The 144,179-nt window shown below is 39.7% G+C and overlaps 5 protein-coding genes across 6 annotated transcripts; 2 read left to right on the forward strand and 3 right to left on the reverse strand.

Annotated features, from left to right (window-relative positions):
• Positions 1 to 837: 837 nt before the first annotated feature.
• Positions 838 to 25,323, reverse strand: aarsd1 (alanyl-tRNA synthetase domain containing 1). Its single transcript, XM_073071534.1, has 12 exons — positions 25,181 to 25,323; positions 20,868 to 20,996; positions 19,194 to 19,353; positions 17,319 to 17,376; positions 14,240 to 14,396; positions 10,435 to 10,548; positions 8,801 to 8,931; positions 7,900 to 7,966; positions 6,435 to 6,526; positions 4,199 to 4,253; positions 2,190 to 2,284; positions 838 to 1,310 (listed from the first exon to the last, which is right to left on the reverse strand). The coding sequence occupies exons 1-12, from the start codon at positions 25,217 to 25,219 to the stop codon at positions 1,172 to 1,174; spliced, it is 1,236 nt and encodes a 411-aa protein (XP_072927635.1). The 5' UTR covers positions 25,220 to 25,323; the 3' UTR covers positions 838 to 1,171.
• A 10,071-nt stretch (positions 25,324 to 35,394) lies between these two features.
• On the reverse strand, positions 35,395 to 53,102 carry ptges3l (prostaglandin E synthase 3 like). The gene is made up of 8 exons (XM_073071537.1): positions 52,752 to 53,102; positions 51,367 to 51,480; positions 46,449 to 46,515; positions 44,656 to 44,754; positions 43,729 to 43,815; positions 41,879 to 41,932; positions 38,753 to 38,777; positions 35,395 to 36,243 (listed from the first exon to the last, which is right to left on the reverse strand). The coding sequence occupies exons 1-7, from the start codon at positions 52,772 to 52,774 to the stop codon at positions 38,772 to 38,774; spliced, it is 450 nt and encodes a 149-aa protein (XP_072927638.1). The 5' UTR covers positions 52,775 to 53,102; the 3' UTR covers positions 35,395 to 36,243; positions 38,753 to 38,771.
• A 5,716-nt stretch (positions 53,103 to 58,818) lies between these two features.
• LOC140741376 (ceramide synthase 6-like) lies at positions 58,819 to 91,531 on the reverse strand. Its single transcript, XM_073071535.1, has 10 exons — positions 91,286 to 91,531; positions 84,210 to 84,315; positions 82,358 to 82,488; positions 78,034 to 78,091; positions 77,021 to 77,071; positions 70,782 to 70,874; positions 68,406 to 68,534; positions 64,571 to 64,677; positions 61,847 to 62,003; positions 58,819 to 59,238 (listed from the first exon to the last, which is right to left on the reverse strand). The coding sequence occupies exons 1-10, from the start codon at positions 91,474 to 91,476 to the stop codon at positions 59,152 to 59,154; spliced, it is 1,110 nt and encodes a 369-aa protein (XP_072927636.1). The 5' UTR covers positions 91,477 to 91,531; the 3' UTR covers positions 58,819 to 59,151.
• Positions 91,532 to 91,594: 63 nt separating this feature from the next.
• On the forward strand, positions 91,595 to 119,288 carry rundc1 (RUN domain containing 1). Of its 2 annotated transcripts, XM_073071532.1 has the most exons (6): positions 91,595 to 91,711; positions 102,160 to 102,599; positions 109,360 to 109,518; positions 111,104 to 111,302; positions 111,745 to 111,855; positions 112,490 to 119,288. In XM_073071532.1, exons 2-6 carry the CDS (start codon positions 102,231 to 102,233, stop codon positions 113,344 to 113,346), a joined length of 1,695 nt encoding a protein of 564 aa, XP_072927633.1. In that variant the 5' UTR covers positions 91,595 to 91,711; positions 102,160 to 102,230; the 3' UTR covers positions 113,347 to 119,288. The 2 variants fall into 2 exon arrangements, with proteins under 2 accessions (XP_072927633.1, XP_072927634.1); XM_073071533.1 differs by lacking the exon at positions 91,595 to 91,711 and having other exon boundaries at positions 102,081 to 102,599.
• Positions 119,289 to 136,457: 17,169 nt separating this feature from the next.
• rpl27 (ribosomal protein L27) lies at positions 136,458 to 141,013 on the forward strand. Its single transcript, XM_073071538.1, has 5 exons — positions 136,458 to 136,532; positions 137,511 to 137,593; positions 138,679 to 138,848; positions 140,125 to 140,235; positions 140,922 to 141,013. Exons 2-5 carry the CDS (start codon positions 137,513 to 137,515, stop codon positions 140,968 to 140,970), a joined length of 411 nt encoding a protein of 136 aa, XP_072927639.1. The 5' UTR covers positions 136,458 to 136,532; positions 137,511 to 137,512; the 3' UTR covers positions 140,971 to 141,013.
• The last annotated feature ends 3,166 nt before the right edge of the window (positions 141,014 to 144,179 follow it).

The following is a 144,179-nucleotide window of genomic DNA, read 5'->3' on the forward strand; positions in this document are numbered from 1 at the left end:
AGACTAAATTCCCTTGCACTGGAAAATAAAGTTGATTTTCAATTGCTGTAAAGGAATGTTTAGCAGTATTTTCTCAAGAGCAGTTAGGATGGACATTTAAAGCTGCACTGACAGCCATATCTCACAAATAGGTAAAAGTGTAGAGTATATCACACACAGCAAGGACAATTAAATAGAATACTCAAGTGTGCTTAGATACTAAATTAAGAGAAAAATATGAAAATCAATACAAGGGACAGATGTTAACACTGAGTACCAGCAATGCTACACTGTCCTCAAGCTTCTCCTCTCCCCAATGAATTCTGACACTTTTTTCCCTGTTCTGTGTTAATCTTTCCTAACTTCTCATTAAGTCTAAAGTTGATGAATGATGTCACTGGCATCCATACTTTAAAATGGATCCTAGTTGTAAACAAGAACATAGATGTTTAGAAATAGTATTATTGGCAGCAGTGATGTTGATTCCAAAGAAAAATAATTGCTGGATTCAAAATGACATTCCAGCAATATCACAGGCAAATGGATGGGGAAAAAAAACTGAAGCATGGATATTTAAAACTGTTAAAGCCTCCCATTGGCATAAAGATGGTCAATGTAATTGGGAATGCTGGGATTTATTATCCATCCATACATTCCCTATGAACTGAATTACTTCTTTGAAATAAACTAAGAGTCAGCTCTAAAAGTGGGTCTTGAATCAGATGAGTGAATCAGATGGATTAAACAAGCAATTACCCTCTAACTAATAGAGCAATTTTTCTTTCATAGGGCATATTTTGGAAATATATGGAATGGTGAACAAAATTTGGTCACATTTACAAGAGAAAAACTCCCACCTTCATTTATGACAGAATCATTTTAATCATTAAACTGGATATCACAATCAAAACTTTGGTAAGGAATGGAGTGATTACAGTTTCATCATTCATTCTGACTCACCGTTACAGAATAAATACAGCCTGAGTCTAGTGCCAAGGAGAAACAGTGCTTCCTGAGGTAACCTCACTTCCTTTTAGAACCAACTTGGTGCTAACACTGAACTTACAAGGTTGGATGTGAGAGTAAATATACAGTAATAACAAATTAATAAGTATAACTTTAAAGAGGAAGTATTTTTCAAATAAAACTAAAACGCCAAACATTTAAATTTTCATCAACCTCCTCCGTAAATTCATTCCTCTTTTTTGCCTTTCATGAGCACATATTGCTGCAGGAGGGCTTCCACTTCTGGACGTTTGCTCATCTTGTTTGCTTTCCCCTGGTAACGGCCCTGTTTTCCAGCTCCTTTTCCATCAAGGATTCCAGCAACTCTGCATTTGAAAAAAAATCAAAACATCCACTAAGTAATCAGCCAGGAAATTATACTCTCCTTAAAAATTTACTGAAACCATGCCATTGCTCTTTTCTAATAAGTACTTTCCCCAAGCAGTGTGATAAAACCCTGTTTTCACTATGTGAAGAATAGAAGATTTGGTTTATGATAACAATTCTTCCCCACCTTCTCTCCATTTAATTCCCTCCCTCTTAATTCCTAACTTAATTGAGAGAAACTTCAGCCTTCCCACCATCATCAAGCCTTAGATATTTACACGAATGATATATTAGTTTCAATCTTCCATTTCTTAAAAGAAGAACCAAGTCTCTGCTGGGCAACAAAACAAGACACTGAAATTGTCATCCACAATTCTTATCACTATTTGCTAATTTTATGTGGCGTTGAAACATCAGCTTCAAACAGCATTTTTTTTTAATGGGGGAAGTCAGAAATAACATTTTCATTATCTTGTTTTTATTTTTAAAAATTAGATGTTGACAACTTCTATCAGTTAAGAGGTCAAAAACTGGAAAAATCCTCCAGATGTGTGATGTTTACGTCATTGCACAGTTCCCCTGAAGAATTTTGGGGCACATAATGAGTAAGCAAAAATTTGTTTTGTATAGAAGGGAATACTAACATGACATGACTGACTTTAGTACTTACAGAGCGAATTATTTGAGTATTCAGGAACTCTGGCACAAACATCAAAATATCCATGCTACAAAACATTCTCTCTTTTATAAAACCAAGTGATGAATGATTAGCGATAATATAAATGATCAAAGTGGTGCATAAGCCCTCCAAATATATAAGACAGCCATTTTGCAAGTTACCTCAACACAGATAAAGAAATCAAGCAATAATGTCTTACTTTGCTCCTAATGCTTCAACAGCATCCACTTGACCTGCCAAAAGGAATAATCCTGCTCCTTTTTCATCTCCAACTGTTAAGAACAGCAGTATGACCTAAAGATAAAAAACAATAAACATCAGTAATATTTCAAATGCTTAACATTTCTGAACTACCTGAAGGTGCTTTCCTTCAAACAGTGGAAAATAAAACGATGTTCTGCTTTTGGATTCAGCATCAATTCCATTTTGAGCTTTGGTATAGGTGAAATGTTCCATTAGACTAATGCAACAATTCTTTTTTATTTCCACTAATGGTTGCATTAGTGTGACATGTTTTTATTGTCCACTCCAGTGGCCTTTTTCATTGCCAATTTTGTGTTAATTTATACCTACAAGTTTTGATTAATTTTGTTATTGGAATTGTGAAATAATACACTAATTGAAACTTTCAAACTCAATCCATTCTTAAACATTGTCGCCAATAGAAGTATGCCATGTCAGAATGAACTGAATCAGCAGCAGCTTGTATTGGAATAGCTGATTCACTGAGGCTCACATTTAGGAGTGTATAAGAAAGAGCAAAGGATTTGAGAAGGCACTAGACAACAGGGTGACCAATTGGGGCACCCTTTGACAGAAGGGTAGGGCAGTCTGATGTGAACAGAAGGAACATTAAATTTTCCTGAATGCTATTGGCATCATTTTGCTTTAGAAATTGAAGAAAACCTCAGTTTATTAAAGAAGAACGATGCATAGCAAGGCAAATATAGCTCCTCCTCATTTAACGAAGGACACTTCTGATGGCATCATTTCTGGTTGATCTGCCGCTCTTGTGGTCAATCTGGAGACATGCAGTCCTTTCAACCGCCGACTCTTCATCTCTTCTGCTCATCCTTCGTCTCTGATCATGGAGAGTTGCATTTCTCAGCTCCTTTGTCCCTTCCTCTCTCCTCCTCCTGTGCCTGTTTTTGTCATTCTGGAGGCATGCAGCTCTTTCATCCCCCATCTTTTCATCTCTTCTGCTGTTTGTTGTTTGTCTCTGATCCTGGAGACGTGCATTTCTCAGCTCCTTTGTCTCTTCCTCTCTCCTCCTTCTATGCCTGGTGTTGTTATTCTGGAGATGTGCATGCTTCTCCTCCTCTGTCTCTTCTTCTCATCTTTTTTGTTCTTTCTCTCTGATCCTGGAGTTGTGCGGCCCTGGCCTCATCCGATTCTTGTTCTCTCCCTCTCCTTGCCGCTTCCCAACGACGTTTGGCATCATCTCTTGACCATAATGTCCCCCTTCTCTTTCCACGCTGCATAATTAGGCTGACCATTTTTTTTTAACCTTAATGCTGGATAGAAGATACGAAGCAGTAACACCAAAGCCTCCAGGATGCTGATTATTCTTGATGATGTGGTTGGTGCTCTCCTAAATGGACGTGATATAGTCACCGCTGTCCTTTGACTGCAGCAAAGGGTTTGATGGGTGTCTCGAAGTACGTCATTACAATAAGATTTAATTATCTCTTATTGATGGGCGGCAGTTAGATCTGTCCCAATCCTGCACATGCTGATGGTGATCAGCAGAATGTGACAGCTTGAAATAGAGCTGCCCCGGCCCTTTGCTCCGGTTGGTGTCGCTGCTGTGAGCATCGTGAGGCTGGCTGTGCACATGCGTTGTGGTGTCGCGTCGCGGTTTCCATCATGGCTGACATCAGCTCTCAGGTGAAAGTGGGGCTGTTGATTTTGGCAAGTGAGCAATTTTATACGAATATATAATCCTGAACTTTGCCTGCATTCTGTAAGTTAGCGCATTTTAAGTTGACTTAGCCAAAAATAGTGCCGCTGTAATGCACCGTTTGCGCTAATTGGAGGTCACAAACAGAACATGAGAGTTTTAGCAGTATATAAATAAAGAAAGAATGGGCAAAAGTAAGTCAAAAAAAAACTAAGAACCAGCATACAGTAAAACAATACAAATCTGAAGGATAAATAACGTTTCGTAATCTCTATTTTACACTGCCTTTTAAAGGTTCCCTGTCTTACCTCAGTGACAATTTCATTTGCTATAATGTTCATAAATTCACTGTCCCCTTCTTTCCTGAAATAAAATACACAAGTTCCAGAAGTCCAATTCATAATAGATAATGTAATGAACAAGCAGTAGAAATACATGATTATAGATTTCTCCACAGAGTACATGTTAGCCAAGTATGATTTACTAAACTTCCCTGTTGTCTAAATTTGAGTGCTCCCAGTAGCCAGTCCAGTCTGCACTAACAGCAGCTTTACAGTGTCTTCTGGCAGTTCGTTCCATACAGTCACCAACTTCCACATGAAACCTTTCTTCTCAAGTCCCTTTTTCGAACCAACCAAGCTCTGAACGTACTGCAATTTCTACACACCCTTCAACTATATTTAAGATTCTATTCATATCAAACCAATCAGGCAAGCTCAGATTTCCTCAAACAACAGCACGAAAGATTGCTTTGATCACCTAGTAGCTGTATAACTGTTTCCAACATCTCTAATAAACTATCTGCTGCAGTCTGTATGAAGATGTATCCACAGTGCTGTGAAATATGGTGTACAGGTATTCCCCGAGTTACAAACATCCGACTTACTCGTAATTACAAGCCTCAGAACGCCGTCCGCCATTTTAAGTCGGATCGCAATGCCTTCCGCCATTTTAAGTCATTGCCGTTGACACTGTGTTGAGTGTGTAACTTTGTATTTGGCTTAAATTTTTCTTAGCAAGATTCACCCTGACCCCCACCCCCCACCTTTTCCGGTCGGCTGGTGGCGCAGTGAGATCAGTGCCGGGCTCAAGAACAGAGGTTCCAGAGTTCGATCCAGTGACAGACCGCTCCCGAGCGCGACGGGTTGATGTCAAGCTCGCAACTCAACCTCGTAAAAAAAACACTGCCACCTCCAGTTTAAATTCCCACGCGGAATATTGAGGAGGACCAAATACCCAAACCCAGCACAGCCCCCACTTGTCCCATTTAACCTGTCTCAGTGCAGTGGACTTTAGGACCCAGGGAATTCAGTGCAGTGGTCCTTAGGACCCAGCGGACCTCGGGAGCCAGCGGAGGTCGGGACCTGCCGCCCGCAGTGTTTCTGTTCTGTTGATGGGAAGTGATCACGAATGAAAATAAAAATAAAGTGGAAATAATAAAGCTTTTGGAAAGAGGTGAAACGTCATCAGTCATTGGAAAAGCGTCAGGCTACAGTCAGTCGACGAGCAGATCAATTATAAAGGATAAAGTGAGAATAACGGAGCATGTGAAAGGCCCTGCCTCGATGAAAGCTACAATTATTACGAAGCAAAGCAGTGGTTTAATTATTGGAATAGATACATTTCTTAAGTGTTTTATATGCATAGAAAGGTAAAATATACTATATACTAAGACAAACGTTTGACTGACGCTAAATAACACCGAATGTACTTGTTCCGACTTACGTACAAATGTGACTTAAAGACAGACTCTGGAACGGAACTTATTCGTAACCCAGGGACTGCGTGTACTAATATAAATACCACCAATAATGCAAAGGTAATATAACTACCAATCAGACTAATGTAGCAACTTGAAGAGGAATCTGTACCTGGGGATGTTGCCATTTCCTGCTGTCTTTCCCCCTCTCTATAATGTTTAGGAGAAGTTGCTCAAGGAGTCATATAGAACAAAGAATACTACAGCACCGTACAGAGGCCCTTTGACCTATGATGTTGTGTTGACCTTATAACCTACTCTTAAGATTAATCTAACCCTTCCCTCCATTTTTCTATCATCTATGTGCATCTACGTTATCGAATTCATCATGTAGAATCTCTGCAGCGGGTCCAGCAGGTGGTGCACACTACAGCCACACTCTACTGGAGATACTGAATGTTTAAGGTGTATGGTGGAATGGTAATTTGTCCCAAGTGGTGTTGAACCTATTGAGTATTGTAGGAGTTGCACACATGCAGACAAATGCAGGGTATTCCCCCACATTCCTGACTCGTGCCATATAGATGATGAAAGGGCTCTGGGGAGACTGGAAGTGAATAACTTGCCACAGAACATTTAGTCTCTGCTCTATTCTTGTGGGCGTGTTTAGCTGGTCCCATTAAGTTTCAGGTGATATAAAAGAGATCAGTGATGCAGAGGTGCTCAGCAACAATAATATTTAATTATCTGCTGCTGCTTTCAATGAAATAATGCACGAGCTGTGCCCAAAACTCAATCATCTTTATCATATGTTAAGAATATTGGCGGAATATCCAGTTACTCACCTATGCAAAACAAATATCTTGCCTTTGTTTGGATCACTTTTAAAGTTCTTTGCAGTCAACAGAGCCAAATCCCTGAGCAGACTCAAGTTATTCTTCAGATTTAAAAAAAAGGCATTGTGAATATTCTATCTGAGAGCTAAATTCTTCCCAAGATTGCTCAAACTAATATAATATAGTTACGTACATGCCAGAGTCTAGTATCTGGTGGCAGTTACAGAATACCTGGTTTATCTATAAGTATGAATTAGGGTATTATATTAAAAGGTTTTCTACTAGTAAAAACACTTGTGCAGATCTTCAAACCCAGATTTCTGAAGCATGTAGCATTAGGCCTCAGAATAAGCCTGTTTATTAAATGTAAATTTGTGTAAAATTTTAAGATTTCTGAATCTAAATACTAGAAGTCCCTATTCATAACACTATGGGAGGTAGAGTGCTTTCCCCAGAAGGAATAAAATAACAAGAACACAGCTCATCACTACCTTCGCAACAGCAATTGAGGATGTCTAAAATTGTTGATCTTGACAACACTCATGTTGAATAAATGAACTAAAATCAAATTGACATTTGTATACAAATCCCTCTATTGGCATGCTAATATGACACCAAGAAGAAAAATTATATCAAATACAAGGAATTCATGAGTTAACATTGTTTGCGATAGGACATGAAAATGGAAATGATTGCATAAATTTAGTAACCATTCAGGAAGTACATTGGAACTAATTGTTTGACATTAAAACTAAAGGTTCAATGTAATCATGTGGCACTCAGAGCTGGACGCAGATGGGATATAATTTTCAGCTGAACTACCTTGGAGCTTGGAGGTAAAATGTACAAGGATTTGACAAAAGAATGTTTCTACTTCTTCCTAAGCAACAGAATTTGTATTTTATTTTCCTTCTTCAATAAATCCTACCATTTCATATAACACAATACTGTCAGAACGAATTAAAAACACTCAATTGAGGTAAAAATCTATAAAGTTGCAGATGATATATAAAGAATGTCCACTTGAAGTCCTTTTCTGTCAAATCCACCAACATCATGTTGTAATATGCAAGGATTAGGCCAGAAATGACTTCGATATTAATCAAGTGTTTTGCTATTAACTTTTTTTTCTATTTATAAGATGGTATTAGTCCCATTTATTTTATACGGTTTAAACACTGTGAAATAATAGCATTGCTACTCTTCAATTTATTTTGGAAGTGGATTATATATGATCACATTCTAAACAAACTATTCCTACAATTCAAAAATGATAAAACTAAATAAAAAATAATATAATTTTCTGAGACGGCACTACAGCTAAAAAAACTTCCGACACAAAACTCTACCCCCCGCACCCCCCAAAGATCTTCGAAAATTTTCTCATTATTTCATTTTGCTTTTTGGATACATAACGGCAAACTAAAGTCCTGAATTGGAAACATACGCAATCAGACTGAAGTTTCTGCAATACCTTTTGAAGCAATTTAACTGATTTTTGCAGTCTGTCCACAGCTTCAACGTGTTGCCCTGGTCCATTTCTGCAAAGTTATGTGAAAATAATTCACATCAAACAGCCAGTACTCTGTAGTAATTTTACACACAATAAATATCACACATTTTGAACAGCCTAACTTGTACTTTTTATACTTTCATATGATACTGAAATGGTACACAATGACTGAAATAGGTTTCTCCCTTTCAACACAATTCCTAAACAATTATAATTTAAGAAGCTTTTGATTTATGGGCTAGAAGCCTGTTCCTGAATCTAGAGATTTGTTGTTCTCATTCCAGCAGTTCTTGACGTATGGCTTTAACAGTCACCTTTGAAAGGAGCTACAGCCCAGAAAACACTCAAAGAAATTAGAGTGCTGCTGCTGCAGCTTTAAGGTTTTGTTTCTGTTGTAAATTTAAAGTTCTCTAATATCATAACAACATAAAGTGAGAAAGGTACTTCTAACACAACTTCAGGAAAAGTTGTGCTGCAGTAAAGAGTCATATGCCATCAGAAAGTAATCACAAAAGATTATAGCTCGAGATCATTCTCCTGAAAACCTGCCTAGTACAGCAAAAGCTATTTACTCAGATTTCTCATTCTCAACAAAATCAAAGATGTTCTGCCTTTTAATCAGTTTTTACTGATTAACTATAAGCTGAAATCATATATTCAAATCCCATTATAATATTGCCAGTCCATAAGCTGACAACCAAATACAAAATGGCTTAAAATTACTACATATGATTGGTATTTTTACAATGATACAGTTTTAAAAAATGAGTATATACAGAAATAGACCTGTAAAGTGCAAAAGTCAATGTAAATTTATTTTACATTGTGACCTACTGGGAAGAATAAAGAATATTCCACTTACTTGAGAAGCGATGTCAATGCCTTTTCCACTGTCAAACTTTTCTCTGCATACTTTAGCACTCTGTTCCCGACCAGGAAAAGCAAATTTATTTTTTTCTTCTTACCTTTTTCTATCCCCAAAATTTTAATAGCCTGAATAATGAACCAACACAAAATTAAAGTTTGATTATAATAGGATCAACAACAATAGCATTAATTCTGTCTGGCTAGCTAAGCATTTTCTGCAGTATTTTGTTTTTGAAAAACAAATACTGTGCAGGAAGGCACAGAGTCGACTGTACTTCCTAAGAAGGTTGGCGTCATTCAATGTCTGTAGTGAGATGCTGAAGATGTTCTATAGGTCAGTTGTGGAGAGCGCCCTCTTCTTTGTGGTGGCGTGTTGGGGAGGAAGTATTAAGAAGAGGGACGCCTCACGTCTTAATAAGCTGGTAAGGAAGGCGGGCTCTGTCGTGGGCAAAGTACTGGAGGGTTTAACATCGGTAGCTGAGCGAAGGGCGCTGAGTAGGCTACGGTCAATTATGGATAACTCTGAACATCCTCTACATAGCACCATCCAGAGACAGAGAAGCAGTTTCAGCGACAGGTTATTATCGATGCAATGCTCCTCAGACAGGATGAAGAGGTCAATACTCCCCAATGCCATTAGGCTTTACAATTCTACCGCCAGGACTTAAGAACTTTTTAAAAGCTATTATTAATGCTTTTTGAGATAGTGATTTAGATGCATATCATATTTTTTTACTGAGTTAAGTATTGTATGTAATTAGTTTTGCTACAACAAGTGTATGGGACATTGGAAAAAAGTTGAATTTCCCCATGGGGATGAATAAAGTATCTATCTATCTATCTATCTACTCATGTGATCTGTAGATGTTATCAGTTGAGCGGAGTCACTAACTCTGGAGGAACAGTGATTGAGGAGTAAGGCACTGCATTATAGCATTAGATTAGATTCAGTCACAAATGATAAGAGAGGAAGCCTGACAAAAAGCTCAATCCGGCAAAAGTAAGTCTACAAAATATCAAAGACTACATATAAATTGTTCAATTCACTTGGTTATGCTAAAATGGCATGAATAACATACCATATAGCTGTCAATACGAGTGAAAAATAAATGTACTGTACACAATCTGGCTACAGTCAGACCAACCAGACCAGGCCCATGTGTAAATTAAGTCAGGTTTTAACCTTACACCCAAGAATATATCTAATTGAGGTTTCCACTTAGCTTGAGCATTGACATTTTAATGTGTCCGTGTACACAGAAAATCAATCACAATTTCAGAAAAGCACCAATGAACAATTGCTCATTTATGCTGTGGGATCAGTATTGATCTGATCTTAATTCCCAGTACTTTCAAACAGTTGAGGGGCAAAATTTTTATGACTGAAGACTAAAGACTCTTGAAAACTTGCGGCTGAAATTAACTTTCTCTTGGTAAGCTAGCACAACAGAAGCTGTTTACGGGTTGAAATCATGCACCTTAATGTGATGAAAATTGCACTTCATTACCCAGTGTAAAACTACTTCAAAGCACCTGAACCATGTTCATGAGTTCTCTGCTTTCAAGCAATAAATTAACTCCATCATAACTCCAACATTTACTATAAACAAATTAAAATCTTTTACTCACCTGTAGGTGACTGAGATTTGATACATGTGTTCCACAACACATATTTTCATCAATTCCTACAATATCAATAATTCGCACCGGACCCACATGATCATCTGGTAGACCCTGACTAGCCTGGAAAGCAAACATTATTAACAGAAATTTTTTTAAAAACTGAAGTGCTCTGTAAACATTTTGACCATGACAGATCGTTAATACATTGCACATTGACACTACAGGACTTAAACTCTAGTTTCAGAAGTAAAACGCTCACTCTCGAGATGAGCATGACAACTGCTCAGCTGCTTTCCATTGAAAAAGTGTTTCTGTACATTTTACAAAACAGAACATTATTCAACTTACTGGAAGTGAAAGTCATACTTAAACAGAAAATAATAGGAGTAGGACATCTGGTCCAACAAGCCTGACCGCCATTCAGCATTATCTTAGTTGATCTGCACCAATACAATATAAATGCTATTGGCTAACATTTGCAAGGAATATGGCATTCCAGTCTTGATGTAACAAATTGCTACTAAATACCCTTCCAGGCACAACCAATTAACGAAGCACTTCATTAGAATTTGTTCACAAGCCATTAATTCAGCAACCAGACCTTGCAGCCAGACAACCACAAGTGGCAAGAGGCTCGGCAGCACAACACCTCATCTTACAGGAGAAATATAAACTAACATTAGAAATGCAACCAATCTACAATGACTCAACCACTGGGATACAATCCTGAAGGAGTTGATGCTGTGCCATGGTTTTATGGAATTGGACCCCCAAAGCTTAAAATGTTACCTGAGGAATTTAAATTTGTCTGCTTTTAAAGGATTTTTTTAAAAGATTATAAATACAGACACCAACATGCACTTCCTCAATGTGTTTGACTATATGATTGGAGTGAGGGTAGTGGAAAGAAACACCCACATCAATCTGTGGCCTGCCTTACAGGCCTGTCATACATATACTGCAATCATTATATCTGTATATTTTTGACAAGTTTTCTTTGCGCATTCTGTTTTACATTAATGAATTTCCCTTTTAGTAACTACTTGAACTCAAAAAGTTGTGAATTTCCACTGCTATCAAGTGGCATGGTGCATTGAGTTAGTGTCCACCATTGTACTCCAATGGCAGACTTTGGTAACATGGGTGTGCCCTCAATAATAAACTAACTTGGTGTCCTCCTTGTTCACACAACACTTCTAAATCAGTACCTTATATAGCCTCAGTGTGCTACTGACAGAGGGCCCTTAGTTATTACCCACCTGATATTCTTCTAGTGTAACATCAAGCCATATACCATGAAAGACCACAGGTGCAATTTCCAAGACGTGGATAGATTATAATTCTGACTGAATGCAGTAATTGAGAACAATACTTGGGTGTAGCACAAAAACTGATAGACTTGGCAAGGAAAGAGAAAATAAGGGTTTTCATTCCAGGTCATCAACAATTTCTCCTTTTTGCAAAGTTCAAACAGAGTTCAGGATCACATTTTTGTACGATTCCTCACGTCAGGTGCACTCAAACATAAGAGTGAGAGTAACCCTTGGCTTGGCCTACTGAAGGAATAGGCTCCTGAGAATAACTATAAACTTACATTTAAAATAAAGTTTGCTTGTCAATACATTTTAAGATATAAATTGTAGTATTCCAGCTATAATTCCTAGCAGTCATTTAAAATGGTCACAAGTTGTGAGTCTTCCCTCATACACTGAAATTCCAGAGAAAACAAACAAAGTTTGTCCAAGCTCATACCCTCTTCTAATCCAGGCAGCACTCTTTTGTACCCCTTCCAAAGCCTCCACATCCTTCCTACAATGGGACAACCAGATTTGCACAGAATACTCTAGATGCAGCCTAACCAAAGTTTTATACAGCTGCAACATGACTTCCCGACTCTAGTACTCTATGCCTCAACTAATGAAGGTAAGCACAACACATGCCTTCTTATTACACTATCTACTTGTGTGACAACTTAAACCCAAAGTACTTTCCCCTTACATTAGACCTTCCAAAGTGTACTACCTCACTTGCTCAAATTGAACTCCCATCTGCCATCCCTCCACTCATATCTGTAATTGATATATATTGTTACGAATGTGCCACAACTCTGAGGGGCCGAAGGGTACAAAGTAGCCCCCTCCTTCTTGAGAATCGCAAGATCGCTATTAATTCGGGTCTGGGACCCAGGAAATGAGAGAGAATCCTCAAGGTTTTGGAATGTGTCCTGGCCTCAGCAAGACAAAGCCACGGATAACGGCTATTGTCTCTTGGAGACGGAATTGTGTATTGAGTACTGTACTATTCATTGAAGTCCTCAGGGGATGACCAGAGTGGGCTGGTTGAGGGATTGCATCATCCCAAACTGATTGACATCTGAGACCCCGTGAGTAAGGATAAAAGAGGGTCTGGGGAACAACCCCTGTAGACACACCAGGAGAAACGTATGAGACCGGTGGGGACTTGTGTGTGTGTGCCCATCCTTGCCCGGATGTCAAGTCCTCCATGGAACGGCCTCGCCAAAGGACGAATACGGATCAAGATTGGATAAAGGAAAGCCGGCAAGTTTCTAAAAATCTCTCTCTCTCCAACAAAAGGCTGCAGCCTGCATGAACTGAGTGACTTTTATTTTTCCATCGGACAATACATTATCCCCTAGACAACGATAGAGCTATTTCTTATTATTATTATACCCGCACTTTTAGATTTAGTATTGATGACGTATATTATCTGTATGTTTGCATTGATATTATTTTTGTGCATTTTTACTAATAAATACTGTTAAAAATAGTACCATCAGACTTCAACGGACCTCTCTATCTTTGCTGGTAAGTGACCCAGTTACGGGGTTCATAACAATATACTGCTAAATCCTTTGACAGCCCTCTACCCCATTCACAACTCCATCAATCTTTGCATTGTCTGCAAACCTACTCACCCACTTATCTACATTCTTTATCCAAGTCATTTATATACATCAAAACAGAGGTAACAGCGCCAATCCCTGTGGAACACCACTGGTCACGGACTTCCAGCCAGAATAATGGCCTTCCACTACTACCTTCTGTCCTCTATAAGGAAGCCAATACTGTGGAACCCATACATCTTCACCTTCCTGACCAGCCTACCTTGAGGGAAGTTGTCAAATGACTCGCTAAAATCCATATATGTAAATATCTACTTCTTACACTCCTCAATCACCTTTATTACCTCTTCACAAACTCAATCAAGTTTATAAGACATGATGTGCCCTACACAGTCATGCTATCCCAAATCATGTTTTTTCTGACTGTACGTAAATCCTATTCAAAATCAAAATTCATCTGCAACTACAGGACACAATTTGGCCCATCAAGTCTATACCAGCACTTGGACCAGTCTTACCAATCCCATTCTCCCACTTTCCTTCCTGTAACTTTTTCCTCTCACACATGCCCAATTCTCTTACCATACAAACACGCTCAGTAAGCAATTCACCTAAATGATACGTTGTTTATTTTAATATATTGCTATGCTTCTGCAAACTTTAGTGCAGTAGAAGAAATTTAAAAAATTATGTATCTGTCGCACAGAAATTTAACATGGTGTATATTACCTTAAGGTCTGTCCTGAAATTGACTCAGCAAGCACAAAATTATAGACATCCCTACTCTTCCAAAAGGTACTGTAGGTGAAGAATATCACTTACCCAAGATCTAAGCAGACATGGAATTAAAACTGCAATTAGGAGCCTGCGTAACAGCAAGGATTGAACTGGACATGGCATAGGGAAAGCAAGCAAGAAACAATGAAAACAGAACTCTCAATCATTTACCTGTTTTATTTCAGGATCATCCACAGGTATGACTCGTACATTGACAGGAATGTGCTCTCTTATTTTCTCATTTACTGTCTTCTCCAAAGCTTGAACCTGCTCATCCGTCATAGAAGGCGTGTCCAGTTCAATGAAACAGCGCTGTTGACCCAGCTCCCTGCAAAACAAAGATTACAGAATTGTTTCCTCACATTTTCCTGCAATGGAGAATGCTGTTTGCACAGGAGAATTCTGTCAACCAATTATATATAAATTGAAGGAACCTGGACCAATTCTCAACTGAGGGAGAAGCAGCATCACAGAAAAGGCAAGCAGATTCATAAAGCAAATACATTGTCCAAACATCCGCCTGAAAGCATCAGACAGAGATTTTTCCAGAGTTTTATTCACCCCAGTCTTTGGGTTTCTCATTATTATTTTCCTCCTTTTAGAATCAGAATCCAAATCAGGTTTATAATCACTGAAATATGTTGTGAAATGTATTTTTTTTGGCAGCAGCATAATGCAAGACAAAAAAAACTGTAAGTTACAATTTTAAAAAACTGCAAAAAGAGAGTTAAATAGCGAGGTAGTGCTCATGGACCATTCAGAAATCCGATAGCAGAGGGGCTATTTCTAAAACATTGCATGTGTATCTTCAGGTAATGTGAAGAGAGCTTGTCCAGGATAGAGGGTGCTTCATGACGGATGCTGCTTTTTTGAGTCATTTGAAGGTGTCCTCAATGGTGGGGAGGGTTGTGCCCATGATGGAGCTGGCTGAGTCTACAACTCTCAGAAGCGTTTTCCAATCCTATGCATTGGAGCCTCAATATCACACAGTGATGCAACCAGTCAGAATGCTCGCCATGGTACATTTGTAGAAATTTGCTAGAGTCTTTGGTAACTTACCAAGTCTCCTCAGCCTCCTAATGAAGTAAAACCGCTGGCGTGCCCTCTTCGAAACTGCATCAATATATTTGGACCAGGATAGTGAGTTAGTTAACGAGATGAGTGTGGGAACCAAAGGCCCTTCCAGCGAAGAGTGGTGTCAAAGTTTCAAAGCATTGATAAAGCACGCAAGAGGATGGGCCTTACACTCAACACTTCCTTTGCAAGGCAAAAGTCCCCTACCAACCTGTCCCTGTTGTACTACATTGCCCTCCTCATTAACTATTAACCAGATGGTTCTGTAAACACCAGGATTACTTAAGTAATCCTTACCTCACAGTTTCAGAGACATTCTCTTCTTTTAAAATAAAATCACTCCCTCCCCCACTCTTTTATGCATCTTAAAACTAACATGTTGCATCATTTTTCCAGTTCTGAAGAAGGGTCTTCAATGTGAATCAGTAACCATTTCTCCATCCATAAAGATGCTTGGCCTTTGCAGTATTTCCAACATTTTAGTTTTAATTCAAAATATAGGTTTGTTTCCTAAACCCTTATACCAGCCGCCTTATAAAGATAGCTGGTATGGGATGACGACTGGAAAATACAATAGATTTGTCTGGATATCCCACAAACCACAACATTACCCATCATTTAGGCAAGAAAAGTAAACTTTAAAAATACAGGTTCGTTACGCATTTAGAATGCTTCAGTCCTTAGGACTCTAGGTAACAAACAGAAGCCCCAATGATTAATAGTATTTACCTCAGGAGAAAAGACCTCAAAATCTATAAATGAAGAATGGTATTAATCAGGTTTAGGAAAGTCTGTCACTGAACAAAAATAGAGATAGATTTAAACAGAATGCAAAGGCGGCACGGGCCATACAGACCATCAGTCCCTGCCAGACGTGTATGGCCCACCCTCAATACTGCTTTATCTAAGCCACCTACATATCCCTCCTCATTTGTTTATCCATCTTCCCCTTAAATCCATTTATTCTTCTTATTTCAACAAAACTTGTAGTAATGCGTTGAATATTTTAACCACACTAGCAAGTTTCTTCTAAATTACCTAGTGAAATTATTAATGAGTATCTCATTTATTATTAATAGTAAAACTACAGGGACTGTGTGCCCTTAAGGCATTTATTTAGCTTTATTACATTTTCACTTTAAATAATTCATTTGTAACTATTTTCTAGTTAAAGTTAAAGGTTGATAACTACGTTGCAGTTGTTGAAGGTAAATTCATTATCTGTGATGTTTCACGGCATGTGATGACGTCACACCCAGTTTCGCCGCGTCTTGTGGGCAGTTCCAGTTTTGGAGGATCGGGAAGGTGGGGGCTTGCGTGTGCAGGAAGAAACTAAGAAACATCATAGAAGCAACGCCATAAGTTCATACGACAATCGATATGTTGAAGTAACAATGTTAACGCTGATTCTGTTAAATGATTGATGAGTGACAGTTGATGAGGTTTATTTTCTTGTGCTTTGAAAGCATTGCTGGAAAGTTTGTATTGGAGTCTATCTAAAGCTGTTGATGGCGTAGGCAGATTCTGACTGTATGTTGTACTTTAATGAGACTTTAATGTAATATAGTTTGTTGTAGTTTTACTTTTACAAGTATTTATGATGCAAATGTGATGCCAAGAAGGAAACTGTATATATTTTGTATTATTTTATCAACAGCTTTCACCATACGTTAATGTGGAAGAGCGAACAGTGAACGGTTAATCTTACTGCGATCCTGTCTTCATTGACTCCGGTTTAACTTGGTGCTTAGTCAGAGTTTCAACACACTACACGAGAACACTACAGGGACAATTCATAGCCAAGATTGAAGAACAGAAAAATTACCACCATGCCAATGGAACTCAGGGTGCTTTCTCAGAATTTAAATTGTATCTTTAAAAAGGGATCTGTATCAACTTCTTCTGAGGAATTAAAGCCGGAATTATTAGTCACATGGCTTGATTTTACTCAAATGAAGCTGAAGGAACAAAGCAATTCCTCAAAATAGGGGAGCAACAAATGACACGAGAAGGGTGGCTAGCATAGATTCAGACACTGGCAGTATTTTGATAAAAACTGAGTGGGTTTTCTTCATGCCAGTCTCAAATAAAGATATATTAAATGATAAGCCATATAAATGAGAGGAAGAAATTAGAAGAGATCAGGAACAATTAGCGTTTATCAGTTTGTGCTTACCATGAGGTTGTATTGAAACCAAACATTGACTCTGCTATGGCTGAAATTAAATGTTGCCCTGAAACGAAATCCAATAAAAGATGCATAATTATAGATATTTGTTAATCATAATTTAGTAAAGTGACAAAGTTAAGATAAAACATTAAATGTCACATTTGCTCAGTAATCAAAAGTTAAGTACTGTTACTTGAGAAATAAGTTCTAAAAACTTTAGTGAGAAGCCTTCAAGATGCAGGTGCGATCAACCTGCATAAGACCTCCATTACAAATCTGCTAAAGTTCCCAGAACCTCCTCCTGAACCTGTGATTTCAAATATTTCAGAAAACTCTAATCTATTAAAAAAAGACTGAGTGATTAAATTGGGGCCAAAGCCACGATTCCCAGATAGATCCCTAACAGCCCTCACAATCATACTTGAGGGAACGGAAGAAAAACAATTTGCTTGAGGAATTCAGCAGGTCAAGCAGCACTTGTGGAAAGAAATTCGACATTTGGGTTCAGACCCTGCTTCAGGACCAGGTTCTTGACACAAGGTGGCAATAGTTCCTTTCCCTTTACAGATGCTGCTCAACTTGCTGAATTCCTCCAGCAGTTTATCTTTTGACCAAGCTCTGCAGCCTCCTGTGCCTTGATCAGAGACAAGCAAACAGAATGAGGAAATAAGGGTCAGGGTAGGCCTGGAAAATTGGGTCTCAAAAGAAGGCTGGCACATTCCCTTTTGGAGTTCCCTTAAACTAGCAATGCTATACTGGAACAACACAAAGTGCTGGAGGAACTCAACAGGGCAGGCAGCTTCTATGAATAAACAGTTGATGTTTTGGGCCAAGATTCTTCATCAGGACTGGAAAAGAAGGGGGAGAAGCCAGAATAAGGTGGGAGGAGGAGAGGAAGAAGTACAAGGTGTAGATGATAGGTGAAACTGGGAGTGGTGGAAGGCGGGTGGGCGGGGATGAGATGATGTGAGAAGTTGGGAGGTGATAGGTGGAAGAGGCTGAAGAAGGAGGAATCTGATAGGAGAAGACAGTGGACCATGGGAGAAAGGGAAGTAAGGTGGTCACCAGAGGGAGGTGATTGGCAGGTGAGGAGAAGTGGGGAATGGGGAATAGAAAAAGGGAGGAGAGGGAGGGAGGAGAAATTAACAGAAGTTGAAGAAATCTACATTCATGCCATCAGGTTGGAGGCTACCCAAATGGAGTACGAAGTGTTGCTTCTCCAACCTGAGAGTGGCTTCATTAGGACTGTAAAGGTGGCCATGGACCAACATGGCAGAATGGGAATGGGGACTAGAAATAAAATGGTTAATATACTGAACTCCTGAGAAGCCATTTTTGAAATACGAGTGCTCACAGGACTCAGCATGACTAGAGTTGTTCAACTGGAATCTAGCCAGAATCATGAAGCAATTAGTTTCTCAGGTTGTTCAGCTTTTTTTTAAAGACAACCACCATAATACACACTACCTTTTCCAAATATATGATCTGAGCAGAACTTTTTCTGCACTTGTGTCTCTCAGGCAGCAGGGCTGTGTTTCCAATATAACATATCAGGCTATAAATCTCTTCCTTGAAATATAAGGCTCCTTCACCAGAAAATATGGAATTGTTAAACACCTACAAATGAACTGAATTGAAGACTAAACAGAAATCCTACTGAAATATTATTAATTAGTAAGCAATCAAAATATGGAAAATGGCATCAGCTATATTGAAAATTCATTCCTTGTCAGATTATGACAAGTTAGTGAAAAATGGCTTTTTTTAAATTTAAATGCCATCTCTATTGTTGGGGATATACACAGAAACAACAAATGTAATGGTTTATTTCAGAAAAATGCTAAAAGTTTTGAAAATGAATGGGAAGGATAAACTACGTACCTGAATGTTGCTGCATATGGTCGAATCGTCTTTCCCAGTTAACTTTCAGCTGAACCTTAGACAATGGCTCCAAGGGTGACTGCACAAAGTGAATAGCCTTAGCTCCTTGTCGTGTCACTCTTAACACAGGGATATCATTAATGAACCCACGATCATCTGGCTATAAGGAATAGATGATAGGAGCTTAGAAAAGGACTTTCACAGATCCAAATCCACCCATATTTGAAGTATTTTCAATATTTGAAGAACAAATAAAATTTATCAGGCTAATTTATAAATGGACTTAATACAATGATGAAATTCTATCTTGCTAACTGCTGCACATGGTATTAATGTGAAGGAAAGTTTGGTTCATGTTATCCATAGATCATTTGGATCACGAAAGCTTTTCCATTGTTAGTTCTGCCTTTAGTTTATTCCATGAATTAAAATTCATCCACATTCAGCTTACAAATCACTCCTAATTCAACTGGTATATTTGTTGCAGAGCAGGTTAAATTTCTAACCACTTAACTTTAATCACACTATGTTAAGACTTCAATTACTACTGGATATACTAATCTGAGTGGATTACATTCAAAGTGGTGCTGACTCTTTGAACCTTGCAGCATCTCCAAAGCAAAGGTTGGTCTGACAATATATCTAAGTATTTTACTAATGACTAAAATTAAAAACAAAACTTTAAAAACAAAATCTGTATTGAATGAAATTCAATAAGTATAGATTTATAATGTGTTAAAGCAAAGTATCAGCATTCATCGAAAATTCTGTTATCACCTAATCTTGAGATTATTGTACTGCACACTTCGAAATGAGTTTGTACCTCTCTCTAAGCAAAGACTACCGTACTTTTATTCACTCATTTGACTCAACAGTAATTTTCACATCATGAACAAACATATTGTTCAAAACAAGTTTCAAACCATGATAAAGGTTAGAGAGGAATTTCCCCCAAATGGGCAAGTTCAAAACCCACTTGGTTAGACCAGGTCATGAGATACTGTAGTCTTGTTTCATAAATATACAGGAGCTCAGCCCTAACATTTATTGCTCATCTGTAATTGCCATTGTCCAGGTGGTGATAAACTAACTTTGTGAATGATTGCAGTCCTTCTGATAAAGTTACTCCCACAATGTTGCTGTGCAGGGAGCTAAAAGATTTAGACTCAATTTTTGTTTATTTATCTAGAGATACAGCATGGAACAGGCCCTTCCAGCCCAACAGCACACCTATTTAATCCTAGCCTAATCACAGGATAATCTACAGTGACCAATTAACCTACTAACCGGTACATCTTTTGACTGTGAGAATAAACAGGAACACCCAGAGGAAACCCAAACGCTTATAGGAAGGTCGTACAAACTTCTTTCAGAGGACACCAGAATTGAACTCTGCCGCCCTGAGGTGTAACAGTGTCGTGCTAACCTCTATGCTACTCTAGCGACCCATGACAGTGAAGGATTGGCGATATATTTCCAAGTCAGAATGGTACGTAGCTTGAAGACGAACATGGGGCTATGTTAAATACAATTAGCTTGCATGTATTTAGTATAGTAACCAAAGACAAATCACTAAGCATCAAAATTACATGATCATTTTCCTTTAATTGTTCACATGAATCAATGCAAAATCAAATACACAGTTTAACTCTATGAGTAACAAACCATTCTGACCTGCCCACCTCCCTCTGGAAATAGCAATGTGTCCTCGAGGATCACGTTGAAACCTTTCAGTGTTTCCTTTTTCCCATTAAGTATCGTGTTCAACTCTGCTGGCGTACATGATTCCACAGTAGTCTCAAACTGGAATGAAAGGCAATGTGTAAACAAGAGAAGAAAGAAAGGAAACTGGGGCATTACAGCAGTATGCAAATATATTAACACTATTGATAAGAATAAAAATGAAAATAATGATCTGCTACAAAAACTTGAAATATGAAAAATGTTAAAATTACTTCTCTATTTGTAAAAAAAACATCCAGTCAAATTAATTAGACATATGATAAGGACATGAGATTGCACAGATGCTGGAAATCCAGAGTAACACACACAAGATGCTGGAGGAACTCAAGTCAGGCAGCAACAATGAAAGTGAATAAACATTCGACATTTTGGACCTGATGAAAGTTCTTAGCCCAAAAAGTCGACTGTTTATTCGCCTCCATAGGTGCTGCCTGGCCTGCTGAGTTCCTCCAGCATTTTGCAGGCAAATAGTAAGATTGGAGAGCATTTTGGCAAACTAGTAAAGGATCTGTGAGAAAATAGATATATAATACATAAACTGGTCCCACTGTGATGAAACCCTCAAGTATACTCCAACAGCTTGCCTTGTGGCTGCACATACATGCAAATCACTCTAACCGTCACAGCAGTAATAGTATAAGAAGCAATAAAGGCTCTAGATCTCGTATTACCACTGATAGTGAAAGTTCCACAAATTAAGGGAAAATAAGACTCAGTTGCTTGTATGATGCAAGTTTTATGAGCAATGGCAGCCAGTTTCACCCACCCTGTCTCCAATTCACTTTTAGGTCCTGATTTAAAAATGTAATTCCAAAAAATAGCTCCACGGAGGAGCTTTAGGAAAAGGTCCTAGAATGACATTGTACTGTCAGTGCGTGTGAAGTCTGCATGAACCATTTGGAGCAGGAAGGGAGGTATGAGCAGTGTTAATTCTGGAGCAGTTCTGAGCTGAAGGAAAGGATGAGTGTGATGGCTGTTATTGAAAGATTTTTAAGGACTTGAACAAAAATCTTTCCCTTTTGTTTAAATCAGAAAAATAAACGTTACCTCTCCTGAGAAACCCCAGGAATGGCAGAAAAGTTGGGATTAGCCCACAGCCTATGGGCTCTGCCCATTTGTGATGTGATCAACATTACACAAAGTGGGGAAAACAACAGTTTGTGGATTTAAGCACATCTCACATGTGGGAGGTTGCACTTGGCACAAATTGAATCCTGCAGGAAAAAGGACTCTTCAAACACCATTGGCATATTTACACATTTTGTATCTGAATTTTTTTCCTTTACCTTTAAGAAAAACTATGATTAAACTACAGAACTTTTTAAATAAATGCAGAACAGAGAGATGTCTACTAAAAAAAAACACCCTTAACATGCAGTGGATAAACATGTTACCAGCATTTGTTTCTCTGCAGCAGATTAATTATTCTCTATTTCACAACTGCTTGAATGGGGCCAATTGAATGGTAGCTTTTCCACTCCAGTATAACCCAACCCTGGTATTGGCTTCTCAAGTAGACCGACTTGACCCAAATAACATGTTGAGGAATTTTCAAACAACGGTAATCTCATTTGCCTTCTAAACTGATGCTGTGGCACACAGTGTTTGTTCTGTCGTTGTGCAATAACCCACGTATGATTTTTGTCACGTATTAATTTTCCAGTATTTGAGCATGATTGGATTTGGTGAAACTTCTCGACTGACTGTATTTAGTTAGACCTAACAATGATGAAGGACTGATGATATATTTCCTAATCAGAATGACGTGCAACTTGGAGGGAATTATGCAGGTGGGTCTGTTCCCATGTTTGCTGTTCTTGTCCTTGGTTTTTGGAAGGTGTTGTCAGCGTCATGAGCAAATAACAGCAATGCACTTTGTAGATGGTACACATTGCAGTTGTTTAGGCTTGTTGATGGGGTGCCAGTCAAGTGAACTGCTTCATCCTGGATGCTTTAACTGTTAATGGAACTACACTCAGTTGGGTAAGTGTAGAGTACGTAAACAGGCTCTTGCCAGTAATGTCATTGAACAGGTGGTTAAACCCTATCTTGTCAGATAAGGTCACTGCCAGAGCATGTCTCTAGCATAAGTGCCACTTTATCATTCCTCATCTGAGCATCCTGTTGCCTGTAGATATGGATGGTTTAATTTGCTAGAGTTGCAAATTAAATTGAACATTATGCAAACACCCTCCCCTCTGACTTTATAACTGAATGCTATTCATTGGTGAAGCAGTTAAAGACTATTCTAAAGACACTGCCTCAAGATATTCAGACACTGGAATGACTGACCTCCAACAACTAATCATTTTCCTTTGTACAAAGTATGACTCCAATTACTGCAATGTTTTCCCTTTGATATTACTCATTAACTTTTTGCTCAATGGGATGTCTTTCTGACAGACACTTCTACTTATATAGGCCTTTACTGGAAGCACAATAACTTTCCCTCTATAGATAGTAATAGATTTGCTAAAACAGTGGATTCTAGTTAATTAGGGCACATCGGGACCAGTATACTTTGGCCCAGTTAAGCGGCTGTCTCAATTAGTTTCATGGAAATAGTTAAAAAGGTCTTAAAAAAAAACAACAAACTACCATTTAACCAAGTAACAAACTATGTACTACAATGAAATGCAGAACAAATTAGAACACTATCAACACTACTACAATAAAACTGTGTATTCAATCCTAATAGTTACGGTATCGGCAAAGGAATTCATCCAGTGTACACTGCTGCATTCTTTTGACTGTCTGCAAATAAACAAAATCGGCACAGACACCTAGAAAAGATCGTGTACTGCCTTCATACAATGCTATCAATGATTGCATTATCCAAATCTTTATTTTAATTGTAACATTCAAGGTGACTGTCGATACCTTCAAATTCTTCGTAGTTTCTAACTTGAAGAGGTAAAATCATTTCATTTTCACTCCCAGCTGTTTCAGGCATCTCCAAGCCTGAATGCTTGAAACTGCAGTGAGCAAAACAGTTCTGATTTGTCTTACTGCTCATTTCTAGCCAACTATCAGCAACAAAAATCACTGCTTTTTCAACACAAGCTCACACAATTTGCACTATTTAAAAATGGTTTACTCTTAAGTACAGTGTAGTGTCTAAGTGCCATTCAAGTGCAACCATCTGACACTACCCGGTAGTTAGAAACTGTTTGGCAAGTCTCCTGTCCCAATTAAATAGCATGCCAAATAAACGATGGAAACAGACTTCATGACTTATGCTGGTGATATTAAACCTGATTCTAATTTAAGAGTTGTCCCAAATAAGCAGCTGCTCCAATTAACCTATTAGCCTTTTAACCAGAATCCACTGCATTTGCTTTTATTCAGATCTTTTGAAATTGGTACTCTTAAACAAGAAAGGAATCAAGAAATTAGCAGGAGTTTCAACATAAGACTAATAATCAGTGATTTCCTGACAGAAATATGTAGGGCCAGTCCAATTGATTTAGAATAGGTACATGGTGAAAGTGATGCTGTGACTGAATCATTGAAAACAAGTTTAATTTTGAGCATGGATAAATAAGATCACATGGCATCCATTGCTTTACATGTCCCTGGATTAAATTTCATTTGTCACATTTCTGCCCAATTAAAATTCTGCCTTCCTGCAGTCTAATGCTTTACTCCTCACTCTCCACGACAGGGACAATTTTACATCATATGCAAATCTTTTTATAATCCCCCTACATCTGTCCAATTTATTCATAAAAGATTAAAGAGCCCCAATTAACCTCACCGGTAACTGATTTCCAGTCACAAAAACAACCACTTACTTCCTACCACCAAACTATGAATCTCTTCTACCCATATATCTTAAAATATAACCACACATTCGTACTTCCACATCTACTCTTAAGCCCTCATTTTTCCCCCTTTGCTCTTACCCTTGCCCCTTCCCGACCCTGAATCCTCTTCCACCCCATCCTTCCCCTCCTCCCTGTGGAACTCCCTCCAGACTCGTATTTCCTCTCTGACAGTTTCTAGTCATTAACTTACAATAAACAAAAAAAATCACTGCTGGGGGAACTCAGAAGGCCCAGAAGCAACTGTGGAGGTTCAAGTTTCGAGTCGAGAACCCTCATCAGGATTAAACTGTCGGCCACCTTTGCCCCCATAGATGCTGTTCGACCCACTGAATCCTTCTAGATTGTTCGCTGCTCCGGATTCCAGCATCTGCAATCTCATATGTCTCTGTTTACTTAACCTCCCTGGTTTATCCGTACCTCCTTCAAGTAGGATTGTTTCTGACACTGAAACACCATTGCGCCAAGCCGTACAACTACCTCTGAAAGCTTAAAAAAAATTTAATACGGACACTCCACTTCAACATCCATTCTGAACATGCGCAAATCCAGATACGGGTCGATGCGAGGGACAGACTTTATCGCGCGTTCCAGCTTCGGATTGCATCATTCGTTTTGATATTCCAAAGCGGCAGCAATTGCTTCATGTTTGCGAACATGAAAGTATAAACTGAAAAACCCGTAAATTATTATAACAAATGTAATATCATAAACGATTTTTGGGAATACGTTATCCAAGAATTGCTTAATGTTTGCAATTAATTACTGAATATTTATATATTTTTCTTATTGGTAAAATATATTTTAAATTTTGCTCTTCTGTTTATTATCGCTACCTATTTAGCTCAGTTAGTTTCCAGCAAAAAAATCTACACAGCCACGTTTGAAGAAAAAGTATTTTCAAAAATGCAGCTATCATGACAATCCCGATGTAATGCCAATCTCTAAAAATATTGTTTTGCCTTCTTGGAGATATAAATAATTTTAAAATATTTAGCCACTAAAAATCTGAGGGATAGTGTCTCAGCAGTTATTAGTTCTGTCTCATAGCTAGAAGGACCTGGAAATGATCTTGACCTTTATTGCTTTGTTTGTGTTATTTACAGAAGACACAGCCTCAGAATAGAGGGATGTCAATTTAGACTGGAGATAAGGAGGAATTCCTTTAGCTAGAGTGTGATGAAACTGTGGAATTCGTTGCCACAGGCAGCTGTGGAAGCCAAGTCATTGGGTATATATAAGGCAGAGGTTAATAGATTCTTAATTAGTCAGGGTATGAAGGAATATGGGGAGAAGGCAGGAGATTGGGGCTGAGAGGGAAAATTGGATCAGCCATGATGAAATGGTGGAGCAGACTTAATGGGCCAAATGGCCTAATTCTGCTCCTACTCTATATCTTTTTAAAAAAAAATTATTAGTTTTTCAAAACATTTTACAAAATTAAAAACCCCAGATCCCAATGAGGAGCATTAATACAGAGCAAGGTTAAGCATACAATAACAATATGCTACAAAGGAAGAGAATTTAACAAAAAAGCACCTAAATTAAAGACAAGTGAGCTTAGTGTCCTCCCCAAACCCCACGACACAAGAAAAAAAACCCTACTCTATATCTTATGCTCTCCCTCTGAAAGGGCTTTCAAAGGATGCTTGTATTTCTTCTCACAGCCAAAAGAGGAACTAGTAGGCAAATTGGTGCCTGCAAATGACCCCTTAGTGTAGGTAAATGGTAAAGGAATCAATGTGTAGTTGGTGAGCATGTAAAGAAAAGTAAGTTGGAGGGGTACAAAGGGAAGAGAGGAAATGGTACTGATGGCATTGTCTGTCTGGGACTTGGAAGGACATGACAGGCTGAATGGCCTCTCTGTATTGTATGTAATATTTTGATGTCAGTATTCAATTATATAAAACTGTTAAAACAATATGCTGCTTCTCACACACAATGCACATGGATCCAATGGAAGGGGTTTGGATTTTAAATAAAATGTTTCTCAAAGAAAGGGAGGTATATGCTGTATAAAATTAAATAAAGTAGTGCAAAAATAGCAATTTTTGAATGTTCAAAAATTGGATGACTGAGGGGAAGAAGCTGTTCCTAAAACATTACGTGTGTGTCTTCAGGCTCCTGTGCCTCCTTCCTGATGGTAGCAATAAGAAGACAGCAGGTCCTGGGTGATCAGGGTCTTTAATGATAGATGCCGTCCTTTTGAAGATGTTCTTCATCACCTTAGTAACCTTCGTCACCTTAGTCAATGTTCTAGTCGCTTGTCACTTTAATTCTCCATCCCATTACCAACTTTGACCTCCCTCTCTTTGGCCTCCTGCATTGTTCCAACAAAGTTCTCAATACCTCATCTTTGATTTATATACACTGCAGCTCCCAGGACTTATTACTGAATTCAATAATTCCAGATAGTCAGCATTCCCTGTTTGTGTCAGAACTGATACAGAATCATCCACCTGTAACAGTGATTTCTATCTCTACAGCTGCTAATAAATCTATTTAGTATTTTCAGATTTTAAACAACTGCTGTGATCTTCATTTCACAGTTCCAGCATGCTTTTTTCTAATTTATCTATTTCTTTTTACATTTCTGTAGAAATCAGTTCACTCTCTTATATAGCTATGAAAGCAATTGACCACGACAACCTTGGTTTCCATTCTATCATACACATTCCATCTGTTTCCTTCATCTCTCCCCAAACTCAGATCACACTTGTTTCCTCACTCCAAGTTTTTCTATAAGGTTTTTGATTTTAAAAGTAACTGTTACTTTATCCACAGATACTGCCCGACCTGTGAAGTGGGCCCAACTTTTTCTGCTTTATTTCAGATTTTCAGCAGCTGCAGTTTTTCTTTTTTGCTTTTCAAGATGATCTGCAACTCCCCACCCATAAAGATGATAGTGTTGAGGGAATTACTCTAAGACCAGAGAGTTAGACCAGTCATCCGGAGATATGAATTCAGCATGAATCCCACCAGAGTTTAAATACAATAAATTAAGTAAACCTGACATTTAAAGATAAAAGCTGGTATCAGGAATAGTGCCTGCTGAAGTGTTGGATTCTCATAAAAACCCACCCTTCTCAAGGTAGAAAACCTGCCTTTCTTGACTGGTCAATTCTATTTGTGACTCTTAAATGCCAATCCACTAGGATTGGAAAATAAGTAACACCTTTTCATGAGTTCATGAGTGAATGAATAACACCCTACTGAGAACAAAAGTTGTATTTAGTTTCATAGCCCCTATTATTCTTTAATTAGAGCAATTAAGCAACATTCCAAGTGCTCAACATTATTTGAGAATGGGCACAGATGGGGAAATTTTATATATATAATGTGTATATATATTATGTGTGCAATGGGTTCAACTAAAGGTTTTGTTTGTCCTTGGAAACCTGAAGCCTTTCCTTTGCTTTCTCCTAACTATAGCACCGTATTTTTGCAGTCTTCTCTATATTCACTTTGTGGAAAACTCATTGTAATTAAACTTTGCTTTGTGTGCCATTCCATTAAAAACAGAACACTGAGAATCTGTTGGTGTTACTAAAAGCGGTAAACAGCTTACACAATGAAAATCACCACGAGAGGATCATGAAAAAGTCAGTGATCTCCTTAGGCCCTATTTTGACTGCAATATGATTGTACAACCAGTAGCTGCACAAACATAAAACTGTATTGTTTAAATGTCAACTGTGGCTTTGCAAGATTGCCCTTGTCTCCAAGAACATGAAATTCCAAGTCTGGAGGTGATGCCTTTCACATTATGAAAGCAGGCCCTATCTTCTGCTATCTGGATTGCCAAAATCCCAAAAAGTGTTCAGAAGTAAAGTGAGAAAGTTTATGCTTCTGCCCTGGCCAATATTAGGCTGTCCACTAACATGATTAGAACTGATGATCTGATCACTGAAAAATGTGGGAGTATGCTGAATGCAAATTTCCTGTCACATTTTCTAACAGTAATAGTAACAGGCCCTTCCAGCCCAACAAGCCCACGGCACCCAATAACACCCATGTGAGCAATGAATCTACGAGGGGTGATTGATCAGTTCGTGGCCTAAAGGGAGTCAATTTTAGAAAACCAAGTACACTTATTTTTCAACGTAGTCCCCTCCTACATTTACACACTTAGTTCAGCAGTCGTGGAGCATACGGATCCCTTCTTCGTAGAAGTGGTCCACATCAGGGGTGATTGATAAGTTCATGGCCTAAGGTAGAAGGAGATGAGTTATACAGCTCTCGTCACATGCACATCCCTCACATCTTTGGAAAGTGAGGAAACCAGAGCACCCGAAGTAAATCCACACAGTCACAGGGTGAACATACAAACTCCTCACAGACAGTGATCGTAATTGAACCTGGGTTGCTGGCGCTGTAATAGCATTATGCTAATTGATACACCACCGCGTTGCGTTTAAGCAATGACTGAGTACTTCACTACTTGTTAAGCACTTTAAGATAATGTATGCCATGAAAAAATGTTATTGTTGTGAAACCTCTTAATATATGTATTTGTTTATAAGTTTGGAGAAATTTTCTTTAGCTAAGCAACAAACACACAGGTGTGCTTTGTGTGGAACTACAACATTTTTTTGCCCTTTGAGGAACTTACCATCACTTGGAAAATAAATAATCATCCTCAGGAGAATGCGAGAGAAGAGGCTGAAAGACTCATCAAGGCCTAAGACAGTGAGGTCTGGCCAAATTTAATGGCCAACGGTGGCAAAATTGACGCTGGTTCAGCCACTGGGCAAGAAAACCAGCAATGGGAGACTATGGCTGGACTTGGGCAACTGATGGTAAGAGATTCATTGGAGTTTGTTGAGGAGTTGGGGGAAGCCATCAAGGGTTGGGAGGAGGTGGGTTGTGATTGGCAGGAGGAGGCTAAGGACTGAGGAGGAAACACTTCCACTCCTTTTATCCACAGAGTCTCTTGGAAAGGCATTACCATGTGGCGCCAGAAGTATCTGCTTCCCTTTTACTGCTAAATTTCTCAACTTGCTCGGTAATCCTAAAATTTAAATCAGACTTCAATTGGTGCTGTATTTAAATACCTTACTCAAGCGTCAAGCTTTTCCATAAACGGAGACTGAAGATTACAAAACCCACGGCTATGAAAATGGCAGCTGGTTCAAACAGATTAGTACATTGCCTCCGTATTTTTTTAATTCTTGTCCTTCCTTGTGGAGTGGAGAGGGTGAATGACAAGGCCTATAGCCTCCAAGAGAGAGTGGCTTTCAAACCAGATTATTTGTAACTAGTTTACCTCATTTTGTTCCCTTATAGTTCCAACAGTGAGTCAGCTCAACTAATGAATTTCTTGGCCAGACTTAATACGCTCAGACCCAAGAGAATCTTCATTCTTAGGGGAATGATTGATGACACAAATAGTGCGCAATTCATTCCAGCTGCAGCCTCAATTACATTCTGATTTAAGTTGCATGCACTGATAGCGATCAGCACCAATCCGGAAGAATATTAAAAACTACTTGTTGTGGAAAAAGGTGGCAGTGACGTGTACCTTACTGTTTATTCCTTTCATTACTGTGTCAACAGCACTAATAAAAAGCAAGGTGTTAACAGAGTTCAAATCTAAGCCACTAGATCTCTACACACAACAACAAGGGGTACATGTACATTATATTACCACAATTACTGAGAGAGTACATCTGCAGGCTATAAATCAATTTTTTTCCCAGTGAGTATCATACATTTAGCCTTGACCACGGAAAATTTCCACTTTGCAATCACACACTCACCACATAGTGTGGAAACATTGCTCTCCTGAGTGGTCACTGCATTAGCAAAGTATATCTTTTTATGGACCTCTCTCACAGCTTTGACAATTAGGGAGTTACAGCATTTTGACCTGTTGACAATAATGGAATGGCGATTATATTTCCAAGCTCGGTAATTTGAGGTGAATCGGCAAGCGTTCTTTTGCTCCTCTTCCTTTCTTTCTAGGTGGTAGAGATCTTGGGTTTGGGAAGGGGCATCAGAGAAGCTTTGGTGAGCTGTTGCAGTGCAATTTATAGATGGTGCACATTTACAGCTGCCATTGACAGGGAGTGAAGGTCTAGGGGCTACTGCTAACCAGTGGGCAAACTGGTTGATTGCCAAGTATAAAAGATCAGAATCAGATATGTTAATACTAATTTAGATCATGTGAATTTGAATTTTCACATGAATTTATTGGTCAATGTACAACTAATGAATTAAACAGTGGTAATGCTGGCATCTAAATTATATCCAAGATTTTTGGAGATAAATTTCTCCTGCTATAGCTTAGCAATATTATTTTTTATTTGTATGATCTAACCCAAGTACAAATATTAATCCCTTGCTTCCTCCAGTGTGTGACTGCAGTAATCAAATTGTTGTTGAGAAATGGTGCCAGCCAACACAGATTATTAGAAAGGTACTCAAACAACTAATCAGGGTAGACTACGAACAGAAAAGATGGCCACTGTCCTCATGACACAAAAAACAGAAAATGCTTGAAACACTTGGCAGATGAGGTAGCATCTGTACTGTCACCTCTTGCTGAATGTTTCCAGCACTTTTTATTTCATATTTCTAGGCTTTCCAACTTCATTTTTTACATCTCACTAACAGCCAATTTAATGCCCATAAGCTCAGACATGTATGTAGTTTTGTTTATCAAAGAATCATAAGAGCAAGTGGCTAGTCAACCCACTGACTATGCTGGCTCCTAGTACAGCGATCCTGTCAGTTCTATTCCCCGTTCTTTCTCCATTGCACAGTAAATTATTCTCCTTCAAGTACTTATTCAATTCCCTTTTGAAGGGACCAATTGAATGTATATCCTCAACTCTAGCTTCTAATTACTTTCAATAATGATGATTTTGCCTCACATCTCCTTCACAATTTCCTAAAGTTTTAAATCAGTGTCTCATTCGGTGGCTTAACCTATCTACTAATGGGTACAGTTTACATCTAATTACTATAGAAACATAGAAACCCTACAGCACAATACAGGCCCTTTGGCCCACAAAGTTGTGCCGAACATGTCCCTACCCTAGAAATTACCAGGCTTACCTATAGCCCTCTATTTTACTAAGCTCCATGTACCTATCTAAAGCCTCTTAAAAGACCCTATCCTATCTGCCTCCACCACCGTTGCCAGCAGCCCATTCCATGCACTCACCACGCTCTGAGTAAAAAATTTACCCCTGACATCTCCTCTGTACCTACTCCCCAGCACCTTAAACCTGTGTCCTCTTGTGGCAACCATTTCAGCCCTAGGAAAAAGCCTCTGACTATCCACATGATTAATTCCTCTCATCATCTTGTACACCTCTATCAGGTCACCTCTCATCCTCCTTTGCTCCAAGGAGAAAAGGCCAAGTTCACTCAACCTATTCTCATAAGGCATGCTCCCCAATCCAGGCAACATCCTTGTAAATCTCCTCTGCACCCTTTCTATGGCTTCCACATCCTTCTTGTAGTGAGGCGACCAGAACTGAGACCAGTACTCCAAGTGGGGTCTGACCAGGGTCCTATATAGCTGCAACATTACCTCTTGGCTCCTAAATTCAATTCCATGATTGATGAAGGCCAATACACCATACGCCTTCTTAACCACGGAGTCAACCTGCGCAGCTGCTTTGAGGGTACTATGGACTCGGACCCCAAGATCCCTCTGATCCTCCACACTGCCAAGAGTCTTAGCATTAATACTATATTCTGCCATCATATTTGACCCATCTGTCTCTTCTCAGCCCAGTTTGCATCCTATCAATGTCCCGCTGTAACCTCTGATAGACCCCCACACTGTCCACAACACCTCCAACCTTTGTGTCATCAGCAAACTTACTAACCCATCCCTCCACTTCCTCATCCAGGTCATTTATAAAAATCACGAAGAGTAGGGGTCCCCGAACAGATCCCTGAGGCACACCACTGGTCACCGGCCTCCATGCAGAATATGACCCGTCTACAACCATTCTTTCCCTTCTGCGGGCAAGCCAATTCTCGATCCACAAAGCAATGTCCCCTTGGATCCCATGCCTCCTTACTTTCTCAATAAGCCTTGCATGGGGTACCTTATCAAATGCCTTGCTGAAATCCATATACACTACTTCTACTGCTCTTCCTTCATCAATGTGTTGAGTCACATCCTCAAAAAATTCAATCAGGATCGTAAGGCATGACCTGCCTTTGACAAAGCCATGCTGACTATTCCTATCATATTATACCTCTCCAAATGTTCATAAATCCTGCCTCTCAGGATCTTCTCCATCAACTTACCAACCACTGAGGTAAGACTCACTGGTCTATATTTTCCTGGGCTATCTCTACTCCCTTTCTTGAATAAAGGAACAACATCCACAACCCTCCAATCCTCTGGAACCTCTCCCATCCCCATTGATAATGCAAAGATCATTGCCAGAGGTTCAGCAATCTCCTCCCTCACCTCCCACAGTAGCCCACTGTCACACTTGATAGGTCCTATTCTTTCATGTCTTATCCTCTTGTTCTTCACATCCTTGTAGAATTCCTTGGGGTTTTTCTTAATCCTGTCTGCCAAGGCCTTCTCATGGCCCCTTCTGGCTCTCCTAATTTCCTTCTTAAGCTCCTTCCTAGCAGCCTTATTATCTTCTAGATCTTTGACATTACCTAGCTCTCTGAACCTTCTGTAAGCTTTTCTTTTCTTCTTGACTAGATTTATTACAGCCTTTGTACACCACAGTTCCTGTACCGTCTCATTGGAACGTACCTATACAGAACTCTACACAAATATCCCCTGAATATTTGCCACATTTCTTCCATACTTTTCCCTGAGAACATCTGTTTCCAATTTAAGCCTCCAATTTCCTGCCTGATAGCCTCACGATTCCCCTTACTCCAATTAAACGCTTTCTAACTTGTCTGTTCCTATCTCTCTCCAATGCTATTGTAAAGGAGATAGAATTATGATCACCATCTCCAAAATGCTCTCCCACTGAGAGATCTGACACCTGACCAGGTTCATTTCCCAATACCAAATCAAGTATAGCCTCTCCTCTTGAAGGGTTATCTACATATTGTGTCAAGAAACCTTCCTGAACACACCTAACAAACTCCACCCCATCTAAACCCCTTGCTCTAGGGAGATGCCAATCGATATTTGGGAAATTAAAATCTCCCACCACCACAACTCTGTTATTATTACACCTTTCCAGGATCTGTTTCCCTATCTGCTCCTCGATATCCCTGTTACTATAGGGCGGCCTATAAAAACCACCCAGTAAAGTTATTGGCCCCTTCCTGTTCCTAACCTCCACCCACAGAGACTCAATACACAATCCCTCCATGGCGTCCACCTTTTCTGCAGCCATGACACTATCTCTGATCAACAGTGTCACACCCCCACCTCTTTTGTCTCCCTCCCTGTCCTTTCTGAAACATCTAAAGCCTGGCACTCGAAGTAACCATTCCTGTCCCTGACCCATCCAAGTCTCTGTAATGGCTACCACATCATAGCTCCAAGTACTGATCCACGCTCTAAGCTCATCCACTTTGTTCACAACACTCCTTGTGATAAAATAGACACATCTCAAGCCTTCAGTCTAAGCGTGTCCCTTCTCTATCACTATGTTTCAATCACTCTCAAAGTTGTCCACCTCTATTAAGTCTTCTCTCGGGCTTCTTTGTTCCCAGGAAAACAATTCCAGGCTCTCCAGTGTAAAAAGCCCTCTTCCATGAAACTATTCTAGTAAATATACTTCCCACCCTTCCTAGGACCTTCATTCCCTTATTAAAATGTGGCAATCAAAATTTTCATAGAAATAGCAAAACTCAATCTATATTTACACACTTATTACATTGGCGTCAAGAATACTGATCCACAGGTTTTTTTTAAAGTGTAGTGGGAAACTTTACAGAGTCCAACTGAATTCTGGAGCAATAATTTGTTTTGGAGTCAGGTCAGGCCTTAAACAACTTGTAGACTGTAACCTTTGCACAAAATTATTGTGCTAGTGAGAAATTCTGTTTCAGAAAATGTCAGTATTTTTGAGTATGTGGAATTCATTTGTTTTACTTTCTGATTTTTAGCTAGAATAAATTTAAAAGATAAAATGTGCTAGGAGCAGTGGTGTCTCTGTAGTGTATCAAGGCTATTCAAAGACCATTATTGGAATTTTGCATTCCAGATTTTATTCTTCCTCTTTACTTCAACATTTCTGCCGTCCAATGCAAGAGCTTTAATCAATACCCTGGGTATTATCATCTCTTTTCCATTAGTAAAGTCTTAAAGTCACAAACAATCCCTTAAATTGGAGACAAGCAATATACCAGCACATCTGGGATCCATGCCAGTGCTGCGATGTGGATGTACAGGTCTTTTCAAATTTGAGGGCTTAAAATTCCTGTTCACTTCAAATGGTGCCAATATTCTGCTAGGCTACAAGGTCAATAAACAGATTGTAGCTGAATATGCACAAAACAGAAGTTTTTAAACTCCTCCCATAAACTTCAATCATGCATCAATAACAAGCAATGTTTCAAAAATCCTCAATAAAAGTCATCTCTGTAGCCAACATTACATTAGGTTGTTACCTTTCAGTTTCAATACGAGAAGGAATAGCTAAATTAAAACAAACACATTGAACAGCAAGCCAAGCCATAAAAAAGGGACACAGCTGTTTCATTTTTATTGCCAAAATTTAAAACAAGATAGATGTTCTGGAAAAGAAATAAAATAATTATAGGAGATATCACCTATTAAAAGAGGCCATTTAAAAACAGCAAATTGCCTGAGCATCAGTAATCAGTTTGCAATGGGTCAAAAATGTGAGAAATACAAAGCAAACATCAAGTATAAACAAGGATGTGTAAACAGTAGAGTAATTACTGGAATAGGAATCATGATCATAAATGCACCGGTTGGAAGAATACATCTGAAGCACTAATTCAACTCAACAGACGTGGCAATGTGTCCATTAGAGAGACCTTGTCTTAACACTGAAATGTTTGACAGTTAATGTTCTAAAGTGACAGGATTAACAGGCTGAAACAAGAGGGGGAAACAAGAGGAAAGAAAAACTTTGATGGGAGACAAAATGGCAGTTGGGGTAAGACACATCAGCAAGGGTTAGCAGGGATTACTATTCCAAAAACTATTAGCAAGTGTTTCTTAGTCAGTTTGTTTTGTATTGGAAGATGCTTTGAAGAATGTTTTTTTTGACCAAGTGGGTTTTGTCTTTCATCCGTTTCTTTATTAGACAGTATAGTATAATCCTGGTCACAATCTACGAGCATGTACTGAATAGTCTGGAGATCACAGTTTTCTTTCATACCTCAAATACGGTCAATGATTCAATTAAAATAAACATTAGACAATTTGCCAATCTTCAATAGTTACCATTATAAGAATACATTTTCTAAATGATTAAAAAATTCAATACAAAATCGGTTGTTCCGACAGCTCTTGTGGCATCTTCCAGTTTTGCGCTGTTGGTGTCCTTCTGACTTTAAACCTAGAGGAGGTAGTTTGGAAATAAATCAATAGGTTCAATTTAATGTCAGAGAAATGTATACAATATACATCCTGAAATTCTTTTTTTTTGTAAATGAAAATAGTGTTCAGAATTATTTTGTCAACAAACTGTTAAATCTCTAATAATTGATCACTTCATGTTCCTTGATGTAATTTTTCAGAATTATCAGGTGTAAGTTTACTTTAAATTGGGATAAGTGGGACAAGAACTAAGATTTTTACTATTTATATAGCCAAGCATAACAAGTCAATATTTTGATTTTTCTGTATTGAAACACTAATGCTCAAGAACTACAGAAAGTAGTGGATACGGCCCAGTCCACCACAGGTAAAGCCCTCCCCACCATTGAGCACATCCACAAGGAGTACTGCCACAAAAAAAAGCAGCAACCATCCTCAAATGATCCCCACCATCCAGACCATGCTCTCCTCTCATTCTGCTGCCATCGGGAGGAGCTACAGGAGCCTTACATCCCACACAAGGTTCAGGAACGGTTATTGCCCTTCAACCATCAGGCTTCTGAACCAGCATGGATAACTTCACTTGCCTCAACTCTGAACTGATTCCACAACTTTCAAGGACTCTACAACTTATGTTATCAGTGTTATTTATTTATTATTATTATTGTGTTCGCACAGATTGTCTTCTTTTGCACATTGGTTGTTTGACTTTGAGTGTAGTTTTTCTACTGATGCTATTATATTTCTTTGTTGTATTGTGAATACCTACAAGAAAATGAATCTCAGGGTTGTATATGGTGACATATATGTACTTTGATAATAAACTTACTTTGAACTTTGATTTTATTTCATTTGGTGTACCAGGAAGCATGATAGAAATAGCATTCTGCCTCCTCCCTTAGCAGTCATGATGGTTACAGTGCATTTAATAGACTTCTTGATTTTGATTACTTAATATACATTTGTAGTATGACTACTGATGCACCATCAATAACTCTCTGAGACGTGAGGTGAGATATAGGCTTTTATTGACTGGAAGAAAGAACAAGCAGCAATTGACCACCTTGCTACATCCTGGAGACTGAGGGCAGGGCTCAGGCCCCAATCACCTTTATACTGGGGTCTGTGGGAGGAGCCACAGTCATTGGGAGGAGCCACAGGAGCAGTCAGTGGGGGGGGTGTCCAGACAGGTATATGTAGTTCACCACAACTACTACACTGGTTTTAGGTGCCTTGTCAACTTCTCAAATTTCAGCATGCAAATAATCATTTCATTCAAAGGGCATCTAAACTTATTGTTTGTACCAATACAAAACAAAAATTAGTTCTTAAATTTCAGATACACAAATTGGTGTGCCTTCTGAAAGGAACAGATATGCACATACTTCATAAGATCACTGTTAGGTTATTGCACAAGCTTCTATCAAAGACAGCAATAACCAGCTCCCATTTACAATACTTTACAACTCAAATTGTCAGCCTTTCATCTTCCTGTCAAATAGGAGATCACCCAAGCAGAAAGAGATCCATTGACTGAATAAGGCAGGAGTGGTATGAACAGCACCTGTTATGATTTAACACATGCTGTCATTATATTTGGTAAAATCTACATGAAAATAAATTTCAGATTATCATTCTACACTTTGAGGGGACACAAACTGACAATGCATTTTCTGTCTGCAAATCTTCATTCAAGCTAAAAAAAAAGGTTTTTAAAAATTAGTTCACAATTGTTAGCTGCAGTATAATTAAGGTTGCATGTTATACTATATTAAACTTCAGAAGGACTAAATGCACAAACACTGGTAATTGCACGTTTGAGATGGAGGACGAATTCCTGGTCTTTTTACTATGTTTATACATTGTTACTATGAATATTACACAACTTCCCTATATGTGCATCCTTTCAAGTTTTCCCTTTCTCCCAGTGTATACATTTCCACCAAATCCTCATTATTCATTAGTGCATGTCATGCAGGTAATAACACAGAAACAGCAGACTCCATTCAGGCCGCAGTGACATCAATCTCTCCATGGAGTTTTTTTTTAATGCAAGGTTCAGCTTATCAAAATAAGCTGATATATATCAAGCACTCTAGACCTCAAATTTTAGCCACAAAGCTGCTTTTATTCCTGACCCTCCAAACCTGTGCACAAGATCTGTCCTCACTGCTGAACTTGGGTCCGTACACACCTAGCCCATATTCTGGACCTCAGTGTTCCCAATCCCAACTCCAGCCATACACCAACTGCTGGTATTTCACTGCTTGCCATTACAAAATATAAGATAGAGTCCTTCTCATAGCAAACAGGATACACCAGATGCCATAGAACAGGGCTCTGGAGATTGTCTGACATTTATCAATGCTCCTAGTGAATTTGGTCAACCTTGTGAGTACACACAAAATAATGGCTTGGTGCATGCTGCTCACATAGACATGTGGCACTGTAACTATGTACATTTTATCTCGAAGTACTGTTGCAAACCCTGGGTCATTCACACTAGCAACTGTTTTTTTTTAACATACCTTCAACACAATCCTGAAGCTAATCCTAGAAAGAGAAAAATTAGGTAAAATTAGTGTGTAACAAACAGACAACATTGTGCATGTAAATAAAAGTCAAAAATGTACCATCATTTCTCAATTTACAAAAAGGATATGTTCTTAAAAATACTTCACAAAGCAAAACTTTGTAATTTAAAAGGGCTAAATGAAATGCATCATGAGTACTTTGGTACAGCCTATTGCTTTGTGCAGAGAGTCCAAGTAATCAAAAGTTTCAAAGAATCAATTACATTATTGCAAAACTTATACTCTGAGGAATTAGCACAACTTCCTGAAAGGGTTCCATGTTTGTTTGTCGGTCCTTGTGTATAGTTCTTTTTTTGATTCTAATGTATTTCTTTGTTCTAGTGTTAATGGCTGCAAGAAAATGAATCTCCATGTAGTATATGCTGACGTATATGTACTTCAATAATAAATTTACTCGGAACTTTGACATTTTGACTCCTCATCTGAAACCCAGTGGGAACTGGCAGTCGACAAGTAAACAGTTGAAATTGAGCCGCTGAAGTGCACATCTATCTGGCACTAGATATGATTTGAAAGCACCCAACTTTTCATCCAATGAGATCTCTCTCTATGTCAGGCAGCGGCCTTATGCATTTATGCAAATTAGAGTTCTATCTTGTCCACAAGACCCAAGCAGTCAGCTGATGCTATGACAGCTGGAACTTAAACAAACAGCTAGATATACCTTTAAGTTCAGAGACTTCATTTTATTTTGTAGGGGCACAGAAGCCGGGCATCAATTGGGGTATGAAAGCTTTAAGACCACATGGATCTCTACCCATTACACCTACACTGTACAGGCCAGCTGCTTTATAATGTCTTAATATTTTATTGAGATAGATGACCATTCAAATAGTCTTTCTGTTCCTTTCCAAGTAGTTGGATCAGACATGGGTATGACATCAATTAATTCCACAAAGCGTTAATCAGTATTTATCTTTTTTTTTGGCTGGTAGCTGTGCAGAACAACAAGCTGCAGTGATAATTGCTGGACAATTGTTGAAGCGCTTCCAAATGTGAGAGGTTTCCAGCAGAGTGGCAAAGTAAATGCAGGATAATTAACAGAATACTTTATAAAATGACTAAAATAAACATATTTAGTTCCATTGTCAATTATAATGCACCCTTACAATGATTGCTTGTCAGATTCTGCCTCAATTTGAATCGATCAAGAGCACTTTTGGGATATGTACATTGCCAGTACATTTATAATCCATCCACTCCCACTGTTATTCTTGCTCTGGAACGTCAGAACAAACTAAAATGCCAACTATATACAAGACACACAAAGTCCATTAATAAATCACTTTTGTACATTATAGGATGCCAGCCTACAAATTATGAAATTTATTGATTTCAGCTTCACAACTTGTTATGGGAATGTGATTAATAGTTCCAGTTTTACCACAAGGGAATTTTGTTTCTATTTAATGTAATCAAGCACAGATAACACTGCAACTAGAACTTCAAAATGACCAGTCATTTGTCTGCAACACACAAATAAAGGTGTAGGTGGCAAACCAATTCATCTCCCTACGGTGGGCTACGGTGGGAAACTTCGTCACATGGTGTGAGCAGAATCATCTGCAGCTCAATGTGAAAAAGACTAAGGAGCTGGTGGTGGACCTGAGGAGGGCTAAGGCACCAGTGACCCCTGTTTCCATCCAAGGGGTCAGTGTGGACATGGTGGAGGATTACAAATTCCTGGGGATACAAATTGACAATAAACTGGACTGGTCAAAGAACACTGAGACTGTCTACAAGAAGGGTCAGAGCCGTCTCTATTTCCTGAGGAGACTAAGGTCCTTTAACATCTGCCGGACGATGCTGAGGATGTTCTACGAGGCCGTGGTGGCCAGTGCTATCATGTTTGCTGTTGTGTGCTGGGGCAGTAGGCTGAGGGTAGCAGACACCAACAGAATCAACAAACTCATTCGTAAGGCCAGTGATGTTGTGGGGGTGGAACTGGACTCTCTGACGGTGGTGTCTGAAAAGAGGATGCTGCCAAGTTGCATGCCATCTTGGACAATGTCTCCCATCCACTCCATAATGTACTGGTTAGGTACAGGAGTACGTTCAGCCAGAGACTCATTCCACCGAGATGCAACACTGAGCGTCATAGGAAATCATTCGTGCCTGTGGCCATCAAACTTTACAACTGCTCCCTCGAAGTGTCAGACACCCTGAGCCTATAGGCTGGTCCTGGACTTATTTCCACTTGGAATAATTTACTCATTATTATTTAATTATTTATGGTTTTATATTGCTATATTTCTACACTATTCTTGGTTGGTGCGACTGTAATGAAACCCAATTTCCCTCGGGATCAATAAAGTATGTCTGTCTGGTTACACTCTTCCAGTCACAAGGCATAAGACATTCTTGGGGTTTTTGATGAGCATTTATCGACGAAGAGCGACCCAACCCAAAAAATATAAACACAGGAGATTCTAAAGATGCTGGAAATCCAGAGCAACATGCCTCTTCTCTTCTCACCTGCCTATCTCCTCCCCTTGGGGCCCCTCCTCCTTCACTTTCTCCCATGATACACTCTCTTGTCCAATCAAATTCCTTCTTCTTCAGCCTTTTACCATTTTCACCTAACACCTCCCAGTTTCTCGCTCCATCCCACCCTCCGCCACTCACCTGGCTTCACTTATCACTTTCTATCTTGTCCTCCTTCTCCATCCCCCTTTGTTCACTTCCATAGATGCTGCCGGACATGCTGAGTTCCCTCAGCATTTGTGCATGTTGCTACCTAAAAATAGTTGTCTTATTTATTCTCTCTCCATAAAAGTTGTTTAAGATGTCTAATAGCTGAGAATGCCAGACTACATTTTCCAGTTCCTGCACTAGAGGCTGATGCATTTACATTTATTCCTGTCCAGTTCTCCTGCATACACTGTCTACGTGACCCAAAAGCACTTGGGAAAGGAAGTCTGTCCTTGGCTTCTACTGTTGGCAATGTATATAGAGAAACTTTCTTCTCCTTGCTGGACTTTGGCCAGCAAAGTAAACTTCAAATTAAAGTTAATTGATCTGTGTCAATTAATAACATTTTCACTATGGTAGAATATTTACATCTAGATCATCCATTGTAGGAGGCGCCCCAGTGTCCTTTAGATCTTTCAACATCTGAAAAATAATAAATTAAGCAGAGTGAAAAAATGGCAAGATCCTGAGGTCCTCACTAAAATAGCAAATAATGATGATTTAAAAATACATTTTATAGATAATATGGTAAAAGGTTTACGTCCTGGTACTGTGGATAAAAATCGTACATGTCTGTGTAATGTTCAAAATCTGACAATGCAAGATGAAAAATTGGACTGAAGTCTGGGATTTCCCCTTCAAGTATTCTGAGTTTGGTGCATGAAGGATGGAGCTTACACAGTAGTATCCAGCTGTGTGCACCTGGACACCACTTCTCTGATTTTTATTCATACCCTATAAGATCCTGTGTGGCCTGCTTTTGTACAACTTGAAGGAAAGGTATTCTTCCTGAACCACCATCAGGGATGCTCCTTGAGAAAATTTAACTCCCTCAGATACAACACACCCACCACTCTCCAACTGCATTTCCTCCCATAAGATATAGGAGTAGAAGTAGGACATTCAGCGCATCAGGACTATTCTGCCATTCAACCATGCCCATTTCTTTCTCCTGCTTTCTCGCAGTAACCCTTAACCCTTTACTAATTAAGAACTTACTAATTTCTGCCTTAAATACTTGACCTCCATCACCCTGTAGTAACAAATTCCATAAATTCACCCTCTGCCTGAAGATATTCCTTCTCATTTCAATTCTAAAAAAACTTATTCATTCTGAGGCTGTGCCCTTGTATCCTCAACTCTCCTACTAATGGAAATGTCCTCTTCATGTCCACTAAATCCAGGCCTTTCAGTATACATCAAGTTTCAATGAGATCCCCCCTCATCTTTCTTAACATTGAGTACAGGCCAAGAGCTGTTAAATGCTCCTCCTACGCTAAACCTTTCATTCCTGGGATCATTCTTGTAAACCTCCTCTGGATCCTCTCCAGGGACAGCACATCTTTCCTTTGTTATTGGGCCAAAGTTGCTCACAATATTCCAAGTGCAAATCCGGCCAATGCCTTATAAAGCAGTATATCCTTGCATCTCCTTCTCTCACCCACTGTGCAAATTATAACCTCATGCACCTCGCTCTATCACAGCCTGACCAAAAAAAGAGAAAATGTGTTAGTGAGAAAGGGGTGTCAAATGACAGTCTGTCAGCGTTTAGCAGTAACACAGATCAAATTCACAAGGGAATGGATTAGTAACAGCCTACTTTGTATTATTTTATTCATCTGTTACCTTATTTTCCGAAGTACTTAATGGGGTGGATTATGATGAAGAAATACACATACTAATTTTTTAAAAATCAGAAGGGAATTCAATGATATAACTATAGGGAATGTAGAAAAATGAGTTTTATTTTAACGTCAAGGGGAAAAAATGTTGTCCTAACAGTAAACTGAGCACAAACTTCATCAGGGACAGGGTTGAGGGAAGGATGCAGGACATGCAGGGTTTAAAACTTATTACAGAAATGGTATTCCAGTATACCTGGTGTTTGTTTTACAAACAACATGCCAGTAATGGGGAAATGTAAGTGTTGTTTTCTGAGAATCATGCTTCATGATTGGGCAAGTCTGCTAGTGACCGGTAGTGATATAATGATGAGTACTTAAGAAGCAGTAAATGAAATTAAAATAACAAATTTGATTAAAGGAATTAATGGTAAGTTCAACAGTTACAGTGACATGTAAGAAAATCATCCTACCCAAGCAGTCTATCTTAAATTATGGAGATTCTACAGTATATAAAGTAATTTGTTATTATTTTGCACAACAAGTGAGTTAAAGGTCTCTAACACAAGCTAATAGTATTGCAGAGGTTCAACTTGCATTTGCATAGTGCTCCAAGTCGATCATCTGCTGATCATCATCGTGCCAATCTCTCCAGTTATCAAAGTCCACAACTAACCAAGCGTGCTATAAGAGAGAAACAGACGAAGATTTGTATGCTCTTACAGCCTGTTCTGTAAACATTAGAAAAACAAGACATTCAGTTCATGGGTTACCATTTTACCTTTGGGAAATGGGTATTTATTGAAATAAAGGTTGATTATGAAAACAAATCATCTACTTGATCCTTAACCATGAAAATGGTTCATGTTTCCAATTGGTGATCCTGGGCTAGGCACTCTAACACGCACCATAATTGCAAAATTTGCTTCCCATTATGATAAATGGGCCCTTTATATTAACACTGAGCTAACATGCACCAAATCACTTTAGTATTACTACAATGACCAATGAAAGTATGCACAAAAAGGGAGCAGCAAGAAATCCTAATAGGCAAGAATCATAAGACCATACGACATAGGAGCAGAATTAGGCCATTTGGCCCATTGAGTCTGCTCCACCATTTCATCATGGCTGATCCATTTTCTGCCCAGCTCCAATCTCCTGCCTTCTCCCTATATCCCTTCATGCCCTGACTAATCAAGAATCTATCAAAAATGCAACAAATTTTGGAATTTTCACCCACAATAATTGCATTATTCCAAAGCCAAACTTAAAAGCACAATCTCCAAGCTCTCAAAATCATGGTTCTCAATGAGAACTGTTGCTCGAACATTCTGAGCAGCTCTTGCTTAACCTGGTTAGTTGGATTGGGGAACAAGCATTAGGCATCTTATAATTATGATGGAAGACTGCGCAGGAATAACTAAAGACACTGCAATGCCTTCAATCTTCCATAGATTTTATAACATCAGTAAAGATGCTCTCAGTCAGCAATTCACTCACTTAATTAATCTGTAACCATACCTTGGTTTTGTCTTTTGTTAACCTCGGCCAAGCTTTTTTACCTTCGATTTTCCTCATGAATAGAGTAATGGACCTATCGGAGCGTTTGTGCCTTGAATCCTATTGGTTGAAAGAAGAACAAAAAAATGACAAAGGGTAAAAGTTGTCTTAGCTTCTAATGCAGTAAAGCAGCAAGTTATGCACTATTTAATGATGGCATAAAATGCTGTCTTTTTCTCTAATTAACCCATATTCAAAAGCAAAATTTAGCTTTGCACTTCGATATTTATTGACATTTTTAGGATCAGACTCAAGAGCTGTCTGATTAACAGATTTCTAAACTAAGGACCTACACATCGATGAGATACTTTAAAATACTCAGCAAGAGCTACCAATCCTGGTTGCATCTCCAGTCAGTTCATCAGAGCACAGATGCCAAGGAACCTGCCAGCCTCATCAGCAATGACCTTTATGTCTGTCCTAGGAAGGGGACTGAGGGCTTAAGGCAAAGAGGGGACAGGAGGTAGTGGCCAAGCATGGCTCCTGCAAAACTGGATCACCACAATTTTCCATCAGGACATTTAGAAAAATATCTGAAGCTCATGATGGTGGGAGCTGGCAAAGATATCAACACCTGCTCCACACTTTGCTGATTAATTTTTCAATGGAGTATTTCAACTGGCATCAGGCTCTTAACTTGTATTACTGCCCAAACTGCATGCTTAAAGGCACCATGGATTTAGTAAAGAGGTCAACATCTTGTAATCCTATTGATGAGCTGTAAATATCCTTTCAATATTTCAACTATTCCTCAAGATAAACTTGAATTTAGTGATAATTTAATCTAATGATAATTAATGATAGATGATATCCAGTTAATACCAGATTGTTTAAGGTTTAGCTTATCTACAGATTGATACAACTTTAGGAAATGGGGATGAAACTCGTTTCAGGGACAGGGTGGAACTGAGAGAGAGCAAGGTTTTCACAGGGCCTGAAGGCTTTCGAATTGTTAAACAAGGGATATCCAGGTGAATCAGCAGATACAGAATGGCAGGCCAAATGCAAAGCAGTTAGGAATTAGAGATCATGGTTGTGAGAATCAGAGAAGCAAGGAGAGAAGAGAAGAGAAGGAAGTCTTTAAGCAGCAGACAGAAGTGGAATTGAAGATGTTCATAGTGAGAGGTAAAATTGTATAAATGAAGGAGGCAAGTTTAATGATGAAATCACTAAAGAGGCCGTTAGAAATAGTCAGGGATTACAAGGAGCCAGTGATGGGCTCCCATAGAAGTGGGAACATTTAAGCAATATAAATTTAGAGCAATAGGGAAATTAAATTTGAAGCAATGAGAGCAAGAGGAGGCAAGGAGTTATTTGCTGAAGAGGCTTAGAAAACAAATAAACTTGGCTCAGGATTCCAGCGGGACACAGGTATCGATTTTTAACCAACGTTTCGATGACAAATTCTGCCATCTTCATCAGGGATGAATATCAGGCTTAGAAAAGCTGGTCATTTTTCACATTAGTTCAGAGGAAATAAAATCAATTGCATCAGCTCACCAGCTGCCCAATATAAAAGTCAGCCGACTCAGCAGTGACAAAGATTTAAAGTTGAACCCTCTGGATTGTGTTGCTTCACACTACAACAGACAAGGTCCTCAGACGCTAGGCCAATATTATTTTGGTTTATCTTTCTGATTCCCACTTTAAATATTGTGTAAAGTCAATACCTTTCTCATGGTGCTGGACATAATGAGAGTTTGCCACTGAACATGTGCCTAGACACTGTCAGTTCATTCAAAGCACATACTTACATTTGGCTCCACTTGGCTATACAATTCAATGTTATTGTAGAGTTTGGTATTATCTGCTGTTCTGCAACTGTTGAATTTAAAATGAAAAGAAATTATAATTACATCAGTTCATTATGCCTCAACTATCAAGATAATGACTTCTTGATTCATCTACTGCCATGGTGAGGCCTAACTCAGGTTGGAGGAGCAACACCTCATATGCCGTCTGGATAGTCTCCAGCCCCTTGGTATGAACATCAGATTCTCCAACTTCCGGTAGTTCCCTCCCTCTCCCTTCCCCCATCCCAGTTTCACTCTGCCTCCTCCTCCAGCTGCCTATCACCTCTCTCATGATTCTGTCTTCTTCTACTACCCATAGTGCTTTCCCCCTTACATTCCTTCTTCACTTTTCCTGCCTATCCCCTCCCCCACCCCTTGATCTTTCCTCAATCCTGATGAAAGGTCTCGGCCCGAAACGTTGACTGCTCGTTTCCACGGATGCTGCCCGACCTGCTGAGTTCCTCCAGTGTGTTTGTACGTGTTAAGATAATGACTTGTATTTACAGGATTTATATTAGAAATTTGCCTTGGATCAATCATGCTTAGAAGATGCTGGATGCTGGTAGATAATCAGAAGGGGTACACGATCCATCACCCATTCAGCACGGCAAACTAAGTGTCAATGTCTACTGCCACAAGCAAAAAATGCTTGCAGATTTCCGAAGTCCTTTGGGGCAAGAAATCTATTGTCTTTCTCTAGTCTGGCCTACATCACTCCAGATCCACCAGTGTGGTCGAGTTAAATGCTCTCCAAAGGGCAACAATTACAAGCCTTGCCCAGATCCTGAAACAATAAATAAAAACACTCTCCAATATATCTATTCATTCATGTTACAATTATGGAGTCTTGAATGGGATGCCTGACAGAAACAAAATGTTTCACCTCATAGATCAAAATAAGCACAATTGTTTTTAATCCCTATTCTGCCACATAGTCCTTGGAAATTTAGGATTGTCCAGCCAATGTTCCAATGCCAGACTATTCCCATCTCAGCTGTACATGTGGCCAATGAACTATGTTTAAGAAGTACTAAGCAATTGGCTTAAATGTCCTCTGTCTGTATTACATTCCAGCTGTTCCATATAATAACATAGATCACTACAGCACAGAAACAGGCTCTTCAGCCCATCTAGTCCATGTCAAACCATTATTTTGCCTTGTCTCATCAACCCACAGCTGGACCACAGCCCTTCATACCCCTCCCATCCATGTATGTTAAAATGAACCCCACATCCACCACTTCCACTAGCAGCTTGTTCCACACTCTGAGTGAAGAAGTTCCCCCTCATATTCCCCTTAAATATTTCACCTTTCACCCTTAACCTATGACCTCTTGTTCTGGTCTCATCCAAGATCAGTGGAAAAAGTCTGCTTTTATTTACCCTATCTATGCCCTGCATAATTTTGTACACTTCTAACAAACCTCCCCTCATTCTCCTACACTCCAGGGAATAAAGACAAGTCTGAAACAGAATTGATGAACTCGTATAAGTAGGAAAATTCCATTTGGCTGCAGTTAAGATAAAATATTTTAACTAATATATTTTCCACTGAGAAAGGATTGTGTATTGTGGATACTACTGGATACATCAGACTTTCTGGGTACTGCTGAAATTAGTGAACTCCTCATCTTTCAGGCAATTCCAATAGGTGCTTTATTTGCATTATTTCATTCTGAAGAGCAAGTCAAGAGATTAGCAGCAGTTTAGATGTTTCTTTTGAATGGTGGAAATGCAAAATACTGTACATTGTATTGATTTAAAAATGTTGCTCATTCAAAATCTCAAGAATAGTGTTAAATACATTCTGTAATTCACCCATTATGTTCTCTCCTTGATGTTTCCCATCAACCAGGAAAAGTTGAATGGAGTATTGTGTAAAAGACTTGGGCACATATACGAGGGGTGATTGATAAGTTCATGGCCTAAGGTAGAAGGAGTTAATTTTAGAAAACCTAGCACATTTATTTTTCATCATAGTCCTCTCCTACATTTGCACACTTAGTCCAGCAATCGTGGAGCATACAGATCCCTTCTTTGTAGAAATCAGCATCTTGGACCTCCAGAAAGTGGTCCACAGCAGGGGTGATTGATAAGTTTGTGGTGTAAGGTAGAAGGAGATGAGTTATACAGCTCTCATTACATGCACGTGCAGTTCAACTCTTTGACTGATTATGCAGAAAGTTTGAAGTTAATAACTTTTGTGGTATTTCTGTTTCAGGTAATTGAAAATTGCAAGTAAGCACTGTCCGAGAAAATGGACAACATCGGCCTTTGTGCAGTCATCCGCCACCTCGGTCTCAAGGGCTTATCACCCAAGGAGGTCCACGAGGACGTGGTGGCAACACCAGGGGAGAGTGAAAAACAAATGTGCTAGGTTTTCTAAAATTGACTCCTTCTACCTTAAACCATGAACTTATTAATCACCCCTCGTATATATCTAGGGTGCCTGAGACTTTTGTACAGTACCGTATTTGTAAATTTGGACTGAATAGTGAGTTTGTAAATCTGGCAGGAGCAAAGAGTGTTGGGAATAGTGAGAGTGGAGGACAGCGGGATGGGTGTGGGACAGATAGCATAGAAGGTGTGTCAGGGGTGAGGGATGGCATGGGTGCAAACACATCCAGCCCTGATACACCAGGCAAGGACATTTAATTCCAAGCAATTGGCTTATCGATCATTACAGAATGTCTCTCTGGTAGTCCCCGCACCCTTCCTTCTCCCTTCCCCTTTTCCCAACCATGATTCCCCTCTCCCTGCCCCCTTTCCACTCTCAGTCCACAATAGAAACATACGAGTATATCAGAATCAGGTTTATCATCACTGACATATGTCATGAAATTTGTTTTTTTTTGTGTGACAGCAGTACAGTGCAATACATAAAATTACTACAGTACTGTGCAAAACTCTTATGCACCCTAGCTATACATATGTGCCTAAGACTTCTGCACAGTACTGTATTTTGAGGGAAAAAGACAATAATTGTGCATCTCCATATATTACTGGACCTCAGTTTGATTAATATTGGAGAAAGTCTCTGATCAGTATGAAGAAAACTATTCACATGGGTCTGGTATTTGCAACAATTTCGCATCATAGCAAGGTATAGGTTCTTGATTAGTCAGGGCGTCAAAGCAGGAGAATGGGATTGAGCGGGAAAATAAATCAGCCATAATGGAATGGTGGAGCATACTGGATGGGTTGAATGGCCTAATTCTGCTCCTATTGGTGATAAGTTACATAAATACATCCATGGAAATCTTGAACTGTATTTAGTACATGTAAAAGAAAATGGCTCACATCAGTTCACAGTATCACAACATTGTATGCAGTCCATGTATAGAGAAATAGGCAACTGCACAAAACTTAAGAACTCAGCAAAATTGAACTGGGTTCTGTTTGCATTAGAGTACAGAATTTTTCACTTATTTCAGGCTGGAAGCCTAAAAACTATGGATGAGCAATAAACATTGATCTTGCTAGCAAAGCCCTTATCCTAATGATGAATAATTCTAAACAATTTCCAAGTGCCAGGCAAATAACCTCTTCTTTAATGTCAACAAGACAAAGAACTTGGTTATTAACTCAAGGAGAACTTGCCCCACTCACACCCCTCTTTATAACCGTGGTGCCACCTGGTGCAGCAGTGGAAACAGTAAGCAATTTCAAATTCCTGGGAGTACACATTTCATACAACCCAGAACACATCCTAAGCAATCAGGAAAGCTCACCAATGCCTCTACTTTCTGAGGAGGCTGAAGAGAGCTGGAGTATGCACATCTATACTCACATCATTCTACAGATGCACAGCATCCTGACAAGCTGTATCACTGCTTGGTATGGAAACTGCTCTGTGGTAGATAGGAAGGCTCTACAACGGGTAGTCAGAACTGCACCAGCCTACCCACTATCAAGGACATATATATTGAAACATGCCGGAAATGGCCAGTAACATCATGAATGATCCCACCCATTTTGCTCATGGACTGTTTGTCCCACTCCCGTAAAGGAGGAGACTATGTAGCATCCATGCCTGGACCACCAGACTCAAAAACAGTTACTTTCCCCAAGCAGCAAGGCTGATTAACCCCTCCACCCACTAACCAACCCCCCTACACCCCCAACCATCCTAATTTATTATTTCCTGTCAGTCTCCTTACAGTATGTACAGACACTCCTGTCCCTTGCATCACTTTATGGGCATACAATCAATCTATGTATATAAGCCATCTTATGTATTTATATTTATTGTTTTTTATCATTATTGTGTTCTTTATCTTTTGTGGGTTTTTATTGTGCTGCATCAGATCTGGAGTAACACTTATTTCATATCACCCACCAGTGAGCATTTCACTCCTTCTAGTAGCAGAAAGCACATTGGGCCCTGCTGCAAGACATTATAGAATTTATATACAGCTATATACAATGTCGGGAAGTGTATGGTCATGCACTTTCTGACACTGCATATACAATTCAAAGAATAGGTGGTGGGGGGGGGGGGGATCCCATTGAAACCTATCAAATGTTGAAAGGCCTTGATACAGAGGATGTTTCCTAGGGTGGAGGAGTCTATGACCAGAGGACACAGCCTAAGAATAGACAGATGTCCATTTAGAACAGAAATGAGGAGGAATTTCTTTTGCCAGAGAGTGGTGAATCTGTGGAATTCGTTGCCACAAGCAGCTGTGAAGGGATACAGAGAGATGGATCAGCCATGATGAAATGGCAGAGCAGTCTCTATGGGCCAAATGGCCTAATTCTACTCTTATATCTTATGGTCTTTTGATGGCAACTTTATAATCACATATCTACTCACCAGTGCACATTTAAATGAATAACAATGAAATGAATAAGTCATGGTAAATGCAGGGTTTCTTACCTAAAGATCAGCCTTAATTTTTCAATTTTAACATAAACATCCTTACTATCTTCTACGCAGAACTCAACAAACACATAGTTCTTACGATCGTACCACTGAGTTTTTGCTGGTTGGCTGAAGAAATAAAAGAATAAGCGAATCAAACAGCAGTCAGTCATTTGCTAATTTAAATTTCGAGATAGAAACAGAACAATAAAAAGGCAAGTGTTTGTTTTCAATTTTACAGCTTTGCATGGAAAATTAACAATTAAGTTGGGGGTCCTTTAAAGATATCACCTCTTTGTGTCTCAACTTTAAAACCTAGAAAATTTATCCTAGAAACTTATTGTTGCCTTTGAGTAGAGCATACGTGTCTCTGAGTACAGCAGTTTGTTTTGTTTTGAACAACAATGTTTTAAATACCACAAGCTTATTTATTTTCATCCTATCCTGTTTTTCTGATACCCCCATCATTACTGTGGTAGTAATTGCATTCTCTTAGTGAAGCCAAATGCTCAGCATTTATTAAATAACACACCCTAGTCTTCTGCCTCCACAAGATCAATTTATTTTTGGTTTCTAAATGACCTCACCCTTCTTTTGGTTACACTTTCAATTTATGTTACTTGTTAAGCTAGTCTCATACTTCCCTTTTGACTCTTTTAATGTGCAATACAATTCCCTTCTACGTGGTAATGAATGGGTTTCTCTCTTTAAAATAGAAGTCCATAAATTGATTGGGGGGGGGGGGAGTGAAATCTACAAGCTCAAACTGGTGTTCGGAACCGTCAGCAACAGCAGAAATGTACATCATTAATACCATGGTTTGACATATCCCACACTCAGCCATGCAATCAAGCCAGGGGATCAAAGTAGAATCTATTGTGCTTAATGATCTTACATTATTGCTTTACTCAAATCAGGATGGTGAAGGCTCTCCTAGAGTGCCACTAATACTCCCTACTTCATGTACTTTAATGGTACCTTCACTAGAGGACTCATCTCTTCACCAACTTCTCAATACACTGAACAGCAAACAATGGCCTTGTCAACAATATGTAGATCCCAAAAATATGAGTTAAAAAGAAAATGTATAGCAACGCAGAAACTAACCGGGGAACTTTTGGTGCCACATGGAAATCCCCAGCACCATAAAGAGACTATTAAGCATTTAGAAGACCACATAGTGAGCAAACAAACAGATCACTTCCCATGATCTCCATTCGCTAGTACATTCAGTGACCAGCCTGAAAGCATCGAACTACATCATTAACTATGTTAAACTGTTAGATGGAGGGCAAGTCATTCTTACTGAATAAAGACCCACTTGGTTTTAGTCGTTGGTGAAAACTAATCTGCAACACTCATGATAAGTGTGGGTGCACACAGTTTATACCGTGACCTACCTGTACTCAGTTTCTTCACACATAGTCACTTCCCCTAAATTCCCGTCAAAAACTTCCAAAGGAAAATAAGTGGGGCAGATTGCTCAGAAAAGTTTGCTGAGATTGTTTGTTCCTAGCATGCAGGACAGAAGCAGCTGCTGCTATTTTTAGGTGGTTGTTTCCCTGCAGTACGTTACTGTTTTAGACCCTGCACTTTGTCAAGACTTCCCTGCTCCGCCTCCACTGCCCAGTTTTTACCAACAGCTGTTCCCTTGGCTTCCTCTTTCCCTTGCCTGTCCAGGCTGTCAATCACTCCTCTCTATCTATGGCACAAATTGAAGCTTAATTACTTAATTAGTAAGTCAAAGGCAAAGCAGGAAAAACACCAAAAAAGATTTTTTTTCCAAGTTATGTGATTTATTCATACCACTATTGATTTGTCACACAGACGCACACACACAAACACTAAGTCCACAGAAATTGTCTCTGACTACCCTCACACTATGAACATGGAAGCATTGTTTGAACTCTATTTTTGCTTTAGTTCTCCTCCCATGCCCCATCTCTCTCCCTACCTCTGACTCCTTTACCATAACTGCCCCTTCATTTTCCCAATTCCTTTGGTCCCTATCTTCTCATCTCCCTCCTCCTTCTCCTACCTCTTTCCTATTTAGCCCATTCCTTTCTCCTTTCTTTATTCCTGCTCTACCCTGCCGGCTGATTGTGGTCTCTAAGCTTGAAACAGCCTATTCATTCCTCAATTGCCAAGCTGTTTTCCTCACTCTGCCCATGCACATTCCCAACAGTTGTGTCATCTAAAACTTGCAGCCTCATCCTGATCCCTCCCTCTCTCAGAAAAACATAAGGAGAACTTTCATCCACCCTTCTGGTGATAGCAGACCTTGGCACACTGCAACCTCCTGCGACCAGTTATCAGTTGGAAAGCATTTTCAAAAACACCTTTGTACTTATTTTGATCTTATTTCTATTCTCCTTTCTGATTTACTGCAGCCTATTGCTGATTGCTCTTACAAATGAGCTTGGTGGATAAGCCCACCAAGGTTCATCTTCTTTCTATCTTTGACTGGTTCCTGCTTTTCATTGATAACTTTTTTTCTTTAATTTTCCATGATTGTAAATTATATTTTGCTTCATGGAGGCAGATCTGAACCAACCAATTGCCATTGTGAGATAAAAGTTCACATGCAAAAAATCTGAGAAGCAATTGATCTGGATAATTGTTAAATAATTTTGGCCAGTCTAAAATTATAAAAGTGTAAGTGGTGTGAAAGTGTAAATAAAAACATAGAATTCTAGAAACACTCAGCAGGTCCGGTAGCATCTGTGGAAGAAGCAGAGATAACCTCACATGTTCTAGAGTCACAGACCTGAAACATTAACAATTTCTATCAGTTAACTGCTAATGGTTTCCATTTACTATTACCTTTCTGTGATCGTAAGAACATTAAACCAATAATACAATCCAGTATTCAAAATGTGGGAGTCACCTATCACCAAGGTAGCTCAGTGTGGATTTGCCAACTTTATATTTTGAATGATGAGAATCATTAATTCCTCAGTCTTAGCATCTTCTCTTAAAAAAATACACATTTGAGTTGCATGAGTTAGTAAGTGGTATAATCACACTAATTCCTTATAGTGTTTAGTGCCTGATAGTTTGCAGATCAATAGAAGACTGCCAGTGCACAGAAAAGAAGGCACATTTACTCAGCAGCTTTGGCGGACTCAGTGATGAACCAAAGTAGAATTAGGAATCTCAACTCTTTATACATTTATTAAGAGAAAACAGAATGGAACAGGACTGAGCATAACTTATTTGACTGGAGAAATAACAGGTAACACAATTTTAGAACATGTCTCTTAAGAATTAGAAGTTAAAGAATAACTGGTCAATAGAAAACCATAAGATTTTCAGAATGTTTTATCACCACTCCTTAAGCATGTTACAATTATCATTTGAGGTAATTAGAGGAGAAAGTGGATTTGGTTAAAGGTATTAAAATCACCAAAGGCCTATATATAAAAGGCAATTAGTAAGGCTGATTTATTTTGGCTTTTATATTAGTAGGATGCAGGGAAGAGCTGGTTGGGAGTTGGAATGCAAAATTGAGGAAACATTCCTCCAATTACACAGAACTTGGCCACTACCCCATTTTGAAAGCACTAAATCTCAACAGAGACATTTCTACCAGACTTGCCGAACTCTGGACATTGACCTTCAGCTTTGGCCTCAAGACTTCACTGACTTCTGGGTATAGTCTTCAGGACTCACCGATCACGGGTTTGTCCTTCAGGCCTTGACCCAGGACTTACCAATCATAGATTTGACCTTCAGACCTCGATCCCGGACTTGCCAATCATTTTAATCTTGTTGTTAAAAAGATAAAAAATACTATGGGTATAGAAATCTTTTTACCTTTTAAGAAATAATAGGTCATAGAGAACCATACAGCGTGGAAACAAGCCCTTCAACCCAACTCCTCCATGGTAACCAAGATGTCTTCCAGATCTAGTCCCATTAACCTGTGTTTGGCACAAATCTTTCTGAACCTTTCCTATTCACAAACCTGGCAAAATTCCTTTTAACTAGTGTAATTATACCTACCTTTACCACTTAATCTGGCAGTTCATGTCATATATTGACCATCCTCTGTTAAGTAGCCGGCCCTCAGACCCCCTTTAAGTCTCTCCTTCTCACCTTTAATCAATGCAATCTAGTTCCAGGCTCCTAGGCTCCAAGGAAAGAATATAAAAAGATATGGGAGTCAGGAATGAAATCAGAAATCTTACTTTCACATAACAGTGGTGGAAATATTTCACCTAAAAGCTGCTAGGTCAAATACAGGTGACGCCATTTACATTATGGCAGATCGGGTTACAAAAATTTGCCCTTATGGAATTTACAAATCACAATCAAAAAATCTAGGTTTTGCATTACGGAAAACAATGATAGCTTCCTCCACCCCTCTCCCCCAACAAAGAGACTGACTCCAATAATTTTAAGGCATTAATCAAGATTTTTCATGGCATCATCCAGCAGGAATACAAGCCCTTTGGTCCACCAAGTCTATGCTGACCATCGAGTACCCATTTTATACCCCTACCACACTAATCCCACTTTGCTCTCCCGACATTCCTTTTGGCTTTCCATAGTTTCTACCACTCACATACACACCAAGGAATACCTGTAGTTAAAACAGCTACTTAAAACTTATTTCTCTCTTGCTTTTCGGATGTGGGAAGAAACTGGAACATTCAGGGAAAAAAAATCAAAAAAAATCAAGAATACATTTCACTGAGAGTTTAATTTTTACTTTTTAAGGAAGTAAAAATGGAATTTGTCACTATTCCTGCTCTAGGGTTAATAAGACCATAAGACATAGGAGCAGAATCAGGCATTTGGTCCATCGAGTTGGTTCCGCTATTTCATCATGGCTGATTTATTATCCCTCTCAACCCCATTCTCCTGCCTTCTCCCCATGACGTTTGATGCCCTTACTAATCAAGAACCTATTAACTTCCACTTTAAATACGCCCAATGACTTGCCTAATAAAGCATTTGTGGCAAAGAATTCCACAGATTCACCACCCTCTGGCTAGATAAATTCCTCATCTGTTTTAAAGTGACGTTCTTCTATTCTGATGCTGTGCCTTCTGGTCCCAGATTTCCCCAACATAGAAAACATCCTCTCCATACCCACTCTATATAGGTCTTTCAATATTCAATAGGTTTCAATGAGATCTCCCTCATTCTTCTAAATTCCAGTGAGTACAGGCTCAGAGTCATTAAATGCTCCTCATACATTAACCCTTTCATTCCCAGGATCATTCTCATGAACTTTCTCTTGACCCTCTCCAATCAGTCACTACGGCACTCCTCCTCTTCCCTCTTCCTTTCTGAACCACAGAGTCAGTCTCAGTCCTGAAGACCTGGTCCCTGCAGCTTTCCCCTGGTAGCTTGTTCCCCCTCAACAGTATCCAAAGCCAGTGTTATTAAGGCGGACTGCCACAGGGGTACCCTGCACTGTTGGCCTATTCCCTTTCCCTCTTCTGACAGTTACCCAGCTATCTGCCTCCTGCAGCCTAGAGATGACTACCTCCCTGAAGCTCCTATCTGTCACCTCCTCATTCTCCTGTAAGAGCCGAAGGTCATCCAGCCACAGTTCCAGTTCCCTAACAGTTAGTGCCGCCTCTGCAGGCAGCTTTCTGTTTTAACTATCAGCAAACTTGAGCAGGTTCCTGCTCTTCTGCTGGTCAACCCAAGGATTTCTGTATTCATGCTTTAGGCCCAAAGCCCTTGACATTGATTGGGTAGCTGGGGGTATGGTGGGAGAGTTTGGTGAGAAAATGCCAGCCGTTTCCAAAATGTTTTTATCCATGGTCATAATATCTTAGGCTGCGAGCAGCCTTTCTTTATATTATACATCCAAAACGTTGGAGGAATTCAGGATGTTTCTGGCTGAGATGTCCTGATGAAGGCCCTCAGCCCAAAACATCAACTGTTTATTCCTGTCCATGGATGCTGCCTGACCTGCTGAGTTCTTCCAGCATTTTGTGAGCATCCACAGAATCTCTCATATTGACTCTTCCTTTATATTAACACGGAAGTGAATACCTTCATTGTCCACATTAACCTGACAGGCAGTATCGATTTGTCAAAGGATTGCACCAGCTACTTAGAGGGCAGTTATTGACTTGAAGAGCAAATGTTCATTTCCACAACATCATGTTTTACATAGAAAGCAAAGAATTTTGGTGAACTTTTGTGGCCAACTGCAACATTTGTAGATTCATTTTAAGTTGGGAACAGTTTCTTCAAGTATATAAATTGTATACAAATTGTTTGACTAGAAATTCAGTTCTATAACACTGTGTTTTCTCCAGTGTTATGAGACTGAAAAAAAATTTCCATGAATAGAAAATTATTTTGATTTGAGAAATTCAACAAGGTTCTTGCTGTCATGAGTCACCTTTACAATATTGATGTGAGTTCCATATCAGAGAGGGACAGAATTATGTAACTTACCCTGAAGAATTTGGATCACATTAACCTAAGGATCCCTATCATTGGGCAGTGTCAGCCCAGCATTACCTTTTGGGTACAGCTTCAGAACAAGGTATCTGCAAGTGAATGCGAACCGAACACCTGGCAACCCACCCTTCGAACAATCGTGTCTGCATGTTCCACTCTTCAATTCCACCTGACCCCCACAACCAATCTCCTGGCTGCAAATTCCCCCCACACCCCACTGTAGTGCAAGAAGTCTTGATCTTTCCCAGCTCCTGCATACCCACACCCACAGACACACTCATAAGCTGCAACATTAACAAAGTCCTCAATGTCCTTGAACAATGCCCTGAGGAGAGGAGGGCCAGGCAACACATTTACAAATGCTAAAATGCACAATTTTGCATTTGCTGACTCATTACATCAAAGTCAATTAGCAGAACGACCACTGTAATTCCCTCATCCTTCCCCATTTTATGCCTTTAAGATGTGCTAGAATTTGGCAAGGTTGGAATCCTTCCTCAGGAACCCTTGATCAACTTGATGACAGAAATTTCAGCAAATCAGGTGTTTCTGGGTGTATGCTTGTAAAGAAATCATTTCACCTTAATAAAACGTGTAACACCCTGATGATCCAGCATACCTGGACTAACACGAGGAAATTTTCATTTTATCCTGTAGAAAATCTCTTCTTTTTTGTAAACCACTGCCTTGCAAACATAGAATATTGCTTTCTTTGTTATTCTCCTGAGACATGTGGGGATTATTGTTCCACAGGAACAGGCAAGCATATGCTCCTTTATCCATGTGAGTGAATGAGTCTCGATGGTTGATTGGCAAAAGGTCCATACAGTCATTGGTGAATAACAACTTACATCTTCAACATAAATCCATTTTCCAGCTGAAGTCAGATATAGGAATCTCAGCTATATTATATTCCTGCTGTCACTCCCATCCAACCCCCACCCCCTTTTATAACTTCAAAACAATTTTTTTCTGATGTAATGATCCAACTTCAAAAAGTCAGTTTTACCTTGCTTATAAAGCAAATGACAAAGCTTATTCTTATTTAGAAATATATGCCTAAAGAGTTTATTTAAAAGTCAAAAGATTTTAACTCATGCTAAAATATCCACATTATTATTATTACTACTACTATAGTAATTTGGACCTTAATAATGTCGTATAATACTCTGATCTAGGAAATACATATATTTTTCATATCTTTGTAAACAGCCACAATGAAGATTTTTCAGTCATTTATGTTGCAAACACATATGTAGCGAATAACAGTTTTTTCTTTTTAAATAAAATTCCTCCCGTTTCCTTCATAACTTGGACTTGCATCCTGAGAAAGTGTGGAATATCTTGGTCAGCCATTTCAGAAGGCCATTATGATGCTTTCTCATGGGCATTTTGTTCAGATTGCTCCTCTTCTTCAGAGCTACTTTCTACATCACTTCTCTCATCTTTAGATACCTAACCATAAAGAAAACCACATTTTAGATTTCAACCAAAAGGCTTTCATGAATGTTTTTCTGGTGATTTAGACATGAGTGCTTTAAAATAAGTGATTTATCACTTATCACTTATCGATATTCTGAAGTACCTTCATAGATCTTTATATACTGTTGTTATACTTTTGCGGTAGACCTTGAATGCATCAAGGAAAAGTGGCAGTGGCACATTGCCACCATGAGCAGGTAAGTAGCAAACAAATCAAATAGGAATGCTCTGTTGCAGGGTTAAAAATCAGTAAGGAGAATGGAAATAGGACTGATGGAATTACTTTGTAGGGAGCTGGCAGGGATCTGTGGGCTTAACAGCCTCCTGTGTTATAATAAGCAACCATAGAGATACCATAGGACCAATGAGCAAGGAGCTAAAAGACATTGACACATTCAAGGGCTTTGTACAGGAAGGATGAGGTTAGAGCTGGAGAGAATCTGCCCAGGCTTTGAAAATTAAAAATATATATGGATGCTGGAAATCAGAAAAACAGAAAATGATTAAAACACTGCACTGGTTCTTGGAGATAAGAAATATGAGGGAGGAGATTATTTAAACATATTAAGATCTTAAGGGCGCTTGATAAGGTAAATGTTGAGATGCTTTCAAAGTTCAAAGTAAATTTATTATCAAAGTACATATGTCACCATTTTCTTGTGGGCATTCATCATAAATAAAAAGAAACACAATAGAATCAGTGTAAAACCGCACACCACAGAGTCGGTCAAACAATCAATGTGCAAGTACAAAGAGAAAAGAAAATAATAATAAAAAATAAATAAGCAATAAATAACAAGAAAATGAGTTGTAGAGTCCTTAAAAGTGAATCCACACTGTAGGTTGTGGAATCAGTTAAGTGTTGGGTGAGTGAAGTTATCCCCTCTGGTTCAAGAGCCTGATGGGTGAGGGGTAATAACTGTTCCTGAGCCTGGTGGTGTGAGACTTGAAGCTCCTGCATCTCCTTCCCAATGGCAGCAATGAGAAGAAAGCATGGCCAGGATGGTGGGGGCCCTTGATAATGGATACTGCTTTCCTGTAACAGCACTCTGCAGGTGTGCTCAATGATGGGAAGGGCTTCATCGGTGATGGACTGGGCCGTATCCACTCGTTATTGTAGTTTTCTTTTCCATTCAAGAGCATTAATACTCCCATACCAGGTCGTAATGCAATCAGTTAGTTGTATTCATGAGTCACAAACAAGGGAACATAGCTACAAAATAAGGGCTAGTCATTTAATAGTGAAGAATTAGAAATTTATTCTCTTGGAGGTGATGAACCATAGAGCATACAGTACAGAAACAGGCACTTCGGCCCCTCTAGTCTATGCCAAACTGCTTTTCTGCCTAGTCCCATCAACCTGCACCTAGACCATAGCCCTCCATAACATCTGCTCTCAATATACATATCTAAATTTCTCTTATATGTTGAAATTGAACCTGCATCTGCCAGTTCCTCTAGCAGCTCGTTCCACACTCACACCGTCCTCTGAGAGAAGAGGTTCTCCTTAAATATTTCACCTTTCATCCTTAACCTATGACCTCTAGCTCTAGTTTCTCCCAACCTTCGTGGAAAAAGGCTGCTTGCATTAACCCTGTCTATACCCTTCATAGTTTTGTATACCTCTATTAAGTTTCTCCATATTCTCCTATGCTTGAATCTCTGGAATTCTCTAACCCAGAGGTAGGTGGAAGCCAGGTCATTAGATATACTTAAGATGGAGATAGATAAGTATTTGAAAGATTGGTGAAGTCAGAGATATAATGAAATGGCACAGAGATTTAGGCCAGCATGGATCAGCTATGATCACATTGAATAGCAGGGCAGACGAGGGCCCTGATGGCCTTTTCTGCCTTTATTTTCCTGTGTTCTTGTCTTCTTATGGCAACATCTATGGAAAGGGACATTCCATTCCAAGGTCACCACATCAAAACCATTCTGATGCAAGCTTCCGGACGTCTCAGAGCAGACTCGATAGGTCAAATGGTTTAACACTGCTCCTATGTCTTATGGTAATGTTAACTGCTTTACATTGCATAGATGGTGCCTGACCTGCTGAGTGCCTCCAGAAATTTGGTTTTATCTAAAGATTCTGAATTAAGATAGATTGTCTGTTAATTAGGAAGCTGAGGACTCGTTACCTTCAACTTCCTGTGGACAGTTATGATGGAGAAAGATGAATCACAATGTCAAATGACATTGGATCTGAAACTGGAATGAAGGACTTCACTGATAATGTGTTAAAAATCTCAACTATATTGTCTTCTGAAATGATTGAGAACTACTGGCAGAACAGTGGGTTTGCAATGACCCTCCAACAGCTCCAAAGATGAGGTTGAAGCACTGGCCAGGAAGAGCAAAGGGTATCATTTTTAAATCCAGAGAGAAGAATAAATACAAAGTCTTCCCCAATACAGATACACCTTTCCATTATCAGTGGATGTGTTTACTCTGCTTTACAAATGTATAATGACAACTCAGTGTAATGAAGTTCATGTTTGATTTTTCATTTTCACACCTGTCCATAAAGGTAATCCACTAAAAATTATAAACTCATCAGTATCCAGGCAAGATAAGTTACCTTTCCTTTATGAAATGCTTTAAGCACCATACGGATGATTAGGTATGACCAGTAGATGTGCATAATCAGCAGTGTGATAAGAAGAAGATTTATAAAGCCCCAGATTTTAAATGGTCCAATGATCTCCCAGCTTTCAAAAAATACAGATCTGATGCTCCTGTAAAATAAAACACACCTTTAATTTTGAAACAGTTCAGATATGCAGGAAAAATTAAGTCAAAATTAGACAATGGGTGGATTTTGATTCTTACTAATCTCCCTGAAAAGATCTTTTGTTCATTTCATAAATTTATTGAAATGTGTGAAATGACAATCAGACACATTCTGTAAAGCTAGGGAAATCTACCCTTCCAGGTTACTGCACATACAGTGACAACAATTTATGCCAATTATTTGCTTCTCCCTATTAGTTAATTGAAATGAGCATGGGTAAAATGCCATTTCCTATCAAAATGAGAGTCCCATCCCTGAATGAGGCACAGTGACAATTTAAAAATAGAACAGGGGGCACAGCCTTAGAATACAAGGACATCCCTTTAGAACAATAGCCAGAGAGTGGTGAATATGTGGAATTCATTGCCAAAGACAGCTGTGGACACCAAGTCATTGGGTATATTTAAAGCGGTTTGAGAAATGGCAGAGCAGACTCGATGGGCAGAATGATCTAATTCTGCTCCTGTGTCTTAAAGTATTACATAAAGTTATTTAAAATAACTTTAATGCATGCTATATTTTTGCTACAATTAAGGCTGTAGCAGAAATCATTGGGCTTTTGAGATAAAGGGGTATTTTCAATTCCTAAAGAATGCTTATGCTCTTAAAGTGGAAGGACAGATTCTCATCATTCCCTTTTCACCTCAGTTGCTGACAACATGGAAAAAAGGGTCACAGGCATTCTTGCAACAGTTGTTCAGAGGCATGTAACCTAAGGAATGACATACAGAGCTAATGTGATACATGAGCTGTTTTTCAGGGATGAGATCTTGTGAATTTCATTATGAACAAGATATGTATGTTACAAGCTATCCCTAAATTTGTGGAAAATTTTGAATTTCACTTACTTTTCTCATTGAGATTATGTCATTCCATTTGCGAGCAATTTGAGCTATTTAGATCAATGTGGGAACTACAGACTCTTCCACTGACAGATAGGTAATAGCCAAGAGGACAAGTGAATGGGGAGCTTGCAAGGTGGTCCACTCTGCCATTCGTACAGACTTCTGGGTGCTCTTAATGTAAGGCATCTAAATTGTCATATCATATCATATCATCTTGAATGCTCTTTCTTCACTTTGAGCAGTTGTAGCTCAGAAGCATCCAGGAATCAGTGGAGACACTACACTTTTTCAGGGTAACCATGTTCTCTTTCCTCCTGGTTATCTCTTCTCATGACAGAGCTTAGAATGGAATGACTGTTCATTTCGACTCAGTGGATGGTAGAACTCCTAAACCTCTTTCTCTTTATCATTTTGGGGAAAAAGGCACCATTGAGCACTCTTCCTCCTACTTCTGACTGATATGTAAGCCTCTGTGGCTGGCTTTGTTAATAAAGGAGATAATTATCTCTTATAATCATCTTTAATGAAACTTTAATCATAATCTAAAACAGCTATGTGAAGAAACATGTTCCAGTACGAGTCACACATTTTTATTATGCTATTCCCAACCTAATTTACTTGGATTAACCTGACAAATAATATCTGAATTGTAATATGATTAAAAAGTGGACATGCCCAAATTATTTATGAACTTCAACTTCACTGAAACAAATTTTGCAAACTATTCAAAATATTTTTTCAATTTCAGGTAGCATTCAAATATTTTATTTCAAAAAATTTATTCATAAGGTTTGCAGAAACGTGCTTCAGTAATTGTCATGTTCACAAAGTGCAAAAGAGACCATCTTAGTCAACCACTATAATAACTTTGGTTCTAATATTAGTCTGCGGACGCTACTGAATTTATCTTAACCTGTGTCTTTGACATTGCTCTCTCAAGCACTATTTATACAAAGTGCAATGAGAGAAACATCTTTTGGATTAATCCATCTTACTTTCAAGTTCAAAAACTGAATGTTTAAAGTAAATATTTTGCATTATGAACATCTCAAATTTAATCCAATTACATGCAATGAAGATCTGTTACAATAGAAATATGTCCTGTTCAAATACAATAAATTGCCCTTGTTCGCGTGTACCAGGTTCAATTGTACAAAATTTCAGAAGCTGCATGACTGTTAGAATGACACTTTTCACATATGATAAATTTCTATCTCATTGCCTTATGTGGTATTTTATGCCAGTTCTGCATCTGTTTGGTCTGTAGAACTGGCATAGAACTTGGGCTATAGAAAATGACTGTCCCAACTTTTCATTGAGTATGTGCTGAAGTAGCTAATTTCAGCCTTAGCTAGTGTGGGAAAAAGCAAGCACTTTGCTTTGAGCTTTGATCACTGAAAACTCAAAGTGTGCCTATACTGAGTGAGGTAATGATTAGGCCCAGTTTGACATCATGGTCAAATAACCTAACAATATTCCAACTCACACATGAAGGCTGAACAGTAGCAAGGGTCTATGAAACCATATGGAAAGTATGTTTGACAGAGGAAGCTGAGAATGAAAATTACATTGTCAGGAAAAAATGACATCCTGTATAAATTAATGATCTTACTTCCCTATAATTAATATAAATACAGCTGTGAAAAGGTAAGAAGATATTACTCACGTGATTGGATATATTACCAGACGGGTCACAATGAAGACCACAGCAAACATCAAGAAGAAGATGTTGCAGAGTTTTTGCCATTTAGCATAGTTTGCCATTTTAGCAAGCTAGATTTAAAGAAAAAATATAATTGGTATCATGAACCTATCAACAAATTTGAAAGAAACACATCCATATCCAAGTGCAAAAGCATACAATTAGTAAGAATTAGTTATCCTTGGAATAAATCATTCAAATCATAATCTGAGATGAATGGTTCTGATTGCCATATTACAGGAAGTATATAATTGCATTGGAGACAAGTTTCACAAGCATGTTGGTTTAGAAGGAGAGATTGGATAGGTTTGATTTGATTTCCAAAGGGGTAGATGAGGAACTGCTGGAGATAAACAAAATTATGAAGAGAATAGATATAATAAGAAACTTCTCTCCACAGCAAAGATATCTACAATTAGAGGGCATTAATTTAGGGTGAGCAATAACAGGCTTAGGAAAGAACCAAGCTAGAACTTTTTGGTTGGAATCTGAATGTACTGCCTGAGTTGATGGCGGACGCACATATTCTCACAATATTTAAAACATAACCAGACAAGGCCTTAACTACAAAAGCATGCAAGAGTATGGACTAAGTGCAGGTAAATGGTTGAAGAATAGATGACTGCTTAGTCGGTATGCACTTGGTGGACTGAAGGGCCCATATACATGCTCTATGCATGGTCTTTCAGTAACCAGGTGCCCCTGGAGATTTTGGACAGATGACATTCCTCGTGTACTTAAACCCAGGGTGCAACTAAGATTCTGCTGGAGCGGCTTTCAGTTTTGTCCATTTATGGTGACAGAACTCAACACTACAGCCTGCTTTTACTTTAGGTGTTTGTGAGGCAGCTAATTTATTTCATTATGTAAATAATTGTCTTATGGAGGAACAAGAGAGAGAAAGATGATAGAGCTTAGGAAGTAAGTTCTAAAGCTCAGGTATTTGGCTGTTTACAGTGTTATAATTAAATTCAAGAACAATCAACAAGCCAGCTTTTGAAACTGCTATAAAAATGACTGCCATTTGGTAAAGTTTGTTATGAAAATTAATTAGCATTACTACTTTATCTCAAGTAGGATACTGTTTTCCCCATTGACAATATGTTCAGATTCAGCATTCAATCAAAGCCAAAGATCGAAGTGTCCTGAAGATAAATTGGCCAAAACTATCTAACAATTAATTTCATCCTTTTTTTAAAGATCCTTTCAAAGTGTTGGATAAGGAAGTATCCATTGGTCAAGAAACTAGCTGGTTTGCCTGGAATAAAGCGACTCTCACACAAGGCTAATTAATTAGAAAAAATATCAGATAAAACAATAGATCAAAATAAAAGAAATTTATCAGGCATTGAAGAATAAAATACTTAAATACATCCTATAATGAAAAATCTACCAAAGACACAAGTTAAGATCAAGACTGAAATTCACCAAGAAAAATACAATTGGTACATAGAAGGATAATAGAAAAAATAAGTTTAAAACTAAGAGGAAAATTAGAAAATCTAACAGAATATGAAAAGATGGACAATCCACAAAAATACCAAGTGCTTTTATGAACTGATAAATAAACAATGTGAAAGAAGAACAGACCCTACTTAGAGATGAAAGGGTCCTAATCAATTTGTGTCATGGAATGTCATAAATATTTAACAAGCATTTTATCCTGCTCCTTAGCTTTTGCAACTCCTTTTGAAAAAGGAAAACCAATTGGAAGTTCAAATATCTGAGAAAAGGTAGAAACTATAAATGGACATAAATATTTAAGCAATCCAAGCTTAAGCAAAATGCTTTTAAAATATTGAGGAAGACTGAGGAATATGGCAGCAGAATCAGCTAAACATTTTTCACGAGTCTTTAGAAAATGGAAATCAAAATTTTTGGACAGCAGCAAATAATACATCTACGTACACAAAAAATGATAGAGACCAGACAGAAAATTATAAACGTTATGCTATCTACAGGTGTGTGTGGTAACCTTCAAGGGCGGATCTTGACTTCCTACAGAAGTGCAAAACGATTTATAGCACGTTCATGGCCTATTTATATCCTTCACAGTTCTCATGACTTCAATAGAGAACCAATTAGGTAATCTGGTTTGCAATCACCCTATCTATGTTATAGCATCTGCTGGAGGAACTCAGTGGGTTCAGCAACATATGATGTAGAATCACAGCCCTTTGCCCCACAACAGATGCTGCTCAACCAGTTGAATTCTTCCAGCAAAGTCATTTTTGGCTTCAAATTTCAGCATCTGCTGACTCTTGTTTCTCCACCCTATTGTAGCTTTGCTTGAAGACTGGATTAATACTACTGTTCATAATATAAGATGAAATTGATGAAGATTTATATGACCATCTGGGGAAAGTCAAGAATGGGGACACAGCAAGTGTCCAATGTATTAATTTTGCCCCAACAAGAATCTAAAGCATCAGCTCTGTGATCTCTGCTGCTCCATGACCCCACACTCACCAAGCTTCACTACCACAGCCACGTGTCTTTTCTGGATATTTGTCTCTACTGCCATGTTGTCCCACTCGGCTTCCAGCTCCATTTCCAGCAAGGATCCAAGGAATTTTCCTATCAATTTCCAAAAACTTCAGCCCTTTATTTTTGTCTATTAAATCCCAGCTTCTGATTCCCACTCATCCCCCTCGCCCCATCAGTCTATCACCCCTCCCCACTTCCCTCACCTGAATCCAACTGCCAGTTCATGCTCCATGCCTCCCTTCCACCTTTTCATACTGGCTATCTCCCCTCTATCTTCTATCTTTCAGTTCAGATGAAGGGTCTCGACCTAAAATGTCAATTGTCCATTCCCCTCCATAGATGCTGCCTGATCCACTGAGTTCCTCCAGCACTATGTGTGCAGCTACAGTCACCAATGGTCTGTAAAAACAAAATTTTTATAAGATACCTCAGCTGAATCATAAACACAAGAGATTTTGCATATCCTAGAAACCCAGGGCAACACACACAAAATGCTGGTGCGAACAGCAAAATATTGAAAAAAAAATCCTGTAGGATTTAGTATGATGCCTATAAAATAGCCAGACATTAGGAATGGATATTATACAAACGTATTTTATTTTCCTTCTTTCAATTATTTAATATGATTCTATACAAAGTCCACTGTTACAGGAGAGCTTGGCCCACTGGGCCTGTTCTGCCCTGTGCTTTTCTATCATTTAACTTGACCTGCAACATGTCCCATTCACAAGGTGTCCCTTATTAGCTGGCAACCATAGAGGGTAAATAGAAAAGCCTATAATAGGTTAAATGAAAGGACTGAACATAAATACTTTTTTCTCCACAACTTCTTTTAGAATATATTTTGCTTCACTACAGCTGGCTTTCTGACAGGATTGTTACTGTTTAACAAAGTTGGTTAGATAAGAATCTGAAAAGAGATGGACAACAGAGAGAAGGGTTAGGGTATCCATTTAAATATGAAATAAAGAAACATGTGCAGGAGTCGATGACCTTCTATAACACTATTTCTATTCTTTTAAGTATCTTAAAAAAGATGTATCATCTTCAGTTTGGTTGAATGATAACAACACTGAGAACAAGTTAGAGTAATTTAACAATTCAGATGGATGCAGTGTGTCTGCTATTTTAAACAATGGTTTTGAAGAACTGCTTTCATCACTCTTTTAAACTGTAAGTGATATATATAAAAGTGGATGTAATGTACACCCCTGTGGGAGTATCTGTAGTGCATTAATGGAAAAGAGGCTGAGGGGAAATGATATTAACTGAATACAAAATCTGGCTAATTGATGCCCATTCTTACACTTACCTCTAGAAAAATGTCAGCAGCATCATGCAAGAGGAGGATAATTGTTCCTGCACGTGTCATGTTAGCAATGTAGGCAATTGTCAGCAGCAGAATGGTGACATGATGATGGATGCACATAACAACAAAATCCTAAAAAGAAGCAAGAGAAAGTTACCCAAGATCATTTGGATCTTCGATCACTTTGTGAAGATCTTGAGCTTGATACCATTTCTACAGCTCTTGGTTCAGATTGATATGAGCCACAAAATGAAAGTTGAATTGCAGCATGTATGTTGCCTGTCCAGTGAGGTACTGAAGGAATGCAGGATCCACTGAAAATTTCCTTAAAATTCCACTAAAATTTTAAACAGTTAAAGCAAACCTATTCACCCTATTGATACTATTCGTTTAACTACACTATCTGATCCACAGTATACAACATATCATGCAAATAGTGATAAAGGGTGCAGCAACACTGTGGTTAAATTGTTGAATTAATAATTCAGAGGCTTGGACTAATGTTCCCAAGTCTCAGCAGTAGCAGAATTTAAGCTCAATTAAATCTGCCATAAAAAGTAATGTCACCACAGTAACCCTGACTCTACTGAGCCTACCTTGTTCAAAAATTTCCTCTTAGGAAAGAAATATGCCTTCCTTAACTGTTCTGTACTATCTGTGATCTCGACCCACCGTGATGTGGTTTGCTCTTAACCCACTGAAATGTATAATGACAATTAATTATGCATTCATTCATTGGAGGTGAGCAAGAAATTAGAACTATAGGGTATCTATGTAAACAGAGGCTGTTAAAAGGAGATGGAAGAAAAAACATCAAGATTAAAATACAGAATTGGTTTTTAAAATTCCAAAGATTTTATGATATTCCATTGATAGTTGATTCACATTTTATAAAACTTCTTTTTTCAAATTATATCCTTTCTTACAACATATCCTTTCCTTCCATCTCACCCAACCCCAATATCAGCACCTCCATCTTGCCACTTACCCACTGCCAACTCCAACACCTCCTGCAGGCAATGATGTGGTAGGGGATGCTCAATTTAGTCAATTTGGAACCAGTTTAGTGAAGCCTGTATTTTTTACAATTGGCCCATAGAATCTTGAAGTCTTGAGATCTTGCTATTCAGTCCATGTAAGCCCTACAAATAACTTGAAGCATTTTTTCCTTTGAATGTTTACAAAAGGCATACACTTATGTGGGGCAGATGCAATTTACATCCCAAGGTACTGAAAGAGAAAATATCTATATTCTTGGAAGATTGTGAAACTGAGGATTATGTGGAACTGACATAGAACAGGAGCCATGATCATATTGAATGGTAGGACACATTTAAGAAGTTGGGTGGCCTACTTCTGCTCCTATGTACTTGTGTTCTTGTGCCAGTTCCAGATGGAATGTTGTCATTGTCAGCCTATCACATGTACAGAGGAACTTTATACTATGGTACTTCTTGCAAGCTACATGTACGCTTTGCTATGAAAATCTTGTGTTTGTCATTTGATCTTTCAGCAAAAAGAATGCTTTATTATCCAGTGATGACTTTTACTTCACATATTTCTTTTGTTCAATTCTATAGTGTCTACTTTTTTGTTCCCTGAAAAGGAAAGCATGGTAAACCAATGAAACATGGCTCTGCTTTCGATCCAAAATAACATAAACAACTTTCATTACTAGTAAAGGCAGGACATTTAGAGTGATAACAACCATAATAAGAATCAGAGTCAGGCAAGTACTTGGAATCGAAATAAATCCCCTGAGTAAAATACATGAAGCAACAGACAATGTTTTTTAAAATAAACTTCAGAAGCAATAGTGACCCTATATCCATCATCATAATTAAGATTTGAGGGTGGGAAATGAAGAATTACAAGAAATGCATTTCATTTGCAAGTGAAATAGCCATATTGAATGGGCAGGTTATATTATAACTCACTAAAAGAAAGGACTAAATTATACTCCACCATATTAGTGTTCATTATTTATTTATATTCACAGTTTTGATATAATTGTTATACATTTTCAAAACCAACTGGATAGGATACACCATTAAATTTCAGTCTGGTAGATGAATAAATATTGCATTATATTCCAAAGGCACAGACTCGAGTTTCATCTACTATGTGTTTTCCCTACTAAAATATACTAACTGCTTTAGATATTAACTGTTTAATGAGTGACTCAATGATCTTGATACTAAGCTTGCCCCAAACTCAGTCAACAAAAAGTTGCCTTACATGACCTGGACTAAGCATCCTATTGAGTAACTCGGCTGATAAGTACTGGAAAAACTCAGCCCAAGACACTAGAAATGAAAGCTATTTGAATAATACACACTTATAATATCATCAGAGATACCAAAATAATGTGAGTCTTACCTTTCTTTTAACATCAAAAAACTGTGAAAATATCAGAGACCCATAAAAAGCGAATTCCATCATGAAATGTATATAGACTTCAAATGAAAGTTCCTTTGAACAAAAAGATACAGAATTTAACTTTGTTTTTATAAGGAATGCTAATACTTCCTTAAAATGGGCACTTAAAAAGACAAGAAAAATACCACATATCCTTTCTAACTGTGTAGAAAGTCACACCAATTGATAGTATTAGACACTATATAAGCAGTGACCTTGCATTCCACTCTGCTTTTGAAATATTGCTCCATTGACTTCAATGAAACTAAATTTTTTAAGTAGTATAGAATATGAAGGCACAACCTCATAACCTACCAGAAATAAGACAGAGTTAAAACCAGGGTTTCTGACCATAGTAAAAGGTTAATCACCCAAATGTTAAGCAAACAGTCGGTCAATAATCAGCTAACATTCTATTCCGTTTTTATTTAGTTCCAGGTTAAATTAATATATTTTGGCAGAAAAAAAATTTCCTTATCTGCAAAGGTTTGGAGATGACTGGAAGGATGTTTTCTTACTTCTTTTTTTCTAATTTTATCCTCAAATGGACTGCCCCATCTTTCTTTCTTTCTTTTTTTTTGTTTTAGGTTAGTTTAGCGGGTTTTTTTTCTCTTTAAAATTTCCAATCTTTTTTTTCTTTATGATTTGTCAAGAGGAGTTGTGGTTTCTTGTTTATATACTATATACAACAGCTTAACATTATATTTAATTGACCTTGACAGTATATTGTTTTTTGTTGTTTCTACGTTTTTTTGTATTATGTGTTTGCTAAAACTTCTCTGATTTGTATTTTTTTCTTTGTTGGAAAATTAATTTAAAAAATTTGAAAATGAAAAATGAATATATTTCAAAATTAGACCAAATCTTTTTTTTCCATTTTGTATCACTTTTTAAAATATAGCATTTTTTTCATTTACTGAATGCAATATTATCATTAAATACAAATTCCATGGCATGCATGTCATTTGTTCCATAGTAAACAAAGTTCTCTATGCTAAAGTTCCACAATATGCACTGTCCTACAATGTTTGGTGGTTGGAATGAATACCTTCAAGTCATAAATTGTGGAATTAAGTAATACAATTTGGAGGATTCAAGCCTAAAATTAAAATGAGGACTTCAGAGCAATTCTGACAAAATGTTAATCCATGTTTTATCTATCTTTGCAAGTAACATGCAGATTTTGTGCCAATTCAAAAAATATAGGATGCCTGGGCCAGTATTCATGCTTCAACTAACACTAACAAACAGATTACATGGTTTACCTTAACTATGCTTACTGGAATCTTGTGTCTAAATTAGCTCTTGGTTTGATTTTATAACAACTGACAACACTGCAAAATGATTTTATCTTGCATGTGAAGTATTTTGGGGTGTACTAATTACATGATTGTTTTTTAAAAATTTAAACTCAGGCAAATATACTTTTTTCAATTCATGTCCTCCCAGAGGTTATGACAGTCTGACTTACCTACAGCCCTTGGGAGACCAATGGGATGGATTTGTTAGCTGCTGTGAGGCTGCAGATGTCTTTTGCCACCTTGGAACCTGCTTCACGGCTGCATTTCTGACTTGTGAACTGTCCAGTTACAAACAGTTCACTTGAATGGTACCATACCATTAACTGGGGATAATTTGTATACATGCCAACTCTTTTTGCCATATAAGAATGGTTCTGTGTTGTTACCTTGCACTCACCATAATGTAAGAAATGATCCAAGATTGCTTCCTGTTGCTACATCAGTTGGACACAACCATTTTGAAAAAAGCAAAAGATCATTTTGTTCCTTCTATATCTGATCAAAGTAAACAAAGCTGGATATATGGAGTTTTCACCAATTCCATGTCCAGTGTGTACGTGCATTATCCAATACTCATGCCAATATGCATATTTATTCAACATTACACTTTTGGACAACAACATCAAACCCTATCTTCTATTTGCCTAAGTTTTTGTCACATTTCATGTTTTATATAAATAATCAGGTACTGTAAACTCTAAAGATGTCCTGCAGAAATAAAATGTAACAAATATTCATCTTAAAAGGCAATTTATAGATTTGTATACACAGTTGGGTGGGGTTCGAATAAGACAACTCAGTAGCAGCCCACTTGCTGCATACTTGAAGTGAAAGAATGTGGCTTGACTTGAAAAAAAAATATTGGAAGGTTGGAGCTGGTAAGATTTGCTAGAAGGGTACTCATCACAGTAAATTCAAAAATTATTGAGTTCCTACAGGTGCAAATCATTTACGCAAGGAAATACATAGAGGATGAGAATACTCATTTAGGAAACAAGTGCCATGTAAAACTAAAATAACAGGCTTAAGTGTATCAGAGGGACAATCAACAAATTATCACTAAATATGGAAAAGTTATTTTGACAATATACTATACAGGTACAGGCCCTCTCCGAGTTATGAATGCTGAACTTATGAACATCCATAAATAAGCATAAGCTCCCATGAATATTTGTTAATTCAAATGAGAATCAGAGGGATCATCTAACAAGGTCATTTGGGTAGAACTCAGAAACAAAAAGGGGATGGTCACCTTAGAAGGGCTATATTATACATCCCAAAATAGTCAGCGGGAATTTGAGCAGCAGGTGTGTCAAGAAATTGCACATAGTTTTGAGAATAGTAGGGTGGTGCTAGAAGGAGATTTCAATTTTCCTAGTATTGACAGGGCCGCCCAAAGTGCAATGGAGCTGGATGGAGTGGAATGTATGCGATGCATTCAAGACAGTGCCCTCATGCAATATACAGAGGAACCGACTTGGGAAGCAGCAATACTAGACCCCCTCTGAGGTAGCAAGGCAGACCAAGTAACAGAAATGGCGGCAGAGGAGAACTTTAGGTTTAGTGACCCCAAATCAATTATTTTAAAAATTGTTATGGAAAAAGAGAGAACAGGTCCACAGGTCCTGAAGTAACATATGGGAAAGGAATTTTTAGCAGTGGGAGGTTTTTAAAGGGGTCATGTCAGGAGTCCAGATGTAGCATGTTCCTGTTAGGGTGAAGGGCAGACATACCAAGATAAGTGAACCCTGGCTGATGAGAGATATCGAGGTTCCAGTCAGGAAAAAGAAAGAGCACTCACTGCTTTTAGGGAGCTGAGTATGAATGAATCCCGCGCTGATAATAACAAGTTTAAAAGCAGGCTTAAGAGGACAAAAAAAGGGTATGGATGGATTTGGCAGGCAGAGTTAAAGATAAGCCCAGGAGTACATTCACAGTAAAAGAGTGACTAGGGAGAGATTTCATCCTCTTAAAGACCATCATGGTCATCTACGTATGGAACTAAAGCAGATGGGCAAGATTTTTAATATCTATTTCTCCTCTGTGTTTGCTGAGAACAATATAATGAATACCAAAGAAATGAGTGCAACAAGCAGTGAGGTCTTGGGAAATATGACTATTACAAGGAAGGAGGTACTTACGGTCTTGAAGTGCATTAAGGTGAGCAAATCCACAGGGGCAAGTGCATCCCTGAACCTTATGTAAAGCCAGGGAATAAATTGTAGAGGCCCTTATAGAGATATTTGCTTCATCGTTAGCCACTGGTAATTTCCAGAAGATTGGAGGGTGGCTAATCTTGTCCTATTGTTCAAGGGTAGCGAGGACGGGCCAGGTAACTACAGGCTGGAGAGCCTGACTTCAGTTGTAGAGAAGTTACAGGAAGGAATTCTGAGGGACAAGATTTACCATCACTGGATAATCACAATGATGATAGATCTCGTCCCTCAGAACCCTTGATCAGGAATATTCAGCCTGGTTTTGTGCATGGGATGTCATGTCTGATTAATCTTTTGGAGTTTTTCAAAGAGGTAACTAAGGGGATAGATGAAGGTGGACAGTGAATGTTGTCTATATGGACTTTAGTAATGCCTTTGGCTAGGTTCCATGTGGCAGGCTGATCTGGAAGATTAGGTCACATGGGATTCAGGGGGAAATAGTGAGGTGGATTCAGAATTGACTTGATGATAAGAGGCAGAGAGTGATGGTTGATGGTCAATTCTATGATTAGTGGGGTGCCTCAGGGGTCAGTGTGGGACTTCTTTTATTCATTATTTATATAAATGATTTGGATGTGAAAATACATGGCAGGATTAGCAAGTTTGCTGATGATTATAAATTAGGGGTCTTGTTGATCGTGAAGCAGGTTACAACAAATTACAAAAGGTTCTGGATCATTTAGGGAGATGGGCTGAGAAATGGTAGATGGATTTCAAAAACACAAAAAATTCTGCAGGTGCTGGAAACCCAAAGCAACACATACAAAATGCAGCGGAAACTCAGCAGGTCAGGCAGCATCTGTGAAAATGAATAAATAGTCGAAGTTTCGAGCCAAGACCCTTCTTCAGCACTGGAAAGGAAGGGGGAAGATGCCAGAATAAAAAGGTGGGGGGAGGGGAAGGAGGATGGCTTGAAGGTGATGGGTGAAGCCAGGTGGGTAGGAAAGGTAAAGGGATGGAGAGGAAGTAATCTGATAGGAGAGGAGAATGGACCATAGGAGAAAGAGAAGTAGGAGGGGACCCAGGCAGAGGTGATAGGCAAGCGAGGAGAGGTAAAAGGCCAGAATGGGGAATAGAAGAAGAGAGGAAATGGAAGGAATTTTTTTTACTGGAAGGAGAAATCGATATTCATCCCATCAGGTTGGAGGCTACCCAGATGGAATATAAGGTGTTGCTCCTCTACCCTTAGAGTGGCCTCATCATGGTACAAAAGGAGCCCATAGACCGACAAGTCAGAATGGAAATGGGAATGGGAACTAAAATGTTGGGCCACCGGAAAGTTCTGCTTTTGGCGGATGGAGTGGAGGTGCTCAATGAAGCAATCCCCTAATGTACAGCAGGTCTCACCAATGTAGAGGAGGTCGCATCAGAATAGACACAATAGACAACCCCAGCAGTTTCATAAATGAAGTGTTGCTTCACCTAGAAGAACTGTTTGGGGCCCTGAATGGAGGTGAGGGAGGTGATTGGGCAGGTGTAGCACTTCGGCTGCTTGCAGGGATAAGTACCGGGAATGAGATTCATGGGGAGGGACGAATAGACAAAGGAATCACAAAGGGAGTGATCCCTGCAGAAAGCGGAAAGAGAGGGGAGGTAAAGATATGTTTGGTGGTAGGATCCCTTTGAAGATTGCAGAAGTTGTGGAGAATGATGTGTTGGATGCAGAGGCTCATGGGACCCGGGCTCTGCTATTTTAATACACTCTTGGGCCTGAGCCCGGCACTTAAATCGATTAAACCTTGGAACTTTCTTCACTCTCTGGCCCAGACCCTGTTGCCTTGACTCTGCCTTGCCTCAGTTCTGCTGCATTGAATTGTCTCCAAGTCCACTCCAGCATTGGCTCATTCCCCGGACCCAGGGCCCACCACTTCAATTCAGCCCGTACGTGCCACGCTGCAACCATCCTACACCTTCGAGACTTTAGGTCCCACTGCAAAACTACCATGTCATACAAGCAGTTCAAAAGCTCAACTCCAAAAGGAAAATTGCAGACTATTGATCACGGTGATCGTTTACCAGAAAAAGTGTGATTAATAAAGTAGTTAGTAGTTTTGTTTGCTACCAGCAAGTAGGTGCTGTGCTTCACCAGGGCCATCTTAAACCGGAAGTGGGCATCAATCAGTCTCAGTCTGTGGAGGCTTATTCACAGACACACACTGCTCATTACTATGCTGTAGTGGTATGGTTACCACATCAAGTGATTTGTGTATTTTCCAAACTGTTGACAAAATCATCCTGTAAGCGTCTGTAAAAACAGAACCCAGGGATGACCAGTAAATGGAAAAAAACAATTCCAATCTGTTTGGGTTGAGCTGGAAACGATTATTTATTAAACTTTAATGAACGTGCAAAGTTGACTACTATGATTAAGTAATAAAATACAATTTGCACATTGGACTAAAGTTGGAATTAAACTACAATAAGTAAAACCAGATCACAAATATGATAACAGCTCCAACTATTTGTTTTAGAAACCAGCTCAATAGGGCAACAACTCTCCTCAATTTTACAGCTCTGGTCTAAGTGGAATTTGCAGCTCTGAATCATCCTTTCCAGGTGCAAGAGAATGGTGAATTTCCTCATTAATTCTTTTAATAGGAGCTTATTTTTATCATGTATCATAGGGTGCAGAAGGCTTTCTTTTACACATAAGTTAATTATTACATAACAAAACAATTCTTACATGAAAGGGATAGTTGTACCAGCATTCTCTGCTATCCCACAGCCAGGGACTCTAAAAAAAGTACATAATAAATACAAATTAAAATTCCTTCGCATTTTAAAGGGTAAAGTACTTTTGCTTAAAATAATCTTTTTCTAAATGTATCTGTGAAATCAGACAGGAATAAGGTGGATCAAAAAGAGCAAATCCAGGTACTAACTTTAAAACTAATCACAAGACCAGTGATTAAAGTGAACAAAGAAACTGAGCTGCACTTTATACACTGACTAAAACCATGTGGAGTTTTTAAAATCCTATTAATGCACTATCAAGACATAAATCACTGCGACAAAATAATCCTTCAGACTGCCAGTGAGCTGCTTCCTTCCTGCATGCCATGACCAGTGTTTGTACTGGAGTTGCAGATTGCAGAGTGATTATAAATTAACCAATCTGTAAATTTGTGTAATTGCTCTCAGCAGATAATAGTTGAGCTTTCAAAATCAAAGATTCTAGGGGAATTTATCTACAGTTTACTGAACCACGTAGCCCATAAAATTCCAAAGTTGATCCCTGTTCTGTATTGAGTTGGCAGATAGATGGTAAATAGAAAACAGCAAGGCTACTACCTAGCTTCAACCTGTTATACTGTGATAGGCAAGGAAGAAAAAAATCCAGGGTTCCTAATGACTTCCAACAACTGCTGATGAATATGAAGTATGAATGAAACATGATCATATTCTGAGGTGGTACCCCTGGCCATAAAACAGCTTGCTGACAATCACTAGTGAGGTTTTGCCTTCAATAATGATCACTTAAGTCAGATATCAAATCACACGAACAAGAATCCAGCAAAGGATAAACATTTTCAAGATAGGAAAAGTCAAGAGCGAAGAAAAACCATCAGTGACAAATTTAAAATTACAGAATGTAAAATTTACATCACACTGAATTTTCTATTTCCACAAAATTACAATCCACTGCCCCTACATGTTCCAACATAAATATTAGGAACCAAAGTAACGCTTGCTTACCTTTGACAGGTAGTAAAAACTGAACGTGAAGGCCCATAGGTAGAAACTGAACTTCCACCTACAAGCAGAAAATTAAAGCTTTACTGACACTAAAACATTTGTAAGTAGAGAAATATTTTCCTTTAGATGCCTCCCTTTGTGTTTATGTATAAATTTAAACTGCTCTTCATTGTTTATCATATGCTGTTGGGCAATTGCATCCCATTAAATGGTTTTTCTAAAATAAAAATTTGAAACTGTGTTTCATTCCACAGTTTCTCAGCAATTTTCAGTCTTAGTGAGGCCTGCTTCTGGTTCAAAGTGGTCAGATGTTGGGCTGGTAGACCAGAAAGAATGAGGGCTGGTAGTCCTCCTAGGTCAGCAAGTCATCAACAGGTTCCAGGATCGAAGTTCTGTGTGGGCAGGAGGCATAAGGGCTAATGACCCGCTAGGTGTGCAAATTGGCAAGACTGGAGTTCAACCCCTAATGTTCGTGATCTGGTCATCAGTGAGTCCAGAGTTCGATACCTAGTGTTTGGGATCTTCATTTGTCAACATTAGTGAGTCCGGGGGTCAATACTGCAGATCAAAGTCCAATGGTTGATTGATAGTCTGGAAGTCTGTGGAAACCTAGATCTACAGATCTCTGTGAGTCTGCTGGGGAAGATGAAGACGAATGTCTGTGAATCCACGAGTCCGCTGGAGGCCAAAGATAGCCTGTCCAGGGGTTAAAGGACTGTGGTTGGTTTTGTTGCTTGGTGTGTTCTGTGTTGTTCTGCCTAGTGCTGTCGGCATTCTATGCTGACACCAGAATGTGTGGTGACATTTACGGGCTTCCCCCAGTACATTATTAAGTTGTGTTAGTTGTTCATGCAAACGATGCATTTCACTGTATGTTTTGTCATTCATGTGATAAATAAATGAATCTGAAAATTCAAAGTAAATGTATTCTCAAAGTATGTGCTGTATATGTTACCAAAAGATTCATTTTCTTGTAGGCATTTACAGGGAAAAAAAGTCAAAGTTTATGGTGCATGCCAGATCTATGCAGACCTCTAAGAAAGTAGAGGTGTTGTCGTGCCTTCTTTGTGATGACACTTATAGATTAGTCTCAGGACATATCATTTGATATGTTAATATTAACAAATTTTAAGCTACTGACTGTCTCGGTCTTGGTTCCCCTAATGAGGACTGGCTCATGGACACATAACTGAAGGCTTTATCATATCTCCTGCCTCCAACAACTCCATCCCTCAGTTATTCATCAGCCACCATCTCCTCATGTGAAACAGCTATCTTTAGGACTATTCATGCCCATTTCATTATTCTTGATTGTCAAACAAACATTTCCCTAATAGGTCCTGGTGAAGGATCTCAACCCAAAACATCAGCTATCCATTTCCTTCCATTGATGCTGTCTGACTCGCCAAGTTCCTCCAGACTTTTGTTCGTTGCTCCAGAGTTCCAGAATCTGTAGTTTCTTTTTTTTTCATCAAACCATAAGACCATAAGATATAGGAGCAGAATTAGACCATTTGGACCACGAGTCTGCTCCATTTCCAGTTTCCTATATTTGATACCACCACTTCTAAACAAAAAAAAGCACCCATGATAATTTAAAAACCACCATTTTTAGCACTTCTCTGATTTTTTTTCCTGGGAAATAAAGACTATAAGACACAAGAGCTGAATTAGGCCATTCATCCAATTGAATCTGCTCCTCCATTCAATCATAGCTAATTTATATTCACTCTGAATCTCATTACTTGCCTTCTCCCCGTAACCTTTGTGATGACATTACTAATCAAGAACCCATCAACCTCTGCTTTAAATATACCCAATAGCTTGGCCTTCTACAGCTATCTGTGGCAATGAATTCCACACATGAGGGAGACTTTGTTGAACCCATCGGCACTGAATCTGTGTCCACTGCAAAAATAACATGAGGAGATGGTGGCTGATGAATAACTGAGGGATGGAGTGGTTGGAGGCAGGAGATATGATAAAGCCTTCAGCAATGTGTCCATGAGCCAGTCCACATTAGGGGAACCAAGACCGAGACAGTCAGTAGCTTAAAATGTGTTAATATTAACATATCAGACGATATGTCCTGAGACTAATCTATAAGTGTCATCACAAAGAAGGCACAACAACACCTCTACTTTCTTAGAAGTTTGCGTAGATTTGGCATGCACCATAAACTTTGACCTTTTTTCCTGTAAATGCCTACAAGAAAATGATTCTCCTAAATAAATTCATCCTTATCTTTGTTCTAAAGGGACATCCTTGTATTCTGAAGTTGTGTCCTCTGGCCCTAGACACTCCCACGAAGGGAAACATCCTCTCCACATCCAATCTATTTATGCCTTTCAATGTTTGGTAGCTTTCAATAAGAGTCCCCCCTCCTCATTCATCTACAAACGTAAAATCCAGTAAGTACAAGCCCCGAGCCATCAAATGCTCCTCATACCTTAACCCTTCCATTCCCAGAATAATTCCTGTAAACCTCCTCTGAACCCTCTCCAATGCCAGCACATCCTTTCTTACTATGGGCTCAAAAACTGCTCGCAATACTTCAAATGTCATCTGATCAATGTCTTACAAATCCTCAGCTTGTTTTCAGCTGAGCCTCAGGCAAGACTCAGCTTGTTTGCTTCAGGATGCTTGCTGTCAAGTCCTGAAGATACCAGTGCAATACTGGGAGAGTTGACAGCCTCAACCTTAGTGGCACTTAAGCTGCCTACAACTGAGAAAGTAATTCTAGTGAATTGCCTGGTTGGCTCTTGATTAAAGTCAGTACAGACTCAACAGGCAAAAGAGCCCCTTTCCATGCCATAACCATTCAGGTTCTGTGATCTTTAATCAGCTGAGAAGATCATCGGGGTCTCTCTTTCCGCCATTACGGACATTTACACTACACACTGTATCTGCAAAGTAAACAGCATTATGAAGGACCCCACGCACCCCTCATACAAACTCTTCTCCCTCCTGCCGTCTGGGGAAAAGCAGCGAAGCATTCGGGCTCTCACGACCAGATTATGTAACAGTTTCTTCCCCCAAGCTATCAGACTCCTCAATACCCAGAGACTGGACTGACACCTTACTGCCTTATTGTCTTGTTTATTATTTATTGTAATGCCTGCACTATTTTGTGCACTTTATGCAGTCCTGGGTAGGTCCGTAGTCTAGTGTAGTTTTTTTCTGTGTTTTTTTTTTATGTAGTTCAGTCTAGTTTTTGTATTGTGTCATGTAACACCATGGTCCTGAAAATGTGTTGTCTCATTTTTACTATGTACTGTACCAGCAGTTATGGTCAAAATGACAATAAAAGTGACTTGACTTGACTTGAACATTATTAAAACTTATTAGCTGTCATTATCTTAATGCTATTTGCATTAGCTTACTTTGCACAAACCAGGAACTACATTTTTTATATCGCATTACTTCAGGGAAACCTCATTGGTTGGAGTGTCTTTGAAAGGAACTCTATATATTTCTTTATATACTAACGTACATAATTACATCCAATTTCAGCAATATTTTCACATTTAAGAATGAAAATTTTAATTTTCCATACTTAAAGCCTTTTACAAAAGATTACCTTTTTTAAAATGTTATAGATTTATCTTACTAATTATCTCATTTACTTCCAGACCCAAAATTTTACTTTCAAGTTCACCTTCTTAAGCACTGGTAAACTGATGTAAGAAATAGCTAGGATCACTTGTGACTATTGCATGGAAAATTTTTATTTTTATTTTTAATTTAGAGATACAGTACCATAACAGGCCCTTCTGGCCCAACAAGCCTGTACTGCTCAATGGTACCCATATGACCAATTAAGCTTCTAACCCGTACATCTTTGGAATGTGGGAGGAAGCTGGAGCACCTGAAGGAAACACATGCAGTCATGGGGAGAATGTACAAACTCCTTACAGACAGCGTCAGGAAAACCTCCTCAATTTCCTTACAGAACTCTTCTCCCAGTTCTTGGCCCAGACTTCATGTCTCAGATCAAGAAATGCAGAGAGCAATATATTGAATCTACACCACACTCTAGCAATGGAAATTGCACATTTCCACCAATGCGTCTTAATTTGAGAAGCAATCTACACCAATGAATACCATGCACTACATAAATACTACTCATCAAAGGCACCAGATGTAGTACAGATTCTTTGCTCTTGGAAAGCAAAGGAAATCAGCATTAGAATCATGAGTATTTCCAGAGGAGTGCTGATAGGGAGACTTTGGTAGCCGCTCCCACTTGCTTTGGTTGGAGTACAAAATGGAGAAACAAAACAACTCATGTTACTTTGGAAAAAATGAAGGAAAAATCAGTTACATGCTCTCGCAGAACTTCGTCAAGAGACTTGGCTTGTCCTGGTATCGCCGTAGCTTGAACCATTGTATCACTTCCTTTGTATCCCAATCTAGCTGTTTTGCCAAACGAGTCAGATGGTTTTTACCAGGTTCCTATAAGATGATTAAAATTAACAGATAAAATCAGAAAATATCAGATAATTTATCTGGATTACAAATTCCCAGAAGGCACAGTTGTAAGTGTTTGATACATGTAATTTGAAGTGTAGAAACTTTGGAAATATTTTGACATGGGGTGGGGAGAAGGGAGAATGAAGGGAAAATAAACAACATGTTACTTGTCCTTTATAGTTCACCATACAATATATACTGATTAGTTTCAACACTAATTCCCAAATTTTTTCCATTTTCACTCTGCCCAAGCACAATGTTTGCAGAAACATTGAAATGCCTTTGTGACATCCAGCCTTAATGGTTTTAAACTTCCTGAAGAAATTTAAATGTCTACTGTACTCTTTTCCATAGATGCTGCCTGACCTGCTGAGTTCTTCCAGTGCTCCGTGTGTGTTGCTTTGGATTTCCAGCATCTGCAGACTTTCTTGTGTTTGTGTTTTAACTTCCCTGTCTGGTTTTCTATCCTCTGAAATCTAAAGGATTATGCTTTTCAAATTTTAGCCACATCATATCCTCACCAAACACTCTGTCCTTGTTGACCAACACTTGCTTCCCAAGACCTCACATATACAATTCTTACACCAAACTACGAGGGGTGATTGATAAGTTTGTGGCCTAAGGTGGAAGGAGATGAGTTATTAACTTCAAATTTTCTGCATAATCACACAAAGAGTTGAACTGCATGTGCATGTAACGAGAGCTGTATAACTCATCTCCTTCTAACTTAGGCCACAAACATATCAATCACCCCTGCTGTGGACACTCTCTGGAGGTCCAAGATCCGTATGCTCCACGACCGCTGGACTAATTGTGTAAATGTAGGAGGGGACTATGTTGAAAAATAAATGTGCTGGGTTTTCTAAAATTGACTCTTTCTACCTTAGGCCACAAACTTATCAATCACCCCTCGTATGTTCTTAACTGGGAAAGGAGACTGTTGCTGAACAGCTTCTAACTAGCATTAGTCATGTGCACTTGCGTGGTCGTTAGACACTACAGAACAGAGTGAACAGTTTTTAAGTAGCGTCAGTTGCATGTATTTGTGTTCAAAAAGCAGTGAATTTTGTCACTGATAGTTAATGAGAAAGAAGCAGTAAGACATTCAGAACTGTTTTGCTCGCTGAGGTTTCAAGCAAAGGAACTGCAGAGAATTTGAAGGTATCAATAACCATCTTGCTTGTTACAATGAAAATGAAGATTTTGAAGATGCAATTGGTGAAAGCATTGTAAAGGCAGACCATTATCTACACTAGGTGTCTGCACTGATTTTGTTCATTTACAGTCAATCAAAAGAACACAGCAGTGTACCATTGATATCACTGTATGAAGGCAGTCCATTACTTTCACTAAGTGTCTGCTGATGTTACAGTCAATCAAAAGAATATGGTAGCGTACACTGAATAAATTCCTCTGTCGACAATTATTAGGACACAATATTTTATAGCACTGTAGAAGTATTGGTAATGTTTTAATTTGTTCTGTATTTCAGTTAAATACATAATTTGTTACTCAATTAAATGGTAGTTTCTCTTTTTTTATACCTTTTTAACTATTTTCATTAAACTTTGACTATTTGGAGCAGCTGCTTAACTGGGCTAAAATGTACTGGTCCTGATGTGTCCCAATTAACCAGAATCCACTGTACTGTAAATTCATTATAAGCATTATAATTTAGATTAGATCATATACCGTAATCTTACCGTGGTTATATCTCTAAACACCTTTTCGAGAACAATGTTTTGCTGAGCCTTCTGGATAGGCCTACACTCCACTCCAAGGGATTTAGCAAATGGTGCTGCAATAAACCTAAAATATTAAGAATTTAAAAATTGAGCATACACCAATAAAAAAGTAAAACTCCATACTACCACTATACAGATGCAATACGGTAAAAATTACCTCATAAGTGTACAGTTCCAATCTAATAGAACTGCATTTAAACCTTCCAAATATGGCCATAGCAACTGCCAGTGTCAATCAATAAATGCATCAGATACAGCTACACTTACGGAACATACATCAACCTATTCAACTAAAACGGCTTTGCACACTTTAAACTTCTCAGTAATGTTGTACTATATTCATGTTTGACAATTATATAAATAGTCTCCCCATAAATTCATGATTTATTTTGCTTCCATTGTATACATTGTAAATTTATTACAGACATCATTATGAGCACATTAAATTTAAAGTCCATGACCAGAAAAGAATAACACTGTTATTGCTGTTATGGATTAGAGGGCATGTGCTATGAGAATAGGTTAGGCAAACTCAGGCTGTTTTCTCTGGAGCAGTGGAGGCTGAGGAGAGACCTGATAGAAGTTTATAAGATTATGAGAGGCATGGAGAGAGCAGACAGCTGGTATCTTTCTCCCAGGATTGAAATGTCTAATACTAGAGGGTATGCATTTAGTGTGAAAGATTGTATGTGTTCAAAGGAGATATGTGGGGCAAGTTTTCATTTTCCCCTACACAGAGAGTGGTGGGTGCTTCTGGGGGTGGTGGTGAGACAAATATGATAGATGTGTTTAAAAAGCTCTGAAGAAGCACATGATAGGCAGAGAATTGAAGAATATTGACATTGTGTAGATTGTGTTGGCAGAAGGGATTAGTTTAGTTAGCTGTTTAATTACTAGTTTAATTATTTCAACACAACATCATAGGCCAAAGTGTCTGTTTTTATGCTGTATTGTTCTTTAATCAATGTTTTTTGTAACATAATATTGAAATAACAAGCATGGGTAACACAATGGCGGCACAGTGGTGAAGTGGTTAGCACAAAGCTTTACAATACAAGCGACCTGGGCTCATTTCCACCACCTCCACCCCGCCGCCGTCTGTGAAGAATTTATACATTCTCCCCATGACCACGTGGGTTTCCTCCCGGTGCTCTGGTTTCCTCCCACAGTCCAAAAATGTACCAGTTAGTAGTTTAATTGGTCATTATAAATTGTCCCATGATTAGGCTGGGATTAAATCGAGGGTTGCTAGGCAGCGCAGCTCGAAGGGCTGGAAGGCTATTCTGTACTGTATCTCAACAAATAAATCACAAGATTAAATTCTAATATTTGTGAAGAAACATTTTTCAAAAACAGGCAAAGACAACTAGGTCAAAGGGTTTTAATCTGCTATTGAAGGACTTGATGTAATAGCATGATGTAATTCCTTTAAACTTCTTAGACAGATCTGAGGTGTGGATTTATAGAATTCATTGCCACATAAAGCTGTGGAGGCCCGAGCATTGAGGGTGTTTAAGGAGAAGATTGATAGGTATCTAATTAGTCAGAGTATCAAGGGATATGGGGAAAAGCCAGAAATTCGAACTAGATGGGAGAATGGTTTAGCTCATGGTGGAGTGGCAGAGCAGACTCGATGGGCCAAATGGCCTACTTCTGCTCCTTTGTCTTGTGATTTTGTGTGAGGTACAGAGCAAGCATTTTCCAAGCTCCTTCACCTAGATAAGGGCAAGTGTGACAAAAGATAAAGAGATTAGGAAAGTTAAAAAGAACAGAATTGAAAAAAAACCTGTGAAACTAAATTTTTTTAAAAATGAGAGGTCCTCCCTGTAGTCCTTCCTCATAATTATTGCTTAAACAACGTTGTTATAACTCATTACCTTTTTGTGCAAGCTTGTTTTGCACAAATTGGCTGCCTTGTTGAATACATTAATTATAGTGACTTCCAATAAAGAAACACTAAAACACATTGCCATGTTAAAACATTGTGAAAGTTCAAAGTAAATGTATTATCAACGTACATATATATTACCATATACTATCTTGGGATTCATTTTCTTGCAGGCATTTACAAGAAAAAAAAACTGTACGATATAAATACAAGCTGCTCTTCACAAGGAAGAAGTCAGAGCCATTGAGAGGTTACAGGTGTGACGTCTTAAAAATCTATGCGTGGGTATGAAAAGAATCTGGGAAATCAAGAAATCTCACTTGATCAGAGAAGATGAAGAAGAAACATGAAAAAACATTATTTGAAACTGTATATCATTTTGATAACCTCGGAGTTCATAAGGAGAAAAGTATCTTCAGTTGATGAGTGCTAATAACAAGACAGAATAAATTTTCTTAACCAAAATAAATGTTCATTCATACACAATGTGTTAAGTAATGTTAACATATATTTATAAACTAATAGCACCACTCAGGAGGTCCCGTGGGTGTTACACCAACACAATAGTTAAGGGGAAGCCACTAACTAGAGAGATTAAGTTTAACATTACAGAAACTAACAAAAATGCTAGTAAGTGCCAGAACTGGTAATCACTCTACTGTCAGCAGCCACATTTTTCTTTAGCTTATGATTCCAGCTTTGACTCGGCAGTCAGTTCTCTTATGAAATAACTCATTTCTCTCTCTTCCTTTAAGATTCTCCTTAAAACTTAATTCTATCACACAGTTTTCAGTCAAATTCTGTAAGATAATGCTCCCATAAATCACCTTTTGAGATTTTATCAAACTAAAAGGCACTGCATGATTGCATGTTGTTGCTGGCAACCTTTTAAAAGGCGGCAAGAAAAACTTAAATGTGTATACACTTGCCTTTCTCTTTCAAAGATGGACCAGACGGAGCACGCTGGGTGCTCTGAGATCTGCTTAATCTTAGATCACTTGAATCACTAAAAATTAAATGATTTTACTGGAAAATGGGAAGATGTACAACTTAGAATTGTTATCATAGTTCCCGCTAAACTACTTGTGTTTTAAATTTTCAGGACTCTGTTTTCAAATATTTTCCAGAGTCTTTCTCTATCTTGATTGTGGAGGTTATTGTGCAGAAATTTATGCTGATCAAGACAAATTTATTGAAAAATATTAAATGCTTAGCTTCTTAACACTTTAAAGTAAATTTGAAATTATTTTCCATGTCTTTGCCCACCATATCTTTGTAGCTGTTCATTAGTGTCCTTACTGATTTTATGTAATGCTCTCTGTCATGTGGAACCACATGTATGGGGATACGCAAACCCCAATGTACAGGCAAATTTGATGTAACCAGGCGTGTACTTTGACATTAATCAGTGTGGCAAACCTTGTGGCTCTCCATGTTCAAGCAAATTTACACAGGAATTAGATGGCAGAGGAAGGCCTTCAAAGTTGGATTTCCAATTATCTTTAAGAGATTGCTGCTGATGCATTATTTGCCAATTCAGGTGCAAATTTGGTACAAGGGATAAATGCAAACAGCAAAGACCACAGCTTAGAAATTGATTTTAAAAAACACACACACAAGACACAGAGGCTGGGTTTAGTGCCCTTCTGACTAACCTCCACATACCTGAGCCAATATCTTAATTGTCTTCACATCTGCACCCACATTTATATTGCGTTATAATCTGAGTAATGCTGGCTGCTAGTGCTTCAAGACACAAGCAGGAACACAATTTCTCATGTCTGCTCCAAGGAATATAAATCAGTCTGGTGCAAGAGATTATCAACATTCAAGCACAACAGTTTCTCTAATGATCTTTTAATAATCTTTTGACTAATAATTATTTCCTTCAGTTCCTCATTCTTTCCTAGATGTTTAGTTCTACAATACATCTAGCAGATTTTGTGCATCTTCTTTCAATGAACACAGATGCAAAATAATTTTCTAATACTTCAGCTATTTCATTTTTTTGCCCATCACTGTTTCTAGGGGTCTCACACTTGTCATCCCTATTTATCTTTGATGTACTTATAAAACCTCCTGCTGTCTGTTTTTATCTCTTTTTTTGCCATGCCATGCTGCTCTCATATTCTGCCTTGCCTTTTAAAATCAATTTTTTGGTCTTCCTTTGCTGACTTTTAAAATGCACTTAATCCTCAGGCCTAGTGCTTTTTCTGGCAATAGTATAAAGCTCTTCCTTGGATTTAATGCTATTTTTAAATGATCAGATCAGCCAGGATGAATTGTTTTTCCTTTTGGCTTTTTAGTGCCTTAAAAAAGGAATTTTTTTTGCAACTTCTGCAATATTTCTTTAAAAGTTAACCATTGCATGTCCACATTAAATCTCCCAGTGAATTCTCCCAGTCATCTGTAGTCAATGCTCTTTTTACAGTTTATTTTTATCTTTGAAGCTTAAAATCCTAGCTCCCTTGTTTCACATTCAGTTAAAATCCATTCTTTCCCAAAGTCCCGCGGCAAGAAGATTACCAAATCATCCTTTCTCAATGCACAAAGCAAGATACAAGTAGTTTTTTTTCCTTTGTTGATTTAATCACATATACTTTTTATGAATACATTGTGCACTTTATTACAACAAAGTTGATTAATTCTCTCTATATGTCGATTGGAATCTCTCATTGTATTACCCTGTTATATACATTTCTAATTTCTTGACATGGCACGCCTAATATTACAAGTATTAGGCACGAATATTTGAATGAAAATTTGAATATTTTCTCTGTACTTCGACTCTCTTTACTTATTGACTTTGATTTTCACTGGCCACTTATTTCACTCACTGCTTCATTAATTCTGCTGCTCTCCTTCCCAAATTCCCTTTGAGGTTTCTATCTCCCACCAAGCTAACTTAAAACTTCCCATCTGCACTGACAAACACCCATGCAAATATATTGCATGCTTTTTCCATCTACACCATGAATTCATACAACAGATATGAATCCCATTGATGTTCTTCAGCAGGATTTTCTCTGCTCTGAATACAGTTCTTGTATGGGCATGGTAACATTTTGACGAGTGGGGTGGTGCAGAGATTGAAGTAAGTAGCATGCTGTGGAATGGAGTAAAGGACACTTAACACAAATCTTCAGTCTCAGTTCATAAGTTATTTGAAGTGCTCCCTTCCAGCAGAGTCTGGCTGTTTCCTTGTCTTTCATAAACTCTCCTCTATTCTTGGCTACTAGTGGAGATTGTCTTTGTGCCATGGATGATCCCAACAGATGCAAAGTCCACAAGTGATTATCAACTAGCTGTTGGCTGCCTATGCTTTTTCAACCTACTGTTTCTTGCTCTTGCTGGAATTCAATATTCAGATGCTAGTAGATCTGTTTTTCTCCTGGCTGAGAAATGATATTATAAATCGCAGAACATTTGGTGTTTATGATTACCGGTAATTAGCTCTTGGATCTCTGGTCATGCTCATCAAACCAATCTCAATATTTTATGTTAAAGAAGCCAAAAGATTCTTCACAAGAAATAATTATAGCAGACAAGGGACCATTGAGAGTCTGTTGCATATGCCGGTTAGAAATTATCAGGTTGTGTGGGAGATGCTAACCAAGAAGAACTTTGGAGGGTTTCAGTACTTGACATTTATTTTCCTGTGGCAACACTGCTGTTGCCACTGTCATTGAGAGCCACTTTTTTTGGAGATGACATATCAGATTTGGAGTGGTCCATTCAACAACCACTGGTACCTCTTAGGACACACATGATGCAGGCAGCCCTATGGTTCCTCCCTTTAGACAATGATATAATCTAACACATGCCAATGTGGTACAAGGAGGCTTTGCTTTTCATTTGAAACAGGCTGTAAACAAGAATATGTTCTAAACACTTTGATGACAGGAGAATTCCACAGGAGTTACTTTTTACTTCTCCCTTCTCAATTATAGTGCTCTGCAGCTTTGTGTCCGTTTTGACTCCAGCATTATTATTACTAAGGTGGATAATTTACCCTCCTTTTGGGATTCTGGCCAGTGACTGCTCAGCTGCAATAGAGGTCCTCCTTCACCTCACTTGTTCTGGCTTTAGAATAAACTGGAGAGTCATGGCACAATTACTGGGATGTCAAGCTTATTCTTGATGGCCCAACCTATGCCATGAAGACAGTATTGCCCTTCTGTTTTGCCAATCCTGAGAAACACATAATCATGATTAACTTTTAAAAAAATAAGCCTTCCCCTGCTCATAAGGTCTCACATTTGACTTCCAGACTAAAGTTCAAAGTAAATTTATTATCAAAGTACATACATGTCACCTGATACTACCGAGGTTCAATTTCTTGTGAGTAAGTACAAGAAACACAATAGAATCAATGGAAAATCTACTACTTGGGGTTATCTACCATAGTCCTAAAGTTCCAGTTCCCAAAATTCACACTGCAGAGTGGAGGCTGCGTGTGTGTGCATTCTTTTAATGTGCGATACCCGTTGCTTATCAGCTACTGTACTGCATATCTTGTCAGAGTAATATATTGGTCCTTTAGCAATTTGGTCCAGGCTTACTGCATTGACTTAACATACTACACAAGTGGCCACATACATACACACATATACATACCAACTCTCCTACCCCTAATCTTTCTGCACTTGTAATTACCTTCCCCTCTCCAAACTAATTTTAAATAACAAAACTCTTGCCCTCTTGCGATCACTGACAGCTCTCTCTCTCTCTCTCTCTCTGCTCTCCTTGCCCCTAATTAACCTTCCTTCACTTCTCCATTCAACTGACATTCTTCACTTCCCTAATTTTTCTATCCTAACGCTCCCCCTTCCCTTTCTCCAGTACCCGCTACCCCAAGTTTTCTGCCACTAACCACAATCGCCTCGCGACGCCTATCGGTAGCACGTTGCCGCGACGCGTATTTGTTAAGTTGGGAGTTCCGAGCTGGTCTGACACCCGTCTCCCTTTACAAATTTATGAGAGCTCTATGGGGCGCTGACATGAAATTACAAAATAACATGTTTTTCAAAAAATCCTTCATTAGAACTTGTCCATAGACCAAAAATCTTAGCAGCAAAAGAAAAATCCACGTACGCAAGGCTACATTGCCCTGTCTACTCGTGGATGCATTTCCCTCTCCCTTTACCTCTCAAAGAGAAGCCGTAACACGTAGATAGCCCAAATCCAGGGCAAAATAAAGTACAGATCCTTGAGCCGGGGGTAGAATGGGTTCTGCGAGTTTTCTAACTGTGCCCTGCTGACGTTCTGTGGAAGCCAGAAGCCCTCGTCCCAGACTGAAATAGAAAGCCACAGCGGCAGCCAAGCGCTGCCTTCCATCGTCGGAGCTGCCAAACGCACACACTCACACAGCAAGTCTACACGAACGTGACCTCTGCTGTTCTGTAACATCGATTGGTTAAACATATTCGAAAACAAATTCCTGCCTCGAGTTCCACAATCCAGCGCACCATTTTGTATCAGAACATTTCGGATAAATTAAAGAAAGACGGGTGTACGATAGCAGATTAGACAGCTATCTATGAGGTTAGATAATATTTCCGTAATCAAACAGGTAAGAAGAGTTAAACAGTGGCTAAAATAAAACATTCGTCAAAGGGTTTTACTCTTGGCGTTTAAAATTAAAATCCAATAGTTTATTAATTCAAAAATATTGTATTTTAATAAGGCTTAACGGGGAGGTTAATGAAATGGACAGTAGGGCGGTTCCAATTTAACACAAAAACTTCAACAGCCGTGTACAGATTCTCACACAAAGATGATTCACTCACTCTGCCTCATAAGTTTCCAGTGCTTCGTTGTTTTTGAATCATGGTGTATGTGTGTGTATAAGTATAAAGCGTCATTTTAGCCAAACTTTATTTTAAAACTGAATCTCTAAACTTGTATTATAAATACGTTTAGATATTTTTTGCAAAAGAATATTTAATAAAATGTCGAAATAGGTACTTTGATTTGCTATTGAGAAGCCATTTTTTCCTCAACCACTTACTTAGCACAGTTTATGGAATATTTTTTCCATCTGATTAATTTTAGAAAACAAAAAATAATTAAACCCATTTGTCAGCTCTTTGACATTCTTCATTTGAAAGGTGCTAAACCAACCTATACTATCAGTAGAATGTTGAAAACTGTGAAAACCAGTTAAATCAAATGTTGCAGGGCTTGTGGGCTACTAAAAATCGTTTTTTCTTTGATGTTGGTTAAAGACAAAAGTTGCCAGACAAAATAGTTTAAGATGAGCTGGTGTTTCTGAGCACTACTGTTGCAACAGTTTTATTATATCGGAAAAAAATCTTCAAAAGAAATAAACTTTTAAAAGGTACCTTTTAACATTCTCTTGAGACTAATTTTCTCTTGTATGCCCAAATGTTGTATTAAATAACAATCTTTTTGAAAATAACAATCTATTTGAAGATTTTAAAGTATGTGGATCTTTCTTGCTTAAAATGCTTTTAATTAAGCATTTCTGCCACTGGGCTTTGAGAGTTTTCAGTTTTGAGATAAAGAACAGAATGAAAATAGTAGTGTATCTTATTTAATTCAAATACATTTTACTGGTTCTAACTGAGCAGTTTATTACAGAGTATACAGAACATTGATTTACTTTTGTGAGTCATAGCGTTTATTAACCTGCAGCTTTTGCTTTGTTTGCACACACATAGGTGAGGTTCAATTTTCAGTATCCAGAGCAAGGCCTTGTAAATTAGTCAATATGGAGCCAGTGATCATTAATGGAGAATGTGTGGAGCAGGTTAAGACCTACAAATATCTGGGAGTACAGTTAGATGAGAAGCTAGACTGGACTGCCAACACAGATGCCTTGTGCAGGAAGGCACAGAGTCAACTGTACTTCCTTAGAAGGTTGGTGTCATTCAATGTCTGTAGTGAGATGCTGAAGATGTTCTATAGGTCAGTTGTGGAGAGCGCCCTCTTCTTTGTGGTGGCGTGTTGGGGAGGAAGCATTAAGAAGAGGGACGCCTCACGTCTTAATAAGCTGGTAAGGAAGGCGGGCTCTGTCGTGGGCAAAGTACTGGAGAGTTTAACATCGGTAGCTGAGCGAAGGGCGCTGAGTAGGCTACGGTCAATTATGGAAAACTCTGAACATCCTCTACATAGCACTATCCAGAGACAGAGAAGCAGTTTCAGCGACAGGTTACTATCGATGCAATGCTCCTCAGACAGGATGAAGAGGTCAATACTCCCCAATGCCATTAGGCTTTACAATTCTACCGCCAGGACTTAAGAACTTTTTAAAAGCTATTATTAATGCTTTTTGAGATAGTGATTTAGATGCATATCATATTTTTTACTGAGTTAAGTATTGTATGTAATTAGTTTTGCTACAACAAGTGTATGGGACATTGGAAAAAAAGTTGAATTTCCCCATGGGGATGAATAAAGTATCTATCTATCTATCTATCTATCTATCTATCAGAGCAGGCAATATCCATGGACAAATGACAGGAACACCAGAAAATAAAGTAGATCACCTGGCCCTTAAAGCCTGTCCTGACATTCATTATGATCATGGCTGATCCACCCCAGGCTTTCTGCCAGAGCCTTCAATCCCCCAATCTTTCAATAATGTATCTGTTTCCTCATTAAATACTAATGCGCTAGTGTCCATAATCTCTAGGACAGAGAATTCTAAAGATTCAACACTCTCTGCAAGAAGATGATTAATCAGTTGATGAGATGGTCAGATAAATGGCAGATGGAAATTAATACTGAAAAATGTGAGTATTATTTGTTTTAGAAATACTGATAAGGCTACAAACAACTCTGGAGAAACTCAATATGTAAAGTAGCATCTAAAGTAGATGTCTTGGGTCAAGACCCTTCATCTGGACTCTGGACTAGTAAAGATAGGATTCAAACAATGGGCTGAATCCTAGGTATAGAGAGGAACAGAGAGATCTGCATGCACAAGGATCACCAAAGGTGGTTAAGAAAACATATAGAAAAATTCTTCATTAGTCAGGGAATAGAATGCAGGAGAGGGTATACCTACTTATTACATCAGTTATGCCACAACTGGAGTACTATGTACAGTTCTAACCACCACACTATAAGAAGTATGTGATTTCACTGGAGAAAGTTGCCTGGAGTGAAGCATTTTGGCTTATGCAAAGCCTGGAGAGATCAGTTTGGTGGACAAGGAAGATAGGGGATGGAGGCATAATCTGATAGAGGTTTGCAAAACTATGAGTGGTGTACTTCATGACAAATATTTCCTCAGCTGCACTGTTTATAGCCAGAGGGCATAAATTTAAGGTATGGGGTATGACATTGAAGGCTACAGACTGAATGTTGGAAATTGTGATTAGTATAAGACCATAATATATTGGAGCAGAATACATAGGTACTTGATGGCCAGCAATTACACAGTGCACTGAAGGCCCTGTTTCTATACTGTATTTCTAAGTAATTTCTGAGGTAGGGACATGTTCGGCACAAATTTGTGGGCCGAAGGGCCTGTATTGCGCAGTAGGTTTTCTATGTTTTCTATGTATGACTCTTTGACTCTAATAAAAAAAGGTTACAAACTTCAGACAAATACTACCCAGACCTATGTGAAATCATCCAGTTTTGCTCATCTTTAGGTATTTTCTGTGTCTATGATCCTTGCCCTTTCTTTCCCTGCTCTATTGGCCCAACACCCCAACTCCTGACTACTGATCTGAAACCCTTAACCTTATTACCAAGGTTACCATCCAAATGCCAAGACAACTTCATAACTAATATTTTTTACACCTCCAATTCTATCCCAATGATCTTGGACTACCTCACTCTGGTTCTAGAATTATTGTATTTTTACATGCAATCCACTGATGGAGCAGGTGAAATCTTGAATATGTAAGGCTTCTTTAGTAGCATTCAACTTTACTGACTATTCCATTGATGGGTTCTTGAATGGAATGTCACTTGGCCAAGTGTGAGTCAATTACACCTTTATAGACACCAACTGGCCTCCAGGTGCCTGTTGCATGCATATGCAGTGTTATATAGTATATTCAGAAGGAACGAATCACAATGCATTAGGAAACAAATTCAACAGATTTCCAGTACAGCAGGTTTCTCATCATATGAACAGTGCTGGAAATAATTTGTGGATCTTATTTTTTAAAACGTATCTGTTCTGATTTCCTCAATCAGAATTACTAGATGTTATAAAACCAATTTAAAAAACTTAAGCAATCAATCACATCCTGAAATACAGTCAAGGTCACAATTGACTCAACCATAACATTCTCATCTGAGTCAGAGGTTTGTGGGTTCAAGTCCCACTCCACTATATAATATAGGTTAACATTCTAGTGTAGTACCAATTGATTGATTTTTCAGTTGGTGCATTATCAAAACTACTTTGTTTTACACGAGAAGTGTTAAAAGTTCTGTTTGCCATTTTGGATGGATGTAAAAGATGCAAAGCAACTACTTCAACTGAACTTAGGGAAATTCTCTCTAATACCTTTCAAATATGACCAAAATAGATTGTCTTTTCATTGCTATTTGGGACGTACAAATTGGTTGCTTTTGTTTACATGACAATAGAGAATATATTTTAGATATACTGATTTTTTAAAGTGTTAGACTTTCAAAAAAAGTGCAAGCAAATGTTTCTTGATGTCTCATCTAGGGTGATGGCAGGTAGCACAACATTAGGCTCTAAATCCCTGAGCACATGAAAGAAAAACAAAACTGACATGGTTTCCATGCCTAAATACTATCTAGGGACCTCTGGTTGCGTAACAAGAAGATTAGCTCATGGCTATTGCTTCCCTGCAATCATAGAGTCTTGTGACAGGAAAAGATTTGGGAGGGATGTGTGGCAATTGCATCATAAACCTTAAAGAAACTTATTTTATCCTGACACCAACACTACTCCCTCTGGAGGCTGTGTGAAGAAAAAGCCACAAAGACGATTCCTAACATTCAGATCCCAGATACGAGTAAATATTTAACAATAGATCTAGAATATCTTATAATATAGAGGTGGAGAATTTCATAATAATATGTAAAGGTAAAAACAGAAGATTAATTTTAAATTAAGAGGAGATCGTTGTTGTTGAAAACATCTGAATAGACCTTGCCAGGTTCCCTATAAGCACCAACACTACAAAAATCTACATTACCATCACCTTTTTATCATCTCCAAGGTCTTATTTGTCATGCTGCCTTCCAAGATCCAGTACTAGATAAGCACAAGTTTTGTTACGTTAAATGTTGGAAGCGAAAAACCATTATCTTCATTCCATGATGTTCCCAAGAAGAGGAACAACAGCACTCCTCTTCCTGGGATTGGACTGTTCACAACCTGTTTGAATATGATCTGAGTTCATGACCCCACATCTTCTTCATCCCCAAATCTGTCTACTGCCTCTTGCTGTAACATGGATCATTTTGCCTCAAGGAGGGATAGGGAAAGAACATAGTCTGTGTTCTAGGAGTCAGTCACGCTCATCAGATTAATTTCTTCATGTTTGATCAGTGATTAGGAATGGAGGGGTGTAACTGTGAAAGAGACAAAAAAAGGGATTCACCAGATAATCCTGAGAGACTCAGCCCTTGCCCTTGTCTAATAGGTACGAGGTTCCCACTCCCTGTTTGGATGAGGTTAAGAACTGCAGGAAAGATGTGCAAGCTGCCCACGGCACCATGACAGAGAGAGCCTTTCCAGTGGGGAGGGGGTTTAAGAAAACATTAACATAGTAATTACAGGGGATAGCATAATTAGGAGAACTAATCAGGAGTACTATGCAGTAAAGGCAGAGAGTTCTGGAGACTATGTTGCCCATGCACTATCAGGGTTAAGGAACACATATAAAATGCTGGAGGAATTCAGCAGGTCAGGCAGCATGTATGCAGGTAAATGAACAGTCAAAATTTTTGGGCTGAGACCCTTCATCAGGACTAGAAAGGAAGGGGCTGGAAGCCAGAGTAAAAAGGTGGAAGGAGAGGGAAGAGCACAAATAATACGCAAGTCCAGGTGATCAGCAAGTGGGATGAAAGGGAATGATGTGAGAAGGTAGGATGCGATAGGTGGAAGAGGTAAAGGGCTAAAGAAGAAGGAATCTGATAAGAGATCACGGAACATAGGGAAGGAGGTGGGGAATAAGAAGGAGATGATGAGCAGGTCATGAGGGCAGGGGAGGGAAAGAGAAGGGGTGAGATGTCCAGTACCTATACACTTCCATCACTCATCAGGAAGCCCTTAAGGCTCTCCATCTCTTTCATGACAACAGACCTAACTAGTTGCCCTCTACCATCATCATTCTCTGCCTCCCAGAACTGGTACTTACCCTCAACAATTTCTCTTTCAGCTCCTCCCACTTTATCCAAACTAAAAGTGCAGTCATGGGCAAATGCATGGTTTCCAGCAATGTCTGCCTTTTTGTCAGCTAAAAGTACAATCTAAGCAGTCCAGGTTCCAAGCCTACACTAGTAACACTCCCTAATTCTTTCTCCACTGTGTTGAAGACTGTATTGGTGCTGCTTCCTGCACCCATGCTGAGCAGATCCATTTCATCAACTTTGTTCTCTACTTTCGCCCTATCCTCAAATTTACTTGATCTTACTCAGCTGCAATGTTGACTGTTCATTTCCCTGATTTGATTCTGCCTGCACTGCTGAGTTCCTCCAGCATTTTGTGTGTGCTGCTCAAGATTTCCAGCATCTGCAGAATCTCTTGTGTCAGGGATAAGGAACATGCCTTCTGGGCTGAAGAAGAACTGAGTGGGAAAGAGAATATCCAGTTGCCATGGTCTAAGTAGGCGCTAAGAATAGGTAGGATCTTGAAGGCAGTTCTGATGAGGGATTATAAACAATTGAGACAAAATTGAAAAGCAGAACCACATACAAATTGTCAAAGGGTAAGTAAGATTAGAGAAGTAAGCCCATGGTACAAAGAATGGTTGTGAGAGAAATGAGTTCGGATTCATGGACACTGGCATCAATATTGCTGAAGGAGAGAGCTGTTTCTTTGGGATGGGACTAATCTGAACAGTGCCCTGGTGAATTGTTCAAAGAAAAGGCTTTAAAATAACTATACGGGTCTAGTGGTGAGAAGTTCAATAAATCAAGCAGAAATTAAACTTTGGGATCCCTGGAGAACAAGACTGGGAATTAATTACAGAAAACAAAGAAGTACATGCTTTGCAACAGTCTTCACAGTATCGGACACTACAAATATCCCAAATATTCAGTTCTGGTCGCCTCACTACAGGAAGGATGTGGAAAACATAGAAAGGGTGCAGAGTAGATTTACAAGGATGTTGTCTGGATTGGGGAGCATGCCTTATGAGAATAGGCTGAGTGAACTCGGCCTTTCTTCCTTAGAGCATTCCTTAGAGGATGAGAGGTGACCTGCTGGAGGTGTATAAGATGATGAAAGGTATTGATTGTGTGGATAATCAGAGGTTTTTCCCCAGGGCTGAAATGGCTAACACGAGAGGGCACAGTTTTAAGGTGCTTAGAAGTACGTACAGTGGAGATGACAGGAGTAACTTTTTTATGCAGAGAGTGGTGAGTGCATGGAATGAGCTGCCGGCAACGGTGGTGGAGGCGGATACGATAGGGTCGTTTAAGAGATTCCTGGACAGGTACATGGAGCTCAGAAAAGTAGAGGGCTATGGGTAACCCTAGGTAATTTCTAAGGTAAGGACATGTTCTGCACAGCTTTGTGGGTCGAAGGGCCTGTATTGTGCTGTAGGTTTTCTATGTTTCTATGTGTTATGTTTTTGTTTCAAATTAAAGAACTTGTAACAATCCCTAACATGAAAGAACAATTTGTAGGAAAACTAATGATCATTAGATCCCAGTGACCTTCATTTAAGGCTATTAAAGGAAGCATTTGCAGAGATAATGGAGCCAATGCTGAATTTTTTCCAAAGCTCATTGAGATCCAGGAACATCCTATCAGATTGGAAAATTGCAAATGTGTCTTCAATGTTCATGGAGGAAACAAAATGTGGACAATTATAAGCTTGTTAACAACCTCTGTTATGGCAAAATGTGGGGGTCTATAATCAAGGAAGAAGTAGGTTAGTAATTTAGAAAGCTTAATGTAATGACCTCATTGGCAACATCATTTCATGAAAGATTTGACAAATTTGTTTACGCTTTTCTTGGATGTAAAAAGTAGAGTTAATAGAAGGAAATGGAAGGGTTAACATATAAGGAGCATTTGATGGCTCTGGGACTGTACTTACTGGAGTTTGAAAGAATGAAAAGGAGGGGACATGGAGGGGATGGTTCCTATAGTGGGGGAGTCTAGGACAAGAGGGCACAGCTTCAGAATAGAAGGACATTCCTTTAGAACAGAGATAACGAGGAATTCATTGCCACAGACAACTGTGGAGGGCAAGTTATTGGGTATATTTACAGCGCAGGTTGATAGGTTCTTGATTAGTAAAGATGCCAAAGGTTACAGGAGAAGGCAGGAGAATAGGGTTGAAAGGGATAATAAATCAGCCATAATGGAATGAAGGAACATACTCGATGGGCCAAATGGCCTAATTCTGCTCCTTGGCTTATGGTCTTACAGTCTAACCTGTACATGTAATGTATTTGGATATGCAGAAATCTTTTGGACGAAGTACCAGCCACATAAAAGGCTGGCACACAAGATAAGAGCTCATGGTATTGTAGTGGGGGGGGGGGGGAATCAATTATTAACATTGAGGATTGGCTATCACATAGCTAACAGAATCAGAATAAATTGGTCTCTTTCAGGCTCAAAGGAAGTTACTTGTAGAGTCCCTCAAGCATCAGTTATTGACCCTCACTGGTCTCTGGAAGAGGGAGTAGAGTGTAAGTTATCCAAGTTTACCAATGACACAAAAATAGGTGGGAGGGCATGCTGCAATATGGAAATTTGGACTCTGCTACAGATATGGATAGCTTGAGCAAGTGGACGAAAATTTGACAAATGTAATTTAATATGGGAAAATACAAAGTCACGCACATTTTGTAGGAGGAATTTTACCTACATGAAGGAAGACTGTAGATGAATAATGGAATCTAGGTATTTTATATGTACAAATTGTAAAAGGTTAGTAGGTAGGTGCAGCAAGTAACGAGGAACGTGAATGGCATATTGGCCTTCACTGCAAGAGGCTTAGAGTTTAGAAATAGGGAAATATTCTTATAGTTCTACTGAGTACTAGTGGGGCCACTCCTAGAATGGAGTACGCAGATCTGTATTCTTTGCATAAGATATACTGGAGGTAGTACAAAAAAAGAAAATCACTGGGCTGATTCCTAAAATGAGAGGGTTGACCTATCAGCAGTGACTAAAGAGATTAAATCTATATTCTTTGGAGTTCAGAAGAATGAGGGATGATCTTATTAAAGTATATAAGATCCTGAGGGAGTAGAGTAGGGTAAATGTCAAGATGTTTCCACTAGTGGAGAATCTCTAATCTGAGCATATAGCTACAAGCTTTAGAGTGGGTCATGGCCATCTAGATATAAGGCGTGTATGAGTTTTTGGACACTGCAAACATTCTCTCCTCTTCCCCCTCCTCCCATCAGTTAGAAGAAATAAAAGCCTTTGTGGTGAACTACATATACCTGTTTGGACCCCCCCCCCCCCGCTGACTGCTCCTGTGGCTCCTCCCGCTGACCGTGGCTCCTCCCACAGACCCCGGTATAAAGGCGATTGGAGCCTGAGCCCTGCCCTCAGTCTCCAGGATGTAGTATGGTGGTCAATTGCTGCTTGTTCTTTCTTCCAACCAATAAAAGCCTATATCTCACCTCACGTCTCAGAGAGTTATTGATGGTGCATCAGCCTTAAAGCGTATACCACTAGTCTCAAGAACAGTTTCTATCCTACTGTTATAAAATTATTGAATGGTCCTCTCAAAGAATAAGATAGACTCTTGACCTCAAAATCTACCTTGTTATGGCCTTGCACCTTACTGCACTTTCTCTGGAACTGGAACACTATTCTGCATTCTGTTATTATTTTCTCTTGTATTATCTGAATGCACTGATGTGATGAAATAGTCTGTACGAACAGCATGCAAAACAAAGTTGTTCAACATACCTCAGTACACGTGACATTAATAAACCAATTTACCAATTTCAGAATTGGAATTGTTGTCACTGACATATATTGTGAATTTGTTGTTTTGTGGCAGCAGTACAGAGCAAGTCATAAAAATTATTACAAATTCCAAAAGGAAATAAGTAAGAGAAACAAGATAGTGTTCCTGAGGCTTATGGAGGTTAGATCAAAGAGGAAATCAACAAACTTTTGAAAGATCTGGGTAATTGCAAATTTACACAGAAGAGGAAATGAAGCCTGGAGTAGATCACCTATGATCTGATTGAGGCAGGCTTGAGGGGCCAATTGATCTTCTTCTGGTGCTATTTTGTTCTGTTCTTCTTCAGCTTATCAGGTACTTAAAATATCATCTGTGTTTCTGCATTTGTAGTTTTAACCATTCCAAAAGTTTCCAAGCTGACTCTATTGTTATCTTTAACTTACTGAAAAATCTGGTACCCCTATCGTTACTCGCAGTAAGTTCTGCTCACCCGTCATCCATACTCTCGATGGCCTACATTGGCTCCTAGCCCAGCAATATATTAATAATACAATCTTCCAAAGTACTGGACCTCTTCCAATTCTAGGCACTTGCATCTCTAGTTTCCTTCATTCAACCATCGCTGAGGCGTAAGTTTCCAGAATCTGTCCACATTTCGCACACATTTCCTCTCACATCTACTTCTTTGACCAAGGTTTTCATTGGCTTGTCTCCCAGAGCGCGTCAATACCAAATTTTGTTTGTAACACCAAATGTGCCACATAAATGCAGTTTGTTCCGGGAATCACCCAAGGAGTAGTCAAATTGAGGCTCTGGGACAGCAAATAAAGATAATAGTTTTGACATGAAGATCATTCTATAGAAAAGTACACTCACCTAGACTTAACCTGACAACCAGCCGGTTGCTGCTAACTGACGTTTTTATGACGTCGTGTGTGCTCGGTTTCAGACGGAAGTTGACGCCAAATGGCGGTCGGTCGGAGTGGCTCTGGAAGAAGCTGCGAGTGGTGACGGAGAAGGATGGACGACGTGTCCTTGTCGGATTCGGAAAGGGTGGCCGGGGAGCGATGGGCGCCGGTGGGGGCCGTGGCGAACCCCGAGGAGGAGGAGGAGAGCAGCGTGGCCGGAGTGGGCCTGGCGGGCGGCGCGGCGGTTGCGGTGATGGCGGAGAAGATGCAGCGGCTGGAAGGTGAGCAGGAGCTGCTGAACTCGTCGCTGCTCGCACTCACCTCGCACTTCGCCCAGGTGCAGTTCCGCCTCAAGCAGATCGTTAACGCGCAGAGCGATGAGAAGGAACGGCTGTTGAAGGAGCTGGAGGACTTCGCCTTCAAGGGCTGCCCGCAGCCCTTCGTAACCCGGACACTGGATGGACAACAGCTGGACAGTGCGGTAAGGACTTTCCTGCAACCTCTGCTTCATGTCAGAGTCCTTGTTTGAAGCCGTGGCCCAACGTGCATGAATCGTTTTTTAACGTTAATACCCAACTTATAGAAAGCGAATTGTGTTTTTAATCGTAAAAATTGTTTAATTTATGCGTTCCCTGGGAATGTATTTCTGATGCGATGTGCTTTAGATGTTACTGTAAGCTTTACATTGCACCTTTACACGCATACGTACACTTTTGCTGATGACAAACTCGACTTTGATTTTGAGAAGTTTAAACCCATAACTTAGCGACAAACTTTATCCCATGATATGGGACACTGGCCTCAATCAATGAAAATTGGGTAATACCTACTCATTTTAAAACAAGCTAGGTACATGAGGTGCATTATCCATCTGAGGAATCCATTTTCTGTATTCTCTGCACATTCCTTTTGACTTACTGTTATAAAGGCCCCACCTGTGTCTTTTGTTAAACAGCTGTTTGACGGTTCCCACGCCCATGTATAACTGCATGTTCTGAATTGCAAGGTTACTGTAACAAAAAAAAATGCTGCTCATTTTTTATCACCTATATTGAAAGGAGCTTTTGATTCTACAATTGAGATTTTAGCTAGTGTATCAGTTATAACAGAGCTTTGAATGGCTAAACTGTTAAATTTCACCTGACATAGCATATGGGTTGCATCTGCCAGAATGCCCCAGTGTAAAACTTTGTAGTTTATGTAATATGACCTCTTACTTCACCTTGCGTTGTATGAAGCTGGGCAAGTAGATATTTAGTCTTGTTTTGTGTTATAATTTCCTCTTTTATTTAATAGATATTGTGGCATAGTTATTTGTGGCACTTAACCAGATGTATATCACTATTCACAATTCAGTAACTTGGAATTATCACTATAATTTGTGACTATTTATGGTTTGGTAGACACTAAATCCATTTATGAAATCGGCATTCAAGATCAAAAGCATACTTGTGTTTATATTTTACTGTTATTTTTCTCCATTCCTCGACAAGGAGCTTGTCACGTGACTGCTAACAAAGTTATGAAGACTGAAAGTTTTGTACTGTGAAACTCATTACCTGTGGTTAATAGCTATTGTGAATGAGCCTGATACAATCCTGAATGTTTCACATATAACACCGGGCCTTAATTGTAGATGTATCCCAGCACTAACAAAGATCGCTATTAGCAATTTCTACAAATACTAATTACTAATAACCCAACTGACAAAATTGTAGAAGGCAAAGTTTATCATTTTGATTTGTAATTGGTCATTAAGTTTTTAAAAATTACAATTGTAGTATGGCTTAATAAATACAGCCTGAACTTTGTTCCAATTTATTAAAAGTGATCAAGCTGACCTGTAATTTGAAGCAAGTGATTGTAACATATCAAATTAATCTAATCTTCATTTAACCATCCAAAGTAAGTGTGTTTTGTAAGCTTGCACACATTTTTTTATAATCAATAGGACATTTTGATTGTGATCATTTGTGTGCAGCAACATGGAAAATTAATGCAAAAATTACATAACTGAGGTTTAACTTGCAGGTATTGGATGATGGCTCAAATCATAAAAATGTATAGTTTGTATCTCATCATTGTGTGCTTTGAAACTAAAGTTGTAAGCATAATTCATTATCCTTGTTTAATGACTCTTCAATCCATATCTGATATTATTTCTCAACGTTTCCCTTTAATGCATTTTTGTTACCCCCAGTCCTTTATTACATTTAATCATTTAGAGATTTGTTTTCAGAATAGATGTCTATTTAATTAAGATAAATTGTGAAGGTCTTTATGAGGATGCAAAAATTATATAATCTATTCTCTCAAAATGGAAGGTGAAACAGAGCAAGATTGGTATTGTTTTGAGTTATGTGCTGCAGGTGAATGACTGGACCTGATGCCAAGGCAGTAAGTATGAGCATCATAGAGGAATTGAACACGGAAACAGGACCTTTTGCCCAACTCATCAATGCAGACTGAGATGCCCATCTAAGCAATTTGCCTTTATATTTAAGCAGAGTTAGGAAATATAGTACTACCTCAGAATGCATTGTAAATATTCAATAGTTTGTCATTCTGTTGCCTGCATTTGACCCACGTCCCTCTGAATCTTCTCTGTTGATGTGCCTTTGCAAATGTCTTATAAACATTGTCATTGTACCTGCCTCAAATAGTTCCTCTGACTGATCATTCTATACAAGATGCTTGAGAAGATGGCGGCACACTTGGATGCAGCGGCTTCTACGGGGCCAACCGAAGGTGGTATTGTCTTTTTTTAATGTATTTTTTACAATCACAAGACCCTGCTGGACATTAAGAACTTGAAGTACTGCAGGTCTACCCTATCAATGAGTTTATTTTATTTAGTGCGGTACAGTGCAGAATAGGCCCTTTGAGCCACGCCGCCCAGCAATCCCCTGATTTAACCGTAGCCTAATCACAGAACAATTTACAATGACCAATTAATCTACCAACCAGAACGTCTTTGGACTGTGAGAGGAAACCAAACTAAAGAGTAAACCCATGCAGTCACAGGGAAAACATACAAACTCCTTACAAACGGTGGCAGAAATTGAACCCAGGTTGCTGATGTTGTAAAGCTTTGTGAATTTCACAATAGCAGCAAAACTGAAGATGCTGGACTTGGTGTGGATCATCCTGCTGCCTACATCAGAGTGGGTGCGTGAGGAGTGTGCAGTCTAATAACGAATGATCATCTTAGTTGCTTTTCTTGTGATTGTAAGGCCCTGTGGACATTGTTAATGTGAAATGCTGCAAGTCTGATTCACTAGTTTATTGGTGAACAGCGGGGAATCTACATGGCCTCGGTTGTAGCAAAAACTGGGCCTCAAGCTGCGATGTCGCTTGTTTGCAGCTGCCAGGAGAGGAGCATCGGAGTCAGTGCTGCTCTCCAGTATTTGCTTGGCAGAAGACAAGACAAGGTGTATTGTGTTCAACTGCTGACTTCTCCAACTTTCATGGACTTGGGGACTTGGACTGCCTTATCGTATAAATGTATTCTACTGCTATCTTATGTGCCTTGTTTTGTGTAGGACTTTTGGTACTGTGTTTCTTACACCTTGGCCCTAAGTAATGCTGTTTCATTTGGCTGTTTTCATGGGTATTCATGTATGGTTGAATAACAATTAAAGGAACTATATTGTCACCAAATTACAGGAAGGATATTAATAAGGTTGAAAGAGTGCAGAGAAGGTTTACAAGGATGCTGCCGGGACTTGAGAAACTGAGTTACAGAGAAAGGTTGAATAGGTTAGGACTTTATTCCCTGGAGTGTAGAAGAATGAGGGGAGACTTGATAGAGGTATATAAAATTATGATGGGTATAGATAGAGTGAACGCAAACAGGCTTTTTCCACTGAGGCTAGGGGGGAAAAAAACCAGAGGACTTGGGTAAAGGGTGAAGGGGGGAAAGTTTAAAGGGAACATTGGGGGGGGAGGGCTTCTTCACACAGAGAGTGGTGGGAGTGTGGAATGAGCTGCCAGATGAAGTGGTAAATGTAGGCTCACTTTTAACATTTAAGAAAAACTTGGACAGGTACATGGATGAGAGGGGTATGGAGGGATATGGTCCAGGTCCAGGTGCAGGTCAGTGGGACTAGGCAGAAAAATGGTTTGCCACAGCCAAGAAGGGCCAAAAGGCCTGTTTCTGTGCTGTAATGTTCTATGGTTTTATATATACACCACCTTCTGGTTAAGCCCACAGATATTTTTAAATCTGTCCCCCTCACCTTAATTTTATGCTGGCTAGTTCTTGATTCTATTTTGGTGGGTAAAAGACTGTGCATTCATTCCACTCTCCCTCCCCAGTCTCCTGTGCTGCAAGGAATTAAGTAATAGCCTGCCCAACCACCTGATTTGTTGCAGCAATGGAAGAAGGAAAATCCTCACACTCTCCAGCCATGTGAACTTTGTAGTTCAATGAAGCATTGAGAGTTGTACAAGAATAATGGAATGCTGTAGTATCCTTAAAAATACTGTTGTCAAAACCCAAAAGATTAAAAGCCGATTGAAAGCTTCCATGCAAATTAACAAATTGCAATCTATGAAGCAGAAGACATTCTATACAAGCATTTCTAGTTGGTAGTTTCAGATATTAGCTCTCCCACCAACACTTCATGTAGACTACTCTTCATTTACATGCGCAATTTATGCCTTATTTGCCTTGAACTATCATTCCTTTTTGACAATTAAAGAAAGAAGCTAGATGTGAACCCTCTGTCCTGTTATCCTATCCTACCACAGCCTTTCCTTGCTCCCGTTGCCTGTCATGCACTCTATCTTGCGTTCTCTCCTTCAAACACATCTCGCAGGCTATTAATGCCTCTGTGCAGGTGATACTGTCTAAACTTGAAGCTAAGATAGTTGAAAATGTTGTCCCGTAGCCCTAACCATTGTTATTGTGGGATGGGGGGGGTATCCTCCTGGTTTGTTCATTCAACAAGTGTTCGTTCATATTGAGCCAGGCAGACAAAGCACAAGAATGCAAATAGATCATGTGCTGTGTGGTAAGAGAAAATAGCTTGCAAGTGGTTGCAGCTGTCATTGAGATCCATTGATGTTCATATGCCCATGTCTCTGGAAATCAGAGAGGACTGGTGACAGCAATTAGGACAAAGCTACATTCATAGGTAAAGGGGAAAGTAATCACAGACATGGAAAAGTGCCAGTGCAAAATTAGATGACAAAGACAGGAGTGCCAGTATGGAGGAGCGATAGAATCAACCATTTTGGCACAAATCTACACCTGACCGATACCTAGAGAAGTACTAGGTGGTAGAGATCTGCACCAGTTTGTTCACAGTGTGGTGTGAGTAAGAGATTTTTGTGCTGTTGTTCATTATTAATTTATTTTGCAGTTAATTTATAAATTTCAGCATTGTGCTTCTCTAAACTGTTTACCTAAATACTATATTAATCTTTTTAAAGTTGTTTGAATATTCAGAATTGAAAGAATTAAGTACAACAAAACTATCATGAATCATTTAGTTTAGCTAATAACCTTGCTATTACTTTGATAACTTTTAGTAACTTGCATATATTTGATTTTCTTTTCTTCTAGGATGTAGTTCTGTTTACAGGTTTCCTCCGCTATTCGAAGGTAGAGCGTTCCTATGAAATGGTTCGTAAGCCGGAATGTCATAAAGTGAAGAAGCAATTACCATTTATTTATATGGGAAAAATTTGTGGGCATTTGCAGACCCAAAAAAAACCTACCAAATCATGCCAAATAACACATGAAACCTAAAATAACAGTAGCATATAGTAAAAGCAGGAATGATCTGATAAATACATAGCCTATATAAAGTAGGAATACTTTTCTGCAATTATTGCGGCACTGTCCACCATAGCAAAAATCTCACGCAAGCGTTCACGGCAGTACTTGCGGCAAAAACATTCGTGCAAGTGCTCTCGGCAGAAAGACTCGGCACAAGCGCTGTCGGCAGCACTCGCAGCAAAAACACACGGCGCAAGCGCGCTCGGCAGAAGCGCTCTTTCCAGTAACCTTTAAGCTATGAAGCTGCCAAATCATACCAAATAACACATGAAAATACACAGCCTAAATAAAGTAGAAATAATGTATGTACAGTGTAGTTTCACTTACTGGAATGGGAAGACAGCGAGTACACTGATGGTGTGTTAGGCTGAGTCATTGGAGGTTGGGGTGGTGGGACACTGGGGTGTTATCTCATCGTCGTCTGTTTCCATCAGGGCAGGCAGGTCACCTTCTATGTCTGCCTGCCTCAATGTCGCAGGTCGAGGTTCATCATCTGCTGTGGCTGATGTGGAAGGCTTGAAAAACGACAGTATGCTTGACTGCTTAACCTCGCGCATTTTTATCGTACAGTTCTTTGTAAGCACTCAAACCATCCTGCAAATATGCCCTAAACCTATGTACCCTTTCAAAATTAAAGTCATACTTTTCTGCAATCATTGCAGCGTTGTCAATCACAGCGAATATCTCGCAATTGCTTCACGTTCATTTCCTGGACGACTTCACTTCCGGGCCATTCACTACTGTGTTCGGCTTCAATTGTTATCCTTTCCTCATCATCAGCTCTTCATCGGTCAGTTCTTGGTCATGGGATGCCAAAATCTCTTCAACATCATCTTCGTCAACTTCCACAAACCCTTAGCCAAACTCACTGTATCCTTACTTCGTTCACCACGATCAAAACGCTTTATTATGTCTAGTTTTGCGCTAAGTGTAACACCCTTACTAGCTGTTTTAGGCTTTTCCGATACCTTAGAACTCACCTTGCCAACGGATGCACAAAATAAATCGACATAAAGCACAGATGCTCACAGGCACGTGTTTAAGCAATGTCGGCTAGAATACAGTTCCGGGGGAGGAGCTTGGCTGCTCGGGGCACGCGCTTCCTTTTTTCATAACAGTGGAAACACCTTCTGTTAGCAAAAACAGGTAACTAATGTAGGTCTTTCGTAACAACAAGGTGTCGTAAAGCGAATGTTCGAAAAAATGGGGGACACCTGTATTTGTAATTATCACTCAGCCTTTTCCAACCTCATTTAATCTATTTTGCTTTTCAGCCTTTGAGCTTGTTTTTCAAGCATTGTCAGTGAAAAAATACTTAAAATTGTTTCTTTGTGATCTATTATGCATTTGTTTTTTGAATGTAAATATATGGTCAGACTATAAGATGTGTATTTTTAAGGACATTTTAAATAAAAACGGAACATGGGAAATATTTTTTTTGTTGCCTTTCCTTCAGAGTGAAAGGGAAAAACTTGAAAGGCTGGAGGCCCAAAGACAGAAGCAGAAGGAACTGATTATACAACTAAAAACACAGTTGGATGACTTGGAGACATTTGCTTATCAAGAGGGCAACTATGAGTCTCTCCCACAGTCGATTGTCCTAGAGCGCCAGCGGGTGAGGCTTGTAGCTATGTGCTATAAATTATCAAGGTGTACTTTGGATATGACCTCATTTCATGTGTGATCAATTTCATTTAGAAGTATACTTGGCCAATATTCCGAGCGTCCTCAAATATTTAGACATGAAGTCACCTTGGCTTCAACACAGCTAATGAACAAAATTAAAAGGAAACATTAACACTGAATTTGGTGGGGGGGGGGGGGGGGAAGCAGTTTATCATTCACACCTTTCAATGAGTCAACAGAGTCATCGCCCTAGAATGTTATTGAGGAGTATGCTAATTGAAATCTTTTGTAAACTTTAGCAAGGATATTCAGGGAAATGGAATTGAAGGAAAAATTAACCATAAACCAACTGAAGGTGGGAGCATACTGAGAAGAGATTTTTTTTCCTTTGCTTTTTAATATTTATGGAATCTGAGTATTGCAAGCGACCAACATTCATGGTCTATCTTCAGTTGCTCTTGTTGTAGTTGTAGGATGCTGTCTTTTTGAACCATGTAGTGTTTTGGTACAACTGTGAGGCATACTAGGCCTCGGAGAGGATGATTAGGAGTTATCCATGTTGTTCAAGGCCTGGTGTCCCAAATAGCCAGGCCAGCCCTACCTAATGAACTGGGAAAAAAACCATAAATGTTGTCTGTGCAAAATGCTTCAGATTCATTGACAGGGCAAACAAACAAATGTAAGTGTTCTTCTAGTCGATACCCTCAAGTGGAGGTTCTAGTTCCCTCTAATCAACTACATTGGACTGCTATGTTTTATATCTGTCCAACACCAGGCTGGTGCAGTGGGCCTTTTTCTCTGAGCTCTGTCTTGGGGAGAGAAACTAGCTAGACAAAGAAAGACTCAAGGATGTGCTCAAAATAACCTTGAAGAAATGCAGCCTACTCACTGTATTCTTGGGGTTCCCTGCCTATATCCACTCAGTGGAGAAGCAGCATTCAGATGTTATTGCTATTCTAGTCCATGCATCGTAACACATGGAACCGCCATATTAATAACAGAGGAAGTGCACTGCTACGCACAATACCCACTTGATTGCCCTGTCAGGCACCTCTGCCCCATCTGACATTCCCATATTATCCTTTACAAGGCACAAATCTGGAAAGGAAGCAAATCTTCCTTGATCCCAAAGGATTGTCAAAGAGGGATTCTACAACACATTACAATTGTGGTTACAATCAAGGAAGTACTTTTAATGTAGGGGGAATGCTGTCAGCCTGTTTGTGCAGAATGAATTCTCTGTAACAGTAATGAAATACATGGCTAAATTATCTATTTAATAAGTGTTTGAGGGTTAAATTTTCTCAGAGCACCATATAAACTCCAGTTCTTTCAGTAATGTATGGGATCTTTTATATTTTTCTGAAAGACAACTGTGGCATTGTTCTAATGCCTCAATGGATGATATTTGATATGAGCACTCCCTTATACTACAGGAAGAGCTGCTGAAATTTTGCACTCATACTTGTACAGAAGTTAAACTTGCAGGGACAGATGTCCAAGGGGTAATTGTACGTGGAGCCTATAAGTCGTTATGGAAGAGAGCTTGCATTGTTTTGTCTTTTTATTTTTAGGTGATCATAGATGAATTGATTAAGAAGCTAGATGTGAACCTAAGTGAAGACTTTAGCAACTTGTCGCCAGATGAACTCCGACATCGTGTTGATGCAGCAATTGCTCAAATAGTGAATCCAGCAAGAGTGAAAGAACAGCTGGTGGACCAGCTTAAAACACAGATTAATGACCTTGAAATGTTCATCAATTTTCTCCATGGTGTGTATGTCTATTGACCCACACTCCTGATCTTAAAATTGGTTGGGTTGAAGTGTGAATTATGTATGCTTCAAAAGTTAGTTCAAAAAATTCTGTATCATTGTGCTGTTGTGAGATAGAGCAAATAGTTTCGCTTTGCTTGAACAGGAACAAAAATGGTTGAATATCTATGAATTGTCCTGGATTTGTGTGCCATAAATAGTTCACAAGGAGTTTTGTTTCTAATGGCAAATCAATATGAGCCCTCAAATATTGATTTGCTCTGTTGAAATCTTAAATTAGAATTGAAGTCAATTAAACTGGAATTCAAATCTTAGGTTTTATTTTCACCCCAAGTAAAAGAAATGAATGTAAGCTCTGAAAGCATTACAAAAGTTCACTTCATTCACTGCCTGACAATTTTATCAATTTATCATGGTCTTTACGCATGTTTACCACACAGGTGAAGTTGGCAGTCCCCCACAAATTGAGATCGGGAGGTGTACATGTCCTGTGCACGGAGTAAGTGGTTCCAAAGCGTCAACAGCAAAATTATCAAGTGGAAGCCATCACGGTGAGGTCCAGCTTCTCTAAAGCACTGTCTCTGTTCTGGATTTATAGGCTCGTGTGATAGTCTAGACAAACTCCTCTTCTATAACAAACTACTATTATACCATCAAGTTTTACCACTTGGTAGGAGATTACTTGAGTATACAGTATACTTGAGGAAAGTTATCCTGATATAATCAAGACTGATTCAAGGTATCGATTATTGGCTTTTGTATTGTGAAGAAAAGTCAGCACCATTAATTCATGATTGAGTTTATTTTCACTATTTTCAAAATACTTTTGTGTCCAAAAGCAATTTTAGCTGACTCTGTAATAATGCTGTGTTGTTTTTCCTTCTCCAATGTTTTTGTAGGTTGAAACAATTGTTTCTTGTTTAACCTGACTTTTGAAATATAATGTTAATTTTTTGAAAATCCAATGCAAATTTTTACATTTGTAGAAAAGAAACAAGAAAATTCAAGTAGCTCAACAGTGAACATAATCCTTTATTCCAACAACTATTTCTGATTATTATTGTATTTAAGAAGCAATTAATTTTGAGACACAATCATTAGATGTGAGTAGGATTGCATGCAGTATATCATCCAGGAACTACTTTTATTGTTTTTTTTTGAAAGGTTGACTTTTCTGTTTTGCAGTGGATCCAGAAACGGCAAGAAAAATGAAGGCAACTGGGCTAAGTCTCATGCGCAGAGTCCTGGCAGTGCTGCAGATATTTGCTGTTAGTCAGTTTGGGTGTGCGACTGGTCAGATCCCGCGTGGATTGTGGCAACCTGATGAGGCTAACAAGGACTACAGTCCACTGCTTCTGAAACTAGAAGGAGCTGTGGATAAAGTAAAGCAGCTAGCATTGAGCTATCAGTCGGAAGAACATGTGATTAGCTGCCGTGATCTCAGTCCTATTAGGAAAAATGAGCTAACAACTGCTGTTCGAAAAGAGCTGGCAATATCTCTCAGGGACCTGATGAGCCATGGTTTGTATGCTTCTTCTCAAGGAATGAGTTTGGTTTTAGCACCAATTGCTTGTCTTTTACCCTCGTTCACAGCAGCCCCGCAAACCATACATCCATGGCAACTTTTTGTGAAATACTACAACACTAGAAATGGCAGAGCCTTTGTAGAGTCTCCTGCTCGTAAGCTGTCTCAATCTTTTGCCTTGCCAGTATCTGGAAGTGGTGTTGTGACTCCTAAACAAAGTTTACTCTCTGCGGTTCACACTGTGCTTACTGAGCATGGCCCTTACAAGCGCAGTGCAGATTCAGAATTTAAGGCCTTAATATGCATGGCATTGAATGAGCAGCGTTTGGTTTCCTGGATAAATCTGATCTGCAAATCCGGAACACTTATCCAGAGTCACTACCAGCCATGGAGCTACATGGCTTCAACTGGTTTTGAGAGTACACTCAATATTCTTAGTCGTCTTAGCAACCTGCACTTTGATCTGCCGTTTGACTCTGCTGTTCGACAATTAAAAAACATCAAAGATGCTTTTTAGTGTTTCTTGATCGGTATATTTTATTCAAAGCATTCTATTTTCTCCTACTTAAAATTAATTTAAATGTTACTTACAAATTAAACTATGCTATTCCTTTATGAATTTAAAGTTTTAGTTGAATGGTTGAGGCATGTTTAGAATTGATTGGATCATTCTCTCCCCCAGTGATCAGTTACAGTTCTATTTTAATTCTTATTTAAGTGGTGACAAGTATCCTTTTATGAAACTCCAGAATTAAAAATTTATAAGAATATTGCAGATTGTTCACTGAATTATAGGATGTACTTCCATATAATGTCATCAGCAAAGTATAATGGGATAATTACAAGGAATGTGACATTTGGTTGAAGTGCATATATTATCACACAGATTAAATTGGTCTTCTGGACAAGTTACAATTGTTTTTGGAAAGCATGATCGTGAATTTTGTACAAAAATAAGCTTGCAGCTGGGTGAAGGATGAATGTCTTTTTCAGATATCTTTGTCATTTTTTAAAGAGGAATGTCTGCTAATAAAAGCTAAGACATTGCTACAAACTGGTTAAGTAAAAGAACAGCAAGCCGTATATTATATTTAATGAGGCCTCTTATGACAGAAAATCTTGTTCTAAAGCAAAAATTTTTGTGGAAGAGCCTTTGTCAAGTTTAATGGCAAAGGTACAGTATTTTCTCCATTCTTGATCTGTTGGTTAATTTTTAAGTTTAATCATTTCCTAGTCTGCACATCAGGCTTCTGCCTAGAAGTAGCCGAGCTTTAGGTCTGTTGTCTGTATTTAGTGGTGTTCTGCAGGGATCTGCAGTGGGATCTCTGCTGTTTGTGATGTATATAAATGACTTGGATGAAAATGTAGATGGGTGGGTTAGTAAATTTGTAGATGATACCAAGATTAGTGGAGTTGTGGATAGTGTAGAAGACTGGCATAGAATACAGCACAATATAGATCAGTTGCAGATATGGGCAGTGAAATGGCAGATGGAGTTTAACTCAGATAAATGTGAGGTGTTGCACCTTGGTAGGGCAAATGCAGGGACACAGTACACTGTTAAGGGCAAGGTCCTTAACAGTGTTGCTGAGCAGAGAGATCTTGGGGTCCAAGCTCTGAAAGTGATTGCACAGGTTGATAAGGTGGTGAAGAAGGCCAATGAAATGCTTGCATTTTATTATTCAAGGCATTGAGTTCAACAGTCAGGAGATTTATGCTGCAACTTTATTGAAATTTAGTTGGGGCACATATGGAGTGTTCCAAACAGTTCTGATTGCCCCATTATAGGAAGGATGTTGAGGGTTTGGAGAGGGTGTGGAAGAGGTTTACTAGGATGCTGCCTGGTTTAGGGAGCATGTGCTATCATGAGAGGCTGGACAAACTTGGGTTGTTTTCTTTGAAGCGCCTGAAGGGAGATCTGATAGAGGTTTACGAGATTATGAAAGGCATAGATAGAGTATCTTTTTCTGAGGGTGGAAATGTCTAAAATCAGAGGGCATGAATTGAAGATGAGAGGGGATGTAAGGGGTAAGGTTTTTTTTACGTAGGGTGGTGGATGCTTGGAATGCACTGCCTGGTATGGTTGTCGAGGCAAATACATTAAGGACTTTAAGAGACGTTTAGATGGGCACATGAATGTGAGGAAGATGAAGTGAGATGGACAGTGTAAAGGTAGGGGGGAATTAGTTTTTCAGGGGGTTTGGTTTACTTTTTAAGCTAGTTTGACACAACATTGTGGCTGAAGACCCTGTTCCTGTTCTGTACTGTTGTATGTAAAAGATTTTTTGACACTGTTCTGACATTGCTCCAATGTATCTTCCTTTTTATATATAAAAATGTTACAAAGAACCTGCCCTTAAGCCTAATGTTTTGGCTTGTTACATGGTAAATTGCTGTTTAAACCCACACCTACCATTGTCTCGTGTGTTCCTAGTGATCATCCTGTATTTTTTGTCTTGCATATTAATTTTGTACTGTTTGGATATTGTGTATGACCAATGACGTAATTGACTACTGTAAGTGTCCTGTGTTTGATATGGGGTGTGACATTTTCTTTAATTTCTAGTGTATTAATTGTTCTTGCTACCAAGAATATCTATTATTACCTGATCATTATATCAGGTAGCTAAGTAATTATAAATATCTAAGATATCTTAAATTTAAATCATTTATTTGATAATACATATTAAGATGTAATATATTCAGTCATGATGATGGCCTAGGAGGTCTGAGAAATCATGGAAATCCACTTTCATTGACTGGCTTTGCATTTTTTGCTGAGGTGTTATTAATGTAATATACTTTTTTTCTGGTCAACACTATTCTGATATGTAGCATTTGAAGGTAACATGTTGGATGAAATATATTGACATCTGAGTTATTTTTTGTCCAGTAATCCCATTTTCTCTAAACTATTTTAGAAGTTATGTATGTCATATTCATTTTATGTACTTAATCACTTCATTGTGAAAATGGGATCACTGGATAATGTGATCAATTGAAAATGGGACCATTGCACTGTTTAACCTATAATCTGTGGCAAATTCTCCAAATTAGGTTTGGAGAAAGGTCTAGTCACTTGAGTGCAAATTTTCAAAGTCCTCAGTTATGCTAAAAAAAAAATGGATCAGGAGTGTTTCATTATTTTGAAACATTTGAAATACGCACTACACCAGAGCACAAGAATGGAAAAAAATCCTTGTAACATAACAATGCCCAGACAATATTTCTCATCAATCTTCATTTTGAAATGGGAGCAAACCTTAACTAAACAGAAAATTGTTTTTTTTACCTCATAAAACAGGAAGGTGTGTAATCCATATGTATAATCTGTGTTGTAGAAAGTTGATAATTTGATCAATGTATCAGTTTGATTTTTATTTTGCTAAAGGTTTAAGCAAAGAAAAAGCTGAAACTTTTTTTTCAAGAATCAAACCAAATTTGATACCTTTTGATAGCCATTGTTAGTTTGATCAGAATTCCCTTTGGCATTTGTAAAGGTGAAACTTTCTAATTTAGAATTTATTGTACTGTCTTGTCTAGTTCAAATCACTGGGTAATTAGATTTTTTTTTAAAATCATTCCCCAAAGTCTCTATATCTCATAGTTACAAAGGAGTATTTGTAACTTCTGCTAGATTCTATTGAATTTCATTAGTTCATGAATGTACTTGCCCTGGGGTTAAATGAAGCATTTTCACAAAAATATCAATGTTGTATGTTTTGCATTATTTTCCACTAAAGTCTGTTGGAGACTTCACCCAGCTATTTGAAATCTTCACGCTTGAATATTGGCTTCCTCTTTAAACGGTTTAAACAAATTTGTAAAGTGTTGTATTAAATCTGGAGTCAAATTTGACTTTATCCATTAGTTATGGGGGGGGAGGTGTAGGTTGCACCTAGATGGTTAAGACGTTGGGTTGCTTGAGATGAGAGTTTGTTCACTTCTATTCAAGTACCCTTGGGTGGGTGTTCCCACCATGACATTTTTGCATTTCGCATTGAAATGTGTTTATTGGCTTTTGTTATTTGTGGTCATTTCAAAACAATATCCTGCAGTTACTACCGGTTGTGTTGGATATACTTTCTGTCTCTTGGTTAGTGAAGTCTTATCAGAGACATTTGACAAGAGTATGTGCTGATTTTGCCTGTGGTGCTTCTGCATACCTTCCCTGCCACCCCCAACCCAACCTCTGACAGTAGAACTTACAATATTGATGTTCTTGGTATGGACAACTAATAGAACAGTTAATCCTGATATAGCTTCTACTAGAAGTGACTCCAGATTGTCATTCAGGTCTGCATTACCATTATGGAATAGGTTTTTTTTTGTTGTTTGAGCTGCTTATTCTGCAGGTAACGGGATACTATATTTACGTCCTGAGACAAGTCAGTTTTAATTGGCTGTCAAAGGCAGGCGGATTCAAGTCACCTGTGTTACATGTACATTTTAATCTGTGGTTGCTTTGTTTGATTTATGGATGCTTTGGAGCGGTGTTGGCACTCATCCTGGTTTGTATTGTATTTTTGCTGCTATTCTGAGCCCTTACACTCAGTTATAAACTTGTACTTAAGGGATGTTACTGAGCGACTGCTGTCTTTTTACTGAGAAATAACAAACCTGTTCAGATCATTGATAAGATCCTTGATGTTCATGCCAATGTTTCCCACCAGCAATCACCTCCGAAAGCACATGAACCAATTAAGCTTCGCAATTGATGTTACAAATTTACCACACTTCAGTTCATGTTGCAGGGTGCTTGGGAAGTCATATTTGATGATGCACAATGCCAGGTTTATTTCCAAAGATGAATTGAATCTTGAGGATTATCCAGCTCAGTAATGAAACACTATCAGTTTCTGAAATTCTTCAAACTGATCTGCTTAATTTCAAACGCTCCTGCATTAAATCCTCAGCAGTTTTTTTTGGTCTAATGTTTAACAATTTCAGTTGCAACTATAGTTGTAATTGGTAGATTGTGTGGAACAAAATAACAAATTGCAGTAAATACACAGCAGATCAGGCAGCATTTGTATAGATGAGAATACATAAAGTAAAAGTGTGAGCAGAGCCATTCAAGGCTGCCCTGGCATTTACTTTAGACAATGATTGCTTCTGTGGATCATCACCACACACCCTGACCCACTTCAGGTTGATGACTCAGAGCTTTGGATCAGTGCTGCCAGAATTGAGTATTACCAGTGTTTTTATTTTCATTGAACTTTCCAAAATCTGTGTTTTGGTTTGGTCTGAAACTGAACATTATACCAAACTTTGTTACTTTTCAAAACCCCAAAATGAATAAAGTCTTGTAATTGGTCAACAAGTTCAAAGTAAATTTATTATCAAAGTACATATTTGTCACCATGTACTACCCTAAGATTCATTTTCTTGTTGGGCATTCACAGTTGATATAATGGATTCACTGGGAAAACTCTGCACAACATAGACGGACAAACAAACAATGTGCAGAAGACAAACTGTACAAATAGAAAGAGGGAAAAACAAAATAATAAATAAAGAAGCAATAAATATTGAGAACATGAGCCCATTGGTTGTGAAACCAGTTCAGTGTTGAGATGAGTGAAGTTGCTCCCCGCTGGTTTGAGAACCTGATGGTGGGGAAGGCTTTAGTGGTGATGGACTGGGCTGTATCTACTTTTTGTAGGATTTTTCATTCAAGGACATTGGTGTTTCCATACCAGGCTGTAATGCAGCCAGTTAATATACTCTCCACAATACGTTTTAGATGATATGGTGAATCTTCACAGACTTCTAAGAAAGTAGAGATTCTACTTTTATTGGTATGAGAGAGGAAATCAAAAAAGGTTGAGTGTATGGTTGGGTCACTCAGCCATATTGTAATTTTAGATCTGTAAATCAGATAGGAGGAAGATTATTATCTTCATAACTTCCTAGGTTTTAAAAAAAATGCTAGTTTTTATTGAAAGTTGTAAAGATAATAATTACCAGCTCGAATTTTGTGCTACTGGTTTTAGTAACTTATTTTGACTGCACTACATGTATCAAGAAAATGCCTTTACTCGCCAAAGGATATCGACAGTTACATTAAAATGAGCAGCATTTTCTTATTTAAATGTAACTGCAGTCAATACACACATTTAAAGGCCTTTGTTCATCCATGAAAAAAAGCTTAGATCTTGAAAATAATTTTTGTGAAATCACCCAAAAAAATTGATAAACAAGGTGAATGAAGACCAATTGACTATGCTATATCATTTGAATAAATGTAATTTCTTTGCTGAAATCTTTATTTGTCATGTCTAGGTTATAAATTTCAGGATGATGGTGAAAGCTGTGGAATGTAATTGTATATAAAGCTAATGTGTATATTTTGGAGTTTATTGTAAAATTATGCAGTAGCATAAATAGCATGCATTATAGTTCTGTCACATTCTAAGTATCAAAGATTAAGAAATAAAATTCTGAATATTCCAATATTTGCAGTCATAGTTTGTATTACTATAGTCATAATGTTTAATCTTTTTCTATTTCAAAAGAACCTACTCACCAGTTTGCTCTGGTTGAATTCAGATCTTCTGAATTAAAATTTCATAACACTTAATTTCATTTGCAATGTCGGGTGGAAAACTGACATTTAGTATTCCACACTTAAAATGAAACAGGTTCTCAACCCAAAACATCAACTGTCCATGCTGCCTGAGTTCCTACAACACTTGATGTTGCTCCACACTTGCAATGCCTTGCAAACCACTTCCAAAAATCTTTTGTCAAAATTTACTGTAGAATTGTCTTACAAATGGCGATGTTCACTGTAGGCTCCCTTCAATAAAAGGTCTCACATTCCATCTGGTTCCTGATAGCACAAATAGATTCTTGTCCTCTTAACTAGTTACATTTTAATTATAATTATGTTAGTGATGTTTTACTGCTCCAGAATTTCCAAATAGGTTTTTAAACCATACTTCTCTGAAGAGGTACAGGAGCCTGAAGACCCACACTCAACATTTTAAGAACAATTTCTTCCCCTCTACCATCAGTTTTCTGAATAGTCCATGAACACTACTTCATTATTCATAGTTTGTACTATTTGTTTATATCTGTAACTTAGTCATTTTATGGCTTGTACTGTACTGTTGCACTTAAGGGCAGTCCAAAACCACAGAAAAGAAAAACAAATCCATCAATAAACCCAATGAGGAACTGAGCAGTGATTTTACTTTTTCCCTCTTGGGTGTTAAGTATTTTGATCGTATTGCTACTTAGGTGAACAGCTGATTTCCTAACACGTCATTGAAAATAAACCTGATTCTGATTCTAATTCCTATCAACAAATCTGTATTTGTTTTTCACACTTTCTCTTAAGTGCATCTGTTATTCACCTAAGTGGTGGTACCTACTTCAATGTCATCACTTTTTTAAAATCTCCATCTTTCTGCTGAGAAGATCTTGGACTGTAAACATTTTTCCTCCACTCTCTGATATTTTGAGTTCATGTAAATCTGTACCCCTTAGTTATTGACTTGGATTCCAACAATGGTAACTACAAATGACGATTATAGCAGTTTTAGGTTTTCCCTTCATTGTTTAACTTAAACAAACTTGTCAAACTTAATTTTCTTTTGTGTAATCATGATCCCTACATGTGTTTTTACTCTTGTTCACTATCATGAAGGAAGTGCTCAGTACATTCACATACAGGATTGTTCAGTGGCCCTGGAGCCTTTTGAAAGCTATGTACAGTATTTTCTAATCAAAATGTAAATTCTATATGGTTAACATCTAATTGCTGATGGATATTTTCATTGCTGGTCAAAAGAATCTGCTTTTTTTCAAGTAGGCTCTGGGTGTTATGTTTTAACTGGTTAAAATCAGAGCTTGCAAAGAAAAATAAAGGGCTAAATATATTGTTTAATTAAATACTTCAATTAAAGCAAGATGAAAGATCAATTGGGCAAATTGTCATTTGCCTTGGCTAACGCCTTGAGAACTACAGTGCCTTTGTTAATGAAATTATTTCAGAAAGTAAAACTAAAAGTTGTCTAGTCAATTAATTTGCCACTTGGATCTATTGGAAACTGGGATAGTAAGTGACTCATCCTCCTGCATACATTTGCAGAATAGAAAAAGATAATCTCACTGTACAGCATAGTTCTGATGAAAAGTCTCAACCTGAAACGTCAACTCTTTTCCATAGATGCTGCCTGGCCTGCTGAGTTCGCACAGCATTTTGGATTTCCAGCATCTGCAGATTTTCTCTGGTTTGTTTTAAACAAAGATTTTGACCAGTTTTGCACTGCCCCAAGGCTAAGCTTTGTGCTCAGTTGTCATTCCTTTTAGTTAACCCATAATCTGATTTTATTTAATGTCCACTGTAATAAATTAAGTGTTGCACAAGTTTATTTTGAGTTGAACACTGTTCTCTGCTAGGACTAATCTGGGTACAGTTTTACATATTTGCTCATGTTTACAGCCATATCAATATGCGATCACCCATGTAAGAATTTCATTCCTATGCAAGCACTGCCATCTGCTGACTACTGCGGGTGTTGACATAATCCAGTTCACGAAGAAGTGCAGTTAGAGTCACGAAATGTTACTGAAAATGCTGAGAAAACGCAACAGATCAGGCATTGCCAGCGGAGAGGTAAACACTTGATGTTTACATCCTCTGAGAAAAAGAAACAAGTTAATCTAAGTAGAAGAGAGGGTGGGGAGGTATGTATTTCCTTAAATAATCGTGCAGTTGAAATTAAATCTATAATAGTGGCTGGCAAAAATAGCTAGTTTTCGTACAAACAGAACGAAAGATTGAATTCTTTAAAGTCGAAATTTTTTTTTTTGTTGAGTCAGCATTCTCAGACAGAAGATGAGGAGTTGACCCTTGAGTTTGTGCTGGGCCTCATAACACTACAGGTAGACAGATTGCAGTAGGGTGGTGAATTAAAGTGGCAGGTAATCAGAAACTCATGGTTACTGACTGAAGGTGCTCTGCCAGCTAATACAGAATATGGTAAACTAGAATGGGGGGTAAAAATACAAGTGAATTCCTCTTTTGCCTGGAAAGATATTTGACTTCCTCGGTGGTGGAGAATGGTGAAAGAAAAAGTGTTGCACAGAAAAATACTATACAATACATTGTACGTTGGGATGGAGGGACCGATAAGTCACAAAGGAAGAATATGTGCCTAATGGTGGAAACTTGTTGGGGTTGGCAAAAATTGCAAAGAATGATCTGGTGAATATGGAGACTGGGGTGGAAGGTAGGGAGCAGGAGAATTCTGTTCTTGCTCCATGCAGAAAATCAGTTGTCTACTGTGGTAGAGGGAAAGCACGGTGAGAAAGGGAGACATTTGCAGTATGTAGGCACCCACTTCAACCTGAAGCATTGACTCTGCTTTTCTCTCTCCACAGATGTGGCTTGAGCTGCCATTATTTCCAATATTTTCTGTTTATATTTCGGAGCTCCTAGGTACTTAGAGGTCTTGTGGCTGAAGAGTCTTAGACCATTGAGCACATCTACAAGGAGCGCTGTCACAAGAAAGCAGCATCCATCATCATAGACCCCACCAATCACACCATGCTCTCTTCTCACTACTGCTATCGAGAAGGAGATGCAGCAGCCTTGGGTCCCACACCACCAGGTTCAGGAACAGTCATTACCCTTCAACCATTAGTTTCCTGAACCAGCGTGGATAATTTCACTCAGCTCAACACTAAACTGATTTCTCAACCTACAGACTCACTTTCAAAGACTCTACAACTCATGTTCTCAATAATCTTATTTACAGTACTGTGTACTGTATTTGTCAACATGGAGTGGAAAGGGAACTTGTAAATCTGTCGGGAGTAAAGGATGATGGGAATGGTGAGGGTGGATCACCACAGGAGGGGTGCAGGGCTGGTGGCAGAGAAGGAGTGTCGGGGGCTGGGGGGGTGAGTATGCAGACACACCCAGCCCTGAGACACCAGGCAAGGTCATTTGATTCCAAACAATTGGTTTATTGATCATTACAGAATGTCTCTGTGGTGCTTCCTGCTCCCTCTCCTCTCCCTTTCCTTTTTTTCCAACCATGATTCCCTCATCCTGCCTCCTTCCCACACTCAGTCCACAATGGAGACCCATATCAGAAGCAGGTTTATCATCACTCACTTTTTTTTTGTGTCAGCAGTACAGTGCAGTACAAAAAATTACTACTGTATTGTGCAAAAAGCCTTGGGAGGGGCACACACACACCCACCACCACGACGACAACGCCGCCGCCGCCTAGTGAAGCCTGTGTTGATATTATTCTAAGTAGAAAAGATGTTCCCTAGTTATGTATGTAATTGCTGAGCCAGTTAATAATGTCCTCAGTGGAAATGTGTGAGTCCTATATCAAGACCAATACTGGTCTTAGGCATCAAAATGATTTACCCATTGGGTGCCAGATGGGTTATTGCAAAGTCCCCAAATGTGAAAACTGATCACACATGAGCCTTGCATTATCTACAACCAATTCACATGGCCAATGTCATCCTGTAGCATCCACAACAAGAAATGTGTTTGCTGGAGATATTATCCTCCAATTTCCCATTCACTGGAGTCACTGGTTTAGCAATTTGGTCTAGGACGGGAGTTGACATGGGCGATATGCAGCAGGAACACTCAAAAAGTTCTGAGTTGATACCTCGGGTAAGGTCCATGAGCTAGCCCTCATTAGGGGATCAGAAGCGGTCTGTAACTTTAAACTCCTTGGTGTGCCAGATACAGCTTACGAAGGGCTATCTCAAGACCAAAAGAACAACTGTGATTGAGGTTAGAGGCAGAATTGGATGCACGTCAACTCTGGCAGGGTTTGCAGGCCATTACTTCCTACAAAGCAAAACCTATCATGATGAATGGCTGTGATAATTCACTCCCAGATGAGCTCAATGCATATGAAGTTTTAATTTAGAGACATGGAAGGTGGGATTGATCTTCAGGATCTTGGGGATCTGCAAGGTATAACCCACCGGAAGGGTCCAATGAACTTAGGTGCCAACTTCCAAGGCTCCATTCAGAGAGTTAAATCATGAGTGGACAGCCAGACCTGTTGCCCAGGATGCAAAGTGGGTCCCTGTCTTCTCTTTGGGTCCACCTTGGTTTCTGCTTTCTGGTTAGAGTCCAGCAAAATCTCTCTTGCCCTCATCCATTTTTTGCTTGCAGCGTTGGATGAGATCTTCAGCTGCAGGGACCCCAACCTCGGCCTCTTGTTCTGGAAAGAGAGGTGGAGGATAACCAAACTGGCACTCGAGCAGTGACATCCTGTGTGCAGAATGCTGTAAGATGTGGATGACCTCTGCCCACATCAAAAGGTCACACCACTCATTAGGGCTGTCTGAGGCCAGGCATCTTAGGGTACATTCTAAATCTTGGTTGGTCCACTCCATCTGGCTGTTGGACTGTAGGTGAAACCCAGAGGAAAAGCTTGCTGTTGCTCCAGTCAGCTTACAGAATGCCCTCCAGAAATCGGATGTGAATTGTGGAGCATGATCCGAGACAATGTCCATCAGGAATCTGTGAATCCTGAAGACCTGGTCAAGGACAATCTCAGCTGTCTCCGCTGTGGATGGTAGCTTCTCCAAGGCAATGAACTTGTAGGCTTTTGGAAACCAATCGACAACTACCATGATGACCAACTTCCCTCTTGGATGGCGGGAGACCCATGACAAAGTCCATGGAGATGTGTGCACAGGATCTTTCCAGAACAGGTAGGGGCGGAGCAGCCCTTGAGATCTGGTACAGGGCTCTTAGTTCTTGGCACAAACCTTACTTGCCTGCACGTACTGTTGAACCTCTTTAATCATTCTGGGCCACCAATGCCTCCTCCTGATAAACACAAGGGTCTTGGCAATCCCCAGGTGTGTGGTCATTTTAGATGAATGTCCCCATTGGAGTACCTGGAACTGGATGGAACTTGGGATGAACAGCTGACCCAGAAAACCGTTCTTAGGAATCTCCTCTTGCACTTGGACCTTGTGAATAAGTGCATCGATTCCGCAACGAATTGGCTGGCACTTCCACCTTGGTTTGGGCAAAATGGTTATAGGCTGCTTCTCGCGTTCCGGTTCATAAACTGACGTGACAAGGCACCTGGTTTCTGGTTCTTCATCCCCGGTCAATAGGTCGGATGAATTCAAAGTGGTTAAAGAACAAAGCCCACCTGGCCTACCTGGAATTCAACCTCTTGCATCCAGACTTTAAGCCAGATTCTTGTGGTCAGTCTAAACAATAAAAGGGTTCTAGGCCCCCTCCAGTCAGTGATGCCATTCATCCAAAGCTAACTTAGCCACGAGAAGCTCCCGATTCCTGATGTCATAGTTCACCTCTACTGGGGATAGCCGCCTGGAAAAGAATGCACACAGGTGCAATTTACTGTCCTAAGGTGATTGTTGGGAAAAGACGGCACCCACACTGATGTGTGAGGAGCCCACCTCCACAATGAAGGGAAGGTCCGTGTTAGAGCAAACCAAGATTGGAGCTGTTGTGATCCACTGTTTAAGCTCTGCAAAAGCAGCCTCCACTTCAATCAGCCAGACTAAAGGTCCTGAGTATTTCTTAGTTAGTGCCGTTAGCTGAGCTGAAGTTCCAGATGAACTTCTGGTAAAAGTTTGCGAACCCCAGAAATTGTTTGATACTGGAGATTTGTGGCCAGTTGTTGACTCCCTGTGTCTTAGTAGGGTCCATCTTGAGATTGTCATTGGAGATGACAAAACCCAAAAATGAAATGGTCGAAACGTGGAACTCAGACTTCTCCAACTTGATATAAAGTCCATGCTCTAGAAGCCTCTTTAAAATGTCCTTGCCGTGCTCCTCCATAGACTTCCAGAAGATTAGGATATCATCCAAGTAGACGAAGGCTTGCTTATGAAGAGTATCCCAGAGCGCGTATTTTATAAAGGTTCAGAAAACATCTGGAACAAGGCCGAAGGACGTGACCAGGTATTCGTAGTGCCCTGTCAGTGTATTGAATGCAGTCTTTCCTAACACGGACCAGATTGTACGCACTGTGCAGGTCTAGCTTTGTGAATACTCTTGCTCCTTGGAGTATCTCGAAGGCCATATTCATGAGTGGAGGGGGCTAACAATTCTTGGCCATTATGTGGCGTAACCCCCTATAGTCAATGTATGGCTGCAGACTCCCATCTTTCTTTTGTATGAAGAAGAAGCCTGTGCCAGCTGGTGAGATGGAGGGCCAATTGAAACCCATGGCAAGAGTTTCCTTTATATACTCTTCCATTGAGCTTATCTCTGGGCCTGAGAGTGCGTACAATTGACCTGTGAGGGACAAGGCCTACAGCACAGTCATAGGGTCGGTGCGGTGGAAGGGCTGAGGCCTTTCCCTTGCTGAAGACCTCCTCTAGGTAGATGGAAGGGATTTCGACCAGTTTGGGAGTTGCTATCACCTCTGGTCCTTCCTTTGAAGATGACTCCTGAGGCATCTTAGGTGGCAGGGGTGATTCGACAGACCTCAGAGTCCCCCTAGGCTCACAAAGCTCATTCGTAGAAACAGTGGCAAAATCAGTCCAAATTCCCATCTGTATCCTCAGGTGATAGCGGTGAGGCATTACAGATGGTCCTTGCCTCACCAGGAATAGGCTTCAAGGATCTGTGTATAGGAGTCTTTCCTTTCCTCAACCTGGTGGTTGGATTCCTTAGGGTTAGCTATGTTTTCCAGACTGCTCAGGCATCTCCCTGGTCTCCTCCTGAACTAGAGATTCCCTCTCTCTAGATCCCGTACTGTCCCGACTAGACAGTGTCAGAGCACACACAGTCCCGTTGGTTGGGACGGGCTTGTCTGTCCTTGAGGACAGGACTAGGTCTCCAGAAGGCCTCAGGTTCCCTCGCACTGAAGGCCACCTCCTTGTTGATTGTTGGTCTCAGGAGAGTCTGGGGATCAGAACACCACACCGCAAACAAACTTTCTTACTATGACCAGACCAAGCAATGATTCTTCCCTCCCTCCAGTCCACAGATGGGCTATGCTAGGACAGCCAAGAGTACCCAAGGATCAGGGGGATGAGTAGAGAGTCAATAATGTCTTCCACATGATCCCCTATCCTCATCTACAACACCACAGTCTGTTGCTGGATCTGCCTGGAACCTAGCGGCCAGCCGTCCAAGATGGTTGTGGGCATGGAATGGCTCAACTCTCACAGTGATATATCAAACTGACAGGCTGATCCTAAATCCAGAAAATTACCCACTGCCCCAGAGTCTGCAAAAGCCTTCACCTGTCTCAGGTTCCTCCCCCAAGTAAACTCCACCTTCAGTACAAAACCAGAATCCATGGGATTGGGAATAGTGGCTCCTACCATCACAGTCCTCCTGACACTGGATCATCTTAGCAGTTCTCCAGGTGGCTGCAGCTTTGGACATTCGGCCCACAGGTGGCCTGCTTCCCCACAGTAAAAACAGCAACCTTGACTCTATCACTGGGACCTCTCATTGGCAGAGAGTCTAGTGCCACCTATCAGCATGGATTCGACTGGATCTTGAGCAGGCAACAGTTATGGTCCGAGTTGGGGAGTGGATGTGTAGGGACCAGGCTCTGTCTGCTCTCTTAGCCAGACAATTATCGAGATGGATGGACTGGTCAATTGGAAACTCTAAGTCCTCTGCTGGCTCTCCCAATGTGAGGGCATCCTTAAGTTCATCTTGGAGTCTGTGGCTAAGGCTTCCCTATTCCAACCACTCTGCTGGGCCAAGGTCTGAAATTTGATTGTGTCGAGTCAAGTCAAGTCAAGTCACTTTTATTGTCATTTCAATCATTACTGCTGGTACAGTACACAGTAAAAAGGAGACAACATTTTTCAGGACCATGGTGCTACATGAAACAACAAAAACTACACTGAACTATGTGAAAAGAACACAGAAAAAAAACACACTAGACTACAGACCTACCCAGGACTGCATAAAGTGCACAAAACAGTGCAAGTATTACAATAAATAATAAGCAAGACAATAGGCACAGTAGAGGGCAGTAAGTTGGTGTCAGTCCAGTCTCTGGGTATTGAGGAGTCTGATAGCTTGGGGGAAGAAACTGTTACATAGTCTGATCGTGAGAGCCCAAATGCTTCAGTGCCTTTTCCCAGATGGCAGGAGGGAGAAGAGTTTGTATGAGGGGTGTGTGGGGTCCTTCATAATGCTGTTTGCTTTGCAGATGCAGCGTGTGGTGTAAATGTCTGTAATAGCGGGAAGAGAGACCCTGATGATCTTCTCAGCTGACCTCACTATCCACTGCAGGGTTTTGCGATCCGAGCTGGTGCAATTTCCGAACCAGGCAGTGATTTAGCTGCTCAGGATGCTCTCAATAGAATGTATGAATGTGATGAGTATGGGGGGTAGGAGATGGACTTTCCTCAGCCTTCGCAGAAAGTAGAGATGCTGCTGGGCTTTCTTTGCTATGGAGCTGGTGTTGAGGGACCAGGTGAGATTCTCTGCCAGGTGAACACCAAGCAATTTGGTGCTCTTAATGATCTCTACCGAGGAGCCATTGATGTTCAGCGGAGAGTGGTCACTCCGTGCCCTCCTGAAGTCAACAACCATTTCTTTTGTTTTGTTCACATTCAGAGACAGGTTGTTGGCTCTGCACCAGTCTGTTAGCCGCTGCACCTCCTCTCTGTAAGCTGACTCGTCATTCTCGCTGATGAGACCCACCACAATCGTGTCACCGGCGAACTTGATGATGTGGTTCGAGCTGTGTGTTGCAGCACAGTCGTGGGTCAGCAGAGTGAACAGCAGTGGACAGAGCACGCAACCCTGGGGAGCCCCCGTGCTCAGTGTGATGGTGTTGGAGATGCTGCTCCCAATCCAGACTGACTGAGGTCTCCCAGTCAGGAAGTCTAGGATCCAGTTGCAGAGGGAGGTGTTCAGGCCCAGTAGGCTCAGCTTTCCAATCAGTTTCTGAGGGATGATTGTGTTGAATGCTGAACTGAAGTCTATGAACAGCATCCAAACGTATGTGTCTTTTTTGTCCAGGTGGGTTAGGGCCAGGCGGAGGGTGGTGGCAATGGCGTTGTCTGTTGAGCGGTTGGGACGGTACGCAAACTGCAGGGGGTCCAGTGAAGGGGGCAGCAGGGTCTTGATATGCCTCATGACGAGCCTTTCGAAACACTTCATGGTGATGGATGTGAGTGCAATGGGACAGTAGTCATTTAGGCAGGACACTGAAGACTTCTTCGGCATGGGGACGATGGTGGCGGCCTTGAAGCACGTTGGAATGGTGCAGGGAGATGTTGAAGATGTCAGTGAGGATATCTGCTAGCTGGTCTGCACATCCTCTGAGCACTCTGCCAGGAATATTGTCTGGTCCAGCAGCCTTCCGTGGGTTGACCCTGCACAGGGTTCTTCTCACGTCGGCCACAGTGAGACACAGCACCTGGTCATTTGTAGGAGGGGTGGACTTCCTCGCCGCCACATCACTTTCCGCCTCAAAACGGGCGTAGAAGTTGTTCAGCGCATCTGGGAGAGAGGTATCACCCACACAGTCAGGTGATGTTGTCCTGTAATTGGTGATGTCCTGGATGCCCTTCCACATGCGCTGCGTGTCGCCGCTGTCCTGAAAGTAACTGTGGATTCACTGGGCGTGTGCACACTTTGCCCCTCTGATGGCCCAGGACAGTTTGGCCCTCACTGTTGTTAGGGCTACCTTGTCCACCTGCTCTGAAGGCGGAGTCATGGGTCCTCAGCAGCGCACGCACCTCCACTGTCATCCATGGCTTCTGGGTTTTTTTTTAAATCAAAATATACTTTATTCAAAAATAAAATTATATACAATAAACCATTCAATGACTTTCAATCCTTCACAACTGTTTCCATTACGGTCTTTACATTTTCACACTTTTCGCCACCCACGTGGCACTCTGTTATTCCATATTTACATTCCCTTGTTGAGGGGTGTACACCCTCCTCCAACCCCTCAACTCCCACAGGAGAAGAACCCTAGACTGTGGTCCTTCCCCACCGGGCCCTTGCGGTGGCTGCACCGAGTTTGAGTGCGTCCCTCAGCACGTACTCCTGCAGCCGAGAATGTGCCAGACGGCAGCATTCCCCCACGGACATCTCTGTGTGCTGGTAGACCATCAAGTTTCGGGCCGACCAAAGAGCGTCTTTCACCGAGTTGATGATCTGCCAGGAGCACCGGATGTTGGTCTCGGTGTGCGTCCCCAGGAACAGCCTGTAGATCAGAGAGTCCTCTGTTATGCAGCTGCTGGGGATGAACCTCGACACCGTCCCTTCCATCCTCCTCCACACCTTCTCCGCGAACCCACAGTGTGCAACGAAGTGGGTCACCGACTCCTCCTCACTGCAGTCCTCCCGTGGGCAGAGGGGTGTGGAGACGACGTTCCGGGCATACAGGAGGGATCGGACTGGGAGGTCTTGGTGCCTGTTGGTGAGGTCTGGCGATGAGGCATTTTGCCAGATGAACTGGACGGTCTGCTCAGGGAACTACCCCACTGTGTCCATCACGTCCTTCTCCCACAGTGCCTGCAGAACCTTACGTGCTGACCACTGCCTGATGGCCCTGTGGTCAAAGGCGTTGACTTGAAAGAACTTCTCTACGAAGAACAGGTATGGCGGCAACAACCAGCTGACAGGGGTGTTGCGCGGGAAGGGGGCCAGACCCATCCTTCGTAGCCAGGGGGACAGGTAGAACCTGGGCACATAGTGGTACTTGGTGCCCACGTACCTGGGATCCACACACAACCTGATGCAGCCACACACGAAGCTGGCCATCAGGGTGAGGGCGACATTGGGGACGTTTTTGCCCCTGTTGTCCAGGGACTTGTGCATGGTGGTCCATCTGACCTGCTCCATCTTAGATCTCCAGACGAATCTGAAGACGGCTCGGGTGATTTCCGAGCTGAAGGAGCGGGGGACTGGCCACACTTGCACCAAGTACAGCAGCCCTGAAAGCACCTCACACCTGATGACCAGGTTCTTGCCCATTATCAAAAGGGAGCGCCCTCCCCACAGTCCCAGTTTCTGTTTGACCTTGGCAGTCCACTCCTGCCAGTTCTTGTTGCATGCCTCGGCCCCTCTGAACCAGACCCCCAACACCCTCAGGTGATCAGACCTGATGGTGAAGGGGACGCTGGATCGGTCGGGCCAGTTGCTGAAGAGCATGGCTTCGCTCTCTGTGCGGTTGACCCTCACCCCCGATGCCTGCTCGAACTGTTGGCAGATGCTGATCAGCCTGCGAACTGACCTCGGATCAGAGCAGAAGATGGTGACGTCGTCCATGTACAGGGAGGTTTTGACTTGGTTCCCTCCACTGCCTGGCAGCGTCACCCCTCTTATGCCCCCATCCCTCCTGATGGCTTCGACAAAGGGCTCAATGCAGCACACAAACGAGACAGGGGAGAGAGGGCAGCCCTGCCTGACTCCAGACCTGATGGGGAAGCTGTCTGTATCCCACCTGTTGACCTGGACTGCGCTACAGATGTCCGTGTAGAGCAGTTTGATCCAATTCCGGATTCCCTCCCCAAATCCCATTTTGGAGACTACATCCGTCATGTACGTGTGCAATATCCTGTTGATGGCTTCTGGTTAGCGCATGTAGTGATGGTCTTGGACACAGTGATGTTGTCGATGCACTTGTTGATGTAGCTGGTCACTGATGCTGTGTACTCCTCTAAGTTGGTAGAGTCGCCATCGGTTGCAGCCTCCCTGAACGTGTGCCAGTCAGTGTGCTCAAAGCAGTCTTGAAGAGCAAAGATGGCTCCTGCTGGCCAGGTTTTCACCCGCTTCTGAACTGGTCTGGAGCGCCTGACGAGCGGTCTGTATGCTGGGATTAGCATAACAGAGATGTGGTCTGAGTAACTGAGGTGGGGGCGGGGCTCCGCCCGGTACGCATCGGGGATGTTTGTATAAACAAGGTCCAGTGCGTTCTCCCTTCTCGTTGCAAAGTCCACGTTCTGATGAAATCTGGAGAGCACTGACTTGAGGTTCGTGTGGTTAAAATCTCCAGCGACAATAAACAGTCCATCAGGGTGTGCATTCTGCAGTTTACTAATAGCCTTGTACAGTTCACAGAGTGCCTCCTTAGCATTAGTGCTGGGGGGAATGTAGACACTGACTATAAGAACAGTGGTGAATTCCCGAGGTAAATAAAATGGTCTGCACCTAACAGCCACAAACTCCACTAGTGATGAGCTGTATCTGGAAACCAGCACAGAGTTCTTGCACCATTCCGTGTTGATGTAAACACACAAGCCACCACCGCGAGTCTTACAGGAGAGAGCTGCATCCCTGTCTGCTCGAAACAAGGCGAGCCCGTCCAGCTGAACGGCAGCATCCGGAGCTCTGTCGCTGAGCCATGTTTCCGTGAAAACATACGCCCAGCAGACTCGATGCTCCCACCGAGTGTTTTGTTCGAGTGTGTCGGATATTGGAGAGCAGAATGAACGGGAATACCGGCCGGCTAGGGTTTGCTTTTTGCCTGGCATGGACTCCTGCCTGCTTGCCTCGCTTCCACTTCCTCGCAAACTGCTTACGACGTCCCCACTTCCGGCCACCGGCATCAGGCGACTCCGAGGACTGCAGGCCCAATTCCCTCAGCAAGCCGAGGTTGCGCAATTTAACCAGCAGATCTTCATGAAGGTTTGTTTTTGGGCGATCTCTGTATTGTAGTAGTATCTGGTGATGGTAGATAGTCGCTCTGTTATCCATGTGCCCTAATCAAAAATTGTGCCTCAAAATTAAATTAAAGTAACACCAGGTCCGAAAGGCCACTGCTGCGGTGCCACACCGCCTGTAGTCAGCCACTGACCGACTACTTGAAAAGGATAGGTTGGACCCAAAAACTGAGGTATCCAAAGCAAGGTTCAAGACACGGTATCAAACTAGATCTGAGTACAAAACCAACACTGGATGATATCACTAGTAGGCTTACAATTGAACACCAAACCCCAGTTCAGGTGTTCTTTAAATACTTGATTCTTGACACCCAAAACATGATTACCAATTAGCAGGACTGTCCTGAACCCTTAAAGAGGCTGTGCCAGCTATCCCTACTCCGGGGAGTTAGAGCGTCGAAATCCAGGAAGCTGGCATGGTTGGGAGCGTCTTGTAACAATGGTGATGAACTACTTTGACAGGTTGGTCATGGCTAGAATGAACTCCTGTCTCAGCAAGGACCTGGAGCCACTGCAATTTGCCTATCGCCACAATAGGTCTACAGCAGATGCTTAATTCACTGGTTCTTCATGCAGCCTTGGATCACCTGGACAATACCAATATTCACATCAGGCTGCTGTTTATTGACTGCAGCTCAGAGTTTAATGCAATCATTCCTACAGTTCTGATTGAAAACCTCCAAAACCTGGGCCTCTGTAGCTTCCTCTGCAACTGGATCCTTGACTTCCTCACCAGAAGACCACAATCTGTGTGGATCAGAAATAACATCTCCACTTCGTTGACAATCAATGCTGGTCCGCTTCAGGGATGTGTGCTTAGCCCACTGCTCTAATGTCTCTATACCTGTGACTCAGATCAAATACCATTTATATACTTGCTGATGATACAACCATTGTTGGCAGAATTCCAGATGGTGATGAGCGGGCATACAGGAGTGAGATTGATCAGCTGGTTGGGTTTTGTCACAGCAACAACCTTACGCTCAACATCAGTAAGATGTGGACTTTAGGAAGGGGAAGTTGAGGGAGCACTCACCAGTCCTCATAGATGGATCAGCAGTGGAAAGGCTGAGCAGTTTCAAGTTTCTGGGTGTCAACATCTCTGAGGATTGATCCTGGGCCCAACATATCGATGCGGCTACAAAGAAGGCACGACGGCAGCTATATTTCATTTGGAGTTTGAGGAGCTTTGGTTTATCAACTAAAACACTTGCAAATTTCTACAGTTGTATACTGTAGAGAGCTCTGACTGACTGCATCTCTGTCTGGTATGGGGTGGTGGGGGGGGGGGGGGTGGTCACTGCACAGGATTGAAATAAGCTGCAGAAAGTTGTAAACTCAGTCAGCTCCATCACGAGCACTAACCTCCCCAGCATCCAGGACATCTTCAAGAAGTGATGCCTCAAAAAGGTGGCATCATCATTAAAGACCCCCATCACTCAGGACATGTCCCTCTGCTCAATGCTGCCATCAGGTCGGAGGTACAGGAGCCTGAAGGCGCACACTCAACGATTCAGAAACAGCTTCTTCCCCTCTGCCATCTGATTTCAGAATGGACGTTGAACCCATGAACGCTACCTCACTACGTTATTTCTCTCTTATTGAACTCAGTTTTTATTATGTATTTCATTGTTCTGCTGCCACATAAAGCAAGTTTCATGACATATGCCGATGATATTAAACCTGATTCTGATTCAGAGGATCTGTTCTGGGACCTGCAAAAAGTGCCATCACAAAGAAGGCACAACAGAGCAACACACACAAAACGCTGGAGGAGCTCAGCAGGTCAGGCAGCATCTGTGAAAATGAATAAACAGTCGAGGTTTTGGGCTAAAGCCCTTCTTCAGAAATGGAAAGGAAGGGGGAAGACACAAGAATAAGAAGGTGGGGAAAGAGGAAAGAGGATCGCTGGAAGGTGATGGGTGAAGCCAGGTAGGTGGGAAAGGTCAAGGGATGGAGGAGAAAGAATCTGATAGGAGCGGAGAGTGAACAATACAAGAATGGGAAGGAGGAGGCCCAGGGGGAAGTAATAGACTGATGAGAAGAAGTGAAAGATCAGAGTGGGGAATGGGGGTGGGGGGAATTCATTTACCAGAAAGAGAAATCGATGTTCATGCCATCCAGTTGGAGGGTACCCAGACAGAATATAAGGGTGGCCTCATCTTTGCACAAGAGGAAGCCATGGAGTGACACATTGGAACAGAGCATCTTCTTTCTTAGAAGTTAGTGTAGATTTGGCATGTCATCTCAAATTTTGATAAACTTCTATAGATGCACAGTGGAGAGTATCCTAACTGGTTGCATCTCAGCCTGGTATGGAAACACCAATGCCCAGGAATGGAAAAGCTGACAAAAGGGGTCGATACGGCCCAGTCCATCACAGGCAAAGCCCTCCCCACCACAAGGAGTGATGCCAAAAGAAAGCAGCATCCATCATCAAGGACGCCCACCATCCTTGCTCTCTTCTCATTGGGCGGGTGGTACAGAAGCCTTAGGTCCCAGTTCACCAGGTTCAGTAACAGTTATTATCCTTCAACCATCTGAACCAGCGTGGATAACCTCACTCACCTCAACACTGAATTGATCACTGCACACAACCTATGGACTCTCTTTCACGGACTCTCCAACTCCTGTTCTCAATATTATATATTTATCCATTTGCACACTTTGTTTTCTTTTGCACATTGGCTGATTTATGTCTGTATTTATGTGTAATTTTCATAAATTCTATTGCACTTGTTTGTTTTCCTGTTAATGTCTGCAAGAAAATTAATTTTAAGGTCGCATCCATCATGAAGGATCCTCACCATCCAGGACATGCCCTTTCCTAGTTACTTCCATCAGGGAGGAGGTACAGAAGCCAAAACACCCACACTCAACACTTTAGCAACGGCTTTTCACCCTCCATCATCAGCTTTCTAAATGATAAACACAAAATGCTCAAAGAACTCGGTAAATCAGGCAGCAGAACTACTGCCTGATTTGCTGAGTTTCCCCAGCATTTTGTGAGCAACCATTGAGCACATCTACATGGAACGCTGTCATAGGAAAGCAGCATCCATCGTCAGAGATCCTCACCACCCAGGCCATGCTCTTTTCTTGCTGCTGCCATCAGGTAGAAGGTACAAGAACCTCAGGACTCGCACCACCAGGTTCAAGAACAGTTACTACCCCTCAACCATCAGGCTCTTGAACAAAAAGGGAATAACTACACTCACTTGCCCACCCATTGAGATGTTCCCACAATGATCTCACTTTAAGGACTTTCATACTCTGGTTATTTATTGCTATTTATTTATATTTACATTTGCAGTTTGTTGTTCTTTGGTTGATCTTTCATTGATCTCATAGATTTGCTGAGTATGCCTGCAGAGAAATGAATCTCAGGTTTATATGTGATGACATAAATGTGGTCTGAAAATAAAATGTACCTTGAACTTTGAATGTTGTTCAACATTTCCAACCTCTACAGAATATCTTGTGTTTACAGTATTTCTGAATTGGAATCAGAATCAGGTTTATTATCACCGGCATGTGACGTGAAACTTGTTAACTTAGCAGCAAGCAGTTCAATGCAATACATAATATACAGAAAGAACACAAAATAATAATAAATAAGTAAATCAATTACAGTATACATATATTGAATAGTTTAAAAATCCATGAATGGTCCATGAGCCCATACATTGCTGTTTCTTTTTCACATCATTTACTTATTTTTGTAACTTTCAGTGAAGTTTTCGCATGTCACTGATAATAAACCTGATTTGGTGTACAAATTGCTACATTGTTAGGAAAAATATAAACTGCAGATGTTGGAAATCGGAAACAAAATCATAAAGTGCTGATTATGATTATGAAACACTCAAAGGAGAGAGACGCGCTAAACATTTCAGATGGCGAACCCTTTGCCACATTGTACATCCTGCTGCTAATATAGGTTGTTTGGTGCAGCTTTGCAGCAAAGGAAGTGACGTCGCCGGGGGAGAGGTGTCAAAGTTCAGCGAGAACGACCTACCTTCCTCTACTGTGGGCGACGGCCATCGAGCAACACCGCTGGTAATGTCTTCCTTCACTATCCATTGCCATCCTTCGCCCTTGGGTCTCATAGCTTCCTTACCGCCTCACGCCGAGAAACAGGCGGTCTCTCTCCTGGTGTTCAGCTACTTATTTGACGACTTGATGTCCGTTTTATCAGTGTATTTTAATGGTTGATGGGCGGCGGGGGGGGGGGGGGGTGATGAGGAGCCTTCCTGGGCAGGCAGCACCGAGACTCTCTGAGGCCCCACGTCCTGCCGGCTCCTGCAGCGGGTGCAGCCGCTCTACAGATGGGCTAGGCTTTGCATTAAGCCCGGCATGCTGAAGCCGGGCCGTGGGCTGTTGGGCTTCACGCTCACGTACTGAGGCGGCAACCCGTGGGGGCCAGGCTGGGCAATAACCGTAGGCCCCCGCTGCGGGAGCAGGCGGAACATGGGGCTTCAGAGAGTCTCGGTGCCGCCAGACTGGGAAGGTTCCTCATATGTATCTGGTATTAAATGAGTTGCCTTCCAGACGAGTTCCTTTTCACATTCTATGTCGTGGGTTTTGAAACATAATCGTTTATGCGGAAACCGAGAATCAGCACGATCCTACAGATAAAAATTGGGACAACCTTTCGTGAAGGCCTTTCTTAAGTCTGGCTTTCAACGTGTCCCAGGCACTTTGAATCCGTGGAGGTTTGTGTGCCCATAAACAGCAATTTAAGAACTGAATGAATGATTTAGTCATTTAGATTTGAGGAATCATTGTTGGCCAGATCCCAGGGATGAACGCTCTCAGCCTATCAGCACTGCCTTTGGTCTTTGAACTAGTCCGATGGGATCTTGCTAATTTTTCAACCTTGTCAGAAACAGCACCTTGCAGCATTTCCCTCTACTGTATTAGGTTCGTGCTAGGATTTGTGCCTTATGACTGAAAAGAGCATATACTGCCTGTATATCAGAGTTACTTGTTTTTGATGTGCTGTTTTTGTGATGCATCAACCTTTGTTTCTTGCAGAAATGGGGAAATTTATGAAACCCGGGAAGGTGGTTCTGGTGCTGGCTGGTCGCTATGCTGGACGCAAAGGTGTTATTGTAAAGGTACAATTCCTATAATTGTAGTTCTGGGTGGATTTTCATGATTCAGTCATTAAAAAAAGGTTGGCCTGTAAATAGTGTGTTTACATTTCATTTTTAAGGAAAATTTGCTACTGTCTATAAAACTTTAAATAATTCTCAATGAATTAATGTATTTCAAAAACAGCTGTACTTGAAGGTGGAAATTTGTGTAGTAAGGTGTCACTGAATACTTCATGGGGATTTAGTTAATGGTTCATTCTTGCTATTAAACAAAATCCTTCTGGTGTTAAGAATGCTAATAAATTGATAATGGCCATATAGTCCAGCTTCTGCTGTATGTTGGTCTGGTTTTGAAGTCAATAGTATTGACATGACAGGCAGAAATGGACTACTTGCATGTGGCACTTGAAACTTCATGGCGTCAGATATGATGGAAGCATTGGGATAAGTGGAAGTGGTGATGGGCAACAGGTAATGCAAGAGAAGATCTGCAGATGCTGAAAATCGAAGTAATACACACAAATTGTTGGAGAAACTCAGCATTTTGTGTGTACTACAGATTCCCTTCTGTGATCTCTGCTACCCTCGGGGTGTGGGGGTGGAATAATGATATTGATTTCTCAAATCTTCCAGTAAATGCACTTGCCCCCATTCCCATTTCTTGCTCTCACCTCTTTATGGTGCTCCTCTCCCTCCACCTTCCTACTCTGACTTCTCATCTTTTTTCTGGTCCTGATGAAGGGTCTCGGCCCAAAACGTTGACTGTATTCATTTCCATAGATGTTGCCTGGCTTGCTGAACCTCTGTTGACCTTTTATCTTGGTGGCCAACAGAAAAATATGGGTTGATAGTCCAAAAAAACTGCTGATACTGGGCGTTTAGAGCAAAGAAACAAATTACTGGAAATATTCAGCAGGTCAGCCTGCCCCTTGGTGTACTCTGTTAATTGAAATGCTCTGTTCTGTACTCTGTTCATGATTCCAGGGACACGGGTTCTGAGAACCTAATACTGCAGTATACTGCCTAACCACCAGTGGTAGCTAGATTTTGAATAGGAATTGTCTTATTTGCAAAGGGCAATAAATTTAAATGTGCTTTTCTTGTAGAACATTGATGATGGGACTTCTGACAGGCCTTACAGTCATGCCCTTGTTGCTGGTATTGATCGTTACCCTCGAAAAGTGACTGCCAAGATGGGTAAGAAAAAGGTGGCCAAGAGGTCCAAAATCAAGTCCTTTGTGAAAGTCTACAACTACAACCATCTGATGCCAACCAGGTGAGTATTGGAACATATTCTGTGTCTTCATATGATTTCCTTTTCTGCCTCTGTAGTAATGTGTTCTGAAATACGTTTCAGAAAGATTACTCCCTAGTGGAAAGACTTCAATTTAGATGTAAGAGGATCAGATTCCAAGGTTGCCTACCATCTTAAATAGCATCAAAAGCCCTTCAAAATTACTGCAGAAGTTCATAGATATTGTAGGGTGTGGGGTTTTATCTTAATCTGGCTCTTCTGAAATGACTCGATGTTATCCTGCAAGTGTAGTTAGTTTGTCTTTACACAGTGAGTTAATTATAGAGGTTTCGGGGTGGAGAGAAAGACTGAAAAAGTCGGTTGTTCCTCATGATAGAATGTTTGCATGTGTGGCAAACTGAAGGGAAACATAATATACTGTTGGTTTGCTTTGCTTGCTTTTATCAAACCCACCGTACCCCTTGATTAGCTGAAATATGTAGTGATGCCCCTGTATGAGGAAGTTATTGAATTTGAACATTTGTACATGTCCAATTGATAAAGAGGAAAAAGCTCTCAACCACTCTTCATGTGCCTGGTAATTTATTCAAATAGTGGTGTTGAGAACATGGATGTGTGCCATTGCTAGATAGGCCACATCCACTCCACCTTTTACAAAGCAAGAGAATTTACTACCTTCTACTGTGTTCCTCCACATTTCCAGCATCTTCACTCTTCTACCTCCACAGTATAGCTAATTTTGTGTACATTTATCTATTATGAATGAGTTTTCAATACAAGTTGCCTGAAGTTCTAAAATAGTTAACAAATTTTATTGTGGAGTAGATAGCCTTGTGTAATCTGCTGAAGTTTGCGTCTTTTTTCGTTAGTTGATCCTTGTATAAATAGGCTTCTTTGACAACCATGACTTTGTGGGGGGGAAATTTGGCCAGAACATCTAATTGTGTAAATTTCTTTATATTTATTATTAATTACATTTTTTGAGTTAAGGTTACATTTCATATAAAATGAAGATTAAAAACCAGTTTAGTTTTCTTATTTTGGTTTTCTGGTTGAATTTGTGATCCAAGACAGTGTATTTTGGCTATTTTGAAGTTTTTTTTAGTATCAAAATGTAGTCCCAGCTGACATTTCCTGTCCCTGCCACTGCTACCAGTCTAGGATCAGATGGAGCTTTATGGACGTTAAGGAAACTTAGGGCTTCTGTTATTAAAGAATCAAGTGCATATATGGATCAGTCTATTTCAAGTTCCCCATAGTCGCTGGTAATTATGGATTTTTTTTGTTTTATTTGCAGATACTCCGTTGACATTCCCCTGGATAAGACCATTGTGAACAAGGATGTTTTCAGGGATCCTGCTTTGAAAAGAAAAGCCAGACGGGAAGCCAAAGTAAAATTTGAGGAAAGGTATGGAAAAATGTGAGATTGAGATGAAGAACTTTGTACCTGAGTATTAGTCATTTGTGCTACTATCGTTGCTTGCATGAAGTTCATTTTGGGGAGGAAAAATTGTCCTTTACCATGAAAATAGCTGTGGAGGGAATGTACTCATTGATCTTGCAAATAATGATGTGTTTAAAAGTGGGGCTGTCCACATTTAAACTGGTGAGACCCATGAGAAATCTAATTTGATTAAATGCATATGAATGATCAAGTTGTGCTCCCAACTTCATTGTTGTGCTGGTGATTTTTCCCTCCCCAAAATGTATAGACTAATGCTGTGCATATTTAACAAGTTCCTAGTCTCTAGATTGGTATGTTCCATCACATCTTTTACCCTTTGGTGGGAGGATCAGTAATATATATCTAAAGTAAATACTTTTTAAATCCAAGCCTTTGCGATTTAACTTATTTAGTGCAATATTCATTGTTGGGGAAATATAAGCACAATACCTTTTTACCAAAGAGTAATTTTAGTTAAGATTACTGCCTAGCATTCATCTGAAGAGAAAACTTCAATATATGAGGTATCTTCAGTTGGTAATATTACAGGCAGTGTATTATGTGCTAATTGATTGTCTTATATTTGTGGCAATAATTGTAGAGTACTTGTATTTTGAGGAAATAATGTTTTTTTTTTTAATTTTGTGCAGGTACAAGACAGGAAAAAACAAATGGTTCTTCCAGAAGCTCCGGTTCTAAGTTGTATATCAGATAAAATAAATTTCATTTAAATTGTATTTAATATCAGTGTCATTCATTGCCTGAGTACTGGAAATTTGTTGATCTGACGTTACTTGTACCCGTCTGAAGCCCAAGAAGAAAGCTTATTTGTTGATCTGGCATTTTCAATAATTTCTGTATTGGGACAGCCATGTAGAAAGTGGATGTCCCATTTCTCTGCATTTAACCCAGAAACGATAGTCTTAAGTTGATTTTTAGCAAAACTTTGACATACTTGGGTTGAGAAGTAAAGGTTAAAATAATATAGAATCCTGTAAATTGTGGCAGGTTTCATGGTGTGGTGGGGGAAGATGGATTATGGTGGAAGAAAATAGCAGATTAGAGAAACCAAATGCTAATTTTGTAGTAGTCAATTGATTCTACTTGGGATACAGTTAGTGTGCTAAAATCTGAACTGAGCTAAACAATGAATGAGCAAATATTTTAATTCTGTTAGCCTTCTACAGTGTGATCATCTACATAACTGGTTCATGGGGTGTGCAAGCAAGGGAGAATGACATGATTTTTTAAAAATTATTTTTAGAAATACAACATGGTAACAGGGCCTTCTAGCCCAATGAACCCACACTGTTATGTTACACCCATGTGACCAATTAACCTACTGAACCGTATGTCTTTGGAATGTAGATGAAACCAGAGTTCTGTGAGAAACACCTCATGGCCAAAGGGAGAATGTACAAACTCCTTACAGACAGTGCCATACGTATATTTGTACCCTTTTGGGAAGCAGAAAATTATTTCTGGGATGATGCAACTATAACTCCAAGCTGGTAGATTTAAATGTCAAAGTTTGCATTCTAAGTTATTCCCAACTTGGGGGTGGATATTGGGTGTACTGTACATTCAAAACCTAATAGTTTGCTTTTAAGGGTTCCAAAACGGTTTGGAATATAGAATACAGGAACAGGTTCTTCAACCAATGATGTGCTGAATTACTCAAGCTAGCAATGATTAATTAAACTATCTGCCTGCATGTACAGCACCTACAGCTTGAGATTCATCATCCTGCAGGCACCCATGAAATAAATAAAGCCAGAGAATAAAAATCCACGAAAAACACTTGCAACAAAGGCTGATGAGCATCCAATGTGCAAGAGGACAAATCGTGTAAATAATACATAGAACATAAATTGCAAAGTTACTGAGAGTCCGTGCACACTCAGTTTAGCACTGAGGTGAGTGAAGTGTATACCTGCATATTAATGTGCATATCTGAGCCTCTATCACAACCTCAGCAGCACATTCCACACACTTGCCACTTGCCATATATACTTTGAATAACGCATGCCTTCTGGTATTGGGACATTTTGACCGTGCAGGAGGGCAACTGTTGCCTACTATGCCTTTGATAAATGTATACCCATGATTCTTTAAAGTCACGTAACACTTGCACTCCTTCCAACTTGCAACAAGCTTTAGCTTACTTCCTCTTCTGGCTGTTTAATGCAATCTGAAGTCTTAAAAGTAATTTTAAATAATGTTCCAGGTCATTGAACAAGTTACCTTATTAATATTTTGGAGTTTACTTAGATTGATAGAATTGTACATTCATAGTGTATTTTAGAAGGGAAATTACACCTCTGAATCTTCATTCACCTGCTTGTGTTGAACGGAGTGAAAGCTGGTTATTCCCATGAGAATAATTTGCGTATGTCAGAGGTACAAGGGACTGCAGGTGCCTCTTCATCTACATCAGTATTTCTAAAAGCTAAAGCAAAATTCATATATCAAGCTTCTATTGTTAACAGTTGACAATGTGATTACTGTGAATGTTATGGCCCTGTGGATAATCAAGGCCATAAATGGAACCCTATCTCCTTCATTTCTGTTACATTTCAGAGCTTTGGCTTTCTCAATGCACCCTGGGTAATGGTGATTTTAGTCTTTTTAGAAATGGAATAAATTCTCTTACTGTACAGCACCAGCACAGCCAAAACAATTATTGTAGATAATGCAGATACTTATCCAGCAGGCGTATAGTTCAACTGCAATTTAGTAATCTAAGTATTTGGACCCAGAATTCTCTTAAGACCCATTAGAAACTGCCTTATTTCCCATTTTAAGTTTGAATGGTGGCTTCAGTTTTAGAATCTGAGATAATTTATATATGGGTAAATAATTGGGTTTTAAATAAGTGTTGCTGAAATAATTTCCTGGTTTGCTTATTGCGTAAATTTGAACAAGTACACACAAAAGTACAAACTTAATTTGTTAATATCACTGCCCAGGTTATCAAAACAACATAGAACATAACAGAATAGTACAGCACATTACAGGCCCTTTGGCCCATAATGTTGTGCCGACCCTCAAACCCTGCCTCCCATATAAACCCCCACCTTAAATTCCACCATATACCTGTCTAGTAGTCTCTTAAACTTCACTAGTGTAGCTGCCTCCACCACTGACTCAGGCAATGCATTCCACTCACCAACCACTCTCTTGAGTGGAAAAACCTTCCTCTAATATCCCCCTTGAACTTCCCTCCCCTTACCTTAAAGCCATGTCCTCTTGTACTGAGCAGTGGTGCCCTGGGGAAGAGGCGCTGGCTATCCACTCGGTTTGGAAACATCAGAAAGAGGTCATTCAACCCATTAAGTTTATACTGGCTCCCAGTAAACTGATCAATCAAATTCCTCTACATTTCATATTCAAGCATGAGAAAATCTGCAGATGCTGGAAATCTGAGCAATACACACAAAATACTGGGGGAACTCAGCAGGCCAGGCAGCATCTATGGAAAAGAGTAAATAGTTGACGTTTCAGGCCAAGACCTTTCATCAGGACTGGGGAAAAGGACGAGAAGTCAGAATAAGAAGGTGGGGGGAGGGGAGGAAGGAGTATAAGGTGGTAGATGATTGGTGAAACTGGGAGGGGGGAGGGGTGAAACAAAGAGCCGGTAAATTGATTGGTGAAAGAGATAAAGGGTTGGAGAAGGGTGAATCTGATGTGAGAGGGCAGAAGGTTATGGAAGAAAGGGAGGAGCACCAGAGAGTGGTGATAGGCAGGTAAGGAGACAAGGTGAAAGAAGGGAACAGGAATGGGGAATTGTGAAGGAGTGAGTTTGAGAAATCGATGTTCGTGCCATCAGGTTGGAGGCTACCCAGACAGAATATAAGGTGTTACTCCTCCAACCTGAGTGTGGCCTCATCACGACAGTAGAGGAGGCC

The sequence above is a fragment of the Hemitrygon akajei genome, chromosome 18 (genome assembly GCF_048418815.1).
Source record: "Hemitrygon akajei chromosome 18, sHemAka1.3, whole genome shotgun sequence".
In the NCBI taxonomy this organism is placed as follows: domain Eukaryota; kingdom Metazoa; phylum Chordata; class Chondrichthyes; order Myliobatiformes; family Dasyatidae; genus Hemitrygon; species Hemitrygon akajei.

Excerpts from the sequence above, each read along its gene's own strand:
- rpl27 (XM_073071538.1), top strand. The coding sequence starts at position 137,513 with ATGGGGAAATTTATGAAACCCGGGAAGGTGGTTCTGGTGCTGGCTGGT. Across the intron at positions 137,594-138,678 it reads GCAAAGGTGTTATTGTAAAG|AACATTGATGATGGGACTTC; the intron begins GTACAATTCCTA and ends CTTTTCTTGTAG. Across the intron at positions 138,849-140,124 it reads AACCATCTGATGCCAACCAG|ATACTCCGTTGACATTCCCC; the intron begins GTGAGTATTGGA and ends TTTTATTTGCAG.
- LOC140741376 (XM_073071535.1), bottom strand. The coding sequence starts at position 91,476 with ATGGAAGGCAGCGCTTGGCTGCCGCTGTGGCTTTCTATTTCAGTCTGG. Across the intron at positions 64,678-68,405 it reads CTGCTGACATTTTTCTAGAG|CTTGCTAAAATGGCAAACTA; the intron begins GTAAGTGTAAGA and ends CTTTAAATCTAG. Across the intron at positions 62,004-64,570 it reads CTGGTAATATATCCAATCAC|GAGCATCAGATCTGTATTTT; the intron begins GTGAGTAATATC and ends TTTATTTTACAG.
- rundc1 (XM_073071532.1), top strand. The coding sequence starts at position 102,231 with ATGGACGACGTGTCCTTGTCGGATTCGGAAAGGGTGGCCGGGGAGCGA. Across the intron at positions 102,600-109,359 it reads GACAACAGCTGGACAGTGCG|AGTGAAAGGGAAAAACTTGA; the intron begins GTAAGGACTTTC and ends CCTTTCCTTCAG. Across the intron at positions 109,519-111,103 it reads TTGTCCTAGAGCGCCAGCGG|GTGATCATAGATGAATTGAT; the intron begins GTGAGGCTTGTA and ends TTTTATTTTTAG.
- ptges3l (XM_073071537.1), bottom strand. The coding sequence starts at position 52,774 with ATGTGTGAAGAAACTGAGTACAG. Across the intron at positions 46,516-51,366 it reads AAATTAAGGCTGATCTTTAG|TTGCAGAACAGCAGATAATA; the intron begins GTAAGAAACCCT and ends TAAATTCAACAG. Across the intron at positions 41,933-43,728 it reads ACTTGGAGCACTATGCAAAT|ATGTTGAAAGATCTAAAGGA; the intron begins GCAAGTTGAACC and ends ATTATTTTTCAG.
- aarsd1 (XM_073071534.1), bottom strand. The coding sequence starts at position 25,219 with ATGGTGTTTCAGTGTCAGAAACAATCCTACTTGAAGGAG. Across the intron at positions 17,377-19,193 it reads CCATATGCAGCAACATTCAG|GGCAACATTTAATTTCAGCC; the intron begins GTACGTAGTTTA and ends ATTTCGTTTCAG. Across the intron at positions 1,311-2,189 it reads GTTGAAGCATTAGGAGCAAA|AGTTGCTGGAATCCTTGATG; the intron begins GTAAGACATTAT and ends TTTCAAATGCAG.